The sequence below is a fragment of the Drosophila suzukii genome, chromosome 3 (genome assembly GCF_043229965.1).
Source record: "Drosophila suzukii chromosome 3, CBGP_Dsuzu_IsoJpt1.0, whole genome shotgun sequence".
In the NCBI taxonomy this organism is placed as follows: domain Eukaryota; kingdom Metazoa; phylum Arthropoda; class Insecta; order Diptera; family Drosophilidae; genus Drosophila; species Drosophila suzukii.
The window spans coordinates 60,108,342-60,242,018 of NC_092082.1; the positions used below are offsets into that span (position 1 = coordinate 60,108,342).

Sequence of the window (133,677 nt, forward strand, 5' to 3'; positions counted from 1 at the left end):
CAACTTAAAAATGTCATTCTATTTTTAAGAACATTTTCAACTCCGATTAGAACGTCAGAATTTTCTCTGTGTAGAGTCTCCGGGCTCGACGTGGATGTTGCGTTGAACAACTCGGTTGCTGTGACCCACAGAATAGTAGAGATTTTAGATAGATCTCGCCCCTACGCAAGGGGGACTGCTTGCCCGACGAGTAAGTACTTGAATTGCTACTGGGGTGGTTGCCAAGTAGTTCTGTGGCCGTTGTTCTGGTCACACGACACCCGTGAATTGCCGAATTGGAATTTCTTCTGCCTTTACCAGTCTGAGTCCGGTTGGTCAAATGACCAAAAGATTTCGTTGGGATTTTCGTTGGCTTAAGGTCATGGGAGAATAGGAGCTGAATAAGTGATTTGAAAGAACTGGGCAAAAAGATCGCCTATGCGCGATTTTGGCGTAAGGAATATACAAAACTGTTTTGGATCCAGTGTTAACTTGGTCTTGCAACGAGCTATAGTAAATAGTTCTTGTGAAGTATTTTCAGGCTTGCGGCAGGCATTCAAAGGACAGGGCGCTAAAAGCGGAATGCATCCCAGCTTTTGTTATTTAAAGCCTAGTCCAAGCAGTTGGGGTGAGTTTAAATGAAAAGAAAATAAAGGTTTTCGATCAGTAGCATTTTGCACGATTTTTAAAGGCTCGGCAAAATTTACAATAATCGCCCGGAACCAGCCAGTCGTCAGCAGCTGAGCCCTACCAACAGAAGCGCATTGAAGTTCTTTCCGAGAGGGGACAGTGTCTACGCGTCCGCCTCTCGAAGTTTTTGCGATCGCCGCAGATTCCTTCAACAGTTTTTGTGCGCAGCGACAAGTTGCGACCCAGCCCCTTGAATCGTTATCGGCTAAGAAACCCCTTATCATCTAATGTTTCCAAATTAAGCTACGTTTGGTGAGAAAAAAAATAGAACAAGTGGTAGAATACACGACTTAAATTTAACATCACAAACCGGGGAAGAGCTAAAAGAGAAAAAAATATGAGGACAAAAGAAGGAGAAGAGAAAAAAAAACGTTTAAATTATTCCTTTAAACAAGGGAGAACGCTATAGTTGAGTACCTCGACTATCAGATATTATGGGCGCCATATGCTTAGGCGGTTTGTGGGCGTTAGAGTGGGCGTGGCAGCCTTTTTTTTTAACAATTGATAGGTATTAACAAGACTAACACATTTCACTTAAAATTTTTTTACTCTACGAGTAACGGGTATAAAAATGTTTCTAGCATGAAAGCCGTGGGCTCCACATTTTTTGGCGGACTTTTTTGGGTTAATCGATAGGTATTGACGAGGCCAAGTCATTTCAGTTAAAATTTTTTATCTAGTATAAAAATTGTGGGCGCCACAGGCTTGGGCGGCTTGTGGGCGTTAGAGTGGGCGTGGCATATTCGCGTAACAAACTTGCGCTGCGTATAAGGCTACGGAATCTAAATCTGAAATCCCAATTCTCTATCTTTGATAGTTTCCGAGATATCCACGTTCATATTTACGATTTTTTGAAGTTTGTGGGCGGTTTGTGGGCGTTAAAGTAGGCGGGCAAACTTTTTTGTGGGTCAATCAATAGGTATTAATGAGGACAATACATTTCAGTAAAAATTTTTATTCTAGCACCAAAACTGCATGCCTCATCCCAGTATTGTAGCTCTTATAGTTTCCGAGATCTCAGCGTTCATACGGACAGACGGACAGACGGATATGGCTAGATCGACTCGTCTAGTCATGCTGATCAAGAATATATATACCTTATGGGGTCGGAAACGTCTCCTTCACTGCGTTTCAAACTTCTGACTGAAATCAATATACCCTCTGCAAGGGTATAACAAGCACTATGTGGATGATTATGTCGACAGCTTTAAAACAAATCGGGGCCCTTGAAATAAGCGAACGGGTTAAACGTAATTGTAATGAAAATATTTCGATTAATGTGGCTTTGTGTCAAATTCCCCAGACGTACAACGACAACTTAATAACGATAAGGACGCAATTTCGCAGGGAACAGTTGCATTGGGATAGCCACAACGACGATCTCACTTTTACCTAAAAACTAAACCGTGTTGATAAGGATATCATAAACTAAATAAAATGCCCCACTTAAGGTAAATTACTTACCCTGGTAGTGTCTCTCCTGGTACGATCCCTTCGGAAATGTCTTTATACAAGATGTGCGGCCAGCTATTGGTTGGAATGATTTTGAACCCTATGAGTTTTTTAATCGACTTAAGAGCTGGGTGGTACAGTTTCAAATGGTTAAGAAATTTAAAATGAGCAGGTGCTACACAGAGAAAATTCTGACGTTCTAATCTGAGTTGAAAATGTTCTTAAAAATAGAACGACATTTTTAAGTTGAACATGTTTTTATTTTGCTCCAATCAATTTGAATTGGCGGTATTTAAGTAAATTGTATGTATTTGTACATACTATTAGTTCAGTCCTTAGTGTATACTTATCAAAAAGTTGTTAAATAAACTCTATTTAACTTTTTTCTTCTCACCATTTCGTTCTTATATTGATACCAAAATGTACTTACACGGTTTTTAAGAACGAATGTTCTTAATTCAAGAACAATGTATCCAATTCAAGAACAATGTGCTCAATTCAAGAACAATGTTCTTAGATAGTTTTCTCTGTGTATTTTCCAATATTTCTCGAGTCTGACGTAAACACTGAGCTGCATGTGTTTGATGGTCCTTACATCCGAAGCATATTGGCGAATCAAATATTAAGAAAAGGTAGAACTGAGATTCGTTGCAGGAAAGACTAAGTGCGCACCACTTAAATTGTTTTTTACTTTGCGTCTGGAACTGCAGGCTGCGGTTTTGGGAACTCGACTGCAAAATAACATTTTGGACATTTCACAGAGTACGAGTGGAAAGATCCACGATGTGGTCGGATTCGCGTACTTTAATTTCATGGATACACTCGTTTCACCGTGTTGGCGAAATCTTGGATACAACAGATAAAAACGACTGGCGCTGGGTACCGACAAATTCAAGTGCAGCTGATAAGGCTACAAAATGGAATAAGAGAATGAAATACACTACTGGAAAAGTATGGACTAATGGTCCATGAGTCGATTTTCACCCGAACTGTAGGGTGGATCCTAAGGTATATAAGTCGGGCACGTCAATCAATGAAACTGAAGCAAAGGGAGAGCTTACGTCACACGAATTACACTCAGCTGAGCTAAATCAAATTCCCTGTACTGCAAGAACAAAAGCGCTTTAGGCTTGGACTATTTTGGCCCAATAATGTCGACGATCGGCCGAAGCCATTACAAAAGGTGGGTGGCCATATTTACATGCTTGACAGTAAGGCCAACGCATTTCAAACTTGCAGCAGATTTATCGACCGATTCATGTATATTATGTATTCCAAAGAGAGATTTCAATTAAGATTAGATCAGACATGGAATCTAACTTTGTTGGAGCTGATAACGTGATAAAAGCACGATTGGAAATACAATAAAAGTGAAATGAAGAACAAACAAGAAAGCAAGTTAAGTTCGGCAAGCCGAAGTTTGTATACCCTTGCAGTTATAATTATTAAATTTAAAAATACAAAAAATAATATTCCCAATAGTATAAGACAATATGTCAAAAAACACCGAAGCTATAATTTATTTCATATTATTTTCTCACCAATTTTCCGATCGTTCCCATGCAGCTATATGATATAGTCGTCCGATTTTGATAAAATTAAATTTTAAATTCAAAACTAATTAAAAAATGTTATTTCCAAGCTTAGATAGTTTTAAGTTAAAAAACACCAAAGATATAATTTTATTTAATTTTTTTCCCAATTATTCCTATGGGAGCTATAAGATATAGTTGTCCTATCCGGCAGGTTCCGAATTATATACAACCTGTAAAGGAAATAAGACTTTTGGGAAAGTTTCATCCCGATAGCTTTAAAACTGAGAGACTAGTTTGCTTAGAAACGGACGGACAGACGGACATGGCTAGATCGACTCGTCTAGTCATGCTGATCAAGAATATATATACTTTATGGGGTCGGAAACGTCTCCTTCACTGCGTTGCAAATTTCTGACTGAAATCAATATACCCTCTGCAAGAGTATAAAGAGTTAAATGGGATTTTAACTGTCAATCGAAACCAAGCTCAGGTGCCTGTTGGGAGCGCCTTTTTAGACTTAGAAGTTACTTTAAAAGAACAAGCGTCTTCTTATCGAAGCGGAAAATATTGTCAATAGAAGACACATGTCCCAGCTGACATAACGGATCCCGGACCCTTGACCCCAAGCCTTTTCCTTCTTGGAACAATGAATTCCATTCCCTTTTGTTTTCGGCAAGTATGGCACGGCGGTCCATCCCCATCCCGCCTACTCGTGGTATGAACTATGAAACTTTATAATCAAAAACAAGGAAGAACGCTATAGTCGAGTACCTCGACTATCAGATACCCGTTACTCAAAGGGAAATGGAGATATGCAAGCAGCAAAGCGAAATTAAAATGCGCCACCTACCGGCGGTAGTCAGATTTAAGCGTTATGGGCGTTAGAGTGGGCGTGGCAGAATTATTTTTGGATCAATCGATAGGTATTGACGACACCAATACATTTCAGTTAAAATTATTTATCTAGCATGCAAATTGTGGGCGTCACAGGTTTTCGCGGTTTGTGGGCGTTTAAGTGGGCGTGGCAAACTTTTTTTTAGGTCAATCGATAGGTTTTGATGAGAAAAATACATTTCAGTTAAAAGTTTCTATCTAGCATAAAAACTGTAGGAGTTACAGTTTTGGGCGGTTTGTGGGCGTTAGAGTGGGCGTGGCAGTCTACTGAAACAAACTTGCGCTGCGTAAGAAGCTCAGGAATCTGTACGCCAAATCTCAATAGCCTAGCTCTCATAGTTTCCGAGATCTCAGCGTTCATCCGGACGGACAGACAGACGGACAGACGGACAGACGGACAGACGGACAGACGGTCAGACGGACAGACGGACAGACGGACAGACGGACAGACGGACATGGCTAGATCGACTCGGCTAGTGATCCTGATCAAGAATATATATACTTTATGGGGTCGGAAACGCTTCCTTCTGCCTGTTACATACTTTCCGACGAATCTAGTATACCCTTTTACTCTACGAGTAACGGGTATAACAAGGAAGAACGCTAAACAGATACCCGTCACTCAGCTAAATAGAGATATGCGAGTAGCAAAGCGAGATTAAATGCGCCACCTACCGGCGGTAAACAGATTAAAGCGTTATGGGCGTTAGAGTGGGCGTGGCAAATTTCGATAGGTATTGACGAGACCAATACATTTAAGTTAAATTTTTTTATCTAGCATGAAAATTGTGGGCGTCACAGGTTTTCGCGGTTTGTGGGCGTTAAAGTGGGCGTGGCAAACTTGTTTTTGTGTCAATCGATAGGTATTGATGAGAACATTACCTTTCAGTTAAAATTTTTATTCTAGCATCAAAACTGTAGGAGCCACAGTCTTGGGCGGTTTGTGGGCGTTAAAGTGGGCGTGGTACTCTACTGAAACAAACTTGCGCTGCGCAGGAATCTCAGGAATCTGTGTGCCTAATCCCAGTATTTTAACTCTCATAGTTTCCGAGATCTCAGCGTTCATACGGACAGACGGACAGACGGACAGACGGACATGGCTAGATCGACTCGGCTAGTAATCCTGATCAAAAATATATATACTTTATGGGATCGGAAACGCTTCCTTCTGCTTGTTACATACTTTCCGACGAATCTAGTATACCCTTTCACTCTACGAGTAACGGGTATAACAAGGGAGAACGCTATAGTCGAGTACCTCGACTATCATATACCCATATCATACCCATACTCAGCTAAAGGGACTAAAGGGAAATGGAGATATGCAAGCAGTGAAGCGAGATTGAAATGCGGCAACTACCCGCGAACTCAATATATGCTTATGTGGGCGGTAGACAGATTAAGGCGTAATGGGCGTTAGAGTGGCCGTGGCAAACTTTTTTTGGGGTCAATCGATGGGTATTGTCGAGACTAATACATTTCAGTTAACATTTTTTTCAAGCTTGAAAATTGTGGGCGCTGCAGGCTTAGGCGGTTTGTGGGCGTTAAAGTGGGCGTGGCATCTTCGCGTAACAAACTTGCACTGCATACAAGGCTACGGAATCTAAAACTGAAATCCCAATTCTCTATCTTTGATAGTTTCCGCGATATCCGCTTTCATATTTACAACTTTTGAAGTTTGTGGGCGGTTTGTGGGCGTTAAAGTGGGTGTAGCAAACTTTTTTTTGGGTTAATCAATAGGAACTAATGAGGACAATACATTTCAGTTAAATTTTTTTCTAGCATCAAAACTGTATGAGCCACAGCTTTGGGCGGTTTGTGGGCGTTAGAGTGGGCGTGGCACATTGCTGAAACAAACTTGCGCTGCGTAAGAAGCTCAGAAGCTGCATGCTAAATCTCGACAGCCTAGCTCTTATAGTTTCCGAGATCTCAGCGTTCATCCGGACGGACACACAGACGCACAGGCGGTCAGACAAACAGACGGACATGGCTAGATCGACTCGGCTAGTGATCCTGATCAAGAATATATATACTTTATGGGGTCGGAAACGCTTCCTTCTACCTGTTACATACTTTCCGACGAATCTAGTATACCCTTTTACTCTACGAGTAACGGGTATAACTATAAAGGGAAACCTGGCCTCCAAGAAAACCCCCGGAACTCCGACCAAACGTCGCCAAACTACCGCGGCGGAAAAGCGAACGAGCGAAGTCCTACGCCAAGCGCAGACACGCGGAGCGGACGAGAAGGTCGTGCCCTTCGCCACTGAAAAGGTTTGCTGAACAGTTCGAGCTCTAAGCCCGCCTCTACTTTGTAGAAACGTTACCAAGATACGGACGCAGCGGTCTTCTACAAGAGGCTGGTGGAATCCATTGGGAAATCTAACCGAGCCAAGCTCGAAGTGGTAGACTGGGACAAGATCCCAAGCAAGCCCAGGGCCAGAGTCAGGCTCTCGGAAAAAACTGCGGTTTCTCAACCTGCGTAAGGTCTGTAACCCGAGTCTGCCAACCTCTGATTGGCAGAGGCATAATAAGAAATCCAGATGACTGCTGAAGGCAGCTGGGCCGCACCCACTATGGGTTGGAGATCGCTGATCCCCTTGACGACTATGTTCTTCGGCGGCACTTCTCGAAGTCACTTCGGCGACACTTCCAGAAGTGACTTCGGCGACACTTCCAGAAGTAACGCAGAAGTGACTTCGAGAAGTGTCGCCGAAGTGGCACATTTCTTCCCGATGGGAGTAACTTCCGCGATCCGAATGCGATATCGCGGACGATCGTTTTCATCTTCTTGAAGTCACTTAATAGTGCCTTCCGCGATAGAAAATGCTTGCGATATTGCCGAAGTAACTTCTAAAAGTGTCGCCGTAGTCACTTCTGGAAGTCACTCCGAAGTGACTTTACATTTGCCTTCTACAAGCATCTAGAAAAGTCTTTCCCAATTGGAAAAACTTCAATAAAAACATATTTTTTTATACTTTCAATATTTTGCATTTATTTTGTGTATCCTTATGCTTTGTCCGCTTGCATACACGGTCCCTGGCATGTAGGAACAATGTTATTTAGGTCCAGCTTCGTCGACATAAGAAATTTATTAATAACCATTTCTAAAAGAAACAGAAACAAAAATTTTTTTTGTTCAGTCAAAGTAAAAATAAACTAGAAGACATTACCTTTTACAATGAAATATGTTGAGAATCGTTGGATCCGCAATTACACGCCAAGTAATGTCCACAGCTAACTTGTCCGTAAATAGCTTTAAATAATCGTACAGCTTTGTTGAGGGGGATATTTAAATATGTTAAGCATTAATAACATTTAGAAAAAAATAAAGCAATATTTTTAAAACGCACAAAGTTGATACAAAACCGCACTGTACACAGACAAATTGCGCAACGAAATGACGCTCGGGCAAAAAATAATAGCGTGGGTCAAAAGGAAGACCAACAAATTTTCAAAAAAAAAGGGGTAACGGAAAATTACAGCGACCTCTTTTTATGGCTTGTTTTTTTCCATTAATTTTGCTTTTGTAAAATGTGTCTTTCTATCGCGCAGAAGTTACTAAGAAGTGACTCCTGGACGACAGGCGATAGAAATATCGCCCTTTTGCTTGCAGGGAATGAATAACAATAGAGTTTTGTTCAGTTTGGACAGGGACCTTGAGTTCGGAGGTGAAGGCGTTGATGTCAACTTTACTAATCATAGAGTGTTTGGGGAAATACAGGTTTAGACAACGTTTCCGTTTGAACAAAGCTACATGCAAAAAATTATAAGCGAAAGTTAATAGCTTAATATCCACCAATACTAACCGGTAATATCCTTACATTATGAAAAAATAGCCAACTAATGTATTCAAAAAATTAACTAGACCATATGCGTTAAAATCAGATACCAAATTCTTGTTGGCTCTAAGATTCTATGCAAGAGTTCCCTCCGTGTCCCGAGCGGTCAAAGAAGTATCAGAAGCGATTGCAATGCTGAGCCAGGAATTTATAAATATGGAATTGATGAGCAAGGAAGACAACGATTGACTTTTATAACATAGCAAAGTTTCTCAAAGTTCTTGGTGCCATAGATTGCACGCATGCCCGTATACAGTGCACGGGAGATGACAACGGGGATTTGTTTCGGAACAGAAAAGGATACTTTCATTGAATGTTCGGCTGTATGCAATGCCAAGCTTCTGCTAACTAATTTGGTTGGATCTTCACACGACAGCACCATTTTTAACAAAAGTTGCCTTAAGTATCGTCTCGACAACGTCGGATTTAAAACCCATTATATTTTAGGAGATGGAGGATATGATGACTCCACTTCTAAGTCCTAAAACTGAGGCTGAGAGACTATACAATGAGTCACAAATACGAACTGGGCATACAATCGAACGCTGATTCGGAGTTCTGAAAAGATGGTTTCCAGTTTTATCTACGGGCATGCGGATTTCTTTAAACACAGCATTGGCAGTAGTAGTCGCATGCGGATTTTTGCACAATATTGCCATTTTGGAAAATAGTCCCATAGCTGATGAGGAAGATAAAAACTAAAAAGAAACTCCCTATGTTGATGAAATGGTACAGGAAAACGGGAACGATGAACAGGAAGACATAGGCAAATCTTGATTAGTGAATACTTCGTTACGTAAGACTTTTTTTGTTTTATTATCAATAATAATGATTATAACCTATTTCAGACTATGAATTCAGCCTTTTCGCAGTATCAGCATTAGTAAAAAATAAAGAAAAAATATTAATTAGCAAACTTAAACTTCTTGCAAGCTTTTGTCTGTTCAAGCACCAATTCAAGCAGATCTTTTTTTAAGTTTTTGTTTCGGAGTTCAGCCAGCTGCCTTTCCATATCGAGTTTGTGACGCTCCATGTCGCATGAATGTTTCTCTGCAGCTCTCTCGATCTTATTCCTATACAAGGTGAGTTTCAAAGTAAACAGGACTTTTAAAAAAAAAGACAGAACAAATAGTTTTTTCGGCAAAATCAATTTATTTTATTCAAAATAGTCTCCTTCTGCTTTAATACAGCGTTTTGCACGGTCCAAAAGCATGTCGAACGAGTGTTTTAGCTCGTTGCCCGGTATGGTCGCCAGTATGCCGGTGCAAGCCTTTTGAATAGCCTCTACGTCTGCATAACGCTTTCCTTTCATCGGCAAATGCATTTTTCCGAAAAGGTAGAAGTCGCACGGTGCCATACCAGGTGAATACGGGGAGTGGTTGATGGTTAAAATGTGATTTTTGGTCAAATAGTCGGTCACAAGCGTCGATCGATGAGACGGCGCATTATCGTGCAACAAACGCCAACTTCCATCTTCGCGATATTCGCGCCGAACACGTCGAATACGGCGCACCAATCGCTTCAAAACTCCAAGGTAGAATACCGCATTAACGTTTTGGCCGGGTGAAACAAATTCTTTGTGGACAATACCCTTGGAATCATAAAAACAAATCAGCATTGTCTTCACTTTTGAATTCTCCAGGCGCGATTTTTTGGGTTTCGGCTCGTCCGGCGCCTTCCATTCAGCACTCTGGCGTTTCGTTTCGGGATCATATTGAAAACACCACGTTTCGTCACCAGTCAAAATCTTGTAAAGGAAGTTCGAGTCTTTTTTTGCCTCTTTAATGATGTCCTTCGAATGTTACATTCTGAGAAATTTTTGGACGTCAGTCAATTTGTGAGGAACAAACCGAACACACCTTTTGTAAGCCCAAATGTTCGGTCAAAATGCGATAAATCGATGTTTTGGATAAAATTGTTTCATCAATTGAAACGTTTCCGTAAAAGTTTTACCAATTTTAAAAAAAAATTTAATGTTGGCTCTTTTTTTGAAGCTCATTTTCGCACCGATGACAAAAACATACTGACACTTAAAACGCAATAACCTCACATCCAATAGATGAAATGTCCTGAAATTTTTACTGGAAGTCGATAAACGATAGCAGATTCTAACGCACCAGTTGACATATAGATGGCGCCACTAGAGGGCGCTAGATTAAAAAAGTCCTGTTTACTTTGGAACTCACCTTGTAGTATTCTTGCTGAAGCTTAAGCAAGGCAAGTCTGTCCTCTTCTGCTCCTCTCTTTCGAGAGACACACAGTTTCTTCGAGTTCTTAGTTGTTCTTTAGCTTTGTTGGATTTCATCCTTGAAATCCGCACTTCCTTACGCGGGTATCCTCTTGCAGCGCGGGATCCTCCTAAAATTGTTAAAGTATGTAAACATAAGAGTTAATATTAAACAAGGAAGAACGCTATAGTCGAGTACCTCGACTATCAGATACCCGTTACTCAAAGGGAAATGGAGATATGCAAGCAGCAAAGCGAAATTAAAATGCGCCACCTACCGGCGGTAGTCAGATTTAAGCGTTATGGGCGTTAGAGTGGGCGTGGCAGAATTATTTTTGGATCAATCGATAGGTATTGACGACACCAATACATTTCAGTTAAAATTATTTATCTAGCATGCAAATTGTGGGCGTCACAGGTTTTCGCGGTTTGTGGGCGTTTAAGTGGGCGTGGCAAACTTTTTTTTAGGTCAATCGATAGGTTTTGATGAGAAAAATACATTTCAGTTAAAAGTTTCTATCTAGCATAAAAACTGTAGGAGTTACAGTTTTGGGCGGTTTGTGGGCGTTAGAGTGGGCGTGGCAGTCTACTGAAACAAACTTGCGCTGCGTAAGAAGCTCAGGAATCTGTACGCCAAATCTCAATAGCCTAGCTCTCATAGTTTCCGAGATCTCAGCGTTCATCCGGACGGACAGACAGACGGACAGACGGACAGACGGACAGACGGACAGACGGTCAGACGGACAGACGGACAGACGGACAGACGGACAGACGGACATGGCTAGATCGACTCGGCTAGTGATCCTGATCAAGAATATATATACTTTATGGGGTCGGAAACGCTTCCTTCTGCCTGTTACATACTTTCCGACGAATCTAGTATACCCTTTTACTCTACGAGTAACGGGTATAAAAATGTACTTCAGTTTTGAAACCAGTAAACCAGCTTATCCGATGCAATAACTTTTAGCGGCGTTCAAACTAGGTGGTTCTTTATCCTTATCGTCGATCAAACAAACATATGCTGCAGATAAGAAAGTTATTGTAAACGTTATTTAAATCATCCGTCACACTTGCCATTATCGTCAAAATATTTTCCAACCAAGTGGAGGAAGTTTGGATAATGCTGTCTTTCCTTTCGGAGATGGCGAAAGCAGAAGTGGAGGGCGCGACTTCTCCACCAGCGCGGTACTTTTCAAGTTTCTCGGCAGCAAATTAAATTCGGGATTCCTTTTTTAGGTGGTCATAATTTTTCATCAAAGTTTTCCACGTCCGTTCTTGTCCAGATTGGACAGCGTATCTGCTTTCTCCTCCCAGGTTATGACATCATTCTTTTTATTTTCCAAAGTGTGCTTCACACTGTCCACAGATCAATGAGGGTATGCTCCTCCAACAATAAAAAGTTTTTTCCACGAACTTTTCTTCCCGCATAACAGCACAATTTTATGTTTAACAGCACTCTGTAATTGTTTTTCGTTCAGATAAATTAAAGGCGTCGAGTAAACCGATTTGCTTTTAGACCACTTTATCTGGTCTTTAAGTTTTCCGGACAAATAGCTATCAGGGACTATGACAGGGACTCAAGAAACCGGCCCTTAGGATTTTAAAGTAAAAAGTTAGAATCGTTTTGGTATTGGTCTAATGGATAATACTAAAAAGAAGTATATCCTAACTGATTGACAAAATAATTTAACGTACAAAACTTCAAAACTGCATAAGAATCTATTACTATGTTTATGCTAAGGGTTTCATGATTTCTTAAAAGCGTGAAATAAAATTTGTTCCGGTTTATGCGACACGGCCGAATTCATGCATTTTATCAATCTCAGCTGACAGAGATGCCGGACAAGTGGAAAAAGGTGTGAACGATTATTAAACCGATTATTTTGTTCGATTCGCATGAAATAATCTTGCTAGTATTAAAGATAAAGTGTGTGCAAGCCAGTATAAAATATTTTCTACCGTCAAAATAAAAGCCTAGTACTCAGATCGACGAAAACCGCGAGCTAACCATAGGAGTGAGCGAGAGGCATATACGCGGCTAACGCTTTTCGTCTGGTCTGTTTTTCAGCGCGGTACTCAGATGAGCTAAGGAAATACCAGAAAAAATACCAGATTTTGCGAGTGAATTTTCGATGAACGCCGTTAGCCGCGGCACAAAGAATAGGAAATTTAATCTTTGGCGGTGTTCGTGCAAGGGCGATGTGGAAACTAAAAATTAAAAATGGAAGGAAAACCCCAAAATCGAATCCAGAAGGTCAGAGCAGATGAAATAGGACGCCAAATCTAAGCTTATGCCCTTTATTGCGGGATTTCACCGACAGGAAGCAATTCCACAAAAGGGGCAAATTCGCAGAATAGTTGAAGTGCTGGAGAAGATCCACAAGAGAATCCCAGTGGCAAGAAACATGCCGAGTGGGACTTCGATCTCTACATGGACATCCTGCCGGGCGCGTCCTCGCAAAGAAAGTAAGATCTGGCCAAAAGAATTGGATCGCGTTGTACTAATAGAAGTATCACCACCAGTAATACAATCTCCGACGACCTCTCCATTAGGACTTCGGACACCACCACCACCAGCTACTTGGCAGCTTAAGCGGAGCTGGAGGACCCGCTGGCTTCTATAGGGAGGAGGAAAATAGGGCGCCCGCTAAGGAACAGTTGGAGAAGCCATAGTCAGCCACTGCCAGGATGCTGGGCGACTTCCTGCAGCATGAGCGGATCAACCCCGTTCCCAATCCGGCTCCCACTTCCTCAAGGTCTCAAGGACTCGGAGCTGGACTGCGGTGGAGCGGAAAAGATGGCGAAGCATCCGTGGGACGAAAAGTTAGCTTTAAACTACTAATTTACATAAATAAAAACATTCGTTGAACATTCAATTTATTATACCCGTTACTCGTAGAGTAAAAGGGTATACTAGATTCGTCGGAAAGTATGTAACAGGCAGAAGGAAGCGTTTCCGACCCCATAAAGTATATATATTCTTGATCAGGATCACTAGCCGTCTGTCCGTCTGTCCGTATGAACGCTGAGATCTCGGAAACTATGAGAGTTACAATACTGGGATTAGGCACGCAGATTCCTGAGATTCCTGCGCAGCGCAAGTTTGTTTCAGTAGAGTGCCACGCCCACTCTAACGCCCACAAACCGCCCAAGACTGTGGCTCCTACAGTTTTGATGCTAGAATAAAAATTTTAACTGAAAGGTAATGTTCTCATCAATACCTATCGATTGACACAAAAACAAGTTTGCCACGCCCACTCTAACGCCCATAACGCTTAAATCTGTATACCGCCGGTAGGTAGCGCATTTTAATCTCGCTTTGCTGCTTGCATATCTCCATTTAGCTGAGTAACGGGTATCTGATAGTCGAGGTACTCGACTATAGCGTTCTTCCTTGTTTTTATTTTAATTTCTTTGTGTACCAGCAGACTCCTCCTTTTTATACCCGTTACTCGTAGAGTAAAAGGGTATACTAGATTCGTCGGAAAGTATGTAACAGGCAGAAGGAAGCGTTTCCGACCCCATAAAGTATATATATTCTTGATCAGGATCACTAGCCGAGTCGATCTAGCCATGTCCGTCTGTCCGTCTGTCCGTCTGTCCGTCTGACCGTCTGTCCGTCTGTCCGGATGAACGCTGAGATCTCGGAAACTATGGGAGCTAGGCTATTGAGATTTGGCGTGCAGATTCCTGAGCTTCCTACGCAGCGCAAGTTTGTTTCAGTAGACTGCCACGCCCACTCTAACGCCCACAAACCGCCCAAAACTGTGGCTCCTACAGTTTTGATGCTAGATAGAAAATTTTAACTGAAATGTATTGTTCTTATCAATACCTATCGATTGACCCAAAAAAAGTTTGCCACGCCCACTTAAACGCCCACAAACCGCGAAAACCTGTGACGCCCACAATTTGCATGCTAGATAAAAAATTTTAACTGAAATGTGTTGGTTTCGTCAATACCTATCGATTGATCCAAAAATAAATTTGCCACGCCCACTCCAACGCCCATAACGCTTAAATCTGTCTACCGCCGGTAGGTGGCGCACTTTAATCTCGCTTTGCTGCTTGCATATCTCCATTTCCCTTTGAGTAACGGGTATCTGATAGTCGAGGTACTCGACTATAGCGTTCTTCCTTGTTTTTATATTAAACTAAGTATCTGGCAGCTAATAGCCGGTATATCCGCCATTATTTTGCAGGACTTTCTCCATTCTTCTTGGCATGGAGGATATTAGCTTGCGACATGTTCCAATTGGAATATTGTACCATGCTCTTTGGACAATATCCCAAAGTTAATGTCTTCACTGGTACTGCCAACTTAGTCGAGAAATTAACGACTCCCACAAGGAGGAAACGTCAATTTTACTGCCAAATTCGGGTGCTTCAAGGCAACTGCAAGTTTTGCAAACAAATTCTTTTTAGATCCAACAGCAGCAACCGGCATTACATGTGCCCAGTCAGAAAACCAGAAGAACAAAAGGAAAGAGGAAAACGGAGTTGATGTGGTTTCTAAAAGAGCCGAGAACACAAAAAACTGACCGAGTAAAAATTAACCGGAAAGTCTGTCGGTTTCAAGTGTCAGGATCTCGTTCGCTACAGACGCAACTTGCCACAATTTTGTGAGCTTATAAATTAAGAAAGCCGCAAGTCATACTATAAAACCATTGTAATGCTAATATCAAGACGTCATCGTCATTGTCATTAAACGAAATCCAGGGGACACAATTGTAGGGGCTAAACCGGGATTATTTAGTCACTAAACTGAGATGTGTGCTTAAAAGTGTAAATAACTTTGTGCTGTGCGGTAAAGTAACAATACCTTAAAACATTAAAATTCGGGCAAGTGAGACAAACAGAAGAATTTTCAAACAGAAAACAGCGTGTGTAAGAATGAGATGGCAGGGTTGCAAGTATGAAGAAATTGCGAAATTCTTTTGCTACGACGAAAAAGAAGTGAAACTGAAACCGATGCAAAGACGATTGATTTGCGCAACATAGAAGGCGATTGAACAACGAGTAACGGAAATGGCTAGATCGACTCGGCTAGTGATCCTGATCAAGAATATATACATATACATATGTACTTTATGGGGTCGGAAACGCTTCCTTCTACCTGTTACAAACTTTCCGTCGAATCTAGTATACCATTTTACTCTACGAGTAACGGGTATAAAAAGCTAATCATAATTTTAGCTCAATGACCTAAAACAAATCGTCCGTATGAACGCTAATATGTCGGAAACTATAAAAGCTAGAGTTGTGATTTCAGATTTAGATTAGCTTCGTACTAAGGCCGAGCTTGTTACACTGGCACGCCCACTCTAATGTCCACAAACCGCCCAAGCCTGTGGCGCCACAATTTGCATGCTAGAATACAATTTTAGCTGAAATGTATTAGTCTTGTCAATACCTATTGATTGACACAAAAAAAATTTGCCACGCCCACTCTAACGCCCATAACGCTTAAATCTGTCTACCGCCTGTAGGTGGCGCATTTTATCTCGCTTTGCTGCTTGCATATCTCCATTTTCCTTTTGTCCCTATAACTGAGTAACGGGTGTCTGATAGTCGAGGTACTCGACTATAGCGTTCATTCTTGTTAAATTTAAATTTCAAACCCAACTGCTTGACAGTAAGACCATGCTACATGCATTGCGGGTGAACTTTGAAAACTTCGGTCACACTACAAAGAATAAGATTTTTCGACTAGTGAAACTCTTAGCCGATCTGAGTACTAGGATAAAAGATGAAAACTAGTTTCTATTGGCACTGAATGAACAAATAATTTGTTAAATGTAAGGTGTATTTATGTATTTATATCGATCTGGCAACTCCGATAATTATAAAGAGTTACCGGAGTTTATTGGTCACCATTTCACGCTTTGAAGTTTAATTCATAGTCAACTTTAGTTGAAGTCGAATTCATGAAACGGTGTTTATGCACACACGAATCAGACCATTTCATGAAATGAAAGCGTGAAATGGCCACCGCATAAACGCAGTATATGTGTGAATTATCGCGCACAGACTAGATAAAATCCAAATCGGTCGATAAACCACAAGGGTGTAACCAACGATTAAAAATGCAACATTGGTTACTCACCACTTTGATACTCCTAAAGTGACATTTAAAAATAAAAGAAGAGAATAACTAAAATGGCAAATTCGCCTCAATTATTTGAAATCCATCTAAATCAATTAATTGGTCAGATAAAGGAACTGCCACACTTTGACGTCAACCCCGCCGAATTTGGCGGATACATTGGGCGAGTCAAATATCTCCTACAATTACATATACCCAACACAAAAATCCGACAAACTCACATCATTTATGATGCCATCATAAAAACAATGAACTGGATCTCCACAAAATTGGCACTGATCACATACCATGCGAAGACCCCGCGTATTACATATGTATACCAAACAACTTATGAGGGCAGTTTCAGTAAGTTTGTAGAAAAATCAAAGAGAAGATCTGCAAACATGTTAAACAAGCTAGAATTAGAGACAGACCTAACAGACAAAACTATTTACACTACTTCACTAAATAAAACAATCAGGAATTGTATTGAAAGAAAACTTCCCGATAGGTTATATAAAGCGTTATCGAAAAGGGATATTTCCACAATCAATCTAAAAGAAACTGCAATGACACTAGGTTATTGGAACTCAGATCCATTTGATAGCTTTTGACTTGTACGTTATGATAGTCGCAGTGTTCGGAGCAGATCGCCAGCGCCTAGTCATGCGCGCATAGGTGTACGACGGCACCTGCATCGCTCTCTGCTTATCTTTCGCCTTCTTTCTTATACCCATAAAGCTGTCGCTTATCTATTCAGCAACTACCTTGTAAGCCTGCATATGTCTATATGAAGATCTTGGAGCCAAGCTTTTTACACATTCACAGTCCGTCTGCCGCTCCGAATAAACGCTATACATTTTAATATAACCTATTCGTGCGTTATTAATTATAAATATAAGGGTGGCATATTTGTTGTCTTCCCCACAAACATTTGGTGACCCCGACGTGATAGCAGTTTTAATCGGAGTTTGCAACTCGGTTTCGCGATTGTTTAATATAGTTTAAACAAACGCTTTGTTTCGCTGTCTTTATCGTGCATTCGGTCACAAACAGACAAACATACATACATATGTGCATATAAAAGTGCACAGCCGGCCGTTTGATTTTTTGTACATTTTGCGCTGTGAAAAAGCACCAAATTTGTGTTGTGCAAATAATTCTTAACAAAGTGAATCGCATTTAATCTTTGTTAATAGCGCATATTACATATATACATGTACATATAGCCATACATACATTCGTTTGCCAGTTACATAATCCGCTGTTGCTAGGCAGGCAATTTATCGGCAAGAACAACAACAACAAAGTTAAAGGTTCCGTTGCATCTCGGCGACGCTTGTTAACCTTCACGTTTTCGCGGTAAAGGGTATACGGTGTTTTGTGCCTCTAACGCGGTCGGACATTTTACTTTACTTCATTTTCATTTCATTTTTTTCTTTTTCGTGATTGAAAAATGTCTGATACGGAAAACTCGGTTCGGGCTCAAAATGAATCCACAAGTGACGTCGACTACTACCGAGTCAAAGCCCAATCTATTTTGCGGCAAATGAGCTCGATGAAATGCTATTTAAACGCTGATGCGGTTAATCAGTTTGACGAATCTGATTTGCTGGCGCGAATGGAATGGATCAATTCCTTAAACCAGGCATTTGATTCTGCGCAGACATCGTTGGAAAGACTGGACTTTGCAGAGATCTCGAGCGACCATCGGATTGAATTTGCTGAAGTCTTCATGGATGTGAAGGCGAAACTAAGCCGAGGCTTGGCGGCTCATCGCAAGTCACAATTGCCGGCTTCAACCGCTGCAAATTCAACATCTATTGACATCACTAATAATGCGGATCTTTCTTTTCGATCTAGAAAGCCTCGGTTGCCAAATTTGGAAATTGTTCGTTTTCATGGATCCTACTCTGAGTGGCCGGATTTTCTTGCGACTTTCACTACGGTCATCGGAAATGATGATGAGCTAAGCGACATTGAAAAATTACAATATTTGCGTTCGAGTTTGGGCGGCGTGGCTCTGGAAACCATACGATCGCTCGAACCCTCGAATGCTAATTTTAAAAAGGCTATGAATTTGCTGGTTAATCGATTTGATAATAAAGTTTTACACTTTCAGGCACATGTTCAGGCAATATTCGGTTTAAAGGGTGTCGAGAAGGGATCTTCGAAGGGTCTTCGGGAGCTGAGCGATTGCATGAATTCGCATCTGCGAGCAATTCGAACCCTGGCCAATACGCAACAAATTTTGGATGGACTTTTAATTCACATCGTCACTCGGAAACTGGATCAGAGGACGCGGGAAAAATGGGAAGAGGATTTGTCCATCACTGAGCTGTCTACCTGGGATGCTATGGAGTCGTTTTTGGAAAAGAGGTGCAGGATGATGGAAAACTTGGATCAAGCCTTGGTAACTCAAACACCAGGCCAGCAGGTGGGAAAAAACTTGCACAAATATAACCAAAATACACTTATTGCATCTGCTACTAACTCAAATCATTTGACATGCTTATTTTGCGATGCACGGGATCATTATTTGCCAAAGTGTCCTCGATTTTTAAATTTGAGTCCGAATCTTCGATATAGAGAAGCAAAGAAGTTGCACCTTTGCCTCAACTGTTTGCGCAAGGGGCATAGTTTGCAGCAATGCAAGTCGACTCACTGCAAGTATTGTCGCATGAAGCATCATTCATTATTACACATGAACCATGACCCATCCGCAACATCAACCTCATTTTCATCTCCATCATGCGATCCATCCTCGAGCTCTCAGCCATTACCATCTACTTCATCAGCATTAGTATCATGTTCGCATACATCATCGCATCCTGATCATCATTTACCAAGCCCTCCACCCAAAGCCTTAAATGTTTTGCCGATCGACTACGTGTTGCTTCCAACTGCTATTATCTACGTCAGAAATAGAATTGGAGCATTTATGCCTTGCCGAGCAATTTTAGATTCGGCCTCCCAGCTAAACTTCATAACCTCTCGCTTAGCCAGCCAACTAAACTTGAATCACAGAAGATCGCAAACGTCGATTTCTGGGATAGGAGAATCTTCCATGATCTCTGATAAGACTGTCGATATTCTTGTGCAATCACGGGATGCAAGCTATCGAGCGGCATTCACAGCGGTTGTGACTCACAGTATTACTGATTATCAACCCCATTTCAATATAAATGCAACATCGTGGAGGATACCGCAAAACATTTCACTCGCTGACCCTAATTTCAATCAATCACAACGAATTGACCTTTTACTCGGCGCTGGGTTGTTTTTCGAAATAATTTCTATGGGACAAATTCATTTGGATAGGGCTTTGCCAACTCTTCAGAACACCAAGCTTGGTTGGATAGTCTCTGGAGGGTTATCATCGAACATGCCAACTCATAAGTCGGTTTTACAAGCCAGCATCAAGGACCCAGCTGATTATTCCGATGACACACTTTCCGCCATTGTAAAGCGATTTTGGGAAATTCAGGACTTCACTTCGTCTAAGCCATCTTTATTGCCGGAAGACTTGCGATGTGAGCAACTTTTTACTGAAAATTGCATTCGACTTGGAAACGGCCAATACTCTGTTCGTCTCTTGACCCCTTCCGGATTCGAATCTTTAGGTGATTCTTATTGCTTGGCTCGTCGTCGTTTCAAGAGTTTGGAAGCTAAATTAGATAGAAACCCAGCCCTGAAAGCTCAGTATTCAGCATTTTTGAGGGAGTATATCGACCTAGGTCACATGTCTCTTGTAACTAAGGAACCGCCAGAAACACAATTCTTTTTGCCCCATCATTGCGTACATAAGCAGGAAAGCACGAGCACGAAGCTTCGTGTCGTTTTTGATGGATCTGCTAAAACAACTTCTGGTAGCTCTCTGAACGACTTACTTCTGGCAGGACCAACAATTCAACAAAAAATCTTCAATATACTGCTTCGCTTTCGATTTTTTAAAGTTGCCCTTTGTGGAGATATCTGCAAGATGTACCGTTGCGTGCGTGTTTCGTACCCGGATGATTTCTTGCAGTGCATCGTTTGGAGAGAGAGCTCCAGGAAAGAATTGAGTGTTTTTAAATTGAACACGGTGACTTACGGAACCAAGCCAGCTGCCTTCTTGGCTATAAGGGCCATGCATCAACTCTCTTACGATGAGGAGGAATCATTTCCTATTGGAGCAAAAATTGTTCGTAGAGATTTCTATGTGGATGATTTAATATCTGGTGGGGACTCAGTTGAGGAGGTGAGAGAAATTCGTCGTCAGGTGAAGGAATTACTCTCGCGAGGCCACTTTCCAATTCGCAAATGGTGTTCGAATGAGTCAGCAGCCCTGAAGGGAGAGTCTGAATGCGACAAGGAGCAGTTAATCAAATTTCACGATGGATCGGATGTCGCCAAGGCATTGGGACTAGTCTGGGATCCATCTTCTGATCAGCTCCTATTTCATTTTTCTCAACTGCCAATCAATGAACGACCCACTAAGCGGGTTGCATTGTCGACGATTGCCAAATTCTATGATCCACTCGGTTTAATAACTCCTATTATCACAAAATCTAAGATTTTTCTGCAATCTCTATGGAGTGCGAACGTGGATTGGGATGATGCACTGCCAGAGCCCATTCTTTCGTCATGGGGGGAGTTGACCTCACAGTTATCGGTCGTACAGAACTTAAAATTCCCACGATTCGTACTGCAACCAAGGGCTTCCGTTGAGTTGCATGGATTCTGCGATGCTAGCATGTCAGCTTATGGAGCGTGTCTATACTTGCGATCGGAGACCAATGGAGAATCGAAAGTCCATCTGCTCTGTGCCAAGTCAAGGGTAGCTCCATTGAAGGCCTTAACAATTCCAAGATTAGAACTTTCCGCAGCGCTTTTATTGGCTGAGCTAATCGTAAACGCCAAGGAAGCCATAGATTTCGATTGCACCTTTCATTGCTGGTCGGACTCGTCCATTGTGTTGGCGTGGATTCGGCAACCTCCGAGGGAGTTTAACGTTTTCGTATCAAACAGAATCGCGAAAATTCAGGAGATGACGAAAGACATGTCTTGGCATCACGTTCCTACAAACTTGAACCCGGCAGACGTCGTATCGCGAGGATGTACCCCAAGAGAATTGTTGGAACATTCCCTTTGGGCTAACGGGCCTCCATTCCTTCTGCAAGGCTCGTCAAATTGGCCGTCCCTGCTAGACTCAGTAAAGGATCTTCCAGAGCGCCGTTCTGTGGCTCTAATTGGGGCCGTTTGCATAGACAGTTCATCAAACTGCAAATTCCTCAACTCTTTCGATAAGTTGCAGCGCGTATTTGCATACATTTATCGATTCATTTCAAATTGCAGAGCCAAATCTGCGCCGTTAAAAGGTCGACTTTCGGTGGAGGAGATCAACTCTGGAACTGTACTTCTTCTGAGGAGCATCCAACAGGTTAACTTGGCGAAGGAGTATGGAGCTCTTAGCCAGGGCAAGCCGTTTCCACAGAAAAGCAAGCTGGTTTCGCTTAGACCTATACTCGGCTCCGATGGGTTACTTCGCGTGGGTGGAAGGCTTCAGAACGCAAACTTGGACTACGACACGAGGCATCCGATACTGTTGCCCAAGGATCATCCAGTCACCAAGGCGATCATCGTTTATTATCATGAGAAATATTTGCATGGAGGATCGCAGGCGCTGCTTGCCGCATTACGGCAAAGGTACTGGCCGATTGGAGGCCGCAAGTTCGTCGCCAGCGTTATCAACAAATGCGTCCGATGTTTCCGAATGAAGCCTGTTACTTGGGAGCACGTCATGGGTAGCCTTCCAGCAAATAGAGTGCAGCCTAATCCAGCTTTTCATACCACAGGAGTGGACTATTGTGGGCCATTCTATCATAAAGCAGAGGCCAGAAATAAGGCACCCCACAAGTGCTATATCGCCGTCTTTGTCTGTTTTTCCACGAAGGCTGCTCATTTGGAAGTGGTCCAGGATCTCACGACGGATTCTTTCATCGCAGCGCTGAGGAGATTCATCAGCCTTAGAGGCAGTCCGCGTACCATTTGGAGCGACAATGCTACAAACTTTGTCGGTGCAAAGAGAGAGCTTGCCGAGCTGAAAGAGCTCTTTTTGAGCGAGCAACACACAGCATCGATATCTTCCGTCTGTTTAGCTGATGGGATCGATTGGAAGTTCATCCCTCCGCGTGCCCCGCACTTCGGTGGTTTATGGGAGGCCGCTGTGAAGTCAGCTAAATTTCACTTCTACAGAGTCGTCGGTGCATCCATCTTAGCCATCGATGAATTAAGAACTCTTGCATATGAGATTTCTGCCATCCTTAACTCCCGTCCACTCTGTCCAATTTCAGAAAATGCTGAAAGCCTTGAGGTGCTAACACCGGCGCATTTCCTGAAGGGTTCCAGCTACACTAAGTTTCCTGAGCCTGGCATTACTCATCTCCGCGAAGACCGCCTCAGCAGATGGCAGCGGGTTACCCAGATGCAGCAACATTTCTGGAAAAGGTGGAGCAGCGAGTATTTGTCCCTACTTCAAGAGAGGAGCAAGTGGCGCGTCGAAACGTCTAACATCAAGGTTGGACGCATAGTTTTGCTTAAGGAGGACAACGTTCCACCCTTGAGATGGCAGCTTGGGTGCATCCAAGAAGTCATACCCGGCGGGGACGGAGTCATCAGAGTAGCTATGGTCCGTACAGCTACGGGTCTGATCAAGAGAGCCGTCGCCAAGCTAGCCGTTCTGCCCATCGATTCCGAGATAGTTGGAACCTTACCTCTTCCAACGGGGGGAGTATGTTCGGAGCAGATCGCCAGCGCCTAGTCATGCGCGCATAGGTGTACAACGGCACCTGCATCGCTCTCTGCTTATCTTTCGCCTTCTTTCTTATACCCATAAAGCTGTCGCTTATCTATTCAGCAACTACCTTGTAAGCCTGCATATGTCTATATGAAGATCTTGGAGCCAAGCTTTTTACACATTCACAGTCCGTCTGCCGCTCCGAATAAACGCTATACATTTTAATATAACCTATTCGTGCGTTATTAATTATAAATATAAGGGTGGCATATTTGTTGTCTTCCCCACAAACACGCAGGAATTCGGAAAATGACTATTAGAAAGGATAAGATCGCAGTAAAAAGCATAAATCGAACATCATCCAAGGGAATGATTGAAAAGGATAAGACCGCAATGAATTGCCCTAATGCACCCTCTGTGGATCAATCATTTAATTTCGCTATCAACAATGAATTGAGAGAATGTATTGAATTCAGGCTAGAGCATTTAAATGAAGAAGAAAAAGAAAGTTTGTAAAAAGTTGTCAGAAAAGTAATAGACTACAGAAATTTAAACGAAATCAATGTGGACGGCAGTCCACGTAGTGGCGTACGCGCACCAGGAGAGTGTGCGAAGACGACTACTGCAGGGGTGGTCAAAAGTATTTTCACAAAACAAAAGTTAAATATACTCATAATTTGAACTTACTTCTTGTTAACTTTGGCATCAATGAAAAGATAATTTAAATGCCATTTGAATGATACAATACAGTTCCTAATCCATTCAGTACTTATTGAAAAGGACGAATTTGTGTAAACATCTACTTTTTAAACTTTTTTTTTCGACTTGAAAACTTAAATTTTTTGATGCAAAAAGTGTCTTGAAACAAAAATAATAGTAACTGCAAAAGGAATTTTTCAAAAATCATTTTGCTTATATTTTTTACGATTTTTTGAAAATGTTTAGAAACATGAATTTGAGCCACATTTTTCTTTTTTCATACACATTTTTTCCGACATTGTTACCTTCTCTATTTCTCTAACAATTATAACTAATAAAAGGAAATGAAGACATTAGGAATGTAACACACTATTTTTATGAACTAAAAATAAAATAACTTACAAGTTTATGACAGATACTTTCGCAAAAGGCATAATTAAAGAATATTTATGCACAAAGGGAGCGCAATATATTTTCATAATGATTCAGACTTCCTTATATTCAAACTAGCTTATGTGGAAATAATAAGCCCAATTCATCTGACAAAATTAGCACCACAAAATTAGAAGACATTCTTACATAAAAAAACGATATTTAAAAGACATTAAGGTTTATTACTCCCAGGAATTGAAATACAGTCAGTTGGTTTAAAGAAGAATACTGTTTCCCAGATGTGCAATTTGTAACATTGCGAAAACAACACAGAAATACAGATCTACCTTTCGAAACTACCCGAGAAATAACTGTGGACGGCAGCCCACGTAGTGACGAAGCGCACCAGGAGGGTGTGGGAAGGCGACTACTATATATACACGAAGAAATGAAAATCTACTGCAATCGTCCGATTTTTTCGAGAGATACATCAATCAAAAGGTATTGCAAAAACTAAAAGGATTGATACCAACACTTAAAAAAAATTAATTGGTTTGGGAAAAGGAGCAATGATTTGGTCTGTTGGGGCCGGTGGGGAAAAATACCCCCGCTATTAACCTACTTGTATTCTCAGTTAAAAAATAATACGCAAAACAAGATTTTGGGTGACTCAATTTTATTTTGTCAGTTTGTTCCAAAATATTACTTTACAGTCCTGGAAATTCTAGACGATGTTAAACGAGAAAATAGCTATTAATAGCTAAATTTTGTACACCCGTAACTTGTGAACTACCAAAGCTTCAGACTTGTGCTGTTAGTCGTTAAAAATGTATTTTGAAGTACTTTGTACGTCTTTCTAACATAATTTGTCAAAACACCACCGTTTAAAAATCATAAACAAAAGTTTTTTTTATATAGATTTTTTTTTGCTTTTCTTCTGACACATTGACGACACATTGTTATAAAAAGTCTCGTGTCAAAGTTATTAATCAACAAAAATGGCGAAAAATGGGTGGTCTTTTTACAACACAAACTCCAATGGAAGGTCCTGGAATCTTAAGATGATGTTAAACAGTTTAATAGAAGAAACTTTACTTCTACCACTTTTCGAAAAATTATATAGTTTCTCGAGAAAACGGCTATATATACAGTGGCGAAAAAAATAATAGCACCACTTCAATACATTTTCTTCTGGGTAAAATAAAATAGTTTTCAGTGCTTGTTTTTTTTCAACACAAAATTTTTTTGTATTCTTTAGTATTCTTTCTAACGAAAAAATGTGTTAGCTTATTTTTAAATCCTGCCTATAAATTTATTTTTAAGAGTTTTATTAAAAAATCCCAAAAGTAGCCGAAAAAAAATAGCACCACTACAACATTTATTAGCAAAAACCCCATATTTTGCCGAATAGCCTTAATACAAAGCACGAGTCAATTAAATTTATCTATAATGCAATACTTTGAACATAAAAAGTTTGATAATACCATTGAAATGGAACGTGGAAAGCATTGCACTGAGGAAAATCTTACAGAGTAGTTGGTCGATTGGTCGGATTTATAAATAAAATGATTAACCTATTAATGACTAACCTATAAAGAAAATCCTGAAATACGAGGACGAAACCAATCTATGACCCCCCCTTCACGTCAATCGATTGATATGTCAGAGCAAGAAGGATCCTTTCAAATCTGCTACTGAACTTAAAAAGGAGCTTAAAATAAATGCGACGGTGCAAACTGTGCCTACATATCTTAGGAAACATAACCTAAAAGCCTTTAGCCCGAGAAAGGTACCACTTTCGAGTGCCAGACATATTTCTAAGCGAATGAAGTTTGCCAAGGATCATGCAAATTGGTCACCCGATCAGTGGAGGAATATTTTACGGTCAGGTGAGAGCAAGGATATTATGTTTGGTGGAAAAGAATCCAGATCGTATTTCAGACGTCCAGAGAACTCGGAGTTTAAGCCCCAGTACACCACAAGGACCATAAAGCATGTAGGGCGTAGTGTGATGGTATGGGCCTGCTTTTCCTATTAAGGAGTAGGCCCGATACATTGGATCAAGGCCATCATGGATCAGCACGTATACGTGGATATCATGGATACCATTATGCTACCTTTCGCAGAGTATGAAATGCCGCTCGTGTGGGTTTTCCAACAAGATAATGACCCCAAACATACCAGAAAGAAGGCAAAGAAAAGGTTTGGGGACAACTCTTTGACCGTTATGGAGTGGCCTCCGAAGTCTCCAGACCGTAATCCAACAGAGAATCTATGGTCGGACGTCAAGAAGGCAGTCGCTGCATCAAAACCAACATCCATTGGATCCCTTTGGGGAGTAATTAAGGAGTCCTGGACTCAAATTTCCATAAAGCGATGCAAGAACCTAGTTGACCCCATGCCAAGACGCTGCGCAGATGTTATTTTCAATAAAAGATACACCACAAAGTATTAAATGAAGAATATAAACACAGATTTAACAGTTTAATATTGTTATCTCATGAATATTGGTAGTTCCTACAATTTTAAATCCATTGTTCTTGTATTGTTCTTGTTAAATAAAAAAAATTTGCACGCCCTCTTTAACGCCCACAAACCGCCCACAAACTTCAAAAAATCGTAAATATGAACGCGGACATCTCGAAAACTATCAAAGAAAGAGAATTGGGATCTCAGATTTAAATTCCGTAGCCTTGTATGCAGCGCATGTTTGTTACGCGAATATGCCACGCCCACTCTAAAGCCCACAAACCGCCCAAGCCTGCGGCGCCCACAATGTTCATGCTAAAAAATTTTAACTGAAATGTATTAGTCTCCTCAGTAGCTGTCGATTCATTAAAAAATAGATTGCAACGCCCACTCTAACGCCCACACACCGACCAAACCTGTGCCGCCCCCTATTTTCATGCTAGATAAAAAATTTTAACTAAAATTGATTGGTATCGTCAATACCTATCGACTGATTCAAAAAAAAGTTTGCCACGCCCACTCTAACGCGCATAACGCTTAAATCTGTCTACCGCCCACATAAGCATATATTGAGATCACGGGTAGGTGGCGCATTTCAATCTCGCTTTTCTGCTTGCATATCTCCATTTCCGTTCGGTCCCATTGGCTGAGTAACGGGTATCTGATAGTCGAGGTACTCGACTATAGCGTTCTTCCTTGTTATAAATACAAGAATCGATTTAAAAAAAAGAAAAAAATATATCGTCTTGGTTATTTTAACCGTCTGTCGATCTCCGCTTTCCCATTGTCAAAACTGCATAGTGTACTACACCTGACTGCCCGGATCTTCCCCAGATGTCCAATCGTCCTATAAAGTGCACGTCGTTTTCCTGCTCCCTCATATTGCAGATTGGGCACAAAGTGTCGCTGGCTGTCACGTTTGGGATATAGCTTAGTAGGAGGATTTCTCCACTGGCCATGTATGGATCTTCTCCACAGTGAAAGCGTCAGTAAAATAGTTTTTAACTCCCAGATCATATTCAGGGGACCTATGACTCAGCCGAGCTGTGCTTCTCCTTGATTCCGTTTTGAACTGAGTCCTATAGGTTTCTTCCACATGTACTAAAATACTCGTACTTTTCGCCCATTGCGACCATTGTGAATGATCGCCTAGCTGTAGCCTTTCTCCGAAGGTCTCGGCAAGCGTCTCCCATTCTATGACCTATTGCATACGTTCCTGCACCAAATAGTTCGCTAGAATTTGTGGCAGCCTATGTAAAGATATGCAGCGGCGACAGTCCTGTTTCAAGATATTGGAACCTGTTCGGGTTAAATCTGGGTAGATGAAAAATTTTCTTTAAGAAAATCTTAGAAGGCTTTCAACTTCTTCTTAAGGTGAGATGCCCCAGACCTGCGCGCCGTAACAAAGGATTGAACGCGTTGCTGCACTAAACAGCTTGTACTTGCTACTCATTGGCACATCCTTTTTTTCTAGCAGCAATTTCCATGCGCAGTTTATGGCCAGTTTTGCATCTCGAAGTTTATCCAGCAAATGGTTGTTGAAACGACCGTTGTGGTAAATCCAGACTCCCAGATACTTTTACGACTTGACAACTTCTACCTGAACCCTAAATTCCACTTTTCGTTTTGTGCTAGCCTTGGAGCCTCTTGAAGATCAGAACTTTTGATTTCTCGGTGTTTTTTAACAGTCCCCACAACAAACAGTATTTGTGTAGAGCATTAATCATTGTTTGCAGTTCGACGGGGGATTCGGCGAGGAACACAATGTCATCTGTATACAGCAACTCCTTAATCGCGCACCCGCCTATTTGAATACCGCAAGGCAGGCTATCCGTGATGTCTTTTAAAAACAGGGAAAACAGACGGGGGCTGAGTAGAAATCCTTGCTTAACTTCAGCTTCCGTGGTAAGCCACGGTTGTTCTCCATCCCACACTGCCGCCAAGTTATCCGTGTACAAGCTTTGAAGGACGTTTAAAAATGTGGTTGATATGCCGATATTGGTGAGCTTGTAGGTTAGGGTTCTTCTGTTTATAGAGTAAAAGGCAGCTCTGAAATCTACAAAGAACGCGTATAACTTTTTTCCGCTGTCGATATATGACCTTGCCATACTCGTAAGACTGAAAATGCTGTCTACTGTCGAATATCCTCTAATATCGACACCGGCTTGGAATTCAGTTAGAATATTGTAGTCTTTTAACCAGTTTTAAATCCGATCGAGTAGTAACGCAGAGAAGACCTTAGCTAACGCATTTTGAAAAGAGATTCCTCTGAAGTTAGATATCACTTTCGGGTCGCCTATCTTAAGGATGGGAAAAATTATAGCTTTTTGAAAGCACCTTGGGACGGTTTCCGATTCCAATTACTTGTTAAATGCAGTGACAAGGATGGCTTTAAATTGAATTCCGATTGTTCCCTGTCGGGCCCGGGTGCTTTCCTTTCTACATCGCAAGAACATTTTCCACTTCTAGCCCTAGGTTGATGTAAAATTGCGTCCGAGCGTTTGCTTCATGATTTGTTGATTTCGCCTGCCTTAGCAAGTGCAAAGAAAGTATTCGAGCTGCCTCACACTACTCCGTTATACCTGTACCTCTCTTGTTTAAAGTCTGTGGGCTTTCTTTGGCCTCGATTATTTACGACTTTGGTAATAAACTCTGTAAGAAATCCTCCAATTTCGTCAGGGGTTCTCAAATCTGCCACACAATTTGTTGCCAGGTTTCGGCACAACTTTGTCCTATAGTTTTCACTCTCTCGATTGCGCCAAATCAGACTCGGTAGAAGTCTAAGCGGCGCTGTGACTGCGTTCGATGTTGTGGAGAGAATGACTGTAACTTCCAGCGGGAGATGATCAGAGTATATTTGACTGCTCACTTTGAAGTCTTTGATAGTTTCTATCCATGTACCGCGTGCCATACATAGGTCGATGGGGGACCAAGCTTCACCTCTCATAAAAGTGTAATCGCCCAAAGGATCGCTTGACGATCTTCCATTGACCACCGTGAAGCCAAACAGCTCGATCAAGTCCATAAGGTGCTGGCCGTTGGCGTCTGTCACTTTGTCTTTGGCATTGCGGGCTTCATTGGGGGAGCTTGTGACTTGGTCAAATCCGTGAAGTTGAGCTTCTCCCAGCCTTGCGTTACTATCTCTTATGATCAGTGCACATTCATTCAATCAAGCATGGCTAAAACCACGTATAACTTCCCAGAATCTCTTTCCCAATGATGGCAATTAATATACACGGGCAGTATGTGCAGGTATTCCTTGTTTTTTATTCCTGCCACGTTATAGGACAATATTCTGATCTCCAGTCTCTTTGTGGTATCGGCCTCTTCATTTGCATTTGCACCTGCAAGATTACTACATTCTAACATAGGACTATGTACATCTAATACATTTATGTTTGACTTCCTCGCAATTTATGACCATTCTTCAAAATATTCTCCGCTTCTCCTTGGGATTCACATTCAACTAGAACAAAAAAAAAATTTTTAACTCCTTTTTAGTTTTTCTGCCCACTCTTTTTAAATAAGGCATTCCTTTGCAGGGGTTTGATCTAAAAATGATCTTCATTGATATTATTTAATCTTGTTACTTTTTAATCATGCTGATTAACTGTTCCTTCTGGTGCACTTTTTATACCCTTGAAGGTATTATGATTTCATTCAGAAGTTTGCAACGCAGTGAAGGAGACGTTTCCGACCCCACAAAGTATATATATTCTTGATTAACATCACTAGACGAATCGATCTAGCCATGTCCGTCTGTCTGTCCTTTTTTAAGCAAACTAGTCTCTCCGTTTTAAAGCTATCGGGCTGAAACTTTTCCAAAAGTTTTCTTTCTTTTGCAGGTAGTATATAAGTCGGAACTAGCCGTATCGGACAACTATAACTTATAACTCCATAAGTATAATCGGAAAAAAATTTTAAAAAATTATATATTTGGTGTTTTTTAACAAATAACCTCCGACGCTTGGACATTTTTTAATTAGTTATAAAAATCGGACGACTATACCATATAGCTGCCATAGGAACGATCGGAAAATTGGTGGGGAAATAATATAAAACAAATTATTTCTTCGGTCTTTTTTGACATATTATCTTATACTATTGGAAATATCATTTTTTGTATTTTTAAGAATTTTTAATAAAATTTAGTAAATATAACTGCAAGGGAATACCAACTTCGTCTTGCCGAAGCTAACTTCCGTTCTTGTTTGAGCTTAAGTTAGCTCCCTGGTATGGTTTGTAAGATAATAGATTGAACTATTTTTGTTTTGATAATAATTATTATTAAATCTGCATCGATTACACCAGTTTACAAAAGAAAATTGATGAAATACGCCTTTCAGGAAACCTTTGTTTTCCGGTAAGATACATCTCCCTGATTAAGAAAAGGGCACTTAAAATTTTTTCTATGGTACCAATTTTTTTTAAGTGTAAAAAACGTTTTTCGCACTTTTTTATTTTCTAACTCGAGTTGTGATAAACCGAATTCGGTCATCAAAGACTCATTTCACAGGCAATAGAATGCCCTTTAACTTTTTTATACACATCATTAAGTTCCATTCATTAGTTCAAAAGCTACACTTCGTCAAAGTTGAAAAAACTGGAAAAAAATCAAAAACGCTGGCATAAATGGCTTCTTTAAAAATACACGCGTAAAAATTAGTTTTATGTTGTTTTCTTGAAGGCTGAACCATAACGGAGAATATGCGCCATTGATCACGACAATCCGTTAGTAATCCGATTTTTAACAGATTTTTAAACGTATATACCCAAGTTCAGTATTCGGGAGCAGCGGCCGTTAAACGTTATTTTAAATTTTCAGTGTTGGGGACCGTAAGAATTTGGTGCAAGTTGTTATGCATAACGTCAGTTTATTATTTGCCTGCCAATTATTACTAGGTTTGTTTTGATTTTGGAGCGATAGGTGAACGATTGGCTCGATAATTGCTTTTTTGTGGTTGTTATTCTGATTATTCTTTGCAAAAAATTTATATTTTGTGGCCAATTGTTATTTTGATTATAATTCCAATTATTTTCTGTTCCCTTAGTATTATTGTTCTGCTTGGAATTTGTTGAAAATCTTAAGTTGATTCTTGTTTCATTCTTATTTTCATTTTTAAAACCATAATACTTGTTTGAAAATCGAGCACGGAAATTGTTAGATTCCAATTCCTTGACCTTTGCCAAAGCATTGGGCAAGTCCATTGGATTTATTGAGAAAAGGGTTTCTGAGATTGATCCATTTAGACCAGAGACGGAAATTCGTTGAGCTTTTCTCCTTACAGTTTTGTTTGTTTCCCTGGAAATTACGTTGTCCTTTCCGTATGTCATTATGGTGTATTGACTTCATCCCTGTCATTCATATCCCTGTCTAAGGATACTTAATTCTGATTCAAGAATATGAATTGGTCGTGTATGTATTTCCAATCTAAACAAGATTGCTTGAAAACTTAAAACGGTGCCGTGATTAGTAAGGAGCTCCCATGATTTTTTTTCTTAAAGTTGTTAAAACAATAAAATACTACTGGCTCTGAATTTTTTAAAGAGTAATTGCAGTTTATGCAGCTTCCCATCAACCTACGTGTTGAGTTGGTTCACATGTGAATTTTGGTAATGATTTTATTACGTTAAGAGTTGCTTCACATTTTATAGTTGGGTCGATTTCATGAATTTTATATATTTCTCCACTGCGTTTGCATATGTAGCGAAATTTTCTTCTAAATCATCAATTTTCTTTGTCACTTCGCTCAATTAAACATATATTAATCTATTAATTCAACTGTTAAGTTGGTTGCTGGAGCCAAGCCACCCGCAGAAAAAATAGTTGAACCTCCGATTGCCATTGTTAAATTTTTTTTCCAATATTATTTTATTACATTTTTCAGATTGTTTTCTTTTAATTTAATTGTAAAAAGATCTTACTGATTTTAATCAATTTTTTTTATATGTTTAAATATTAAATTTTGTTTTAAATAAAATTTTATATTTTTCCACACGATACTCCCCAACGGGGTCTTCCTTCCATTTGTTGGGAAAAATTTTTTCCAGTGTTGTTGCCGAACACCCTTCATCCCTTCCTTCCTTGTTTTGTTTTTCCCGAGTTGCTTTCTCTTGTTTTTTTTTTTTTTTTTAGTTTTAGCAAATTTTATTATTTTTGCGTTCTGAATTCATTTGTTTTTATAGTGTTCTTGGTGTTTTTCTTGTGAGTTAGATCTTCGGTCCACTGTTTAATCAACTTAATACTTTTAAATGGATTCTTTCATTCATTGTTTTTCATTTAAATTTAAAACGATTAGTTTACCTTTTATACGAGTCGTTGGTGGATGGGGCGAATTCCGTTTTTAAACTTAATATATTTTTATTAAATTGTTCTTTTTGACCTTTTAATGACGCAGCCCCGACTATGAATAGACGCTGATTAAAAAAAAATATTTTGGTATTTTAATTTTATTGGTGTTAGGCTTTAATTCACTTTACTCATTGTTACACTAAGACACAAGACACTTTAAGTTTTAATCTTTAAAGATTGGGCTTCGATCGTAAGAGATTGGGTTTCGAACGGAAGCTTGTGTTTACTTTACGATTGGTTTATCGTAGCAGGACAGCCTTCGAATTTAATGGCAAAGGCAAGGGAAGAACCTTAAACAAAGGCAAAGGAAATATCGCTGAAGGCAAAGGCAATATCGCTGAGATTGAATTTTCAAAATTGTTATTATTGTTATTAAATCCACAAGTGGAACAGTTTCATGGGTTGGATAACTTGCATGGTGGGACTCAACCATAGTTTTGGCTTAGCTTTCACATCCACCATCTAAGCTCAAAACACTTGCGGTTAATAGAACCTCTGAAATACTCGATGCCTTACCCTCAATGCATCGCATCATGTAAACACAAAGGAGAAACCGGCGGACCGCGCCACACGGGGAATGGTTGCTGCAGACCTTCTCCATTTCGACATATGGTGGATGGGACCTTCATGGCTGCAAGATCCTGAAATGCTCGCAGTATATGTAGATGAGATGTACAAAGTTCTGTTCTTCTCTTTCAGAAAACCACGAAAAAGAAAAAGTTAACCACTCAGGAATGCTGCCCATTGTCACCAATAGAAGCATTGGGTCCTGGACAAAACTGGTACGCGTTGTAGCCTACACATTACGCTTTATCCAAAATATCGAGGGCATTAAATCTGCTAACAAATGGAAAAATGCTAAGCCTTGAAGAGATTCATGTTGATCGTATTCTTTGCTGCTGACTGGATCTTTGGTGCGCGAAACCTGATAAGGAATCTGATTCACAACTACATAAAAAGCTTTCGCCAACGTAAACTCACGGAGCACCAATTCATGGCCGATCAACCAGGCATCCGTATAAAGGAGGCTTTACCCTTCCAGCACTCAGGATGTGATTACGCTGGACCATTTATACTAAAGGAAAGGAGAGTTCGCAATCCCAGAAGAACTAAGGGCTACTTAAAGTGGTGGCCACAAGTTTAGCACACCATGCATACTGCATTTTCTCTTAAGGATATCTCCTTTACCACTTGCCTTTTCGCCTCTCTCTCTTCACAAAAATTTGATATATAAATAGAACAACGTGCTCAGTTAATCTCGCCGCTATAGCTTTTACCGTTTCTTTTTGGCACTCCTTTTACTGAAATTAAATGCAAAGTAGGTTGGTCACAAGTTTAACACACTCATCATTATCTATCCGTTTGCTCAAAACTAATTAGTTTTTGGTGCATTAAATGATCTGACAATTCTTTTTTTAGTTGAGAGAGAAGAACAAGTTGGGGTCACGATGGCTAAAGGGCCCATGTGCTCGCGGCAAAGAGAGAAGTCGTCCAGATCCTTAAATAATCTGGAAGGACTATAACGGAGATTTCAAAGGAGTTGCAATGTTCCCGTAAAATGGTTAACAATGCTCTAAGTCATAGAAAAGAAGAAAGGAAGTTAACTTCGGCAAGCCGAAGTTTGTATACCCTTGCAGTTATAATTATTAAATTTAAAAATACAAAAAATAAAATTCCCAATAAGAAAATATGTCAAACAAGGAAGAACGCTATAGTCGAGTACCTCGACTATCAGATACCCGTTACTCAGCTATATGGAGATATGCAAGCAGCAAAGCGAGATTAAAATGCGCCACCTACCGGCGGAATACAGATTTAAGCGTTATGGGCGTTAGAGTGGGAGTGGCAAATTTTTTTTTGGATCAATCGATAGGTATCGACGAGACCAATACATTTCAGTTAAAATTTTTTATCTAGCATGAAAATTGTGGGCGTCACAGGTTTTCGCGGTTTGTGGGCGTTAAAGTGGGCGTGGCAAACTTTTTTTTAGGTCAATCGATAGGTATTGATGAGAACAATACATTTCAGTTAAAATTTTTTATCTAGCATCAAAACTGTAGGAGTTACAGTTTTGGGCGGTTTGTGGGCGTTAGAGTGGGCGTGGCACTCTACTGAAACAAACTTGCGCTGCGCAGGAATCTCAGGAATCTGCGTGCCTAATCCCAGTATTGTAACTCTCATAGTTTCCGAGATCTCAGCGTTCATACGGACAGACGGACAGACGGACAGACGGACAGACGGACAGACGGACAGACGGACATGGCTAGATCGACTCGGCTAGTGATCCTGATCAAGAATATATATACTTTATGGGGTCGGAAACGCTTCCTTCTGCCTGTTACATACTTTCCGACGAATCTAGTATACCCTTTTACTCTACGAGTAACGGGTATAAAAACACCGAAGCTATAATTTGTTTCATATTATTTTCCAGCCAATTTCCCGGTCGTTCCTATGGCAGCTATATGATATAGTTGTCCGATTTTGATAAAATTAAATTCGAAATTCAGAACTTATTAAAAAATGTTATTTCCAAGCGTAGGAAGTTATATGTTAAAAAACACCGCAGCTATAATTTCTTTCATATTATTTTCCCACCAATTATCCGATCGTTCCTATGGCAGCTATATTATATAGTCGTCCGATTTGGATAAAAATAAATTCGAAATTCAGAACTAATTTAAAATTGTTATTTCCAAGCGTAGAAGGTTATATGCTAAAAAACACCGAAGCTATAATTTGTTTCATATTATTTTCCCACCAATTTTTCGATCGTTCCTATGGCAGCTATATGATATAGTCGTCCGATTTTGATAAAATTTAATTCGAAATTCAAAACTATTTAAAAAAATGTTTGTTCTGAGCTTAGGAGGTTATATGTTAAAAAACACCAAAGATATAATTAAAAAAAAAAACTTAGAGACTAGTTTGCGTAGAAACGGACGGACAGACGGACATGGCTAGATCGACTCGTCTAGTCATGCTGATCAAGAATATATATACTTTATGGGGTCGGAAACATCTCCTTCACTGCGTTGCAAACTTCTGACTGGAATCAATATACCCTCTGCAAGGGTATAACAAGGAAGAACGCTAAAGTCGAGTACGTCGACTATTAGATACCCGTTACTCAGCTAAAGGGACAAAAGGAAAATGGAAATATGCAAGCAGCAAAGCGAGATTGAAACCTACCCGCGGTCTCAATATGGTTATGTGGGTGGTAGACAGATATAAGCGCTGTGGGCGTTAGAGTGGGCGTGGCAAACTTCTTTTGGGGTCATTCAATAGGTATTGACGAGACTAATACATTTCAGTTAAAAATTTTTTCTAGCATGAAAATTGTGGGCGCCACAGGCTTAGGCGATTTCTGGGCGTTAGAGAGGGCGTGGCAAATTTTTTTTGAATCAATCGTTAGGTATTGTTGAGACCAATACATTTCAGTTAAAATTTGTTTCTAACATGAAAATTGTGGGCGCCACAGGTTTGGGCGCTTTGTGGGCGTTAGAGTGGTGATGGCATATTCGCATAACAAACTTGCGCTGCGTACAAGGCTACGGAATCTAAAACCCAATTCTCTATCTTTGATAGTTTCTGAGGTATCCGCGTTCCTCCCTATAGAAGCCGGCGCGTCGTCCATCTCCGCTTTAGCCGCCAAGTAGCTGGTGGAGGTGGAGTCCGGTGGTTCCTCAATGGAGAGCTCGTCGGAGATCGAGCGATGTCCCATGTTCCTTCCCACTAGGATTAACTATTGGATCTCCTCCAGTACTTTAACTATTGTGCGGATTTGCCCCGCTGTGGTATTGCTTCCTGTCGGTCAAGTCCCACAATAACGGGCAACAGCTTGGATTAGGCGTCCTTTTTCATCTGCACTGACCTCCTTAGGCATTTTTTTTGCATTTTTTATTTTTAAATTTCCTACGGACACCGCCAAAGATAAAATTTCTTATTCTTTGGGCCGCGGCTAACGGCGTTCATCGAAATTCACTAGCGAAATCAGGTATTTTTTCTGGTATTTCCTTAGCTTATCTGAGTACCGCGCTGAAAAACAGACCCTACAAAAAACGTTAGCTGCGTATTTGCCTCTCGCTCACTCCTATGGTTAGCTCGCGGTTTTCGTCGATGTGAGTACTAGGCTTAAGCGACGGAAAACGAGCTATTGGGATTTAGCATGCAGATTCCTGAGCCTCATACGCAGCGTAAGTTTATTTCAGCAAGGTGCCACGCCCACTCTAACGCCCACAAACCTCCCAAAATTGTGGCTCATACAGTTTTAATGCTAGAATACAAATTTTAACTGAAATGTATTGTTCTTATCAATACCTATAGATTGACCCAAAAAAAATGGTGCCATGCCCACTCTAACGCCTACAATCCGCCTAAGCCTGTGGCGCCCACAATTTTCATGCTAGAAACAAATTTTAACTGAAATGTATTAGTCTCAACAATACCTTTCGATTGACCCAAAAAAAAAAAAAGTTTGCTAACGCCCATAACGCTTAAATCAGTCTGACGCCCATATAACCATATATTGCGATCGCGGGTAGGTGGAGAATTTTAATCTCGCTTTGCTGCTTGGATATCTCCATTTCCCTTTGGGTATGAGTAACGGGTATCTGATAGTCGAGGTACTTGACTGTAGCGTTCTACCTTGTTTAAGGGTGAAAACAGATTTTTCGAAAGATTGGCTCTGCCCACGTTACGTTTGCCCTTGCGAACGTCGTCGTAGTCGACCGCATGATGATTTTGTGCCAGCGCTGAATTGTGGAACTGCTGGGTAGGGTCTCCATATCTTTCTGTCTCGCTCACAGCCTTATAGTATGTTTACTACTGCATGTAAGTAAAATTGAAATTAAAAAGAAATTGCAAACCTATGAAAATAAAAGAGCAGAGTTTAATAAAATATATTTGCTGTGGAGTTATTGTGGACGGCAGTCCACGTAGTGAGGAAACGAACCAGGAGAGTGGGCGAAGGCGACTACTCCAATCGATACCCCATACCGAGTAATGCACCAATCGAAAGGTATTGCAAAAACTTAATAGATTGTATACCAAAACTTTACAAATTGTAATTCGTTTTCTTACTGATAATACGCGTCGAATGACGCGTTTGTTAAAATGCTCCGATCAAAAGTTATACCTAAAACAAGATTTTGGGTGACTATTCCAATCGAAAATTTTATTTTGTTTGTCAGCTTGTTCCAAATCGTGGTTTTTGTGTCCTGAAATGTTTAGAATGTTCGTTTTAGTTCTACCACTTTTTTAAGACACTCTATCTTGGCGGAAAAACAGCTATAAATAGCTCAATTTCGTATGCCCGTATCTTGTGAATTACTAAAGCTACCGAGTTTTGCTATATGTCGCTTAAGAGGTATTTTGTAATACTATGTACGCCTTTCTAGCGTGATTTGTCTTATAACAATAGCTTAAAATTATCGCCAAAAGATTTTTAAATTAAATTTTATTAGTTTTTTATCATCTCTCAAAAACGATTACGATTTCTGTTTAAACTTTAAACCTTAACTTTTGAGTTATAACACATTATTGTAAAAAATAAACGCTACCTAAACTTTGAATTTTGTTTGTCCGTATCCAAACTCTATTGTAAGCATGATATAAGAATATTTAGTTCTAACACTTTAACTTAGTTATATTATTATTTTTAAATTTAAAACTTTATATTTGTTGACAGCAACCAGAAAAAAGATAAACTATTATAACAAAAAAAAGAAAGGAAGCTTCACCTAAAATGTACTTCAATTATGTACTGGAAAAGAAGAGAGAGGGCTGAAGTCGAGTGCCTCAACTATTACATACCCTTTACTCATCTAACTTTTTAACTAATACTCATTTTAAATAATTGTATAAAAGGACAGACAGACAGATGCACGGACAGACGGATATGGCTAGCTCAACTCGGCTATTGACCCTGATCTAGAATATATATACTTTATACGGAAAACGATTCCATCTTACAGTTATATACGTTTCAACGAATGCAATCAAAAAAAAATTAACGAGGTCAAAACAAAGAGACGATCGCACCTTCAGCGTACAAAGGTTTTAGTATCAACTTTTGTGACGAAAAATGATTTTAAATTCGACTAAATAGGTACACTTTCTACATGTGTTATAGCATATAATAAATAAATATACTCTCTAAATTTTTCTCATTCGGCACCCTTCGTCTTGGGATGCTATCCTTTTAGTTTTTGCGATACCATTCGCTTGAAGCTTCACTCAGATCGTTATTTTATTTTCGCCTTCGCACACTCTCCTGAGAGGTTCCCCGATGAGCATTAAGCAAAAAGAGCGCCAGAAGCAGAATGACTTGTTCGCCTCGGAGCGAACTCGAAGTAGAAAGCGTTTTAAGCTCATCTGGTAGTAGTCTAAACAAAGACAAGCCCAGAATTGCCCTCTCTTAGTTCTGGTGTGCTTCACCAAGTCGAACAAGTCGCTGAGAGAGAGCCCCCTGATAAGCTCCACCTTAGAACAAGAGGAGCTCATCCGCTCACCAGTTCCCAGCCACAGTCAGTGTGTTTTCAGCAGGCGCCCAGTCAACGGATCGTTCTTCCACGTACATTTGCGTAGTGCAGCCAAGAAGCCAAGATATCACCATGAAACCAAACTTTTTTCTGGTCGTTCTAGTGGGGCTCTTGGTGGGAGCAAGCAGCACATTAGCACAAGGCAAGTAGAGCCATACCAGGCGCAGTTGAGGATTGTTTACATCAATTTAAAGCACAATGCCATCGCCTATCAGTGCTGAACTTCACCCCGTCGAGTGGAGCCAAGTCGATCATAGTGGGCTGGTCTCAGCGCGTAGGAATTCCCATTCCCGCATTTGTACCCGCCGTGTTACTAATGCGGGTTATATTTTTATCTTTGCTCCCCAGAGATCTTTGGGTATTGCACAACGCCAGATGAGAGCAGCGGCACCTGCATCGCCCTGAGGGAATGTGGGTATCTCTTCGAACTGGTTCAACGCGGAGCGGTTTCTGACCAAGACCGACGATTTCTACGAAACAGTCAGTGTGGTTTCCGCAATGGACAGGTCCTTGTAAGTTCCAAGTTTTTTAAAGATTTATACTAAAATTGAAGAAGTTGATTTGTTGGTAGCCGTAAAAAAAACATGTACAACTTTTGTAACCCTTGTATATCCTGCAAACATTCAACATTCTAAAGCCTTTTGTAGCTATAGTCTACCGGTCAATTTATAGAGTATTGCCTATTTTTCAATTCAAATTTGATGATGACTCCATTGTAGGCATATACGTTTGCTCTTAGTTTTAACATTAATAATAATAATAATATTTTATTAAAATATATATATCTTTTAATTATTGTTATCAAACAAAAACACCTCTTAACGAGGTAAAAAACGATCGCACCTTCAACATATGTACAAGAGATCTGGTTCAACTTCTGTGCCGAAAATGTATTAAAAGATCTACTAAATAAATACACTTTATAAATATTTCCTCATTCGGGACGCAGCAATAAAATTTGCCTGTGAAGGCATTTAGCTGCACGATTTTAATAAAGCGTGACGAATGAGAAACATTAAGGAAGTGTATTTATCCATTAGATCGTACAATACCTTTGTATTATAGGATATATCCCTGTATCGCTGTTGCTATTATGAGACCCCGACGCGATCTAAGCCAAAGAAACCTTATATGACATTGGCTTATTTCGATGTGTACTTTCTGCACGTGAAGTCCAAATTGTGGTTTCATTTTAAAACCCAAACAATTTTTCACAGTGTTATTATAGTTATTCCAATTCCATACTGTCTTCTTTTATACTAAAAAGGTTATTGTCCTCCAGAAATCAAGATTGCATAGTTTTCATGGATTTTAGATAAACCTAATAAGTTATTTGCTTTAAACTAATACAAAAAAATTTAAATTAGGTCTAATTTTGCATGGATTTTAGTTAAAACAATTATATCAAATTAAAGTGTTTAAATCATAAATTTATCTTTAGCATTACCTTAGCATAAGGCGTTTAGAAGTTTCAGTTCCTTTGAATTTTAGTCCTTTCTAGCTTTTAATCCGCTACCTAGCGCGGCTTTCAAAAAGTTGCAGAACTTATGTTTTTTAGCGTAATCCTATAAATCGACAAAAAATTTAAGGTCTTAATTTTCAAAAAGACTAAAATTTCTTTGAGTTCCATAACATTGCAATGGAGTATTGTATTGCAATGGTTTTGGTACCAATCGACGCGTATTTTTTTAACACCATTAACATTTTTACAGGATCTTAAAACACAGTTTTTAAATACATTTCCACTAAATACATTTTCCTTTATATAGTTTATAAATATTTCAGTCACAAGTTTGCAACGCAGTGACGGAGACGTTTCCAACCCTATAGTGTACATATATTCTTGATCAGGATCACTATAGTGATCCCCCTATAGGGGAGTCGATATAGCCAAGTCCCTATGTGTCAATACCGTTTGCAAGCTCAGTTTAAAAGTTGGCGATAACAAACTTTCACAGTCTTCCTTAAATATGTGTTCGCAGATCAAGTTTGAAAGCCGCGTATGACGTCTATATCCTATTGCTCTCATAGAAACAATCGAATATACCTTGCAAAAATGTAGGATATTTTGGTAGTGTAAAAGCTATTAACATGAATCTTTCGAATTCTTATTTTTATATATACCTTGATCAAGGTATAAAGGTGAAAGTATTTTGCCTTGTTTAAAAAATATTGACATGAATCTCTTTAAACCTTTTTTCTAGATATCTAGGTCCAAAATTTTTAAAATTATGCAATCTGTGAAGATATTTCTTGGTTCTGCGAAACGACTTTAAAGATCTCGCAACACACTCGAATGTTAGGCACACAAAACTTTTACAGAAAGGACCATTTTTAACATTAATTAAATTATTGAAATAGTTTAATGTCAAAAGAAAATGACTTTGATTATAAAGTTTTGAAACTACATGGCCAAGCCGAAAAGAACAAATTAATGGCCATAATCGCGGTGTGAGTTTTATTGTACCCGTTACTCGTAGAGTAAAAGGGTATACTAGATTCGTCGGAAAGTATGTAACAGGCAGAAGGAAGCGTTTCCGACCCCATAAAGTATATATATTCTTGATCAGGATCACTAGCCGATTCGATCTAGCCATATCCATCTGTCCGTCTGTCTGTCCGTCCGGATGAACGCTGAGATCTCGGAAACTATAAGAGCTAGGCTATTGAGATTTGGCGTGCAGATTCCTGAGCTTCTTACGCAGCAGAGTGCCACGCCCACTCTAACGCCCACAAACCGCGCAAAACTGTGGCTCCTACAGTTTTGATGCTAGACTAAAAATTTTAACTGAAATGTAGTGTTCTCATCAATACCTATCGACTGACCCAAAAAAAGTTAGCCACGCCCACAAACCGTCCAAACCTGTGACGCCCACAATTTTCATGCTAGATAAAAAATTTTAATTGAAATGTATTGGTCTCGTCAATACCTATCGAATGACCTACCGACTCTAACGCCCATAACGCTTAAATCTGTCTACCTCCGGTAGGTGACGCATTTTAATCTCGCTTTGCTGCTTGCATATCTCCATTTCCCTTTGGTCCCTTCAGCTAAGTCGAATAGTCTGATAGTCGAAGTACTCGACTATAGCGTTCTTTTTTGTTTTTAATTTATACTCATCAAAAATTATTTTAAAAAAATATTGCTAGTTTTATTTTTTAATATACATTCCCAACCTAACCCCTCAATTTTCAAGGCGTTTGGGTTTACTAGGACGACATACAATCGTTTTCATTTTGTGGTCAAGAAAGCATGAATTTATTTGAGTAAAAATTAAGTTAATGCTAGCCGCGACTTCTTTAGTCAACGCGAATTCTTAAATTCCAGATAGTGGTTAACGCAACTAACCAATTTCACCTGGGTTTAGGTTTAATAAACACATGCGTATGTACATTGTACTTATCCAGTAAATTTTCTCACTGACATCCGAAATTCTGGATGTTGTTGCGATCGTTACAACTTTAACTTTCAACCTCATTGAAGGGATCAGTTAAAAATTGTTTTTATACCACTTTCTCAGATTTGCTGTGCAAATAGCCGCATGCGTGTTAGTCCTTCAAGACTCCCCGGAAACAGTCTACTGCCTCAGGCCCCCAATTGTGGCGAAAATTTTGGAGACCGTGTCGTGGGCGGCAAGGAGACAGGCAAGCGCGAGTTCCCTTGGATGGCGCTAATTGAGTACACGAAGCGTGAGTGATCAAAATCCGCCCTGGTTCAAGACTGACAATTTTCTTCACTAGCCGGTAACTTGAAAGGTCACCACTGCGGCGGATCTCTGATAAACAATCGATACGTGCTCACGGCAGCACACTGCGTCTCGGCCATCCCCAGCGACTGGCAGCTGACTGGAGTGCGCCTGGGCGAATGGGACGCGAGCACCAATCCGGATTGCACCACCGGCAAAAACGGTCAGCGGGACTGCAACGAGCCCTACATCGACTGCCCTGTTGTAGAGCGGATTCCGCACCCACAGTACCCGGGAAACTCCCGTGACCAGTTAAATGACATCGCGTTGCTGCGACTGCAGGATGAAGTTCAGTACACTGACTTTATCTCACCAGTGTGCTTGCCCACTCTGGCGTCGCAACGCAACGATATTTTTCTGGGCCGCAAGGTTGTGGTGGCCGGATGGGGTCGTACCGAGACGAACTTCACGTCCAACATTAAGCTAAAGGCGGAGTTGGATCCGGTGTCGACCGATGTCTGCAATCAGCGCTACGCCAGCCAACGCAGGACTGTCACTGCCAACCAGATGTGCGCCGGGGGAGTGGAGGGTGTCGACTCCTGTCGCGGTGACTCCGGAGGGCCTCTCTTGCTTGAGGACTATTCCAATGGATATTCTAACTACTATATTGCCGGAGTGGTGTCCTACGGACCCACGCCCTGCGGCTTAAGGGGATGGCCGGGAGTGTACACAAGGGTGGCGGCGTACTTGGACTGGGTAGAGAACAATGTTAGGCCCTAGTCCAAGCTTATATAAATTACCAGTGTTGAGATATGCCACAGCAAATATCAATTTTTAATACAAGGAAAATTATACAATAAATAAAGTTATCTTGTGTAAATTACAACACGTTCAAAAAAACTTGAACTGGGGCAATGTTCACTTAAAATATAAAAACTGAAGATTAGTTTCTGAAGATTATTTTGGTGTTTATGATAAAGCGCTGACGGGTGTTTTGTAGTTTAGGATTTAAAAGGGCCTGCCAGCCGGAATCACTTGCCACTATTTTGGAATCTAAATGCAATCCGCATAGTAGTCTATGATCTAGGATCGCAGCGAAGCCAGTCGGCTTTGCATCTCCTGCAGTTCTTCTCCCTCGTCATCATCCTCCTCAACCGCAACCTCGACGCGGGCAGCAGACGCAGACGCAGACGCCTTGTCCGCCGGAGTAGCCTCTGGGGGCAAGGGAGCTTCTCCGAGCTTGCCGTCCGTGATCTCCCACAGAACCTTGTCCACCTCCTTTCCCGCCTCCTCCTCCAATTCCTCAGACTCCTCCAGCGAGTCCATGGTCTCGTCTAACATCTCCTCGATGATGCCGGCCTTCATCATTTCCTTGGACATGTCGCGCATGATGCCGGCCAGCTCGGGATACCGCACCAAACTTTGCATGGCCTGCATGACCTCCGTGGACTTTTGCAGAGATCCGGCTACCCGCAAGGTGGCTGGAAGGAGGTCGTTAGTCGGGTAAGAGAAGCGAGGACACTCACTCACAAAGTTGGTTTTTCATTTGCATCTGGATAGAGTTAAGGTGCGCCTTTGACGTGTATATGCGGTTGATGGCCTTTCGAGCGTTCACAATCTCCTTGGCCAGAATGACGCAGGTGTCACGGTCATTTTTCTGGGCCGCCTGCTTGAGCGAGCGCTTTACTTTCTCCTCCTCCCTCTGAATACTTCGAATCTGTCGATCCAGCTGGTTGCCCTCTTTCCGTATCTTGTGCGTCCACTCCTGCACCTAAACGGAATACATAGAGCAGAGCAAGATATACAATACAAAATGCTGTATACAAACATAAAATCAAAACAAACTGGAATGACGTCATTTCTCGAGCATCTCTTTGCGCCGCCTCTGCTTCGTTACCTGTTCTTTGGGATCTTTACTTGGGGTTTTGCCAAATAAGCCCATTGCACTGTTGGAAACGTAAACTGTTGAGAATTTTTATTACTAAAACTCGTATTTCGTTTAAAAGTCCAAGTGACTCATTTTGGTTCTGACAAACAATACACAGCGTTGCCACTTTTTGAATAATCTTTAGAGAGGGGCTATTCGATACCTCACCGTTTTTACACACTATATTTAAGTGCTTTTATTGAATATTTTTGACGAGTTTGGGCGATTAATGTACTTGGAGTTTCGCCATTTTTTTAGAAGAAAATGAATTTGCATCGGGTTTCATTAAAGGCTTAGAAAGAGACAAATATATATGACATTTGGATTTGTTTGGATAGGAAGACATGGAAACTTTAGGATTTGCTATAGCAATGAAGTAATGATGTGGTGCTGTACAAATTGTGTTTAGGTTTCCGTTGATCTGCAATTTTTTCGGAGCGAAGTGAACTTGCACGTTTCTTTCCTTCGGTTACAGTTTGCCGTTGCCGATCAACTGCTGGCTGCAGCAATTCTCTATGTGAACAGGAATTCGCTTGTAGTTCCACTGCTACTTTTAAGCGGCTGTGTGCTGACGGTATAATAAGGTGTTCAGACAGAGCAGAAACTCCACTTGAGCGACCAATTTTCGCTTCAGTGTTTTTATACCCGTTACTCGTAGAGTAAAAGGGTATACTAGATTCGTCGGAAAGTATATAACGACTGTGTGGCCGTCCGGATGAACGCTGAGACCTCGGAAACTATAAGAGCTAGGCTATTAAGATTTGGCGTGCAGATTCCTGAGCTTCTTACGCAAAGTGCCACGCCCACTCTAACGCCCACATACCGCCCAAAACGGTGGCTCCTACAGTTTTGATGCTAGAATAAAAATTTTAACTGAAATGTATTGCTCTCATCAATACCTATCGATTGACCCAAAAAAAGTTTGCCACGCCCCCTTTAACGCCAACAAACCGCCGAAACCTGTGACGCCCACATTTTTCAAGCTAGATAAAAAATTTTAACTGAAATGTATTGCTCTCGTCAATACCTATCGATTGATAAAAAAAAGTTTGCCACGCCCACTCTAACGCCCATAACGCTTAAGTCTGTCTACCGCCGGTAGGTGGCGCATTTTAATCTCGCTTTGCTGCTTGCATATCTCCATTTCCCTTTGAGTAACGGGTATCTGATACCCTCTAGCTTGTGTCCTTCTTGGCTTTCAAATTGTGTTCAGTTTTGCGTCGACTTCCATTTTGTTCGGAAAACCACAACTTGCTCGTCCAATTTCTTCGACTACGGATTGTGTATGCCTATCAGTGATTTTTTTCTCCAGCGATTCTCTATGTGAACACGAATCCGCTAAAAGTTTTAACAATTTTAGGCGGCTGTATGCAAAGGGTATTACGCGGCTGTGTGCAGAAGGTACTAAGCGACTGTGTGCAAAGGGTATTACCTTTATAAACGATTAGTGACGTCAAGGAGGTGCATAAGCATTCGCCACCTTTCAATCAGCTGTGCCACGGCTGCACCGCCCGTTCTGTTATATCAGAGCTAACAACGTGGGCTTGCAAATTAATTTCAGCGAATTGTTGAATTAAAACCGGGCTTGTTTTACATTCGAGTGGCCGGCCATGCAAAACTGCAGGCGCTGCGTCAGCCTGCTGGGCGCTGTCCGCCAGCCACACTGCTTGCGACCGTGTTTTTCGATAGCTCCAAATTTGCGACATCTGCACCGGGCGGGCCTTCAATTCTCCCGGAAAAAGCCGGAGACGAACGTGTCCGCTCTGTTCAAGCCGGTGCAAGTGCAGGCTAGTGCCGACTCCGAGGACGTGGGATCCGAGCTGGTGGGCAAATTGGAAAAGGCTGAGCTACTAAAAATCCTCAACAAGTTTACCCAACGCCGCGAAATCAAGTCTCTTTGCATCGAAAATGGGCTAGACGGTACGTGAGCTCTGTTTTTATAGCCCACCCTCGTCTTATTTGCATCCGTTCCAAGCCTATTTACAGCAGCAGGCCTTCGGCTCGTTTCGGAGATACTGCATAGAGGCGGAGAATCTTCCTGTGGACCTGCACATTACCTTTAGCGATATTACACAGGGAGCGGGCCACATCGATGACATTTTCCCATACTTCCTGAATCACGCAAAGACGGTGTTTCCGCACTTGGACTGCATGGACGACCTGAAGAAGATCTCCGACCTGAGGCAGCCCGCGAATTGGTACAGCAACGCTCGAGCCATTACCCGGAAGATCGTGTTTCATGCGGGACCCACAAACTCCGGAAAGACTTACCACGCCATGGAGAGGTACCTAAGTGCGAAGTCCGGGGTTTACTGTGGACCCCTCAAGCTTCTAGCTACAGAGGTGTATAATAAGGCTAATGAGCGCGGCACGCCCTGCGATTTGGTGACCGGAGAGGAGCGCAAGTTTGGCATCAGCGAAAGTTCGCCAGCTAATCATGTTGCGTGCACTGTGGAAATGACATCGGTCAACACTCCATGTAATCGATGCGCTCCTTGTTCTTCGTCCAGTCATAATCTTATTTTCCTGTTTTAGATGAGGTGGCTGTAATCGACGAAATACAGCAGATTCGCGATCCTCAGCGCGGATGGGCTTGGACACGGGCCTTCCTCGGCCTGATCGCAGATGAAGTCCACGTTTGTGGGGAGCCAGGTGCATTAGATCTCTTGCAGAAGATATGCGAGACGACCAATGAAACAGTCGAAGTGCGGCGCTACGATCGGCTTACGGAGCTAACAGTCGAGAGCACTGCCTTGGGTTCATTGGATAATGTCGTGGCCGGTGATTGCATCGTCTGCTTCAGCAAACATGATATATATACGGTTTCGCGTGAAATAGAAGCACGGTCAGTAAAACTAATTCATATTATCCAAATGATTTCTGAAAAAAGTTTTCTAGAGGTAAGGAGGTGGCCGTTATATATGGAGGTCTGCCTCCTGGTACAAAGCTCGCCCAAGCCGCCAAGTTTAATGATCCCGCCAATAGCTGCAAAGTAATGGTGGCGACAGACGCCATTGGCATGGGCTTGAACCTGTAAGTGAGGTGTTACAGCATTTGGGTTCCGGCAAGATTAAAAGCGCACGATATTTACTTTCAGGAGCATTCGTCGAATTATATTCTATTCCTTGATCAAGCCGGCGATGAATGAGCGAGGAGAGCGTGAGATCGACACAATATCGGTTTCTTCGGCCCTTCAGATAGCGGGAAGAGCGGGCCGCTTTCGAACTCAATGGGAGCACGGCTTTGTAACTGCCTTTAAGTCGGAGGACTTGCAGACCCTTCAGCGCATATTGGCTCAAACCCCTGAGCCGTTGAAGCAGGCTGGCCTGCATCCCACGGCCGATCAGATTGAGCTTTACGCTTACCACTTGCCGAGCTCAACCCTGAGCAATCTAATGGACATATTTGTAAATCTGTGTACTGTTGACGATTCCCTATACTTTATGTGCAACATTGAAGACTTCAAGTTCTTGGCCGAAATGATACAACATGTTCCGCTGCCTTTGCGGGCTCGTTACGTTTTTTGCTGTGCTCCCATTAATCGTAAAATGCCATTTGTTTGTTCCATGTTTCTAAAGGTAGCTCGACAATATAGCCGTAACGAGCACATTACCTTTGATTTTATAAAAAAAAATTGTGGCTGGCCGTTTAAGCTTCCGAAGACTATCTTGGACTTGGTCCATCTAGAGGCCGTATTTGACGTGATGGATTTGTATCTATGGCTAAGGCAAGTTTAGCAGAAGTCAACTAACGAAAAAACCTAATTCGCCTTGTTCATACAGCTATCGGTTCGTGGATCTTTTCCCCGAGGCAGCCAATGTGCGGGAAGCCCAGAAGGAACTGGATGAGATTATACAGCAGGGCGTGTTTCAAATAACTCGTTTGCTTAAAAACACCGAGGCTAGCCAGGACGGTGAGACACACAGCTACGTAATGCGCCGAGTGACCCATGTGAAGGAGCCTCGTCTTCCCAGCGCATCGCGTGGACGCCTTACCGAAAGGTTGCTCGCGCAAGGCCTTTTGACTCCAGGTATGCTTAGTGAGCTACGCAGGGAATGGGGCGCCCAGCAAGTCGGTGATTCAAGCACACTAACTAAGGAAAGCACGGAAGCAACTGCGGATGGTGACGATGAGGACCATTACTTGGGAAGCGGCGGAAAAATGAGAAAAAAACGTAGAAAATAAACGATCGCTAGGACTAGCTGGTAGACTAAGCAAAAACGTATAGTTTTAGTTTTAATATAATATCGTTTTATTTTAAGTGGCAATTAAGTAATACTAAAATTATTCTTTTGATAATCAACAATGACAATTTAATTGTTTAAATTGAAGAATAGAAATAGATGTTATGTTATCTGTCTCAAAAAAAAGAATCACTTTATTTGCTTGTAATTAATGGAGGGAGATCCTATCAAAGTCTGAAATACTTGACAATATCCTAAACCTTGGGTCGAGGCTAACCACTGTTGTACTGTTTGGAAATGTGTAATACTGACATTAACGTTTTTGACAATTTTATTAAATTTAGCCTCGCTTTTTATCCAACATGAAGTTGCAGATTTAGCTTTTATATCGCATTTGGTGTAACAACGAACACACATTCACTTGAATTGTGGTTATAAAATATTCGACACTCAAAACATACAGATTTTAAAAAGATATAAATACTATAAATTGCAAAATACATTCATATGGTTTTACATACAAATGAATATTAAGTTTATTGCATGAGCATGGCAATAGCTGAATAGTTCTTGTTTTTTATGTTTCGATTTAACTTGAGTTATAAAATAAATTAGTTTAGGTATTTTTTAAAGCTTTCAATTATCTCTCTTTATAAGTTAAACTTACGTAATTCACGCTGTTCAATGCTGAAACAAAACGCTCACACTTAAGAGAGCTTTAAATATTCCAACCATACCGACCAAGTCGTCGGTTATTCAATCTAAGGACCCTAAGTTTCCAGCTCAGTTGTCCAATGCCTAATTCGAAATAAAGCTCTAATAAAATCCACATGCATGTATTGCATTGTATGTTCCAATATTTGTATCAACTTTGTTTTGCCAACTGTTCTCCTGATGTAGAAGATGTCTTGTGCGTTTGAATTCTAAGGTACTGATACTTCTTCGTCTTTCTCTGGATATCAAAACTGGAACATGAGCATGGCTCTTGATCAAAATAGCAAGAGTTAGTTGTTTTAATTTATGTGTGTAAGTTTGCAGGTATGATGTATTTAGGTATTTATGTAAGTATTAACTACAATTGTTCCTATGTATGTATGTATTTTCGGTTTTCATATTTTCTGTATTAAAAAAGTGCTAGTCTTAACAGACTTTGGGCAGCCTATGCCGGGCTTAATATTTAAGTATAAGATGCAGAAAGGTTAATTACAAAAATTCGTCACTTATCTGTAAATGACGCACAAACGTACATATGCGTACTCTTTTCGCACCTCAGGTTATTCAAATAGTATTCTTATAGTATCACAAACAATCATAAAATTCAAATTTTGAGTAGTAATTTATGTACTGGCATTGTACTTGCACTTAACGTGCCACATACCATTGCGTATAAAATTTCAAAATTCTGTTATTCCGTTCTAGTTTTTCATATTTCTCACATTTTATGAACAAAATGTGTGCCAAATTGATTCCAAACTACAAATACTTATGGCCCAGTGTAGGCTAGATTGATCAGATGATCCAAACCATTTGGTCGGTCTCATCCAGGGTTAAACACTCGACAACACCAGCCATCGTTAGTGAATCGACCCTCGTAAAAACAAATCACAAACACCGACCTTTGCTTCAAACAAAGTCCAGTTCCAGGCCCGGCTCAATATCGACTGCAACCGCATTGTCTGCAGGGAATTGAGCACCATCGTCCTCCAGGCACGACTTTCTCAAATCTTTCTCGCGGGACCGGTCCTTAAACGCAGTCAGGCCCAGCTTCCGGAGGGTCTTTCCGCTGCGTCCAGAGGGCTGGCCCAGCTGCTCGAATCAGGAGTCCACCAGAACGTGCCAGCGGGCCAGCATCTCGCCCTTGGGCATCTCGCACACATCAGCCCAGTGGGCCACTTCCTCCGATCCGGACGAGTTCAGGCCGAGGCTGAACCAGCCGACCATCTCGTTCTTCTTCATGTGCCGCTTGGCGTACACGGAGATCATCAGAGTGACGTCGTTGAGCTGGAACAGGGCCACCTGGAAGGCGAATGTCTCCTTAAAGAGCGGGTTGGGCTGGCCTCTACGTGTTGAAGTTTTAGCCCGAGATATCTCCTGGCCTATGCTGCTAACCATTACCATCTTTACGTAGGTGTCTGGTGCCTTGTTAAGCGACAAGCTGCGGAACTGGCTGCCCTTGATGATTTCTACGCTCAGCCTTCCGGTGACCCCGTTGTAGCTTAGCCCCAGCAGCAACTCGGAGACGCCCCCGTGTTGCATGGACGAAGTGGAGCCTGCGCTTTCCGACCGCGCCAAGCTCATGAGGTCGCTGGTGGAACCCAGACCCGAGGAGGTGTTACGGGGCTCAAGTGGCAGCCACAGGTTCGTCTCCAGCTCCAGATCCACAGTCGCGAAGCTAACGTACGCCTCCCCAATCAGGCGCTCCTTGCGTAGCCGCTCGCAACCGTAAAGCCGCACCCGAAGGCCCATGTTGTTCACTTCCTCCGGGTTAACACGGTGCAGCAGGAAGCTCTCCATGTACTGAGGGTTCTCGCCGCTGCGGATCTTGGTCTTGAGTTTCTGCTTCTTGCTGGGAAGCATCAGCATCCGCACCTGCGTGTGGGTGGGCTGACCACTGCCCAAAGGCGGAATGCTTCTGGCTTGCATCACGTGCACAGTCATCTTCCGCATGGGGGCGTCGTACAGCAATGACAATTCTAACTCGATGGGTCCGCGCTGAACAGCTGTGCCCTTGGGGTCGACCCCTACCAGTAGGTCATCCGATTTAATCGAGCGAAGATCGCTGGTGTCAAACAGGGGTTCCTGCAAAGAGCAGAGTAGTGCGCATTAGCCAGTGGGGTTATACATATGAACATATGTACATTGTATAATTTACATTGTACATATACGTAGTCATGGAGAGAACTAGAAATCACTTACAATCGGGACTTTAAAAATATAAATTGTTACACTCCTATTAACGAAAATTTGACTTTTCTGTTCTTATATTTTTTGTTCCATTTAGTTAGTGTTAAAATAGAAAAAATATTTTGGTAATAGTCCAGAACAGCAGGCCCCTGGTTCTATTGTAATTGATTTTCTAAGTTGCGTGTTTTGCTATAAAAGCAAAGTAGTTTTTTAAACGAGTTTAAGTGTTTTCAAAATAAAAGGCATTCTTATAAAATTGACAGAAATCTGTAATTGTTTTTATAGCAGGTCAGTCCCCGATACCGCGATTTGAACATCCCCGATGGAACGCGAGTTCTTAGCGTGACTATGATTGACCAACATATAACTTCGCATTGTGAATCTAAATGAACCGCAGTCCAAGGAGGATTACTTATTTAAAAAAATTGTTGGGGTCATAGCTTCCTTACTTTCTTGGTAAATCACAACTCCGGGATTAAAAAAGGTATATTGTTTTTTGTGGTTTTTGTAAAACAAATTCAGAGTTAGATATTAGGCCTATTCTATATTTCGATGTCAGTATTGGTGGATTCTGAAAGTTATTCTGATACGTAAGTAATTAATAAAAAAAATTTTGGTTTTATTTTTATACACGTTACTCTTTGAGTAAAAAGGTGTATAAGATTCTTCGCAAAGTATGTAAAGTACAAATGAATAACTAGCCGAGTCGATCTAGCCATGTTCGTCTGTATAAGCTGAGATTTCTGAAACTTCAAACTTGGACAGAAATATATGTTTTGGTGATTATTTTTAAATTTTCTAAGAATCGGAAAGCCCTGGACATACGTTGCCCCTATAGGATAGACCTTCAAGGGTATATAAACATCTGCTTGCGGAAGTTAGCTTCCAACCTTGTTTGTTAAAAAGCTTGGAAAAGGTACAAATTTATAGAAAAAAAGGAATAACTATCAAATACCAGTTAATCAGCTAAAGGGAGCAAAGGGAAGATGGAGATATACAAGCAGCAAAGCGAGATAGCCAGTACGTGAATGTACAATGTACATTGTACATATGGTAATGTGGGTAACAAAAAAACCGTGGGCACAGTTTTGAGCGGTTTGTGGGCGTTAGAGTGGGAACGCTTTGATAGTTTCCGAGATATCAGCGTTCATATGAACGTTTTTTTAAATTTGTGGGCGGTTTGTGGGTGTTAGAGTGGCGTTTTTTTTTAGGGAAATTGATAGATAATGAAGAGAAAAATTCATTTCAGGAAACAATTTTTTTCTAGCACTTAAACTGTAGGAGCCAACTTGCGATGCGTACGAAGGTAAGGAGTGTAAATCTTAAATCTCACAGCGTTCACACGGACAGACAGACAGTGGTCCTGATTCCTTATACCTATGAACATTTTTCCCCAAATACAATATACCCTTTTACTCTACAAGTAACGGGTATAAAAATCTTCAAAACTGTGGGCATGAGAAACTTTTTTTAGGTCAATCGATAGTTTGCCAATCTGTTGACGATTATTCAAAACTCAAATCTGTGGGCTGTCAAAGTTTTTTTTAAGTATAGATGAAACCAACACACTTATGTTAAAATTTGTTTACCAGATTTGTGGGCGTTAGACTGGGCACTTTACAGAAACCAACTTAAGCTGCGCAGGTATCTCTAGAATCTGAATCGCTTACTGCTACCTGATACATACGCTTTATTTATAGCAGAGGCATAAAGATCTCGGCGAAATGAGAACTTCGCCCAAAGAGGTTTCCGAGTCACCCCCGAGTGAGTTAGTAATTTTCTTCGTTTGGTTGGTTAGTTTGTCGAGTGACTACCTAGTTTAAGAGGGTTTACTGAGATTTTTTCCGGTTGGAAGATATTTGCTGGGAAACCTTTGAATTTATTACCACTTACGTCATCGTTATTGTTGTTGCTGGTATTATTGTTAGTGGTAGTACTTGAGTTGTTGTTGCTGGTGCTGTAGGTACTGCCGATCGGAACCACCACCACATTGTCCCGCTCCTTTTCTACTTTGAGTGGAGCAGCCACCTCGGCCCTGTGTTGGTACCTAAGAGCCTGCGTCTTGGCTCGGTGTTCTACACACGGATTACGGAAAGATGTTGCCGGGTGAGGGGTTGTGACTGTCAAGAAGTCAAGACTCATTGAGACGCATGTCAATTAGCTGCCCCTGACCCCGGAAGCCTTACCTTTGCTCACGGCCATAAGGATGCCAGTATGACTGTCCACGGAGGCCTCCATGGAGTCGTTCGAGCTGCACTCGCTGTGCGAAGACGGTATCCCGACCTTGCCCCGCTCGGCGGTAGCCAAGGGGTCACGCGTCACCGTCACCCGCTGCAGGTCAGCTCCGGTCTGGTGGTAGTTGAAGCTCTGTGCTGTCAGCGGATTCGCTTGACTGATCCCCAGTCCGTAGCCGCCCGGCTTTTCGCCCATCTGGTGCTGCTGGTGCCACCGCAGGCGCCGCAGGATATCCTCCTCAGAGTCGGAACTGGTGTTCTCGTAGCGCCGTTTCCGTGCTGGAAGGACAATAACCGGTCAGCTCGAGTCAGCACACCTGGGAAACGTCCCAGTCCCGCCCAGTCTTTTGTACTCACTGATCTTCTGCACGCACTTCGCCGCCAGGTGGCGCTCGTCGCAGCAGTTGATGGCATGGCGGTAATGGAAACAGCACTTGCGACTGATGTACAGGAACAGCAGGAGCAGCAGCACGAGGACGCCGAAAAAGGCGCCCAGCAGCGTGGTCACCTCGACGGTGCCTGATGATTTAGATCGACAGGTCAGGTCAGAAAGGAGTGCTTTGGGTGGTCCGTATACGTACCTAACGTCGGAGTGCTATCCAAGCCAGAAGCGGACGTAACAATCATCTTGGCTCATGCGAGAACCCTGGCGAAAACAACGTCCTCTACTCTGAACTCATTACACCTGGACCGAAAGGCAAGTCGCTCTAGCTTGCTTTCACTGCAATACGAAAGCGAAAGCTCGGGAATATGACAGCACACTGGCACAGGATAACTGGAATCGATTTTTCGCAGAACAAAGGCTGAGAATCAGAGTAAATGAGTCGTTTGGGACCCTGCGAAATTCAAATTCGCATTAACGCATTCAGGCATTCGATGTTTGAGACCCGTGAAATTTTTTAACAAATGATAAAAGAGCGAATTCCAATATTCTAATAATCACTTTCGTTTCCGCAAAGTCGTCTGGGCCTTTTGATAAGTCTTGCGGAGTAGGCAGCGGCCGTTTCACAAATAAGAAAATAAACAATCTAGGACCCGTGATTTGAATCGGATTAGTTGCAAATACACTGGATGGAAAATTTGTTTTAAAGCTTACACTTCGGAGCTTAATCCCTCTACCCCAGAATGTGTACAAAAGCGTTCTCAAAAGCTCAGGTTTGACAGTTGCATTGCAGTAACAACTGTTGCTTATAATATTTTATATGGGGAGGACGAGATTTTTTACACTCACGCATACAATTTAAAAATTGATAATCGTGAGCACTAACCTTCGCACTAAAGTTTTTTCTTAAAAATTGGTTCAAGCTATCTGCTTAATTACATTTTAGAAGGAAAAGAGAAACCCTCAACATTATGTCACCGCTGACGGCAGTACACGTGGTGGCGAAGCGCACCGGGAGAGTGTGCGTACCTTGTCGTCGGTTGGGGAACGCATTCCAATAGGATAAAGAGTACCAGAGATAACAAAAGGAGTGGACACGAAAATACTCTTCATGGTGATTTTAGTTTCCAACTGGTTAGCGGGTTGCTATATATGTATATTTCTGGCCTAATAATGAAAAGGGGAATATTTATCTCATGGTCAATGGTCAATGGTTTTATTGTTTTTTAAAGAATTCTCCAGAAAGATTTATACACATTGGGATGCGCTCAAACCAATTGTCGAGCACATTATTTACTCCGATTGATACACCTCCAAGACACGGTTTTTGAACGCTTCAACAGCATCTTCTGGCGTCGAAAATCGTTGACTACGCATTCTTGTCCTGATGTGCGGGAAGTCATTGGGTGCCAAGACAGTGCTGTACGGCGGATGACCCATCAATTCGTCGTTTTGGCCGGTCAAAAAGGAGCTGCATTGAGCTAATGTGTGAGAGCTTGCATTGTCATGGTGCACAGTGACCCGTCTTCTCTTGATCGTTTTTCGAAATTCTCCGAAGACAAGAAGAAGAACTTCTTCCACAAACAAGTTTCGTTGGATGACGGCCAGGTGCTCATGCAATAACGAATGTATGCTGGTGGAATAAATACGCAAGGATGCCGCTATCTCAATGTATGTCACATGACGATCTTGCATTATCAGTTCACGCACTGGATCAATGTTCTCTGGCACAACTGTTTTTGCATCACCTTCCCGACTGTCGTCTTCAAGCGAGCGTCGGTCACTTTTGAATTCATTAAATCAGTTTTTGTATGCTTTTGTTCGAAATCAAAAGTTTTTAAAAAGTCAATTAATTGTTAGATTGTAAATTAATATACCTCAATACCATAACCAGAAGTCGTCATATGTATAAAAATATTAAATCTTTTAGTCACACGGTCCTTTTTTTATTGCAGCGCAATAAATAAATACTTTTTTGAAAGTGTACTTATTTAGACGAATTTAAAATCACTTTTCGCCACAAAACTTGACATCAAAACTTTTGTACGCTGAAGGTGAGACCGTCCTTTTGTTCTCACATCGTTGAGAGGTATTTTTGCATGATTGTATTCGTTGGAACGTATGTAACAGGTAGAAGGAATCGTTTCCGAACCTATAAAGTACATATAGTCTTGAGGCGAGTCGATCTAGCCATATCCGTCTTTCGGTCTGTTCATCCTTAAGATCTCGGAAGGTACAAAAGCTAGAAAGTTTGGATTTCGCATGAAAGATCTCTGGGTTCATGCGCAGAGCAAGTTTGTTGCAGCCGAGTGCCACATTTTCAAAGATTATTTAATTGTACATTTTATTTTATGTTAACTTTTAGTATCTATCGGCATGCCAGCAATTATTTAAAGTGACTATTAGTAAAAAAAAATTACCTGATTAAAGGGTATATAATAGTCGACTGTAGCCCTCTCTCTTGATTTTCAGTACACAGAGAGAATTAGCATTTTAAATATGTATGGAGCGTTTTACTTTTTTTTTTGTTTTGACACTTATATTTATGCAATATTTACTGAGTCTGGGGCACGTGCGTCCTTTAAAAGTGGCCATTCAACAAGGAAATCGAAATTGCTCAGAGTTTTTAGATGCGATTGTCTAAGTTTGTATAAACGACACCATATATCCCAATTTAAGGCCTAGCAAGTTTTCCGAAACATCTAGAACCTCTGTAATTTCGACGTTATTAACGTTTTGAGGTAATTGTCTTTTGTCGAATTTTTCATCCTATGTTTGGTGTTTGTGTATTTTGTATACAGTTTTCCGCTAAGGGGTTTTTTCCACGACGTGGTATATAATAATAGTCCTGTTGGGATAACAATTATATTTAAAAATATATACAAAAAAGGATTATTTAACTTACAGAAAGGTCTTTTCGGTTGGAAATACTTTTAGAATTCTATGAAAAATAACACTGAAATCACTTGGACCGAGGCTCTTACTGTTAAGAAATATGATTTCCAACACGATTTGAACAAGATTTTCTCGCTTAGAATCAGTAAGAAAATCGTGCTCTTTGTAGAAACTCAGAATTGCTGTTTTATATGCGCTTTGGTGTAGCAATTTAATGAGAGTCTAATTATTAAGATATTAACCATAGTTATAACTAATTGCAGAGTCATGTACTTACCACTACTCCAAAAATTACTTTTTGTGGAATCCTCAGGCTAGTTGCACTACGTTAACAATACGTAGTATACATACATACTCATGTATGGCCATTTTTTTTAAATTTCAATCCTACCTTAGATACTCCCCATCCGAACAATTTTAGTCTGAAATCGACGCGATCACCTATATGGGATATATCGTCACCAATGTCCCGATCATCAATGTGATTCAAGTGGTGGTACTGTATTCCGGCGTCTAAAAACACATATCCATCAATTAAGGGAGAACGGATAAATAGCTCAACTTTTTATTAAAACATTGTCGCTTATTCACCTTTTAATTATTTATCTAAACGGCTAATGCCAAAACTTAGCAAAAGTTGTTCCATTTTACTCGCTCTTTTTTTTCTTGCATGACGCTCAGACGCTATCTACAGACTCTATGTGTAACTGTGCAAACGCGCAAATGTGCATTGTGTGCACGCTTTTTAAATTCAATATTCTTTAGCCTTTTAAGGGAGTTTATTTAAGTTATATTTTTGAAGTTAGGCGAGTGCACTTCACATTTTTGAAGTTTATTCTATACCAAATCTATAAAATAATAAAATGTGTGGAGTATTTATCAACACAGGTTTTTAAAATATACAGGACGCATGCTAACACCAATACTATTGCATGACGCTACCGAAGCTTTGCGAAGGTAAACGGAAAATAGAAGAACTAGATGGAAAGGAAGTGATGCATTTCGTTCACTGTGTCCCATTTTAGAAATATATAATTGAGCTTCTTTTTCTATCGTAATTCACCAGTGCTGGTGGCTAAAATGATTTTTAATTTAAATTGAACACATATATATACTTGTTCTTCCTCTCGATCATAACAATATTGAACTGTTAAATCTATGTTTATATTCTTCATTTAATACTTTGTGGTGTATCCTTTATTAGAAATAACATCTGAGGCCACTCCATAACGGTCAACGAGTTGTCCCCAAACCTTTTCTTTGCCTTCTTGGTGGTATGTTTTGGGTCATTATCTTGTTGGAAGACCCACACGAGCGGCATTTCATACTCTGCGAAAGGTAGCATAATGGTATCCATGATATCCAAGTATACGTGCTGATCCATGATGGCCTTGATTCAATGTATCGGGCCTACTCCGTAATAGGAAAAGCAGGCCCATACCATCACACTACGCCCTACATGCTTTATGGTCCTTGTGGTGTGCTGGGGCTTGAATTCCGAGTTCTTAGGACGTTTAAAATACGATCTGGATCCTTTTCCACCAAACATAATCACCTTGCTCTCACCTGACCTTAAAATATTCCTCCACTGATCGGGTGACCAATTTGCACGATCCTTGGCAAAACTTCATTCGCTTAGAAATATGTCTGGCATTTAAAAGTGGTACCTTTCTCGGGCTGCAGGCTTTTAGGTTATGTACCCTGAGATATGTACGCACAGTTTGCACCGTCGCAATTATTATACCCGTTACTTGTAGAGTAAAAGGGTATACTAGATTTGTCGGAAAATATGTAACAGGCAGAAGGAAGCGTTACCGCCCCATAAGATATATATCACTGTGGACGGCAGTACACGTAGTGGCGAAGCGCGCAAGAGAGCGTGCGAAGACAACTATATATATATATAGATGTAGCCGCAGAATTGAAAATCTGCCATTATGGTCCGATCGTAACGAGTGATACACCAATCGAAAGAAGAAGATTGCATACCAAGACTTTCGAAATATAGATTTGTTTGGGAGAAAAAGCGGTGAAAGTGTAAAAGTAAAAATGTAGAATATTGGAGCTGCTGGATACGGTGGGGATAAAAGCCCCCGGCTGTTTAGCTAGTTTTATTCTTACTAAGAATACGCGTCGAATGACACCTCATTTGTTGAAATCCGATGTCCAATTCAAAAGTAATTCAAAAAACAAGATTTTCTTCTTCTTAGCAAAATGAAAATGTTTGTCCCTTTATGGGTTTGTATCCATCCCATCTTAGTTTTAGGGTTTTGGAAACCCTATGGGCGTATAAAGTAGCTTGAATTAGAAAACGTTTGTTCTACGACTTTTGAAAAAACCCGGAAAATCAAAAAAAAGCCAAATTTTAAATGCTTATAACTAATGTTAAAGAAACGTGCTATATATCTCTTGAAAGTTAATTTAATTTGCTAAATACCCTTTATATAGTAAAGTTGTCTGAATATAATAGATTTCGAGTTATGACAAAAAGTTATTTTTTAAAACCACTTTTTGACTATTTTCTTGAAATTGAGTCGAACGATTTCTTTTTAAATTTCAAATCATATAGCCCTTGAAATTCCTTAACTTTTGATCTATAACACTTTTTGCCCTAAAAATTACCGTTTGGAAGATATTAAGCGATAAATAGTGCAACTCGTTTCAGCTGCGTATACGAAATATTTCATACTTATTGGAATAAGCAAGAAAAAAACCAATTTGATGAAAAATATTCTTATTAGATTTCCTACAGTTTGGATGCTAGAATAAAATTTTTAACTTAAATGTATTGTTATCATCAATACCTATCGATTGACCCTAAAAAAGTTTGCCACGCCCACTTTAACGCCCACAAACGGCCCAAACCTGTGACGCCCACAATTTTCATGCCAAATGAAATGTATTTGTCTTGTTAATACCTATCGATTGATCAAAAAAAAATTTTGCCACGCCCACTCTAACGCCCACAAACTGAGCAAACCTTTGGCGCCCACAATTTTCATGGTAGATACAAAATTTTAACTGAAGTGTATTGGTCTTGTCAATACCTATTGATTGATCCAAAAAATAGTATGCCACACCCACTCTAACGCGCATAACGTTTAAATCTGTCTACCGCCCACATAACCATATATTGAGTTCACGGGTATGGGGCGCATTTCAATCTTGCTTTACTGCTTGCATATCCCATTTCCCTTTGGTCCCTTTAGCTGAGTAACGGGTATCTGATAATCGAGGTACTCGACTATAGCGTTCTCTCTTGCTGTGTTTAAAATTTTCCAATTTTATCTTTGAAGTTCAAAACGCATATTTTTACAAAATATACCAAACTTGAAAACTTAATTATGTGGCATTTTACTGAGTCATTGCAAAATTATTTGTATGACTTTTAAAAACATTTGTACTCACAAAGTATTTTAAAATTCAAAGTATTATAATTTGTATGACTAAAATTTTTTTTAAACTTTTTATTTTAGAATGACTTTTTTAAAAAATCTTGTTTTCTCTGTATACTTTAAAGATTTTTTAAGGGGTATGAAAGTGATTTCCACAAAAGTTAACGTTACTTTTTGCCCGCAGTAGTATTCTTGATCAGGATCAATATCCGTGTCGACTGTCGAGCCATGTGTCAGTTTGATCAGTATGATCTCGGAAACTATGAAGCAAAAAGTTTGGATTTTGCATGCAGATTCTGGGGGTCACTAAGCAGCGCAATATTGTACCAGGTAGGCGTCACTTGTTTAAAGATTTTGTAAAAGTGAAAATGAAAATGAAAATTTGTTATCTTTATAAATCTTCATTTGACCGTACTAAAACTGTGACCTTCCATTAAACAGTTATAAGCTAAGTTAAGCAATTAATGCTAGGTTGCGCCAGTTTGCATTAGCATGTGGCGCCTGATGCTATCCCTCTATCGAACACTTTTATAACTAAGCTATTGTTGGAATAGGACTCCGTCCGGCCAGGGTCCTCTACAGTTCAATTTGTAGAAATACAGGGACGAAATCGCGGACTGGTTGTTACCGCCTGAATTTTTGGGAAAATGAGAGGGGCCCCGCGTCACGCGGAGTAAGCGGCTCGGAAGTGCGACTCGGTTACCCGAAGGATATAAAGCGGGCCGTTTCCGTATAATGGGGAATGGCCGTAGGTGATCATTTTCCCGCGCTTTCTCGTGGGCAGACAGGAGGCCGCGTTGCGCGCAGAAAGCTGCTCGGAATCGCAACACGGTTACCTAGCTGAAAAAAAGACACTGCAAAGAAGCTCGGTATGTAAAAAATATATTTATATATCAAAATATCGATATTTTTTGAATAAAAATAAATATTTACATCGTGATATTATATTATTTTTTTTGCTTTCTCAAAAATATAACTAACATCGTGTATTTTTAAGAAAAAAAAAGGTTTTCTTAAAATAAATTTATTTAAATTTCAGAATTATTTAAAATATAGTTTTATACAATTTTGTATATAACTATTAGTAAATTTTAAAGTTAGATTTGGGCTTAACATTTTTTTGTTAATTTGGCTTAAATGTATATTTTTGTGTAAAATTATATTACTATTGCATTGTACAGCATTTGGGCAGCTTACACTCATGGACTATATAATAGGTGTGTTTTTTTCATTTTTAACTTTTTATTTCTAATTCTTATCATCTCTAATCTCAACAAAACAAACTTTTTTCAAAACTTATATTAATTGTCTTTAAACAAAAAGTAACAAAGGTTTCCAAACCCTTTCATAAACAACTAAATTAAATATTTCCTTAAATCCTCCAATTTTGGCTGGACACAATAATAGGTGTACAAAGATAAATGTTTAAAATAAATCAATATTTCTCTGTTTGGTCTTTTTTATATTAAACTAAGTATCTGGCAGCCAATAGCCGGTATATCCGCCATTATTTTGCAGGACTTTCTCCATTCTTCTTGGCATGGAGGATATTAGCTTGCGACATGTTCCAATTGGAATATTGTACCATGCTCTTTGGACAATATCCCAAAGTTAATGTCTTCACTGGTACTGCCAACTTAGTCGAGAAATTAACGACTCCCACAAGGAGGAAACGTCAATTTTACTGCCAAATTCGGGTGCTTCAAGGCAACTGCAAGTTTTGCAAACAAATTCTTTTTAGATCCAACAGCAGCAACCGGCATTACATGTGCCCAGTCAGAAAACCAGAAGAACAAAAGGAAAGAGGAAAACGGAGTTGATGTGGTTTCTAAAAGAGCCGAGAACACAAAAAACTGACCGAGTAAAAATTAACCGGAAAGTCTGTCGGTTTCAAGTGTCAGGATCTCGTTCGCTACAGAAGCAACTTGCCATAATTTTGTGAGCTTATAAATTAAGAAAGCCGCAAGTCATACTATAAAACCATTGTAATGCTAATATCAAGACGTCATCGTCATTGTCATTAAACGAAATCCAGGGGACACAATTGTAGGGGCTAAACCGGGATTATTTAGTCACTAAACTGAGATGTGTGCTTAAAAGTGTAAATAACTTTGTGCTGTGCGGTAAAGTAACAATACCTTAAAACATTAAAATTCGGGCAAGTGAGACAAACAGAAGAATTTTCAAACAGAAAACAGCGTGTGTAAGAATGAGATGGCAGGGTTGCAAGTATGAAGAAATTGCGAAATTCTTTTGCTACGACGAAAAAGAAGTGAAACTGAAACCGATGCAAAGACGATTGATTTGCGCAACATAGAAGGCGATTGAACAACGAGTAACGGAAATGGCTAGATTGACTCGGCTAGTGATCCTGATCAAGAATATATACATATATGTACTTTATGGGGTCGGAAACGCTTCCTTCTACCTGTTACAAACTTTCCGTCGAATCTAGTATACCATTTTACTCTACGAGTAACGGGTATAAAAAGCTAATCATAATTTTAGCTCAATGTATTACTCTCGTTATTACCTATTGATTGACCTAAAACAAATCGTCCGTATGAACGCTAATACGTCGGAAACTATAAAAGCTAGAGTTGTGATTTCAGATGTAGATTAGCTTCGTACTAAGGCCGAGCTTGTTACACTGGCACGCCCACTCTAATGTCCACAAACCGCCCAAGCCTGTGGCGCCACAATTTGCATGCTAGAAAACAATTTTAGCTGAAATGTATTAGTCTTGTCAATACCTATTGATTGACACAAAAAAAAATTTGCCACGCCCACTCTAACGCCCATAACGCTTAAATCTGTCTACCGCCTGTAGGTGGCGCATTTTATTTATTTATTTATTTATTTATTTATTCTCAGGCTAAAAGGCAATTGAAATTGCCTATAGCCTATGCTTTTGTAGCTATAGCTACTGTGGCCTTAAGCTACGTTTGATATATTACAATTTACATTTTTACATTTAGACTATGTCTAGGTTTTAAATTGCATGGTATAATTTAATTGCCTTTAGAAAATTCATGGAAGCTTTGATATTTAGGGTGTTGGGGGTAAGGAGTTCAGATGGATTTGAGGGTAGGAACTTGTTTCTTTCCGATAGAAAGAGAGGACATTCTAGAAGAATGTGTTTGATTGTGATCGATGTGTTGCAGCGCTCACATTGCGGTGCTGCTTGTTATACCCGTTACTCGTAGAGTAAAAGGGTATACTAGATTCGTCGGAAAGTATGTAACAGGCAGAAGGAAGCGTTTCCGACCCCACAAAGTATATATATTCTTGATCAGGATCACTAGCCGAGTCAATCTAGCCATGTCCGTCTGTCCGTCTGTCCGTCTGTCCGTCTGTCCGTCTGTCTGTCCGTCCGGATGAACGCTGAGATCTCGGAAACTATGGGAGCTAAGCTATTGAGATTTGGCGTAAAGATTCCTGAGCTTCTTACGCAGCGCAAGTTTGTTTCGGCACAGTGCCACGCCCACTCTAACGCCCACAAACCGCCCAAAACTGTGGCTCCTACAGTTTTGATGCTAGAATAAAAATTTTAACTGAAGTGTATTGTTCTCATCAATACCTATCGATTGACCCAAAAAAAAGTTTGCCACGCCCACTTTAACGCCCACAAACCGCGAAAACCTGTGACGCCCACAATTTTCATGCTAGATAAAAAATTTTAACTGAAATGTATTGGTCTCGTCGATACCTATCGATTGATCCAAAAAAAAATTTGCCACGCCCACTCTAACGCCCATAACGCTTAAATCTGTATACCGCCGGTAGGTGGCGCATTTTAATCTCGCTTTGCTGCTTGCATATCTCCATATAGCTGAGTAACGGGTATCTGATAGTCGAGGTACTCGACTATAGCGTTCTTCCTTGTTTGTTTATTATGTGTTCGTGCGTGAGCTTGGAGTGTCCCAGCCTTAGTCTTGAAAACTTAATCAAGTCTTGGCGATTAATATCGTTTGCTTTAATGTTGTAATTTTTTAGAGATAGTTTGTTGGGGTTTATAAGTTTATAGTGGTCTGAAGTGTTTTCCCATAGAGATGCGAATTGTTTTTTGAATTTCTGTTTGATAAATAGTTGTGTGTCCTTGTAGTTGTAATTGTTTTCGTAGAGGTGTGGAAATAAGTGAGCTTCCTTGGCAGCTGCGTCAGCTGTGTCGTTTCCAGTTATGTTTGTGTGTCCTGGGATCCACAATAATTTTATGTACGACTGATGGCTGTTGAGAATATCTCTGATTCGAGCGGTGTAGAAGGATTGGTTGCTTATGTTGGCTATTGATTGCAGTGACGATAGTGAGTCCGAGCAAATGACGAATCTCTTCTTTTGTGATACAGCGTAATCACACGCTGCATAAATAGCTGCCACTTCTGCGGTGAAGATAGAGCTGTGTGCTGGTAGGAGTGCTGTTTTAATGATGCGTGTGTCCGTAGTGATGCTATAAGATACTCCGTGCCCAGATTTGGAGCCATCTGTGTATATGAATGCGTAGTTATTGTAGAGATCTTTAAGGGAGAGGAATTTTGTTTGGAAAACAGTTGTAGGAGTGTTCGATTTAGTTGTGTAATGTAGTGTTAAGTCTATTTTATCTTCTGAGAAGGACCATGGTGGATGTTTCTGTTTCCTTAATTTAACTGAAGTGCAGTTTATTCCATTTTCGAGAACGAATTTTAACGCTTTATGTAGGATTGAAGGTATTCTGGGTGTTCTTTTGGCGTTCTTTATCTTTTGGAGGACGGTTTGAAGTGGCGTATTTTTGGCGAAGGTGAAAACCTTACAAATCCGCGCAGTGGTCAGCTCAATTCTAAACTCGATAGGTGTAATATCGGATTCAATCAGAAGGTTGTTGATTGGAGTTGTGCGTGGTGCTCCAAAAGCAAGTCTTAAAGCTGCATGGTAGATAGTTTTGAGTTTTCTTAGACAAGAGAGAGGGCAATTCCCATAAAATGGGAGACAGTAGTCGATCTTGGACATAACAAGAGCGTTTATTGTATTTATTAAAGATCTGGTGTCGCAGTTGTATCTACGATTGCCTAACCATTTAATTATGTTGAGTCTTTTTGATAGTTCTACTGCCAGAGTGTCTATGTGATCTTTCCACCTGTATCTACTTGATATGGTAAGGCCAAGGATTTTGAGGGAATTAGCTTGGTTAAGAGGGTATGCTTGTGATGTGATTGTAAAATTACACCTATGTTTCCGGCAGATATGCAGATGTTTGCATTTTTGCACAGAGAGTTTCGCTCCTGAGTAGTCACACCAGCTTAAAATGTCTGTGAATAGGCTGTTTATAGACATTGTGTTTACATTTTTATGAATTTTCTTCAGTATAGTGAAGTCGTCTGCATAGGAAAAGAATTTGAATCCCCTATGGACTTCAATGGTGCGGCATAGTTTGTTGTACGATATTAAAAAGAGAATTACGGACAGTGGTGAACCTTGAGGGATCCCATTGTACAGTGGTCTGTCTTCAGAAAAAGTGTTTCTTACTTTGACTTTTATCTTGCGATTGGTTAGGAAGTTTTTTACGTAATTCAACAATTTTGGTCCGATTCTCCATCTCTGTAACTCGTCTATTATTGCGTGAATTCCTATTTTGTCGTAAGCTTTTTCGAAGTCGAGACTAATAATTGAAATGTGGCTTCTGGTTGATAGGGCTGCGGTAGTCTGGTAGTCTAACAGAGTTAGGCATTCAGATACGGACATGCCCTTTCGAAAACCGAGCTGTCGACTATCGAGGAGTTTGCAGTTTATTGCAAGCCACCAGAGTCGGTTTGCTATGATTTTGTCTAGCACCTTCGAAAGACAAGGGTTGAGCGATATGGGACGATACGAGGTTACAGATGTTTTGGGAGTATTGGGTTTATGGATCGGTATTACAATACTGTTTTTAAATTGCTGAGGGATGTGGCTGTCTAGGATTTTGTTGTATAAATTTATTAACCGGCTTGTTAATGGCTGACTGAAGTTTTTAATCATTGGGTATGAAATGCGATCAAGACCGGGTGTCTTTCCATTGAGGCTGTTTAGAGCTGCTTTGAACTCAATCAATGTGATTTTAGATTCTATTGAAATTGCTTCCGGTGATGGATTGTGGGATAGATTCATTGAGTAGACTCTGTTCTTATTAGTTTGGAATAAATCGGTAAATTTAGAGTCCGAAGACGATTCTGACCAGTGAGTGACGAGGACTTGGGCTATGGATTCTGAATTTATAATGTTTATAGATGGATCTGAGGGGGATGTTAAGCAGTGTATATCATTTCTGGTTTTTCTTCCGCAGAATGTATTGATGTTTGCCCAGATTTTTGAGGGACTTGAATTGGGGTTTATTTCTGCAGTAAACTTTTGCAGAGAACTGCGTTTTGCTTGTTTCAGTTCTCTTCTAAACAAAGCCTTGTTTTTCTTGAACTGTATGATGTTTTCGAGAGATATACTTCTTCTTAGCAAGTACCATGATTGGTTTTTATTGGTTCTAAGTTGTTCGAGGGATGTGTTCCACCAAGGGACGGTTTTCTTTTTATTAAATGTTGGGTTTGATTGCGGGATTGCTGTACTTGCGCTTTGATGGGTTATTTTTATAATGTTGGCGGCTTCTTGATTTATTTGGCTGCTTGGTGGCCTTTTGTTGTGAAAAATATCTGTGAGTGATGTGAAGAGGGGCCAGTTTGCGGTTTCAAGTTTGTATCTGGGGATCTTATAGCTTTTACTGGAATTTTCATTATCAAAAAGATTAATATGGATGGGAAAATGATCACTACCGAAGAGTTCATGATCGGTTTTCCATTTGGTCTGAGTGGCGAGGTTCGGGGTAATTATTGTTAGGTCCACATGTGTCATTGTATGGTGAGTTGAGAAATGGGTTGGGGAGCCATCGTTTAGGGTAATTAGGTTAGATTGTGAAATGTATTTAAAAATCGTACATCCCTTTCTATTATTGTTAGGCGATCCCCAGCTTTGGTGCCAGCTGTTGAAGTCACCTGCTATGATGGTATTTTCATTGGGATTACCATACATATTTTCTAAATTTCGTAGTTCAAAATTCTTGTTTGGGGCAATGTAAGTGGATATGAGTCGAAGCTTTTGTTTGGAGTGAATAATAACTCCTACAGATTCGAAATCGTTGTTAAGATTAACTTGTTCGTTTTGAATTGAGTTGTGGATTAGAATTCCTACTCCACCGTGGGAGTTGTTTGATGTGTTTTTATGTATGAACGTGAAGTTGATAGGGATGGGAATGTTATTAAGGGAATGTAAATGGGTTTCTTGCAGGCAGATGGCTTTTGGGTTATAACATTTAAGTAATAATTGTAGTTGGTCGTAATTGTTTATGTAACCGTTACAGTTCCATTGCAGGATTAATACCATTGTGATTATTTAAATAGTTTTTTTTTTTTTTTAAATATCTACTTAAAGTTCTTCCTCAGAGCTGTTGTGATTGGCTAGTCTACTTAATTCGTTGGCTAATTTGGTAGTATTTATAGGCTTTGATTTGTCTGATTTATCTTTGGCTTTGAGAGAAGGTTTTGATGTTAGGTTTGTCTTATTATTATTTTGGCTTCTAAGCTTACGGTCGGATTCAGTCATCTTCTTCTTTGGGATGGTCGTAGTGGAATCTGATGAAATCTCAGTCTCCATTTCTTCAATGACGGTGCGTTTGGACGAAGTGGTGGGTTGGTGATCCATGATGTCGGTGTATGACCTTAACTGACGGTTGGTGCTTGTGCTGGTAGGTGCTTGGGTGCTGGTAGTCTTTTGGGCTTCGTTTACAGTGGTCGTAGGTTGATTGGTGGACGTTATCTTGGAGTACGGAGTAGATTGATGGATGTGGCGCATATTATATATTCTTGTGGCGGTTTTGTGGTCAACTTTTTGTAGGGTTTTTATTGTTGTTATTTCTTTTTGTTTTATAAAGGCGGGGCATGTTTTATCTAGTGGGCTGTGATTGAATTGGTTGTTTATGTCATACTTGCAGTTTATGCAAAACTTAGGTTTGTCGCATTCGGTGTCCTCTGTGGTGTGTGCTTCTGCGGAACAGTTGGAGCAGGTTTTGGGGCTTCTGCAGAATTTGGTCGGGTGTCCAAACTTCAGGCAGTTACGGCATTTCAGTGGGCGTGGAATATGTGGTCGAACTCTAACTCTCTCGTATCCTATCATCAAGGTTTCGGGTAGAGTTGTTGATCCAAAAGTGACGGTTATGAGTCCTGATTCTTGTAGAATATTGTTCTTCATGATACGTATTTTTTCAATGTTGGTTACCTTTTGCGACTTAAGCTCGTTTAGTATATCCAATTCATCTATGTTGCGAAGTTCATTAGAGTAGATGACTCCTTTTGAGAAATTTAGAGTTTCATGCTCGGTTACGGAAACAGTGAAGTTGTGGAATTGCGTTAGCTTTAGTAGTCTATATGCCTGGTTTGCGCCTTTGGTTTTAATTAATAAGGTTCCGTTTCTATTCTTGTTACAAGACTCCACTTCGCCACCGCAGGTGAAGTCAATGACCTTTTTAATCACGAATGGTGATACTTTTTCAAATGTCTCATTGTCCGTTCTGGTGATCGTGAGAAATTTCGGTTCGAATAGTGCTGTTCTTGTAGACAGGGGGGGGAAGTCTAAGTCCGGTGGACGATGCATTGTTGTTGTGCCTGGGCTGCCGCCCGCTGCACAAGGCACTTGTGCGCGTTTGTAACGGTTGCGATGTGATTTTTGTTATTGGGTTTTTTTTCGAAATTTTCTTTGAGCACTTGTTTGTGTTTACAAAAATTGTTTGAATTTTGTATTTGTAACTGCTGGTACTCGCGGAGTTCTGCTGATAGCACGTCTTTACTCGATGAGGTTTGGACTGGTACTGAGGTGGCGCATTTTAATCTCGCTTTGTTGCTTGCATATCTCCAATTTCCTTTTGTCCCTATAACTGAGTAACGGGTATCTGATAGTCGAGGTACTCGACTATAGCGTTCATTCTTGTTTTCTTATTTCATTCGGGAGATTCATCAAAATTATTAAAACGTCTGATTTACTGTGTTTAAGCCTTTTGGTTATAGTAGCAAACGACTTTGTTGATCCTGAATTGTAGCTTGCAGATAGAATGAGCACATCAATCTGAATGGCCAATTTAGTCGGTTTTAGTTTTTCTTTAATTTAATTATTTGGAATTACTTATTTGACAAAAAACAAGAAAGGAAGTTAACTTAGACAAGCCGAAGTTTTGTATACCCTTGCAGTTATAATTATTAAATTTAAAAATACAAAAAAAGATATTTCCAATAGTATAAGATTATATATAAAAAAAAAAAAATATGTCAAAACTATGGAAGGCGAAAGTGAATATATTTAGTAGATCGTATAATACTATACTATACTATAATAATATATAATAAAATCTGATCCCAGTAACGGAAAAAAAACGGAAGTAAAAGCTCGGCTTGTAGTCACAAATCTTAGCTCAGTGCTAAGCCCGATTGGGTGAGTGAAGAAGTCGAGGGGTATTTGAGATTAATTAGTTAATTACCTAGAGTTTCGGGATCTAAGCCGTAAGCCAAAGGAAAAAGAGAGTTGGACGTTTAATCGCTGCAGGGAATTTTTTTTACCTCAATGTGCATACGAAGGAGAAAATGTTGAGAAGAATTGGAGCAGAAACGGCCGCCCTTGTGATAAATCTTTGGAGCGCACCAGTGATCTCACTGCCCGGCAGAATACCAATTTTTCGCATGTGTGTGTATGGAAAATACTTAGAAAAACCATGTGGAGAACTTCATAAAAAATAATATCTACCCAGTAAAAGAGGCTTTAAAACGAAATTTGCTAAATCCCTCAAACCCCAGTAAAAGAAAATTAAGTGCGATCCAGTCAAAACTAAAAGAGTTAGTTACGTCTTTATTTAAAATATGACGTCCATAGATAATTTTCTCTGTTGCATAATGGCCGAGCACACCGAAAAACGATGATGAATAAAGGCACTACAAAAGAGTTTAAGTGATTTTTAGTTGTTTGAGTGGTTTTTGTTCTGCGACTTGGAACTATTTTTATACCCTTGCAGAAAGTATAATGATTTCAGTCAGAATTTTGCTACGCAGTGAAGGAGACGTTTCCAACACCAAAACTATATATATTCTTGATCAGTATCAAACTAGTCACTCCGTTTTAAAGCTATCGGAACAAAACCTTCCCAAAAGTCTTGTTTCTATTGCTAGTAGTGTATTACCCGGAAAGAGCCGTATAGGACAACTGTAACCCTTAGCTCCATAGTAGTAATAGATAAAAAATGTTGTTTTGATTTTTCACATATATTACTTGGAATTATCATTCTTTTAATAATTATACCCGTTACTCGTAGAGTAAAAGGGTATACTAGATTCGTCGTGCAGATTCCTGAGATTCCTGCGCAGCGCAAGTTTGTTTCAGAAATATGCCACGCCGACTCCAACGCCCACAAGCCGCCCAAAACTGTTGCTCTCACAGTTTTGATGCTAGAATACAAATTTTAACCGAAATGTATTGTCCTCATCAATACCTATCGATTGCCACGCCCACTTTAAAGCCCACAAAACGCCTACAAACTTCAAAAAATCGTTAATATGAACGCGGATATCTCGGAAACTATCAAAGGTAGAGAAATGGGATCTCAGATTTAGATTCCGTAGCCTTGTACGCAGCGCAAGTTTGTTACGCCAATATGCCACGCCCACTAAAACGCCCTCAAACCGACCAGGCCTGTGGCGCCCACAATTTTTATGCTAGATAAAAAATTTTAACTGAAATGTATTGGTCTTGACAATACCTATCGATTGATCAAAAAAAAAGTTTGCCACGCCCACTCTAACGCCCACAAACTGAGCAAACCTTTGGCGCCCACAATTTTCATGGTAGATACAAAATTTTAACTGAAGTGTATTGGTCTTGTCAATACCTATTGATTGATCCAAAAAATAGTATGCCACACCCACTCTAACGCGCATAACGTTTAAATCTGTCTACCGCCCACATAACCATATATTGAGTTCACGGGTATGGGGCGCATTTCAATCTTGCTGTGCTGCTTGCATATCTCCATTACCCTTTGGTCCCATTAGCTGAGTAACGGGTATCTGATAGTCGGGGTACTCGACTATAGCGTTCTATATATGATCGGCGATCAAGAATATATGTATGTACATATATTCTTTATGGGGTCGGAAACGCTTCCTTCTACCTGCTATTTACTTTCCGACTTCCATTTACTCTGCAAGTAACGGGTATAAATACTGAGTAACAACACTGTGTGAGTGCAGTCCCATTTTCAGCTGCAGCGAGTTCTAGCGATTTTTTTTCCGTTTCTTTCCTACACGTGTGTGTATTTCTTATGGAGGACTTTCTGCGTGTTTGTGCAGAAGCTGTGAGGAAACAACAATTTAAAAATGGAAGGAAAACCCCAAAAACGCCTGCAGGAGGTCAGTGCAGATAAAAACGGATGCCTAATCCAAGCTGTTGCCCATTATTGTGGGACTTGACCCAAAGAAAGCAATACCACGACAGGGCATCTCGAGAAGACCATTGGAAGAAGAAACAAAACGAGTAGGACTTCGCTCCCTACATAGAGATCCTTCCGGTCGTGTCCACGCAAAGATAAGAATTTGTGCAGTGTTTTTTTTAGCAGAACCACCAGTATTACGAACTCCGACGAGCTCTCCATTTGGTTATCACTGGGCTCCATCACCACCAGCTATTTGGGAGCCAACGCAAAGCTAGTCAAACTATTAGCCGATCTGAGAATGATACAACTATACAAGGTTGTTGGCAAAGGCAACATTTATTCCGTTAACGATACTCGCATTACGTGCAGGTGAAAGGGATAGCAATATCGCACGTTAACGGACTGAAAGCCGAACGATTATGCAGCCGACGGGACTACCTTGTATAATTGTACCATGGATATGAGTACAAATCGCTCAAGCCGAATTTTGTCGCTAAAGCAGAAACACCCTCTGTCTGAACTCCCTATTTTACTTTTTGTACCACGAATTACGCACATGAAACACCCACTGTTCGTCGCTATGTTTATGTTATCTGCACTGCACTGTATTTAACAGCAAACATCGATAACCACGACAACCGGTTTTTTTACAGAGGAACATCGATAAAAAAGGCCTTCGGTGTTCTTCCACCTCTAGTTTCAATATTCAACGAATTTGCTCTGATCTGTTGTGCGGTTAATTATCGGATGTTGTTTAAACTGCAGTTGTCAACTTACCAGATACGCGAATGTTTATCCGTGACCACACCTCCGCGTTAAGTCAAAATCCAATTCAAATTAATTTCCAAACGTGACGCAAATACATTTTAAATGGCCAAAGCCGCTGTGTAGGTGTGAGTGCTGTGTGTGCCAAATTGAGATGCCTCTGATAATATAATTAGCGTTAAACTGTTTTAAATGGTGCTCAGTGGGACAATTCAAGCGGGAATTCCTGAGCTCCGGCTAACAAGCGATTAAACTAATTTTAAGAGTTAAGCAGTCCACTCTAAGCTAAAACTGTCCAGGCAGATTCGAAACCATGCAACGACGTCATCTCGAGACATTTCGCTTTTCATTTCGCAGCAGACACTGGCAACACAATGGTGAATAGGAGGGGGTGGGACTGTGAAACTCGATATAGGCGTATTTCCCATACCAAGACCACAGACGAAAGTTGACAACTAATCGCTGCGATTCACTCCTTCAAGACTCACATAGTTACATGTGTATAATATTTGTATATGAAAAAGGTCATAAAATTTAAAATCGAACTAATCAAAACTTAAAAAGATGTAGTCTACTACTAGATGTTGTTTCAACGTACAATAATATTCAGTACTTTTAAAAAATGTTTGTTTGGAGTCCGTGAAATCAATGCAACTCCAACACTCTTCGGTCGGGTCAACAAACCAAACGACTTGCTCCTCCGACTCTTTGTTGGCATGTGCTGTTAGTCATTGATACGAGGTCCGGGGATGGATGGGGTCGCTTTTGCAATTGCCTTCGCCATATCCACTGACAACGCTGCTTCGCTTTATCGGTGTCATTGAAAGGGTCAATACACAGCAGCTTGTCTACTTAGGTATAACAATTACTGAGGTGAAACCGGTTTGCCGCTTCATTTTGGATGAACTCGAGCATGGATTCATCACCAAATCCACCTGGTCACTTTCCAAGTATGATTTCAGTTGTTGCCCCAATATTGTGTTCCTTTGTTACCTCCGACCGATATGCCTCTATCTAAAGTGTGTGCCTCTTGTTCGCAACTTGGCCCAAAAATGGCTACTATGTAATGTTGCGTCTTTTTAGCTTGTGACGCTCACCTTGCTGGCTTGATTTCAGGGGCACATAGCTATAAAGAATCTCAGCACCCGCTGTGTTAAATCCAATGTCGTTCTCATTTCGTCAAGCGGAACCGGGTCAAGGACGTAGAAGAGTGAAGCTAAGGACCTATACCCTGTTCCGTTTTTCACTTTGCACGATCGTAACGTGACTACTAATATAATTTTAAAAAGGGTTATTATAAATGTTTTAAATACTTACTTAAAAGCCATACCAAAACAAGGGAAATAAGAACATTTTTGGGAGTTAAGCATTTTAAACTAGTACGCATAAAACAACATGGATTATGGAATAAATTAGGGTGGCAAAAGGGCTTTAAAATCTAAAAATATAGAATATCTTTGGATAAAATACCCTGACGGGCAAAACTTAAACACGATTTCCCCAAATGCAGTTTTGAAGTTTGTAAGATCTTTTAAAACGTATGTAGCCGAAAGCAGTTTTATTTATTTTACCTCTCAAATGTATATCTCATTTACTCAATATTAAAAACTTTCTGATTTTAGCTTCACTTAACTCTTCAATTTTATATTTAAATTGGCTTGTAAATTAACTTACGTTTTTTTTTCGGTTGAAGTCTAATATTTTCCTTCGTTTGTAAAACAGTAAATCTTTTGTTAAAAATAAATATAATTTGAATTGCAACCAAAAAATTCTTACACGGTTGTACCTAAAAGCCTAGTACTCACATCGACGAAAACCGCGAGCTAACCATAGGAGAGAGCGGCAGGCAAATAGGCGGCTAACGCTTTTCGTCGGGTCTGTTTTTCAGCGCGGTACTCGGATGAGCTAAGGAAATACCAGATTTATCGAGTGAATTTCGATGAACGTGTGAAAACTAAAAATTAAAAATGGGAGGAAAACCCCAAAAAAACATGCATGAGGTCAGTGCAGATGAAAAAATACAGCTAATCCAAGCTGTTGCCCATTATTGTGGGACTTCACCGACAAAACCATTACTACAATTTTTTTTTAGCAGAACCACCCAAACGGTCTCCGACGAGCTCTCCATTGGGGAACCACAGGACTTCACCTCCACCAGCCACTTGGCAGCTACGGAGATGGAGGACGGGCTGGCTTCTATAGGGAGGATGAAAGGGGAGACAGCTGGAGGAGCCATTACCAGGATACTGGGCGACTTCATGCAGCATCAGGCGGAACAACCCCGTTCCCAATCCGGCTCCCACTTCCTCAAGGTACAATATGCCAATTGTGACTCGGAGCTGGACTGCAGATGGCGCGGGAAAGATTGCGAAGCATCCGTAAGACGAAAAGGAAGTTTTAAACTAATAATTTACAAAAATAAAACATTCGTTGAACATTTTATTTATTTTAATTTTAATTTCTTTGTGCACCAGAAGACTTTCTTAAATAGCTCCTATTGATTTGTTTTCCGTTTTTCAACAAACCCATCTGATTGACAGTAAGACCATGCTACATGCATTGCGGGTGAACTTTGAAAACTTAGGTCACACTACAAAGAATAAGATTTTTCGACCAGTGAAACACTTAGCCGATCTGAGTATGCTTAAGTTTAGTACTAGCCTGACCGAAGTTTTCAAAGTTCGCCCGCAATGCATGTATCATAGTCTTACTGTCAAGCAACTCGGTTTGTTTTGTAGGTGGTTTAAAAAAGACAAATCTGCTGGTGCACAAAATAATAAGTATACATGGAATGTGCAAAGAATGTTCTTATTTGTTAATTCGAATTTTAAGGCTTCCTTCCCGTGTCGCGGATGCTTCGGCATTTCCACCGCGCTATCTGCAGTCCAACTCCTAATCGCAATATGCCAGCATGGGCCTTGAAAGAGTGGGATATGGATTGGGAACGGGGTTGTTCCGCTGATGGTGCCCAGCATCCTGGCAATGGCTGGTAATCGCTCCTCCAATTTTCTCTTTTTTCCTCCTCACTAGTGGTGGAGGTGGAGTTCTGCGATTCTCCAGCACAGAGCTCAGAGCTCGTCGAAGATCGTATTACCGGTGGTTCAGCTGAAAAGATACTTATATTAGAACAACGTAACCAAATTCTTCTGGCCAGAAATTACTTTCATTGAGTGGACGTCTTGCTCCTGCACAATGACATTCTCGATTGAATTACCTTCAGCACTTCCACTCTTCTACGTATTTGCCCTGTTGTGGAATTGCTTCCTGTGGACAACTTGGATAAGATTTGGATTAGACGTCCATTTTCATCTGCACAGACCTGCAGACGTTTTGGGTTTCGCCATTCATTTTTATACCGGTTACTCGTAGAGTAAAAGGATATACTAGATTCGTCGAAAGTATGTAACAGGTAGAAGGAAGCGTTTCCGACCCCATAAAGAATATATATTCTTACCCATATCCGTTTGTCCGTATAAATGCTGTGATCTCGGAAACTATACTATATTGGGATTAGGCATGCATACTGTTAAAATTCTTGCGCAGCGCAAATTTTGATTCAGCAACGTCCACAAATCTCCAAAAACTGTGGCTCCTACAAAGTTTTTTTTTTAATACAAATTCTAACAAATGTATTGCTCTCGTCAATACCTGTCAATTGACCCAAAAAAAATGTTGTAACGCCCTAAAGCCTAAAAACCGCCCACAATATTCAAAAAATCGTCCATATGAACGCTAATATCTAAAAACCTTAAAATCTAGATAGTTGCGACTAAGCAAATAAATTCTAGAGATTCTCGCGTATCGTAAGAATTCCACTTCTCTAGCGCCCACATTTTTTTGTTCCGATTATAAATACCTATATACATGCCAAACATTTTTGATATCGGATTCATTTAAAAGTTATAACCAATCTCGAAACAGCCGATTCGCTGCATGCATGTCTACATTTTCCTCGTCCTTCCTTTAGCTGACTAACGGGTATCTAATAGTCAAGGCGTTCCAAGTTATGGGGCATTTTTAAAATTCTTTTTTGGTTTGTGATTTGACTTTAAATTTCTGTAAAAAAAACTGCGATTTACTTCGCTCCTTAATTCTTTTTTTGAGCTATTTGGAGCCACGGGGAGAATCTTAGTGGAATGTTAATAAATATTTGGCTGCTCCCGCTCTTACGGGTTTGGCTAGGCGCTGATACCCTGAATTGTTTCGGGTTTTTCTTTATATATCTTGAAATTGGTCAACAGACTTGATTTAAAGTTGGTTTTTCGATCCTATGTATGTTCTTGATCAGGATCGCTAGCCGAACCAGTCTAGCCATGTTCGACTGTCCTTCCGTGTGAACGCTGTGATCTCGGAACCTAAGAGATAAAGTGTTGGCATTTTAGATTTAGATTCCTTAGCTTCCCATTCACCGCAAGTTAGTTATCCGAATGTGCAACGCTTAAAACGCTAGTGTCAGTATAGCGCCTACATTTTTAAAGATTTTGCAAAAGTTCAACTGGGATTTTGTATCATTATAAAAATCCATCTACCCATCTAACCAATTTTCTAATTGGGCAATTCATTAAAACAATATGGACAAGAAAGGACGGTTGAATTTTTTCATTTAATTTAATTAAATGCCTTTTCAATTTTTTGTTTTAAATATATGTATCTAAGTGGCACATACCTAATAATAATCAAACAAAAACACCTCTTAACGAGGTAAAATGTAGTGGCGAAAGCGCTCTTAACAAAAATTTCTGATATCAACAATTGTGACGAAAAATGATATTATATTCGATAAAATAAATAAATAATTAGAGTATTAAATTATCTTTTCAGGGATATATAGCACGTTTCTGTAGCATTAGTTGTTTAGCTACTATAAGCATTTTTAATCTGTCTTTTTTTTGATTTTCCGCTAAACTAGCGGGTTTTTCCAAATGTCGTAGAACAAACGTTTTCTATTTCAAGCTGCTTTATACACCCATAGGGTTTCCAAACCCCTAAAACTAAGATGGGATGCATACAAACCCACAAACGAAGGGACAAACATTTTCATTTTGGGAAGAAGAAGAAAATCTTGTTTTTTGAATTACTTTTGAACGGAACATCGGATTTCAACAAATGGGGTGTCATTCGACGCGTATTCTCAGTAAGAATAAAACTAGCTAAACAGCCGGTGCTTTTATCCCCACCGTATCCAGCAGCTCCAATATTCTAAATTTTTACTTTTACACTTTCACCGCTTTTTCTTCCAAACGAATCTATATTTCGAAAGTCTTAGTATGCAATCTTCTTGGTTAGTGCGATACCTTTCGATTGGTGTATCACTCGTTATGATCGGACCATAATTGCAGATTTTCAATTCTGCGGCTATATATAGTAGTTGTCTTCGCACGCTCTCTTGCGCGCTTCGCCACTACGTGTACTGCCGTCCACAGTGATAATATACAAGAGAGAACTCTATAGTCGACTGTTTCGGCTATCGGATACCCGTTACTCAGCTTTTAAATTAAACATTTATGAAGCTTAATTTACGTTAAGATGAACGCATTAACGTTGGAAGGCACTTGAAAAATCGCAAAAACCAGCATGTGGCACACGGGTAAAAGTTCCCCCATTCGAGAGTTAGTCGTAACCTAATGAGAAAACAGATAGATTTACAGCATGGTACTATTATACAATGTAGTTATAGCAACATCGCAGAAGTATTTTAACGAACTAAAAGCCAAACGACTAGGAAGCCAACGAGTCTACCTGGCATAGTTGCACCATGATGTACAGCGCTGTAAAGTTTTTCCCCGCCAATTTCATATACACCGATTTTCGGTGTTTTTCTGCCTTCTAGTGCTTTGCAACACTGGGTAAACGATCTTCCGTCTCTTTTTGTGAATGCTCTGCAGGTCAATGTGAAGAGAGAGAAAATTCAAAGATCGAGAAGCCCCCCTCCCGCGCCCTATCATTTTTTTTCAACAATTTATGTTTTACATAAGCATAGGTAAATGGAATTGGTATAAGTTTATTAGGAAGAGTGAGCAAGAGACAAAGAGGCAAAGTTTAAATTATTCATTCATTTCGCTCTAATTTTTCTGACAAAAGACAGACAGCAATACCCGAAATAGGCTAAAAACATTTATATTAATATATATATTTTAGCGGTTCAATAAAATAGTGGGTCGAATAGCTTTGTTTAAAAAAGTTATATTTGCCGTGTCATTCGCCTTGCAACTATGTGCAAGTCCATACGTCATACGCCTGGCTCTGTCGTCATTGCTTTTCCTAATTTCTTAATAAGGCGGTTTTCTGCTGTTGGAGTGGGCGTGGCAAAGTTTTTTTTGGGTCAATCAATAGGTATTGAAAGTTCGGAATAGTTTTTCCAAATATTATTTGAAAACAGAAAACTAGGGTGGCTATAGCCATTTATATATAAATTTTGAATTTGGCAAATCGAAAAACAGGCGATTAAACTTAATATCAACGACTTAACTCTAATTTGTTTTTTTAATTTATGGTGCTTCCTCCTTCGCCCTAAACTAACTTTCACTATGCTTCATACAATTTACAACTTCAATTTACTTAAATAAAAATCAGTTAAACTGACTTCAGCCAACAGGTATTGGTTAAACTTTTACATATCTGATAAAATAATTATTCTAGCATTAAAACTGTAGGAGCCACAGTTTTGGGCGGTTTGTGGGCGTGGCACATTGCTGAAACAAACTTGCGCTGCGTAAGAAGCTCAGGTATCTGCACGCCAAATCTTAATAGCCTAGCTCTTATAGTTTCCGAGATCTAACTGAAATGTATTGTTCTCATCAATACCTATCGATTGACCCACGCCCACTCTAACGCCCATAACGCTTAAATCTGTCTACCGCCGGTAGGTGGCGTATTTTAATCTCGCTTTGCTGCTTGCATATCTCTATTTCCCTTTGGTCCCTTTAGCTGAGTAACGGGTATCTGATAGTCGAGGTACTCGACTATAGCGTTCTTCCTTGTTTTAATACTGGTATATATAATATAATGACCATAAAAGTTTGTGCCAAGGCATTTTGGGTGATCTTCTCTTTTTTTGTGGCTCTATTTTATTATTGGTAAATAGTAAATCAGCGATCGTCAGCGTTTTATAGCTCTGCTCGGCATACAGCAGTCGTGCAAATTACTCACAGAAATTAAAGACAAAATGTTTTTATATTCCGTGCCGACCGCTGGTATAGACAATAATATCGGTTGCAGAGGCAAATTTAATTTGACAAATACCCAAACAATAATATCAAAAAATCAATATCGACATGCGATATTTCAATAGGAAAATTTGTCACAAAATAATCAGAGTATCTGTTAAATAGATGAATTATTGAAAATGCTATTAAAAGGGCCGGTTTCACGAAACCCTGACAAACTCCCTGATAGCTATCTGTCCAAATCGGTGCTAAATGTTTCCTGTTGAATTTCGAACAAAGTTGTCAAATGTAAAGTAAAGTATTGAAGTAAAAACTCGTAATATTTAATTTTATACTCGATTATGTCTATAATTATTAACATGGTAAAGAGAACTAAAAAAATACCTTCTAGTTGGAGCTTCAATTTTATAATGAGTACTAGTGCTATTAAAATTGTGCAGTGTTGTCATGGCTTTTTAATGAAATAAGAAGAGAGATTGCTATAGTCAATGCCATTACTATCAAATACCTGTTCACAGCTAAGGGAAGTTCGGCGAAGATGCAGATATTCAAGCAGCAAAGCCACTTTAACAAAGATTGCACACTTTATTTGGTTATAACTTTTTAACAAATGGTCAGATTTGAACAATTTTTAGCAAGTAGATGGATATTGATAATTAAAACAAAGCCCATTTATTTTTTTCCATAATAATCGAAAATGTAGGCGCTACACAGGTTTAGCGTTATGGGCGTTAGAGCTGAAATAAACTTGCGCTGCGAAAGAAACCCAAGAATCTACATGCCAAGTCCCAACTTTTTAGATTTTATAGTTTTCGAGATCTAAGATCGAGTCGGCTAGTAAACCTGATCAAGAATATATACACTTAGTAGGGTCGGAAACGATTTCTTCTACCTGTTACATACTTTCCGAAGAATCTATTACACTATACTCTTTTACTCTACGAGTAACGGATATTAATATTTACTAATTCACAATGATTGAGTTACTTTTTTAAACCACCATACGAGTATTTTTATAAAAACAAGAATTATCGATATAGTAGAGTGCCTCGACTATATCTATTTCTTAGCCAACCAATTTAATTTGTAAGGTAATGGTCCAATTTAAACCTTTTTTTGGCGTTCCGAAAGGTTTTGACATGTTGCTCTTATGGCCGACTGCCGAAAAAAATGAAGGAAAAATTAAAAGGTTCCTTGTTTAGTATCTGTTACAGAAGTGAAAAGAACGTTTTGTGCGAATAAATGACAACCACAAGTCAGAGTGAGATGAATACAAACAGCAGAGGATTGGATTCCTCCGCAGACGTGCTCCCTTTGAGTGGTGGCAACAACTCTCCCTTAACCCCAGAAAGCAACAACGAGAACGGAGTCCAGAAGAATGTCACCACCATGGGTCTAATCAGCACACAGAGAGGTGAGCGAGATACCGATAAATTGTAATTCTTCACATTGAATAAAATAAACAAAAAAATATGTTTGTTAGGTCAGATAGTGCGTCTGTTCCCAAGGTTGTACACTTTATTTGCTTATAACTTTTTAATGAATAGCCCGAGTTGAACAATTTTTGGCATGTAGCTTACAATTGATGATCAAAACAAAATCTCATTTACTTTTTCAATAATATTCAAAATTGTAGGCGCTAGACAGATTTAGCGTTATGGGCGTTAGACATTCGACCCTTTGAAGTTTTAGCTCAAATACTACCTGAAAAGGAAAGAAATCATGTAATAAAATTGTCCAGAAAGTTTAAAAACTGTAAATTTCATTATAATTGATTATTTTTTGCTGATCTCATAGTGCTAGGAGCTTTTCAATGACTATATTTAACATTTATCCCTATACATACATTGTCTAAGCTTACGGTCAGCGATCGACTTAATTTGATTTTGTTTGACTCAAAGCCTTGGTACGTAATCTAACATTGAATAAGATACGTAAACAATAGTTAAGTCGAACCCAACAAACGAAAATCTCCGATTATATAATGGGAACCTAAATTATCTACTGTTTGATTTGCATGAATAGTTGCAAACAAATTTTGGTTCAAACCACACCATTCATTAAAGTTATTATTATTATTATTATAAGCCAATAAAAACAAATGACGCTGGGGTATACCTTTTACCCCGAGGCCATCGACTAAAGCTTCCTCTCTTGTTTAGCCATGTCCGTCTGTCCGTATGGACGCAGAGATCTCGGAAACTAAAAGAGCTAGAATGTTGGGACTCGGCATGTATGTACATAGATTCTTGGGCTACCTGAGCACCGCTAAAAACCCGTCAAGCACCATAATCATTTTATATTTCTTTTTTAAATTTAAATGATACTTTTTTCTTATTATCAATTGTCCATCTGCATGCCACAAATGGTTCAATTCCACCATTCATTAAAAGGTTATACCCAAAAAGTAATAAATAATTAGCAAACTCAATAGAGTGCGAGAGGGACTTAGATATATTCGTACAGAAAATCGGCTACTTATGAGGTTTGACTGTCGCCACCTATGTTTCACGTTGTGTCGTAAATAACCGATAGGAATTAACAAGAGGTGGCGCCTTTTTGTTAACTGAGTAACGGGTATCTGATAGTCACGTAAGTCGACTATAGCGTTTTCTCTCGTTAGCAGAGGGTACAATAGCTTTAGTTAGAAGTTTGCAACGCAGTGAAGGACTCCATAAAGTATATATGACTTTCTTATATATGACTGACCCATTCAGTATTCATTGAAAAGCCCGAGTTTTTGTCAAAATCTTGTGAAAGTTCAAAAAGTAACTTTTTTTATAGACTTGAAATGGAACATTATTAATGCAAAATTACAGTTTTATTAGCATTTTTACACCGGTATCCAAAACGTTGTTTGGTCTTATTTCAACACTCCATTTTCTCTTTTAGCTATAGATGCCACCAAACGCAAAAAAATTAAACCGCGCAACATAGCAGCTTCCACTTCAGACCCTAAATCCGAAAAAACGGCGGCTACTCTTAATCATCCTAAATCCAGTGCAGCCAACAGAACCGACATTAACTATTCCAAGGATCATCTCGATGCCTGGCTTGAGAACTGTTTACGAGATGCCACAAACGCCCAATTGTCATCCTCATCTGAGTTTTTGGACTTCATCCCGCCCACAGCTCCAGCTCGCAAGCAAATGTTTGTATGTCAACAGCAGCAGCAACAACAACAGCAGCAACAACAGCAACAACAACAACAACAGATTAAACAGCTACAGTACCAGAAGCAGCAGGAGTATTCGAAGCGTTCACAGCCATATGGTATTGGCTTAGGAACGCCCTTTAGATTGGGAATACAGCGCGTGAGTATACGCCATAAGGAGAATAACATTTCGTTTACAACGCCAATATAACGAAATTTCCCTTCGTACAGCACTCGCACTCCCTTAGTCATCGATATCCGATGCTAATCCCACCCCAGAGCCTTAATGGCTGTGGCATAAGCTATGGTTGTGATGGTGGCCAGGAGTTTGCTAGCTTACCTCCACTGGTCAACATGATGGGAGGAGCAGGAGGCACTGGCTCCGAGCACGAACCAAATTCCACTGATGTCCTGGATGGAAGAGGGTAAGTCAATTCATTGAATTCGTACTGAACTACGTTTCTAATAGTCGCCCCTATCTACTTAACTTCAGGTTTCGGTTCAGCGATCCATGCCTTCTGAACCCCTCCGATAACGACTCCAAGTTGAGTGGTCAGAATACCCCAGAGTGTCGGAATGGCAACAACAATGGCGCTGGCTGCGATCTGGCAGAGCAAAACAAATTTTTCGCGGCCCTAATGGAACAAATAAACATGTTGCATGACACCAACTCGAAGATCTGCCGTAACTTGCATGAAACAAAAGGTTTGTTGATTGTAGTATCAAGTGCAGCTCTCGGATATGTGTTCACTACAGTCCATTTAAAATGACTCATCGATATTTACTCACTGGACTTCTCCAATTTAAAAACTGGTTTAGTCACACAAATCTTCCGAATATTTGAACTTACTTGCTATAACCTATTAATTTAGAATCAGTTGTCGCTCATTTACTCTTTCTACGTACTCTCTTGCACTTGTAAACACATTCACAGTTGAAATCGAAGCTTTAAAGCACGCTCCTAGTGGCCACCCTTGGGCGGGAGTCGGCTCGGGCGGCATGCGGCACCGTAGAGATAGCTTGAGCGGATTAAGCACACAAAGTCAACCTCTGGTATTTGGCGGTGGAATGGGCGGGACTCACAGCCCGGCACCCACCTTTCATTCAGGTATACACTAGGTGGCTCCCCTAATGTTGCCATGCTTCTAAGTCGCCAATTGCTAATAACCGATTCTCCCTTTCCAGGCGCTTACACTCCAGGAATGATGACTGATGTTGTTCGCGAAGTAAAGGAGGCCGCCCGCGTTCGCGAAGATGCACTGCTCAGCCGGTAAAAAGGGAATTTTAAGAGATATTTACATATGTACACTTATGCACTGTTTTTTCAGAGTTAAATCAATGGTTGAGGAGCGACAGTGGTCCTTGAACGAGGGCAATGCCCGTGTTCTGCGAGATATTGATGATCTGAAGGTAAGTAGTATTATAGTATATAGCGACGGGGTTGCATTGCTGATTTTCTATACGACAGTCCCACGTAATGCAGTTGCGACTAGAGAAAAAGGAGACTAATAAGCGGCTGTCATATCTCGAGGCCGAAAACAAATGCCTGCGCCAAGCTCTAGCCGGTTGTTATAACCAGCGGCAAACATATCACGATATAATCTACGAAAATGACCGAACCCGTGGATCCCGAAAGCCATTTCCAAATGGAGGTGGCGCCGGAGCGTTTGGAGTCAGACGGGCGCAATCATTTAACCTGCAGTACGGAACGATGCATCAAACGCCGACTCAAACAACGCACTCTCTGGAGGAGGATGACGAAATAGTGGAGGAACAAGTTTTGGAGCAGGACGAGCTAGAGTCCCTGACTGGCAACAAAAGGCAGTCTTTTTCGAGCAACGAATCCCGCAGCAACGGGATACAGACTTCAACATCAAACGCTCACTCTCTGACACCTAAATTGCCACAGCAAACAGTTCGGAGCCCTCCAACATTTGCGCTGATCTCAGATCAGGACCACCCGGGAATTCCACCACCACTTCTGCCGCGTAAGAAAGAGCACGCTCAGTTAAAAAGGGAGCTCAGCGAAGCGGACGCCGCACGTAAGGAGGCAAATCAACGTATAATTGCGTGGGTGTAGTTCGCTCTATTCTATATTCTCAAACTAACTCAGCACCCTTTAACTTCACATGCATGAATGTTTTAGAAGCCACTACCCTCATTACACTTTATTAAACATATCCACTTAAACCCAGTAACTAATAACCAAAACTTACATATTTTGCATCTGTTTTTATCTTTCGACGGGTCCTTGTGGCGATGTACTGTGACACTACTATAGCCTTGAAAAATTGGTTAAAGACCTAAATGCCAAGGTGGCTGACCAGCCAAAATGGAACCCGAGCGTATCTGGCGCAGCCCTGGCAACGAAAGTCAGCATGGCGGACGGTCCGATTACAGACTTATAGTCTTAGCTATTGGCCTCCGGCTCGAAACCAAAACGCCAGCAGCAGGCAATGCGGGTCACTAAGTTATAGCAGCCTGACCTACGTGAACGGTCACTTCAACTACAATGCACCTTTCGCTTCAAAATTATTTATAACTCAGTAACCTGTGCATAAGCTCTTTCTTATTACTTAGAATGCTTTAATTCCGTCTCAACTAATTATTTTATCAAAATCATTTTTAAAACTCGAGCTCATAGTTCGATTATATGTTTTGCTCGCGCAAATAATATTTGTTTACTAAAAATAAGTTGTTACTAAAACTTAATGATGAACGTGGTGTTCTTTAGCAGGTCACCAATATTTTGTAGTGAAGATATTTTAAATAATAATGAACGAGTTTTAGAATGATTAACTAAAAAAAGTGTACCTATTGAAATGAACAAAAATCAAAATGTAGTATATAGAAACAATTATATTTACTAGAATAAGTGGATACGAAGTTGGCTAGAATGTGTAGTCGCTAACCATATTTTTTAAGTGCCATTTGATTGATTGTCGATTAAACTGAAATAAACTAAGGACCACGAAAATCACTTAGCGCTGAATGGGTGTGCATCAATGTGCATCATGTGCATCAATGTAAATTCAATATGAATTCAGCGCTAAGGGATTCGGGATCCCTTATACATTACATACAAATATGCGCATTTATTTAAAACATTCCGTCACAAAAAACCTCAAACATAGGTCTCAAACTAAATTATAAAACGGTTCCATTTCTTATGGGACACCACGACTTGTCCTTCGATCCGTTCATCTGTGTATGCGGCGTCACTGCTACCATTTTCTGCGGCCAAGTCAACTCAAATCTTACAACGCATCTGTGAGTTTAAATACATGTACAAAGAAAATCATTTTAAATTGATTTACAACTAAAATTTAAGAGTTACTATGTTATGGTTTATGAAATTATCGATCTTAAAAAATGGGATTCATTTCATATGAGGAATAATGTGACTAAATAGACGTTCTACATACATTGTGCCGCCATGTCACTGCTGTCGATCCCTAGCATGGCTAACTCATCGAGCTCCGCTTGACGCCGAAGTTTCTCACTGTCTGAAGGCGATGCCGGTGGCTTTGGGATTTCTGAGATATCCGCTTGCTTTTTGAGGGCCTTGATTTTCATCTCATCATCAACTTGCGGTAAGACTGGAGGGGAACTTGGCATAGGGATATCCTCTGCGTCCATATTTTTTAAGTTGGCTACATTTTCGCCGTTCCGAATCTGGGATTCTTCATCCTTTTTCGGAGTCCGTATAGTTGAATTATTAGACGCCTTTGTTTCATCAATAGTCACAAGGTGAATACCTTGCTTAGCCAGATCTTGAAGATTATGCTCACTGAGTACTGCGTCATCCTCAACGATAGTGGTGATAGTCTGAGGCTCAGTTTGCTTTTCACTGTTTTCATTTGATGCCTCCAGTGATGATCCCTCGCTAGGGAATATTATATCGAGGGCTTCGGCCAGATCTTTTGGTAGTTCCCCGTCGCGTGGTTGGTCCTCAGCGTCTAGCGGCCTTGTTCCCAGATCAGATTCGGGTTCGTCAATGCCAGGAGGCAAGACGTCCTTCGCATGGTTTTCGTTATCATGATGTTCACTATTCTCTGGGCCATTGGCTTCCCCGTCAGAGCCTTCTCCCGGCGGGGGTGGAGGCGGGCAACTCGTCATCAAGTTGGCGAACTGAACGGGATCTGGCATGAGCTCGTCGTAGTCAACCATCATACCCGCGTCAGGATGAAATGGAGGAGCGTTGCCGAAAGCATCTTCCATCATGGCCATCTGAATCTGCGCCGCTGTCGGTGCGGGCTGACGAACCGTTGCTCCACCCATTGGCGGAGGCGGTGGAGGCGGTGCCTCTAAACACCCGTTGGTATAGAGGGCAACAGCATCATAGTTGGAAGCTGCTATTGGCTGCTTTTTGAATACTGGCATCTTTCCGATAAATGGCAGCTTCTTGCCTCCAGGCAAGGAATTGCTACAGGGCTTTGAAGTCTTTGACTTGCTCTCTGCATCCTTCTTGTCCCTCTTAGTATCCGTCTGCTTGCGTTCGGGAACTGTACGGGGCCGAAACTCGGAATGCTTTATGACTGGACGCTCTATTCTGTCGGCAGAGCGACTGCGACTGCGTCTGCCTCGACCTTCTCGGGAACGACTTCTCCGGCTGGATCTCAAGGGCGAACGAGAAAAGTGCCTAGCTCGACTTCGAGAACGACGCCGGTAACCACGGTCCCTATCCCGGTCTCGATCTCTCCGATCTCTATCCCGTCCGCGACTAATGCTACGTGTGTGGCTCCGCCGCTTAGAACGGGAACGGGAACGTCGGCCTCCGCTGCGCTTTAACTTTCCCTCACTTTCGAATGATGTATGCGGAATTATTTTACGGTCCTCCGAATCACGCGGTCCCTTATTCTTGAGCCTGCCTTTGAGCTGCTCCAACAGTTTTTTCTCACTCTCACTTATTACAGGCTGAACAGTATTCCACTGCTTCAGCATAGCTTCGTCCCTTTTTTTTTGATCCTCCTTTTGTTCCTCACCACTGGCTGAAGTCCATTTACCCCGGCCTGAAGCATTTATTGAATCCTTTATGATTGGAGGCGGCGGCGGTGCTAGAGACTGAAGAGGTACTTGCGGCTTTACAGATGTTAGTGGAGTTTCCTGCTTTCGCATGGTCACGCGTATTGACGCTGCGTTAATTGGCTTATCTGATTGCCCACTTGTTGGCTCCTCGGTACGTCCTTTCTTTGGTTGCTGCGCCTTACCATCTTCTGACGAAGAGCTATCAGAGGATGACGATGTGCTGTTTGCGTCGATTGTACTTCTCTTGCTCTTCTTCCCATGCTTACGCTTCTTTTTCTTTCTCTCACCGCTACTCGTGAAAACGAAACCGAATGAAACACTATATTCTATGTTCAAATCCTTCTAATCCTTACCTCTTTTTCTTCCGTTTTTTGGATGCCTTGTCCTCGTCTTTCTTGTTCTTTTTATTCTTAGAGTCATCTTGTTCCCTCTGTTGATTCATGGCCCGCTCGCGGTTGGATTGCCACTCGATTTCATACTTGGGATTCTGGTTTATAAATAGCTAGAATCAAATATGATTAAAAGAAAAGCTAAAGTTTTATTTCGTTTTAAAAAAAGTAACAAATTTAAATTTTAAAAATCAAACCTCCATAAATAGAATTTTTGTAACTAGAAGTCTCTATAAGTCAAATAACTTTATTGGCAGTCGAAAGTATATAAGCTAATGATATCGATGCCTGCTTAGCAATTGAAAAAAAGAAATCCAGGGAGACAAAAACCGGAAAGAAAAAATTCAGTTCCATTCCACGTGTGGATTTAAGGGGATGTTATAATTTCAGTCATGACTTTGGAACGACATTTCCAACCTTATAAAATTTACTAGAAGAGTGAGATAGTTAAAAATAATATGGTTTATAATAATGTGTAAAACTTTCATGACATGAAAGTGGGATCGCTTTGCTGATGACAAATGGCTTGAAATCTTTAGGTGCGTCTGTTCCGAAATGATATTTTTTCAGATCCTTCACTCTTATATCATATAAGCAATATATTCAGCCAAGTCTGTCTGTCTGTCTCTCGGAAACTATAAACGCTAGAAAGTATGGATTAACAATTTCTTAACAATTCGAACATATTATATAAGATATAATAAATTGTAAAATATAATCATCACTACTAAATTACCATAAGCGAGCTTAAGTCCTTTTGTTGCTTTTGCTCTAGAATAAACCCACTGTTAGCTTAAAGTTTTAACTATAAGTTAGCATTAGATAATAATAATAAAAAAATAATGGATTAAGTACACCTACTCTACGTACATAGCCAAAATTTCTACCCGGCCCAAATTTTTAAAGATTTTGTTTTAGTATAAATTGAAATTGATTTTATTGATCATTACCTATCCTAAACACACAAATAATCATAGAAATCGCAAAATTATTTTTAAGTTAAGAAGTTAATAAGAAATGAAGCTTACTTCAGCAAGTCGAAGTTTATATACCCTCGCAGGCCGTTTCTATGGGACCAATCTATATATACAGAGCTTTCCGATTTTTAGAAAAAAAAAGTAATTACAGAAATATAATAATCTATTTTATTTACGAGTTTAATATGTTTTAGCTATAACGAAATATATCGGTTTTTGTATTATGACATACATTTTCCGATCCTTCCTATGGCAACTTTATGACACAGTAGTCCGATCTTTATGACATTGAAATCATAATTCTTAAGTATTAAAAAAGATATACACCGAAGAAGGGAATATGATCAAAAATAACAAAGCTACAATTATTTTCCTACTATTTTCCCATTAATTATTAAAAGAATGATATTCTCAAAAGTAGAAGGTAATATGTCAAAAAACACCAAAACTATTATTTTTCGACATTTTTTAACAATTACAGTTGTCCGATTCGGCTCGTACCGTTCGAAATAAGACTTTTGGGAAGGTTACATCCCGTTAGCTTTAAAACTGAGACTAATTTGCGTAGAAACGGACAGACGGACATGGCTAGATCGAATCTCCTAGTGACACTGATCAAGAATATATACTTTATGAAGTCGGAAACGTCTCCATCGCTGCGTTGCAAACTTCTCACTGAAATCAATTTGACAGAACTGTGAAAAGTAATGCGGTTACGCCAAAACGACAAATAACTATACAGGGATTTCACAAAAATAAGTCTTTATGTAACGACATCAATATAAATCTAAAATTAAACTGAACTAACTTAACTTTATAAAAAGTGAGTATACTAGTGCTAGTAATACTTTTTTTACTGATGAAACTAATACATTCTTTATCTAACTTATAAGACACGGCATTTTACACATGGGTTATTTTAACATGTTCTGAACATTTGGTTGAAATATACATATACTGAGTATTTTTGTTAGCACGATGTAAAGTGTAAGGCGGCTTTATGCTAACACAAACAATGTGAGCCAAAAGTCTTTAAAGTACATACATGTTTCATCTATAAGTCAACTAAAATCGTCAGCGTTCAGAAACTTGATCCCTTGGTAAGCGATCGAAGAGAGTAGCAGCTCGTACCGCAAGATCCTCTTTGGAATTATAGCGTTGCGAGTGCGATTTCGAGCAAGCTCTTTGCATGTTGTTACTCGGCTTCGTTTTTCTTAAGTCTCTATCAGAGTTTTTATCGCAGACTATGGAGATTCATAGATATTTTGTGACTCAATATTTTTTTGTGTTGTTTGTAAGAGACAAAATATGGGCTTGGAGGTGGGAAAACAAAACACGTGGGGACGGTGTCTCAAGAAGTTATTAAAACAGGCTTTGTATGCATGTATTGTAATATTATAGTAGTAATTGTAAATAGCCCAATCCAGGGATATTTAAAGGGATTGTAAACCGCTGTTTTAAATAGGTATACTTGAGTTCTTTTTTATATGAATATTATTAAATTGATATTAATTATATTTTTTACAATACAAATGGTGAATTTTTTAATTGAATAGTTTAAAACTAAAAATTAACTTGTTCAATACTGTTAACCAACACTTGTTTTGGTTACGGTACCGTAACCGAAATAAAAAAAAACTTGCCAGAAACCGAAACCGAATTAGTTAAATCGGTGATAAAGGTTAAAGTAACCGTAACCTATGTTTGGTTTGGATTTAATACTTGGCCTTAACAAGTTTTGCTTTCCGCTATTTTAATATTTTTCCTTGCCTTTTCACTTTTTTTTAATTAGAGAAGTAAATGTACCTTAAAAATATAGGAAAAAACAAAAACCATATTAAATAAAATTTGGAGAATTACATCATTTTCTGGCCAAAATGGACTTATTCATACAGAAACTCGAAAAGAAGCTTTGGCAAACTGAAGTTTATATACACTTGCAGCTTAAACCATATCATCCAATTAAAATCAAACGTATATTTTAGAAATCTTACATGTGGAAGATTTGTATATAAATATACCGATAGTTGCCCTAACAACTATTTGATATTGTCGTACGATTTTTACAAATTCTGAAAGAAATCTTTTATTCATATACATATGATCAAATCCAACGAAGCTAGAATATTTTTTATCATTTCCTTAACGAGGTAAGCGGTCGTGACGAACACACCTTCAAAAAACAAAAGTTCTGACCGACTCGTCTAGTCATGCTGATCAAGAATGTACTTTATGGTATTGAAAACGTCTCCGCCACTGCGTTGCAAACTTCTGACTGACCCTCTGCAAGGGTATAAAAATGTATGAAACCATGAATATTTAAATTCAACAAGTTAATGTATTTACTCTTATTGGAAACGTTATAGTTTTTTTTTAATAAAATCGCTGATATAAAAAAATAGTACAGGCTACCGGCATATATAAAATTAATTAAAAAACAAAAAAACCGCCTGCACACAAAAATTACTACATTGTGAAGAACATTAATTATACACTCGATTAGTTAAATATACTTTTATTAACTTTCACAAAATATACTTCAGCACAATATTAAACATTCTTTCCTCCACAGACATGCATGCACAGACGCAGAATGAGGCAATTATAGAGTGTGTTATGTATAATTTGTTCATTACAAAATCAAAACATTTCGAACACATCGCCGTGGAGATAGAGTTTTTCGTTTGTGATTTTTCGCAATAATTATTTATTGACGGTTTAATTTTTATTATCAACTAAGTTCAGATGAAAATATTCGCTTTCTTTATTGCTTTTGCTTAAAAAACTAAAATATTTTGTCTTAACTTACCTCATATTTGTTGGAGTGTAGCCTAGACTTCAGGTGAGCGGAAGCGCAGTGCAAGTCTCCAATCCAAACACTACAGAGCTTGCAGAACCAGGCGTTAGCCGGAACCAAAAATTGCATGCCCCGCACAGGCACGCGTTTGGTAGGCGCGTTTTCAAATGTAGGAAAGGGATCGTGGTCAATGCCCACATGCCAGGGAGTTTCTATGGTTTCGCGATTCATGTGTTCTTCGGCATGCAAATGCTTGAGATAATCTCGCGCGGACCTTGGAAAAATGCTGCAACTCTCGCACCAATGCTGTTCAGGATCGAAAAACACAAAATTGTAGTTTTGTGTGGGAGCTGGTACTGGTTGCGTTTCACCGTGTCGCTGATTCGACTTCATCGACTTCATGGCACGATGCTTGAGCTGATTAGTGGTACTACCTTCTGCACCGCCGGTCTCCTCCTCGTCCCCGCCATCGGATGACGAAGCGGACGAACTGCTAGACGATGAGCTGGAGTCCGAACTGTCAGCGGAGCTATCACTGGAGGAGTGGGATCGGCTACCCTGTTGTTCAGCCTGATTTTTCCCGTGGAGCTTGGGCTTAGAGGGTTCATCTTCTACATCTTCGTAGCCAATTATGCCGTTCAGCATGTCTATAACGTTTTCAATTGTGTCCAGTTTCTTCTTAATTTGGACCTACATAACAAATAGTTTACACACACCAAGCTTATAAACTTAGAATGACCAAATAATTATGTTTCGGGGAATAAATTCACCTGCAGGCGGTCGTTTTCCTCGATGAAATTCTTGGTAGTTGGAGAGGGCGGTGCTTCGCCTGCGGCCAAGTCTTCACGCTGGTCCCTCAGCACTTTCATTTCTTTCTTGAGTAGCGTTACTTTCTTGACGTAGTTTGCCCGCTGTTTCTTTAGCTCGTCCTTCTGCTTCTCAGCCTCTTGTGCCACGGCTGTTGTTCAGCGGTATATAGATGAGGGATAAATAGAAAGGATCTAATTAAAACACATTCTGGCCAAAGAAATAAAAGTTCAAATTTCATTTACAAATGCATTCTCAAGTGCATTTCACCGACTAGTTACACACGGATGCAGTCGCCGGATCAGATCTGACCGCTTCGTGATAGCTTGTTCTGCCAGTCCTCGATGGGGATGGAGTCCCTGTGGGGGCGACGGCGGGCGTCCAGATTGGCGTAAGTGCGTCTTTTGACTACCGCCACACAATAACTGCAAAACTGCGTGTTCTATTCAAAACGAAATGAAATTTCCAGACCCTCGCTCGGGTCGGTTTTGTTCTTGCTGCGCGTATACGGCTAGATTGATTGATCTGATCTTTACCCTAGTCTTTTGGTAATTTCTGGTTTGCGAGTCTTTAGCGCGCATTTAAGTTACAAGTACAAGTAATCATAACAACAGTAATAAAACATAATGTGAGAGGTTTGCATGTGAATGTTCGTAGGGACCACATTGTATTTCATTTCCACACTTACCGTCCTGTTGCGGCAAACCTGCGCTGTCGAGCGCTGGCCCCTTCTGCTCCTCTTCCAACTGCTTGTCTGGCGACGATTCGCGGGCCTGCTGTGGCTGGGCCAGTGCGTCCGGAGCAGACGCCTGCACTCCAGCCATGGACTGTGTCATCCAAACTTGCTGGCCATATTCTGCAATAAAAAGTCGGACCGTTTAAAGTATAGAGTATTAAGTCTGGACTACCTAGCTTACCATTTACGCCCCAAGCGCCTGTGGGTGGAGGAGCGTATCCGGCGCCAAAAGTGGCTTGCTCAGGCGATGGTCCTGGCATGCCGTATCCCGGTCCCTGGTTCGGAAACGCGTTAGGCGGCATTCCATACTGGTGGCCATAAACATCAGGTGGAGCGCCATAGGGAGCGTACATTTGTGGGACCATAGTGCCATAGCCGGGAGCCATTTGCTGTGGCGGTCTCCCCTGAGGCGGGGGAAGTGGCGGGGACGCTGGCTTCTTTTTGGGCGACCAACGACCGCCTCGTCGGGGAGAGACGCTACGGGAGCGAGAACGTCCATAGCGACGGGGTGGAGGAGAGCGGTGGCGGTGGCGGTCGCGGTCAAAGCGGCGTCGGGGGTACCGCCCGTAGTCAGGCGAGTCATAACGACCGCGGCGCGGAGGAGTCGGTGAACGAGACACGGATCGCCGTCGCCGAGTGGTTGGGGGCGATGTGGCGTTTCGGGAATCCGTTCGACCACGGTGCCTGAAACTCGAATTAGCGCTCTTTCCCGATGCACTGCTCCTAGAGTCACCCTTCTCGATTCCGTCGACGCCGGGTGGGCCTGGGGGCAGGTCGACCGCGTTGTCCAGACGCCAGTCCACCGGCTGCCTCGAACCAGAGTCTTCGTCCATCAAAAAACCGTGAATGTGTTTCACGGGCTTCAATGCTTTTGCGGCGTCAGTTCGATGACAAAAACTTTTTTCTCGTATATTCCAAAATTACGTGTGGAAAATAGTTATAGAAGTGGAGAAATATCGATGCGTTAATCGATGTTTTTAAAACATCGATGTCAGTGATGTTTCTAAACATCGGTAACATCTCTGGGCGCGTTTACCAGAGCAACATGATTAGGGTGTTCCCTAATAGCCTCTGCACAGAGATCCTTGAAATCGCAGTTGCAATTTTAAGGAGATTATTGCTCACATGGAGAAGCTAAAGCGATCAGCTGAGCGGCATAAGCAAACCGTATCCGAAGGGATATGCAAATTGAGTTTGGCCGAAAACAAATGGAAAGCAACGGAAAACGGTAGCAAGTGGAATGTTTTCAGCAGTAAATGGCCGCGTCCAGCAGAACAAAATGATACCTTATCACTGATGGAATTCTTACGATAGTTCTGCTGAACGCACCTGATTATTAAAAAGGACCGTAAAATTAGTTCGCTACATCTTCGCGATATATGATACACTGCTGCCTGCGTGTACCGATGAGTAAAGTATCGATAAGAACTAACAGAATTATTATTAAAAAGCCATGAACTAAGTTAAATTCTTTATAATTGTTTAAACCTATTTGATTTTTACGTGTCTGCGATTAGTTTGATTGTGCTGGAGTTGCCGTGGAAACCGATATCGCTTTTTAACATACGATATTTTTATAAAAAGTTGTATTTAAAAAGTATTTGGTGAAAGCTTACGCTAGGACCATTTAAATAAAAACTTGAAATGGCAGTGTTAAATATTTTTAGTAAAATGTTATGTTATATGAGCTGTTAACAGAACAAACTTGATCACTGATCAGTTTTATATTTATATATATATTTTTAATCCAAAAAATCAATTAAATAAATTGATGTTAGATGTACCAGCGTGCATTGAAAACATTGGCTATATTATTCCAGAGTTGAGCAAATTGCAGAAAATAATTGAAAACTTATGAAAAACAATTGGAACTTTTTGAAAAAATTACGAACGAAAAAATTCTTGCTATTAGCGCTGGGCAAGCTAAAAAGTATGCGATTGCAGTTACGAGGAAATCATTTTCATATATTTTTAGCAAGGAAACTGACGTTATGCATAACAACTTGCACCAAATTCTTACGTTCCCCAACACTGAAAATTTAAAATAACGTTTAACGGCCGCTGCTCCCGAATACTGAACTTGGGTATATACGATTAAAAATCTGTTAAAAATCGATTTACCAACGGATTGTCGTGATCAATGGCGCATATTCTCCGTTATGGTTCAGTCTTCAAGAAAACAACATAAAACTAATTTCGGTTTTTACGCGTGTATTTTTAAAGAAGCCATTTATGCCAGCGTTTTTGATTTTTTTCCAAATTTTTCAACTTTGACGAAGAGTAGCTTTTGAACTAATGAATGGAACTTAATTATGTGTATAAGAAAGTTAAAGGGCATTCTATTACCTGTAAAATGAGTCTTTGATGACCGAATTCGGTTTATCACAGCTCGAGTTAGAAAATAAAAAAGTGCGAAAAACGTTTTTTACACTTAAAAAAAAATTAGTACCATAGAAAAAATTTTAAGTGCCCTTTTCTTAATCAGGGAGATGTATCTTACCGGAAAACAAAGGTTTCCTGAAAGGCGTATTTCATCAATTTTTTTTTGTAAACTGGTGTAATAGGAGAATAATTATAGTTCGTTATTTTTGATCATGTTTACTTCTACTTCAGCATAAAGCATGTATTTCACTATTTCAGAGTTACGAACAAATTTAATACAAATCGGACTTCTATGTCATATCGCTGTCATGAGAAGGATCTTAAAGTGAATGTCGAACAAGAAAGGAAGTTACCTTCGGCAAGCCACAAGACTTCAACCAAAAATTTAAATGAAAATTAAGAAAAGTTTTTATTTCACAGCTCCAATTTTTTGTGTCACATTAGTTCTATATATCAGTGTTCTAATAGAAGAACAACCAAGTTATAAAAATATATATTCAACAAAAAACTAAAAAATCTGAGACCATCCCCAAAATGTCCTGCTCACATACTTAAGCCACCTGGAACATATTGGTTGAAAAAGTTAAAATTTGCCCAATATTCCTTATACTTTTAATAAATTTACTTCAATATTGAGTGGGATGACCTTTCTGCTTAAGAAGAGCGGAGCAACGCTTTGTCATTGAGTCCACAAGACGTGCGCACTGTTGATGGGTGATTTTCTTCTTCACTGCCCTGTCTATTTCGCCGTTCATAATGCCATCTATCTTCCCTAGGGGACCTACGCCCGATGCGGTGAAACAGCCCCAGACCATAATCGAAGCGCCACCATGTTTAACAGTCTTCTTCGTGTATTTGGGGTCCAATTGTTTGTTGGGAGAACGTCGTACATATGGTTTACCATCACTCCCAAAGACATTAAACTTCGATTCGTCGCTCCAAACAATCATGTTCCAAAAATTGGGACCTTTTTGAATATGCTCTCTGGCGAATTGAAGGCGCTTTTTAACATTTTTAATTGACAGCAATGGTTTTTTTTGGCAATGCGTCCATATAACCCGATTTAATTTAGCCGTCTTCTTATGGTCTGAGTTGAGACATTCACGCCATAGTCCATAATCAAACGGATCGGCTTTACTGATTTTGGAAATCCGTCTATCGTCGTTTAAAGTGGTTTTTCTGGGCTTTTCACGTGGAACACTTTCCCAGATTCCATGTTTCTTATAAAATACAATCGCATTTCTGACTTTGCCACGCAAAAAAATGTAAGGTCTTACAAATTTGTAGAATATTTGTGTTTTTTTCGTAATATCCCATATTAGCTTCCTTTCGGCCGGATTTGAATTCTTATTTTTAGCCATAGCGGTCAAATTGTTTTGGGAAACGTATTTAATATTCAATATTTTAGTTTAGAAAATAACTAGCACAATTTTCCCGGAAAAAACACAAGTTTGACGATTTTAGCTCAAGGTGGCTTAAGTATATGGGCAGAGCGCAATACTTCTTTTTGACATATAGTCATTTTTTTGGAATATTCCGAATACCTACTTGTCATTATACGCTTGCTACCCTCTGATTTGATTTCAGTCAGAAGTTTGCAACGCAGTGAAGAAGACGTTTCCGACCCCATAAAGTATATATATTCTCTTTCAGCATGACTAGACGAGTCGATCTAGCCATGTCCGTCTGTCCGTCCGTTTCTACGCAAACTAGTCTCTCAGTTTTAAAGCAATCGGGCTGAAACTTTCCCAAAAGTCTTATATCTTTTGCAGGTAGTACATAACCTCAACGCTTGGAAATATAATTTTTTAATTAGTTCTAAATTTCGAATTTAATTTTATCAAAATCGGACGACTATATCATATAGCTGCCATAGGAACGAGCGGAAAATTGGAAGGAAAATAATATGAAACAAATTATAGCTTCGGTGTTTTTTGACATATTATTTTATACTATTGGGAATATCATTTTTTGTGTTTTTAAATTCAATAATTATAGCTGCAAGGGTATACAAGCTTCGGCTTGCCGAAGATAACTTCCTTTCTTGTTTTTTACTGTGATCAGCTGCTTAAATAACAGTGTTGCAAAATGCAAAAATTTCAGGCCGAAATAAATATGTTCAAAAAAGTTATTAAGAAAACAGTTTATGGTAGTGGCAGTGGCTTAAGTCTGTGAGCATCACTGTATACCATTGCATTTATAATTATTAAATTTAAAATTGCAACAAATTATATTCCCAATAGGATAATATGTCAGAAAACACCGAAGCTATAAATTGTTTCATATTATTTTCCCACCAATTTACCGATCGTTCCTATGACAGCTATAAGATATAGTCGTCCGATTTTGATAAAATGAAATCCGAAATTCAGTACTAGTTAAAAAGCGTTATTTCCAAGCGTAGAAGGTTATATGTTAAACAAGAAATGAAGTTAACTTCGGTTAGCCGAAGTTCGTATACCCTCGCAGATATAATTATTAAATTTAAGAATACAAAGAATGATATTCCCAGTAGTATAAGATAATATGTCAAAAAACACCGAAGCTATAATTTGTTTCATATTATATTCCCACCAATTTTTCGATCGTTCCTATGGCAGCTATATGATAAAGTCGTCGGATTTTAATAAAATTAAATACGAAATTCAGAACTAATTTGAAAATGGTTTTTCGAAGTGTAGGAGGTTATATGTTAAAAAACACCGAAGCTATAATTTGTTTTATATTATTTTCCCGCCAATTTTCCGATCGTTCCTATGGCAGCTATATGATATAGTCGTCAGATTTTGATAAAATTGAATTCGAAATTCAGAACTAATTAAAAAATGGTATTTCCAAGCGTAGGAGGTTATATGTATGTCAAAAAACACCGAAGCTATAATTTGTTTATATTATTTTCCCACCAATTTTCCGATCGTTCCTGTGCCAGCTATATGATATAGTCGTCCGATTTTGATAAAACTAAATTCAAAATTCAGAACTCATTAAAAAATGTTATTTCCAAGCGTATGAGTTTATATGTTAAAAAACACCAAAGAAATAATTTTAAAAAAACTTTTTTTCCGATTGTTCCTATGGGACCTATAAGATATAGTTGTCCGATCCGGCTAGTTCCGTCCTATTTACTTCCTGCAATAGAAAAAAGACTTGGGAAAGTTTCAGCCCGATAGCTTTAAGACTGAGAGACTAGTTTAAGTAGAAACGGACGGAGAGACGGACATGGCTAGATCGACTCGTCTAGTGATGCTGATCAAGAATATATATACTTTATGGGCTCGGAAACCTCTCCTTCACTGCGTTGCAAACTTCTGACTGAAATCATAATACCCTCTGCAAGGGTATAAAAATACAAACATCATTGTATTGACATTTTTGTGAGTATTTTTTTTGATTTTCTAAAAGTTGGACAGCTTTGCATATAAATTGCTCCCAGGGGATCGACCAACATATCAGTGAAGCTAGCCACAATTCATAAAAATTACAATTTGTGTACTAACATTGACTATTTTATCACTGCAAGGGTATATAAGCTTCGGCTTGCCTTAACCTCTTTTCTTGGTTTTTTTTAAATTTTATTTGGGTTTTAACTGTATCTTAATGCGCACATATACAAAAAAAAAACGTTTTCTTAGTTAAAGTGTTTATAAAATCAAAAACAAGGATTGGCTATTTATCTGACTCTAACAAGTTTTTAAAAAAAACTGCAAACTAGGATTAGATTTTGGTTTAAATTAGTTAAAATACAGCTCTTTTATAATGACTTACACTTGACGTAGGCACTAGGTCCTAATTCAAGAAAAGGCAGGCCTGCTATATGCTATGTTGCTGTTATTATGAACCTTTAACGATAATGCTGGCGGTCATTTTCTCAATACTGATCAAACTAAGATCGAAACGGTCTTATATTGATATGTTTTGTTGCCTACTGTATGTATTGTATTGTTGTAGCGAACCCAAATGACCTTCTAAAATTATGTGAACCACTTCAGAGGTTGTCTGTTAAGCATTTTATTGACTATATAATATATAAATATCCAAAATTTAAAAAATAAAGTTTACTAAAAAACAGAAAAACCTTGTTGGTATCTTAACTGAAAACTATGTGACTCATTGACACTACTTAAGTTATCGCACATTGCAGCCAAGAGCAAGCACTGCTATCTTTTCCTTACTCTTTTGAGTGTTTACTTTGATGCCAATTTATAAAAGCATTTTCTGGTAGCTGCACTTAGGCATACCGTTGCAACAGTGTTGCTATATAAGGCTTTGAATGTCTCCAATGGACTATCAGTTTGTCTTAAGATGAAGTTTCAGATCGCCATTAGCGCCGTCCTCGTTATTTCGTGTGGCCTTGTCCATGCCTATGATGGTGACGGACAACCAGGTTGCAAGTCCCAAGTCGAGTTAGACATCGCAGTTTTCCGAAACAATTGGGATGCCACGTCGTACTGGAAGTGTGAGACACTTGACAAGCCAGCCACTGAATTCAAGTGCCCCAGCGAAACGGGATTCATGGATAGTCTCAAGAACTGTGTCAGCTGGGAGGAATGGGAGTGGGAGAAACCCGTGGCCCCGATAAGCGAAGCGGATTAGTGACTAAGCGCACGAAACACGGAAATAGAACAGCAGGATGTGATTATTTATGTTGTTAAATTGAGAATAAAAAACTGCGCTAGGGGTGGCATACGCAGTAAAACAGATTCTTATGGTAAAGGGAAAAGCAAGACCGGGAATTAGTCGCGTGTTCGAAGGCCCCAAATCGAGGTGCGACGTGTGCCCACAGTCGGTCTGGAAACTGAACTGTGAATGAACTTGTTGATGCCCATTTTGGGCATTTGCTTCTCAAGAACTTCCATAGCAGCGTCCGACAGCATTCCAAAAATGTCCAAATAGGTCAGAGAGGGCATACCCTTAAGTTCACTGCAAGCAACAATAAATTAAATTAAAGGATTACAAATAAATAAACTTCGGCAATCCGAAGTTTTATACCCTTGCATCCTATGCCCTATACCGAAACCGATAGACGGACATGGCTAGACGGACTTGTCTAGTGACACTTATCCAGAATATATATAATTTTTAGGGTCTCAATAGCGTTGAAAAGATCTGACTGAAATCATAATAACCTCTGCACACAATAAAATGTGGAGTAGAGTTAACTTACATGAATCTGGTAGCAGGAATGAGATAACAACGCGAAACAGATAAATATTCAAGCATCCTAAACTTCATAATTGCAGTAATGGCTGCTGGGGTAAGGCTGTTGCAATCCGATAGATCAAGCTCCAACAGCTGGGGGCACCGTTTCTGTAGCGATGCCACATCTAAAAAAAGTTTTAGCCAATATGGATCGGGATGATCTACTGGGCACTACTTACGAGAGTCAAACAAAACACGTCGGCAGCCAGCGATATTGAGCCGAATAACATTTGGGGAGATGTTAGTAACCAACGCCGTGACAGCATCTGCGCTAAGATCAGTCCACGATATGTTTAAGCTGCTTAGGTTGGTCAGAGACTGCATCATTAGACGTACACTGTTGGTTGTTAGGCCGCTGGCCATGGTCAGATTGACTGCCTCCAAGGCTTTATTTCTGGCGATCTCCGTGCAGATGCTATCATCAAGCTCAATGTTTTCTAGGCTTATTTTCTTTAGCTGGCGGCAGTGAGATAATAGTGTGCGCAGTGAGCTCCGGCTGATGGATGCCATGCTCAAGTCGAGATATTGAAGTCGCGCCCTAAATCCTGCCGATGATGGTGTGAATGCTGGTTCCTGAACCTGCTTTGCAGGAGTAAATAGAATTACTGAACTTACCCTCGAATTACAATTTGCAAGTGTTACTTACACTAGCCTGGGCCAGACGTATTACCAAGACTCCTCGCCGCACAATTTGCTCGAGGGCGCCAGGGTGAATGGTCCGCAGACCCAGATCCAACCTTGTCCACAAGGTCTCATCGCGGGAACAGCGGTTAAAGCGGCGACAAACGGTGCTCATTCGCAGTAGCGTCTTCTTCGGGAGCCACTTAAAGATGTTCAAGAGGATTTCGTCGGAAAGTCTTTCAAAGTAGTTAATTTCGCTGCTGATGTGGGCGCTCATGGCAGGGGTGCGGTACACAAAAAAGCTGTCCGTGGGCATAAGACGAGTGATCTGTGTTGACGAATGCTTCTTTGCCTGTCGAACTTGCGCAAGCCTGCTGGTGGAGGGCTGAAAATTGAGCATGGCCGCCGTCTCACTCTGGTTGTTGCAGCTAACTGCTGCCAAGGGGTTTCGCAAGCGCTTGCTTGGTGAATTTGAGTTGCTGCCGCCCTCAGAGCCCAGTGCCGACCGCTTTGACTGTGCCAGGATCTGCAGCTTCTCAGCCGACTGGCGGGTCAGGGACATGGCATCCTCGACAGCGATACTTTCCTGAGTGGTGTCCGCTGAGGAGCCCAAGCTCAGTCGCTGTGGATGATGAAGCTGGTGCGCCATACGGGGAACACTGACGTACGGAGTCGTCTCGTTGGAGTTGTCGTCGCTGGTGGCACTTGCACTGACCGCCAAAGCAATGGCCGAGAGGGCTGAGGAGCTGCTCTCCTCTGAGTCCAGCATCCCAATGCCCATTTCCTCCAGGGCCTCAAATGTAAGTGCCGAGGGCGACGAAGGGTGCTCGTTGCGCGACGGCTTCGTGGCGGAAACTAGAGCGCCCACGGCAGAGGCGGAGTTCTTACTGGCCGAGCGTTTTCTGCAATAGTCGTGTATTAATTATAAGTGCACAGGTTGAATGTGCTTGTTCAGCATAGGGGGAGCGGTCAAGAACCAGCAATTAATAGTCACTTTATTGACCTCGTTTGGCCAACTTGCTGTACGTGTGACGTCACGGGAGTAGTAGTTTATAAGCCGCTTCCTGGCCACCAGCGAATTAGCAATTACCTGGTGATAGGACAAAGATTTTCCATATTCTCTGAGCCTCTGTGCTTTCGGCCGCTCATATTTACATAAAATTCACTTTTTTTCTCCGCCGTAAAGACCAAAATTTCGCGCTATTTTTGCGGGTTAATAGGGTTGTCATCGCATGACATTTTGGTATATAAATGATATCGTTATCGAAATATGCAAGAACTGCCGGCGTTGCCAGACAGCTGATCCACTAAGTGCTACCGTATTGACAAACAAATAACAAAGGCAAAACAGTTTATATCAATTGTACAAAATCCATTGTTAAAAAAAACAAGGCTGATTGTGATTGATACAGTCGACTGAATCATAAAAGGTGAGTAACGCGCTTTTAGACGCCACTGCCCTCAAGGCACATGTAGGTACTTATTCCACTTTCTTTGTTGAAGCTGGATTCTGGCCCGAAGATTTCTAAATGGTGAAAACAGTCCCGCTTCTGCCCCTTCCATCGGTCTTCCACTAGCACTATCAAGATGAGCATGCGCACACGTGCGTTGGTCTTCTCCACCTTCTTCGGCAGCTGTCTAGCCATCGGCCTCCTGCTGGTTAGCATGACGAGTAACCACTGGGTTCAAGCGACTCCACGCCGCAACTCCTCGGCGGAGGCTAAGGGCGAGGTAAACTTAGGACTCTTCTACGGCAACCAGCACCTAAATCCCGGATTCGGCGTGCGCACCTTTCCGGTTGATGGTAAGCCCACAAAATAAGCGGAGGAGGCTACTTGGTGAACATATGCACATATGTTCATATGTGGTCAATGGCTGGAGGACCCGTGCACTATAGGAATTCGACCGCATTTTCTGGCCGAACTTGATAACTTGTTAAACTTCAAAGATATCAATGTAACACTTCACGAATCATTTTTATACCCGTTACTCGTAGAGTAAAAGGGTATACTAGATTCGTCGGAAAGTATGTAACAGGCAGAAGGAAGCGTTTCCGACCCCATAAAGTATATATATTCTTGATCAGGATCACTAGCCGAGTCGATCTAGCCATGTCCGTCTGTCCGTCCGGATGAACGCTGAGATCTCGGAAACTATAAGAGCTAGGCTATTGAGATTTGGCGTGCAGATTCCTGAGCTTCTTACGCAGCGCAAGTTTGTTTCAGCAGAGTGCCACGCCCACTTTAACGCCCACAAACCGCCCAAAACTGTGGCTCCTACAGTTTTCATGCTAGAATAAAAATTTTAACTGAAATGTATTATTCTCATCAATACCTATCGATTGATCAAAAAAAAGTTTGCCACGCTCACTCTAACACCCATAATTTTGATGCTAGAATAAAAATTTTAACTGAAATGTATTGGTCTCGTCAATACCTATCGACTGATCCAAAATTGCCACGCCCACTCGAACGCCCATAACGCTTAAATTTGTCTACCGCCGGTAGGTGGCGTGTTTTAATCTCGCTTTGCTGCTTGCATATCTCCATTTCCCTTTGGTCCCTTTAGCTGAGTAACGGGTATCTGATAGTCGAGGTACTCGACTATAGCGTTCTTCCTTGTTTTATTTTTTTTTAGTTTAACTTTAAAACTAAAAAAAAATCATATTTGATTTTCAAAAAATCAGAAATTATCACTTTTTTTGAGTTTTATAAAAATCAAAAATAATCATATTTCAGGATTATTTCTGAATTTTATTTATTTCATAATAAAACTCATTTTGAAACCACAGCAAGGGTATCTCGCATGGAAAACAAAATGGTTATATTAGCCTTCTGCTTCCTTGCAGATGATATTATTATAATCATATTTCAGGATTATTTCTGAGTTTTATTTATTTCATAATAAAACTCATTTTGAAACCACAGCAAAGGTATCTCGCATGGAAAACAAAATGGTTATATTAGCCTTCTTTTCCACAATCTATAGAAGCTAATATAATCTAGATCAACAATGATCATTATTTTTGATTTTTATTTTTTTCCCTCAGGAATAATGATTATTTTTGATTTTTATTATAAAACTAAAAAATTATTATTTATTTTGAGGAATTTTATAAAAACGACAAATTTTAAAATTATTTTTTAAATATATACACAGAAAAAATGTATAATTGTTCATAAATTTTGGTCCCTTGTGTTGCCTTATCATATTGATATTTCCGAACATGTCAAATTTATGTTTTCAAACATATCAATATGATGTTTTTCATTCAGGATTGATATGTGCACATATCAAATTTGTGACAAAACGATAGTATTTTAATACCAGTATGGTAATTTTTAATGTGAAAATGATATGCTTTCATATCAAACTAATATCCTTTTATATCAATTTGTAATTATACCCGTTACTCGTAGAGTAAAAGGGAATACTAGATTCGTCGGAAAGTATGTAACAGGCAGAAGGAAGCGTTTCCGACCCCATAAAGTATATATATTCTTGATCAGGATCACTAGCCGAGTCGATCTAGCCATGTCCGTCTGTCCGTCTGTCCGGATGAACGCTGAGATCTCGGAAACTATGGGAGCTAGGCTATTGAGATTTGGCGTGCAGATTCCTGAGCTTCCTACGCAGCGCAAGTTTGTTTCAGTAGACTGCCACGCCCACTCTAACGCCCACAAACCGCCCAAAACTGTGGCTCCTACAGTTTTGATGCTAGATAAAAAATTTTAACTGAAATGTAATGTTCTCATCAATACCTATCGATTGGCCCAAAAAAAAGTTTGCCACGCCCACTTTAACGCCCACAAACCGCAAAACCCTGTGACGCCCACAATTGTCATGCTAGATAAAAAATTTTAACTGAAATGTATTGGTCTCGTCAATACCTATCGATTGATCCAAAAAAAAATTTGCCACGCCCACTCTAACGCCCATAACGCTTAAATCTGTACACCGCCGGTAGGTGGCGCATTTTAATCTCGCTTTGCTGCTTGCGTATCTCCATTTAGCTGAGTAACGGGTATCTGATAGTCGAGGTACTCGACTATAGCGTTCTCCCTTGTTTTTCATATCAGATTGTTGTGTTCATAATATCAATACTAACCAGTTTTGATTTTACTTTTTTGCTTGTATAAAAAAGATTATTAAATCCCCTTTAAATTTGCTTAAAATTTTTTTTTTCAAAATATTTGAGTTCACTACAAACATATTTTTTTCATTTTATGGCCGATCTCTCTGAACTCGGACCACTCATGTACAATGCACATATGTAGGTTTGCTACAGGGTCAGGAAGTTCTTCTCCTGTCCCCGACAGATGACTTGGCATCCTGGCCATAGAGTAAGAATCTATATAGAGGTTTCAATTGCTCTGCCCGAACCTCTGCCCAACCTCTGCTAAGAGCCAATTCAAGGCCAAGTTTGAAGCTAACTTAGGTGCGAAGCAACAGCAATAGGGATTTCGATTAAAAACAAAAACAAAACAGTGAGCAAGAGCGGTGCAGAATGAGGTGGGAAGGAATTACAAGTTCGGTCGAACTTGTCAAAAAGAGGGGAAATAAGCATTTTTCGCCTAGGTGGCATCATAGCCTCATTATCTAAAGAGAGCGGCAGAGCAATTGGCGCCTCTATATAGTTCATTACTCTATGATCCTGGCCAGCCATTTGACTTTGTTGCAGCGCAGCCACTTAGAATCACGTTGCGGTGTCCAAGGAGTAAATTAATTCAAATTAGTCAAGCATCATGTAGCATCATCAAAATCGAATAAAGAGCGCAAAATGTTTCACTTTTATATAAAAACAATATATACCATAAATACACAAAAAATACGAAGGCAAAGTCATAATTTTTTTGAATACATTTCGATGTTACTCAGATCGGCTAATACCCCCTTCCCATAGAGTCCATCCGTTCGAAACGGTTGGGATTTTTGACAAGTGTGAAACTCTGATTCCCACAGGGCATATCCACCATCTACCATCCGATAACACTTGATCTGAAGACCTGTGGCTAATCAAACCAAACCTGTTGCTTCTCCGCCTCCCACTTTCCCACAGAGCATATCCACCATCTACCATCCGATAACAGCTGATCTTGCTAATCTAACCAAACCTTTTGCTTCTGCGCCGTCCATTTTCGATTGTTCCCTGTCGTTACTGTTTACGTTTTCGTAGTGAATGTTTCAATTTCCACTGTCAAAGTTGCACGGAAAAATCGTCGCCTAAGTATCGCATAAAAGAGTCCGTCAAATTTGGATGGGGAACTAACTGGGAAGTTTTCGGAACGCCAATACCTTATGGACCATCCGTTCAACGCATGGTAGATGGTGGTTGGATCTCTGTGGGAAGACGTCGAAAAATCGTATTCTTTGTAGTGTGACCAAAGTTTTCAAAGTTCACACTCAATGCATATAGCATGGACTTACTGTCAAGCAGCTTTGTTTGTTGATAAACGGAAAACAAGACGAAGAGTCTGCCGGTGCGCAAAGAAACTATGTACATAAATTAGTTTAAAGCTTCTTTCTCGCCCTACGGATGCTTCGCCATTTTCCTGCGCCATCTGCAGTCCAACTCCGAATCCCAATAGGCATATTGGACCTTGTATAAGTGGGAGCCGGATTGGGAACGGGGTTGTTCCGTCGCCCAGCATCCTGGTAATGGGTGCTAATGGCTCCTCCAGCTGTCCCTTAGCGGGCGCCCTTTTTTCCTCCCCCCTATAGAAGCCATCGCGTCCTCCATCACCGCTTTAGCTGTCAAGTAACTGGTGGAGGTGGAGTCCGCTGGTTCCCCAATGGAGAGCTTGTCGGAGATCGTTCAATTTTATTATCGTGCAGTCGTTTTTTGGGTTTTCCTTCCATTTAAAATTTTTAGTTTTCTCACAGTTTTTGCACGATCAACGCCAAAGATTAAATTTCTTATTCTTTGGGCCGCGGCTAACGGCGTTCATCGAAATTAACTCGCTAAATGTGGTATTTTTTCTGGTATTTCCTAAGCTCATCTGAGTACCGCTAGCTCGGTTTTCGTCGATGTTAGTACTCACAACATAATTAACAAAATAATAACATAAGCCTAGACCGAAGTTTTCAAAGTTCACCCGCAATCCATGTGGCATGGTCTTACTGTCAATCAGCTGGGCTTGTTGCCAAACGGAAAACAAATCAATTGGAGCAATTTAAAATAGATGAGTCTGCTGGTGCACAAAACAAAAACAAGGAAGAACGCTATAGTCGAGTACCTCGACTATCAGATACCCGTTACTCAGCTAAAGGGACCAAAGGGAAATGGAGATATGCAAGCAGCAAATCGAGATTAAAATACGCCACCTACCGGCGGTAGACAGATTTAAGCGTTATGGATCAATCGATAGGTATTGACGAGACCAATACATATCAGTTAAAATTTTTTATCTAGCATGAAAACTGTGGCCGTCACAGGTTTGGGCGGCTTATGGGCGTTAGAGTGGGCGTGGCAATTTTTTTTCGTGTCACTCGATAGGTATTGATGAGAAGAATACACTTATGTCATAGAGTAATGAACTATATAGAGGCGCCAATTGCTCTGCCGCTCTCTTTAGATAATGAGGCTATGATGCCACCTAGGCGAAAAATGCTTATTTCCCCTCTTTTTGACAAGTTCGATCGAACTTGTAATTCCTTCCCACCTCATTCTACACCGCTCTTGCTCACTGTTTTGTTTTTGTTTTTAATCGAAATCCCTATTGCTGTTGCTACGCACCTAAGTTAGCTTCAAACTTGGCCTTTAATTGGCTCTTAGCAGAGGTTGGGCAGAGGTTCGGGCAGAGCAATTGGCGACTCTATATAGATTCTTACTCTATGCTTATGTTAAAATTTTTATTCTAGCATCAAAACTTTAGGAGCCACAGTTTTGGGCGGCTTGTGGGCGTAAGAGTGGGCGTGGCACATTGCTGAAACAAACTTGCGCTGCGTAAGAAGCTCAGGAATCTGCACGCCAAATCTCAATAGTCTAGCTCCCATAGTTTCCGAGATCTCGGCGTTCATCCGGACGGACAGACGGACATGGCTAGATCGACTCGGCTACTGATCCTGATCAAGAATATATATACTTTATGGGGTCGGAAACCCTTCCTTCTGCCTGTTACATACTTTCCGACGAATCTAGTATACCCTTTTACTCTACGAGTAACGGGTATAATAAATGAAATGTTCAACGAATGCTTTTATTTATGTAAATTAGAAGTTTAAGGCTTCCTTCTCGCCCCGCGGGTGCTTCGCCATCTTTCCCGAGCCATCTGTAGTCGAGCTCCGAGTCCCAATAGGCTGGCCAGTAATGGCTGGTAATGGCTCCCCCAGCTGTCCCTTAGTGGGCGACCTTATTTTCTTCCGCTTATAGAAGTCGGCGCGTCCTCCATCTCCGCTTCAGCTGTCAAGCAGCTGGTGGAGGTGGAGTCCTCAATGGAGAGCTCGTCGAAGATCTAGGGATGTCCCATGTTCCTTCCCACTGGGATTCTCTAGTGGATCTATTCCAGCGCTTCAACTATTCTGATGATTTTCCTCGTTGTGGTATTGCTTCCTTTCGGTCAAGTCCCACAATAATGGGCAACAGCTTGGATTAGGCGACCTCTTTCATCTGCACTGACCTCCTTTAGCCGTTTTTCTTCCATTTTTCATTTTTAAATTCCCCACCGCTTCTGTACGAATACCGTCAAAGATTAAATTTCTTATTCTTTGGGCCGCGGCTAACGCCGTTCATCGAAAATTCACTCTCGAAATTTGGTATTTTTTCTGGTATTTCCTTAGCTCATCTGAGTACCGCGCTGAAAAGCAGACCCGACGGAAAGCTTTAGCCGGCTGTTTGCCTCTCGCTCACTCCTATGGTTAGCTCGCGGTTTTCGTCGATGTGAGTACTAGGCTACAGGGAAGGAAAATTATATGACAATGTTTCGAAAGTGAAAACTACAATAAGTCTGGTAAATTGTAATCAGTGTGAAGCTTTTGAAAGTGATAACTGAAACAGAAGTTCTTTATTTTCTGTACAGGGAAGAACTATTATTTCACATTCATAATAAATAATTTAATTTTTAAAAAACGACCCGTTCTAATTTGATCGCCTACTTTCAGTTTACACGTTTGTCCGCACGGAGAACGGCGAAACCAGCTTCTGGCTCTGGCTTCTCACCACCTTAGGCACTGGCTTTGGCCTTCTGGCCTGCGCAGTGGCCGCTATCGCCGCAGTCCTGAAGTCAGCCTCTGCGGCCAAGAAAGGCGGAACAATGGTGCTTCTCCTGGCCGCTAATATATCAGCTGCGGGGGCCCAGGTGGTGGCATTTGGGGCATGGCTGGTGCAGTTCTACAAATACTTTACCCTCAACGTGCTTCTTGCGGAGCACCAACAACAGCACTGGTACAGCACTGGATTGGCCTACCTTGGCTACAGCTTCTACCTGGTCGTGATTTCCACCATCGTGGTGCTGCTTAACATCGCCGTTCTGTTGTACGCGGAGCGCAGAGATCTCCGCGACCGCCAACGCCTGGAGCCGCCAAGTGACGACAAGAACAAGGCCGCCATAATGCTGTACTAAGGAAAAAATTAGAATTGTGAATAAACCTCAAAGCATCTGCTCGGCAAGCGGACGAGCAGTGACACCAAGAAATCTCAGTGGCTCAAATGTTTGTGCCTTACTTAAGGATGCCTTTTGCTTGCCAACCACAAGGCACATTTATATACCCAAGATTAGATAAGCACTTACTTCAGGCTCACGGTGAACATTCAGCGGCATTGGAACCCTGGAGAACGTGTGCATTTCACTGCCCGCACATACCCATATTTATTTACCATATTTATATACTCGTTTGACTTTTCTCTCTACTTTGTATTTACTGCTACCGACAGCCAAGTATTTATATGTGCATATTTACAAATACAACAACAGTCATTACTACAAAATAGAAAACACATGCGCTTTGTTTTTTAATTGATATATCTATCAGGACCACCTTCCAAGGGAAGTGGGACTTGACAGGAGCACACGCTACACTTCCTCATGGTTAAACTCAGAAACTGCAAGAACGAGTCAATTATAAAAAGGTCTGGGGGTGTCAGTGCCTTGATGAATTGTTTAGGAATCTTTCTTTTCCCAAATGTCACAACATTTCTAACGTTCCAGCTAAGTTATGTATATATGTAGGATCGGAAACAGTGAAGACCACACGGCGAGCGCAAAATCCAAGTGTCATTGCATTCAATTTTGCAAAGAATCAATTACCTTTATTCTGTCAACGGATGTATGTGTCTCTTTTCCGGGACTTGTACTTTTTTTGTCTTGGTCTTGGGAGGCACTTCCAACTCCGACCCAAGACCAATCACCCTGAGCTGCTATAGATAGAGCCAATTACGTCATCATTAGTTTTGATTAGTTTTCAGGGCTCATGTTGATGGGAAAACTGCTCGGCACTTCCGGCACCACCTACTGTTTCCCATTCGGGCTTGATGTCCTGCTGGGCGACGGTCGGGTGCTGTTTTGGTTGGTTTTTGGTTTGATTTCAATGACTGCGCAAAATTGATGGACGTGTTTTTGATTGAGGCTTGATCGGTGCCACCTTTCCTTGCGTCATGCAGCAGAACTCTTCTGAGAGTGCGGATATTGTTCAATTGTCCCGTCTCCGACCTTCTTCGCCTGTGGCTTATCTCGAAAAAACAGCTTAGGACCATGTGGGGGGATTTGGGCAAACCAGTCGACGTTTTGTCAGTTTCCATCGCCTTACCCTGTTTGTGCACTGCAAGCATTATGCGATACGCGGCGTTAGGATTAAAAGACAAATTGCGTATATGTATATATATATAGCCTTGCAGAAACCGCGCAAGGATGGGCTCATTAGGGTCCTAGCTCGGGCGAGATTACGCAGCGGACAATCGACTTATTAACAGTGTTTATGCAGATAAACTCATCGTTTAGCGGCTGTCGGGACATACCCACTTTTCCGCCTAAGGTCTGCGGACAGACCCCTGGAAAATACGATCGCAGACCACTAAGACCGGAGGAAGGGCGTCGAAACTGGGAATATTAGGCAACTCCAAGCTCCCGAGAAGAGTCTATGCCAACATACTTAAATGGAAAGTCTCGTAATCTACAGCAGTGGCCTATCAATAGAAATACCTATTCGGTCACCACCCATGTTGAAAAGTGGTTCTATATAAACTGGGGCATGAAGTTGACATTACTTTTTTATAGATCAGACCCGTCTATTCATCGGAAAAGACTTTCTATAACCGCAAAACAGACAGGCCAAATGAAAGCCAGCAAGAAGGCCAGACCAACTGTCTCCTATTCTTGCGGGGATGTTGCTCCTGTCGGCCAATAAATTTTCCAATTAAATGGATCCTCTGACTTTTTGAACAGGAAGATTCTACCCCTGCCTCGGGCATGCCTGTGTCCATTCATCCCTATGCTTGCTGCTAAGGGATGAGGGTTGGTGGGTAAGGGGATGAAACAGTCGCACAGGCTTGGCTGAGAACTGGCGCTGTGAAAGGTAGCCAGACCCGTTGAGCTGCGACTCCATTTTTTATTATGCTCACTCTGGGCTTGTTTTGATCCTTGGGTTTTCGCACTGCCCTGCATCCAATTGCTTCGGCCGGCTATTGTAGAAATGCGAAATTATGGCCCGTATATTTCTCTATTAGTGGCACAAAAGACATTTCAATTTCTCACTCTGGGTGGGCAGAAGGTTCAGAGGTGCTGCTAGGAAAGAAGTACTGGTAGTCCTGGCAATTACCTCGTTGCGAACTTTCTTCGGACCACCCGAGGAATCGTGTTTGTCCTTTTTGTGGTCATGAATGGCCAGTGACCTACACGGCAATAGTTCAGAAATGTCAATAGGTTATTGATAGCCAACTACTTTCTTGTTAAGAAATATTGCAATATATTGGTATGGAACAATGCAGAATTACACTGATAAACCTAGTGCAACTTTATATGTACAATGTACACATTTGTATATATGTATGTACAGTAGGGTGGGTCGATTTGGGTGCCTAAAAATCGAATGGGGGAACGTAATTTTTAAAGGAAATTAAGCAATATTGCCGAACAAACTTATGGTCTAAAATGGGCTTTGACACCCCCAAACGAGAATGAAAACAAGGAAGAACGCTATAGTCGAGTACCTCGACTATGAGATACCCGTTACTCAGCTAATGAGACCAAAGGGAAATGGAGATATGCAAGCAGCAAAGCGAGATTGAAATGCGCCACCTACCGGCGGTAGACAGATTTAAGCGTTATGGGCGTTAGAGTGGGCGTGGCAAACTTTTTTGGGTCAATCGATAGGTATTGACGAGAACAATACATTTCAGTTAAAATATGTATTCTAGCATCAAAACTGTAGGAGCCACTGTTTTGGGCGGCTTGTGGGCGTTAGAGTGGGCGTGGCACTCTGCTGAAACAAACTTGCGCTGCGCAGCAATCTCAGGAATCTGAGATAACGGGTATAACAAGGAAGAACGCTATAGTCGAGTACCTCGACTATCAGATACCCGTTACTCAACTAAAGGGACCAAAGGGAGATGGAGATATGCAAGCGCCACCTACCCGTGATCTCAATATATGGTTATGTGGGCGGTAGACAGATTTAAGCGTTATGGGCGTTAGAGTGGGCGTGGCCAACTTTTTTGGATCAATCGATAGGTATTGACGAGACCAATACATTTCAGTTAAAATTTTGTATCTAGCATGAAAATTTTGGCGCCACAGGTTTGGTCGGTTTGTGGGCGTTAGTGTGGGCGTGGCACCTTGCTGAAACAAAGTATTGTAGCTCCTATAGTTTCCGAGATCTCAGCGTTCATACGGACAGACGGACATAGCCAGATCGACTCGGCTAGTGATCCTGATCAAGAATACATATACTTTACGGGGTCGAAATCGCTTCCTTCTGCCTGTTACCTACTTTCCGTCGAATCTAGTATACCCTTTTACTCTACGAGTAACGGGTATAAAAATCTAACTTTCGTACGCCCCTAACGTGAACTACTAAAGCTTCAGGCCTGTGCTAAATGTCCTTGAAAAGGGTTTTTTTAAATGTTTTGTACGCTCTCCTCAGGTCCTAAATTTTCATACCCGTTACTCGTAGAGTAAAAGGGTATACTAGATTCGTCGGAAAGTATGTAACAGGCAGAAGGAAGCGTTTCCGACCCCATAAAGTATATATATTCTTGATCAGGATCACTAGCCGAGTCGATCTAGCCATGTCCGTCTGTCCGTCTGTCCGTATGAACGCTGAGATCTCGGAAACTATGAGAGTTACAATACTGGGATTAGGCACGCAGATTCCTGAGATTCCTGCGCAGCGCAAGTTTGTTTCAGTAGAGTGCCACGCCCACTCTAACGCCCACAAGCCGCCCAAAACAGTGGCTCCTACAGTTTTGATGCTAGAATAAAAATTTTAACTGAAATGTATTGTTCTCGTCAATACCTATCGATTGACCCAAAAAAGTTTGCCACGCCCCGTCTAACGCCCATAACGCTTAAATCTGTCTACCGCCGGTAGGTGGCGCATTTCAATCTCGCTTTGCTGCTTGCATATCTCCATTTCCCTTTGGTCTCATTAGCTGAGTAACGGGTATCTCATAGTCGAGGTACTCGACTATAGCGTTCTTCCTTGTTATACCCGTTACTCGTAGAGTAAAAGGGTATACTAGGTACGTCGGAAAGTATGTAAAAGGCAGAAGGAAGCGTTTCCGACCCCATAAAGTATATATATTCTTGATCAGGATCACTAGCCGAGTCGATCTAGCCATGTCCGTCTGTCCGTCTGTCCGTATGAACGCTGAGATCTCGGAAACAATACAAGCTACAATACTGGGATTAGGCATGCAGATTCCTGAGATTCCTGCGCAGCGCAAGTTTGTTTCAGCAGAGTGCCACGCCCACTCTAACGCCCACAAGCCGCCCAAAACTGTGGCTCCTACAGTTTTGATGCTAGAATAAATTTAATAAATAATTTTAACTGAAATGTAATGTTCTCATCAATACCTATCGATTGACCCAAAAATATGTTTGCCACGCCCACTTTAACGCCCACAAACCGCGAAAACCTGTGACGCCCACAATTTTCATGCTAGATAAAAAATTTTAACTGAAATGTATTGGTCTCGTCAATACCTATCGATTGATCCAAAAAGAAATGACACGCCCACTCTAACGCCCAAAACGCTTAATCTGTATACCGCCGGTAGGTGGCGCATTTTAATCTCGCTTTGTTGCTTGCATATCTCCATTTAGCTGAGTAACGGGTATCTGATAGTCGAGGTACTCGACTTTAGCGTTCTTCCTTGTTTTAAATTTAATTTGTTTTTACTTTTAAGTAACTACGAAATTTGTGTTTTTATAAAAATGTATTTTAAAAGTAGAGATTTCAGAGGATTAAATACACAATAAAATGAAGTCAGTTGGATAATTTTTTTTTTTTTTTTATTATATGATGGACGTTGATGCACTACGAGCAGTACAAACAAGTGGCCCAACGACACCAAGCACGTGCTTGTTACGCGCGGGGCCCTTTTATCAATTTGGGCATACGGTCGAGTGGCGTATTTTGAAGAGAGTAACTAACAAAAGTAGGAGTACCTCTATGAAACATTGAAAGTTAGGCGGTTTACAAGTTCTACAGAATCAATATCACCTCTTATAAGATTTTGCATAAAAATAGTACCAAGCATTGTTCTACGATTTGCAAGGGTAGGTAAATTAAGCAATAGTAATCTACTCTGATAGGAAGGTAGCCTTATGTTTTGATCCCAGTTCAAACTACGAAGGGCAAAAAGAAGAAATTTTTTTTGTACCGACTCAATACGGTCAATATGCACTTGGTATTGTGGACTCCAAACCGAAGAACAATATTCCAAAAATAAACAAAGTAAACAGCAAAGGGCCCAAATGACTACCCTGAGGCACTCCAGATGTCACATAGATCAGTTTTGAGGCAGCGTTCTTGAATATAACCCTCTGAGTCCTACCATTCAAATAACTTGAAATCCAAGTTAATAAATTACAGAAGATCTTTTTAAAATTTGACGTCTTTTGGTAAATTTAAAAAAATTCTATTTAAAAAAATTTTTTTTGGTCAAATCCTGTAACACGTGCTTACTTATTTACCGAATAGTATATGTGAAAAATTATTTTTTGCGAATTTGCGAAAAAGTTGCACGTTTTTTTGTAGTTGTAAAAATTTTGTTTCCTATTTTTTAAAGTTTTTTTGACATTTCTTAAAAACGCCGCTAAATATTTCTGGGGTAAATAAAAACAGTAAAGCAAATACAATAAAATGTCTGTTTCAACATCTTTGCGACCTAAGTGTAAAATTGATCGATTTAAATTTGTCGTATTCGTTATAAACTATGTTCACGCGGGTTAAGTCTGAAATCGGACCAGATCAGACGTATTTATATAGCTCACATAGAAACGACATAGAAGCTATTTACTTTAGTAGTTGCAAATGGTGTTTTTTAAGTATGTATATCTTAAAATTGTTTTTATACGGTAGTACAATAGCTACTTTAGTCACATTTAAGTTAGAAAATTAATTGTCGGTCATGTTTTGATTTAATATTACCATGACAAAAAATGTTTATGTCTCGATTGTTAGACTGTTTTTTAAGCTACTATTTACTACCCTGGCATAACTCCAAAATATCGGTAAAAGGGAACAAATATAGAGAATGCTCTTTTCACTGGATTATCGAATGTCAATCAAACCAAAACGTCCTCTTATTAATTGCCAGCAATTACGCATGAATTCGGGGTAATATATAAACACTTTGAGTAATGGGTGCTTGTACTTTGGGTCTCGAGTGTTGGCCAAAGCAGTTTAAGAGCATCTCTGAGACTGGAGCAAATAACGAAATTGTATAGCGTCGATTGAAAGGGGCACGTTATAGATCATTGTGCCACTTGTGCGGTGTGAACGACGACGCACTGTCTGGCAGATAGAAAAATATTCTCAGGACCTAAGGAACAATGAGCAGGTAGGGGACAGGTAATGTAAGACCTGCACGCCTCTATCAAGCGGACAAATTTCCCATTGTCCTGGAAGTTGGCCGAAAATCGGGTACCAGCTATAGTTCGGATCCAAAAGTCGCCTGCATAAATTGCATCTATTGTGCTGGTAGAAGTCACACTGATGGTGACCAGGGGTCGATCGCTTGTTCGCATAACAAATTCTAAAAACACCATAGATAATTTTTCGACTTCTAGCAGACTTTGTGTCTCGGCTGCTTTACTCAGGTGGACCACTCCATTGTCCTTATGAATGACGCAAGCTGTCAGGTGAGTAATGGCGAGTAGACGTGGAGAGATCTGTATCTGGGGAGCTGTGGGAAATACTGCCAAGCGACATCAGTGCCTGGCTTCACTTCATTTTGATACGCAGTTAGAGAGCAAACGCTGCTAATTGTCGTGGCTTTCCCTTTCCAGCTTGTCTGCCCCCGTCTGGGCCGTTGTTTTATTTCTGCTCAGCTATGAATTGAAACTGGATAGATTTGGCCCAAGTGACTTGTGCATTTTAACCCTTTGATGGTATCGGAGTTAAGATTTCCCTTTGATTTTGTCGGCATGACAAGCGATTTGCGAATTATCTGGTTAGCGGGAAGTGACACTGTCTCGAAGAGTCATTAAAATGTAAACAAAATGGTTTCTGCTCATTTGGCCCCAGGAGATCGACATAGATAATAAAGATTATAAATGACCTTGATGATATACTTCTTATCAGGTAGTTAATCCTGTTTTAAGCCCAGAAGGATCTACTGTAGGTGAAAATTAAAAAAGAGGTTTAGTATTTTGCTGCTTTTTGTATTTTTTGGTGTAAACATAAATCGTATAATGAAACTCTCAATATTTAACTATGTTCGTATAATATCAAGGTGTAAATCGTATATTTATTGGTAGCCGCGTTCAGCTTATAAAACTGTTTAAAAATCAGCTTATTTTTAGTAAAGACTCTTTGCATGCGAGCATACAAGCCGAAAATCTCTTAAATCTCTTAATCGCTTAGCATATGAGAAAGGATCACTTAAGGAGGTATTTACACAAGTGCGGGATTTCTGTGCGCCCATCACTAGTCACGTAGCTGGAGTGTAAATATGCGTTAAAAAATAAATATCTCAATATTTGCATATATCGTCGGGGGTCTCGGAGATAGCTAGCGTTGATTGAGTTTGGTGAGCGCGCCATATTGCGCCAGGTACGGCTGAGGTAGTTCTGTCCAAGGTTGGCCATGCGTATTGGCCGGCATTGGGTTCGCTGGATTCGGTTGTGCTCGCTTAAAGCGTGCAAGCGCTTCACAGATCGCAGAAGGGGCTTGGGGGCGAGGAGCCGGGCTTTTCCCATCAGTAGCCATATAGGTAGGGATACATGGGCACAAAGATGGCCGGGCCCAGCTGGCGCTCCTGCGGCATGTGCGTTTTCATGTGCTTCTTCAGGTGGTCGCGGCGCCCAAACTTCTTCCCGCAGGCACTGCAAGGATACGGCCGCAGTCCTGTGTGGATTCGCTTGTGGCGCGTCAGCTCCTCGTTGCGCGTGAAGGTCTTGCCGCAGGTGTCCACGTCGCACTTGAAGGGACGTTCGCCTGCAAGGGTAGAATCGTTAGTGCGACTGCCAGGAGAGGACCTCTTTTGATCGACTTACCGGTGTGGATGCGGATGTGGCCCTTGAGCTGGCCGTTGTTGGAGAAGGCCACGTCGCAGTGGGGGCACTTGAACTTCTTTGGGCGCTGCTTGCGGGCGTTGAGCGCCTTCAGCTGCGCGTCCTCGGCCATCACGCGTGCGTACTCCTGCTCCATCAGGCCCAGCGTGAAGGGATCCATGCCAAAGCCGGACGCTGCGGCAGGCGCAGTGGCAGCGGCAGCTGCTGCGGCGGCGGCGGCATAGTACAGGTCGCTGGCGGCCGGCAGAAACGGGGCGTGCTGCTGCGGCGGGGCTGAGGACCCGGAGCTGGCGGAGGGCGGGTCCGAGGGCGACGGGTGGGGGTGGGGGAAGACCGGGTGCGGAGCGGCGTCCAGGAGCGGAGTGGAGGTGCGGGTGTAGCTGCTGTGGTTCAGGCCGTCCTCGTAGCAGGACTTGCTGCTGTTGCTGCTGCTCGACGAGGAGGAGGACGCGGACGAGAAGTCCCGGTGGCAGTCGTGGCCGAAACTGGTGCTCGGCAGCTCCGTCTTGATGGTGATGGTCTCCGGCTCCTGCTTCACCATCCTGGGCGCTGAGGCGGCCGCCTGGCGCTGCGTATCCCAGGGGCGGAACAGGCGCGAGTAGGTTTGCGGGGGGTGCAGGTTAATCTTCGACATTCCGCTACTTGGTTGGTTCGGTGACGGGACTAAGGAACGACTACCGCGACACCAGAGCACTTGCTTGGAACACTTGAGAATCAGCTGGGGCTGGGATGGCTTCGGATGGGCGAGCTGTGTGTGCGCTGCGAGATCTCGACTCGAACTGAGCTCTCCTGCCCCGACGCCTCCTAATTTAAGCCCAGGACTCTGCCTACCTACGCTACCTATACAAACGCACTCGCTCGTCCTGCGCTCACGCACACGCACACGCACACCGAGGGCCGCTTCATTCATCGATTTGTTGTCTGTCTGGGGGATGTGCGAGCGAGAGAAATGCCCGGGGTGGTTTCTGTTTCGGTTTCGGTTTCGGTTTTGGTTACGCCTGCACAACAATGGCGGCCCGCTCACGCACACACTCGCAGCGGAAGTACATAAGGATCCGGCGTGTGCGTGTAGTCCTGCGTAGTTTTCCTGCCGGGAAAATCGACAATCCACTCGAGTGGCGGGGCAGCTTCCATCACTTGCGCTTTTTACGCACGAACCACCACTTGTGCGTATATACGTACTCTATTTATTGGGCCCAGGCGATCCCTGCGCTTCATATTCGGGCCCAACTTTAAGTAAAACATTCACGATTATGAATTTTACGCTTACCCACTGGCAAACCCCCAGCGCCTCCCGGGTGGTTGGCTTAGGGCTTGGCTCTGGCCTCCTTTCCCATTCCCATTCCCATTCCCAACCCCATTCCTGTTCCGTCGTCCTGCCCTCCGACCAGATACAGATACTGTGCCGAAAGTGTAACTCAGTTATCTGCGGTTTGGTTATCATGGGCTCGCTTTGGCGGCAATTTATTATTGAGTTAAGTGCTTTCGCCGAGGGTGGGTTTGGGGTGTCCTGAATATGCAAAGTGTGGGCCAAGGGACCGGGAGTAATCGCAGCGATTTCCAGCGGGCCTGACACTCAGGGCGCCGAGAAAGGTTTGAGCGTGTATCTCAGATGGTACAGTTGGCCTTAGCTTTGTCTTTGGGGATGCTCAGAAAAACTTTATTTCCTCTAGTGGGCGTTTGCCTTAACGCAAAGTGGGAGGCAGGTTAGGAGAAAAAGATACAATACACAATGGACACCGAAGGGATATGAATGTTAGTTGATACGTTTAATGTTATAACTCAGTGTATATTTTTCTTCTGACTATTATTCAATACCCCTAGGGCTCATCCATTTTTTAAAATTTCTATTTTAATGTTAAAGTAATGTATTCAACTTCTGTGATTGGTTAAACGACCCAGAAACCACGTAAACTCCAAACTTCTACACGTTCATTATGTATCAAACATACTTTAAATGTAACATGCGACCGTCAAAAGTGTCACAAATGCGTTTCGTTAAAACAATGCACTTCATGCGTGCGGACAAAGATTTTTATATTTTACACTATACAGCCAGCAAGTTCCGGCTTATACCCTATTTAATAGACTTTTTTATGCTTTGTAAACAGGATGGTGTCTCTCAAAAACGAATCCAAAAAATGTTCTTTAAATATTTGTAGATATATTATATACATATTATCAACGCGGCTGTCCCAGCCGCAATCAATTTCTATTAAAACGTAATGTCTAGTAGCAAACTGCTTTCTCAAGAAGCTGCTTTAGCCAATCCTAACGCCTTAAGCCTTCTGTCCTGCCATTTAAAACAAAAGGGAAATCATTTGGATTACGTCCAACTTCATTGTTCCAATGCTAATGAGTGCAAGGCTTGGCTGGGTTGCGTGTGTCAGGTATGTAGGACTCGAAGTATGTAGAACCTGCCATAAAGGGCAGGCCGCGTAGAACATTTCATTCACGACTCTTCTCATTTTAAGGGATTCATTCATAAACTGGGATTGCCGTGAGTAGTGCCTGCGATCTGGGTGGACCTATAAACGGCTCAACGGTGACAGGTAGGTAGTTGGATTGAGGGGTGGTGAGGTTATAAAAATCCACGAGCTTATTTGCGTAGGCTGGGGCTTGGGCTTGCAGCCGCCTGGGAATTTCCGAGCAGATTCTTTAAGTAACGAGCGCCGGTATTTCCGCGCAATCGTCTCACAGCTCGACTGGTCGTAAACTGCAACCTACCTAAAACAATGAGGCACTCATAAATGGTAAGAAAGGAAGTTATAAAACAATTAGATACAGAAACCGCTCTGCCAGTGAGTGCGATTTCATTCATGGAATGCCTGAAGTGGCTAGCTGCATCGCCCAATACCTGGCCGTTCCTCATTAGGGTGCAAATGAGATAAGCACAGAATGGTACATCATATTATGATTAATTGGGAAATTCTTCATGCGTTTGTGCTTGAGTTGGGAAACGTCACGTATGGGGAAGTCCGTTGACTGTTGGTATAGGATAGACGTAGTCCGTAGACGGCGACATGATCAGGGGAAACTTCCCTCCTGACTAAATCTCATCTTGGCATATTATTGTGGGTGGCATTGCCATTTTCCGCAGACAAATTAAGCCTCGCGTCCGATTTTCAAGCGCAGCCAAGATTATACATTCTTATAATTGTGATCAGTAGTATTCAACCGTATGTGTGACAATAATAATTCCAGGATCTCGTAGATCAGAAGCGAACTAAAAAGTGGGTTTTAGTATGACCCGGACTCACTTTTAAAACTATATTTTTGCGGCGATTAGTAGAACAGAACATTTTTTCTGAAAGAACTCTATTGCATAACAGCAGTAAATCGTTTTAATGTTTTTATGATACAGATTTGTGGTAAATATCTTTAAAACGTGTCCTTGTATTAAGATATCGCTTTAAAAGAATAAGTAAGACATTTAAACGTGTGACCTACAAATTAGTTAATTGATGACCTACAAATTAGGAATTTCAAAAAAAGTTGTAAGAGCTTCCTCATAGTCGCGATAGAAATATAAGTGAATATTGTATCTTCCTGCAAAAACAAGGACTTGCCGCGGTGGGATTCGATTCCATGTGTAAATCCACTTAAAGGCCCTGCGGCAAAACCAAAAACTGATTCTGGGGGACAAGCGTGAGTCCATGTTTGCAAGTTTTGACTGTTGGGCGCTTAAAAAGTTATTATCAAAGCATATTTGTTCATTCCGTAAATATTCAAATATAGCAAAAAAAATCTTGTTCTTTTCATAAAGAAAATAAAAACAAAAGGAACTTGTATGTACTAAGTTTTTTTCACCGTACAAAAAATCAAAAAATTGATGCTTAATAAGACCGCAAAGATGAGTCCGGAAACATCCTAAATAGTATTTTGGTCGTCTCCAAGAGCCATTTGATGTAAAAAGTCATCAAAGCTTCTTAGTCGCTCAGCATTTTTGAAAATTAATTCCTAGTTTTAGATATAGCTAAAATTGTTAGCTCAGAGTAAACGAGAATATGATCGGAAACAACAAAGATTAAATTTTGCATATATTTAGTAATTATTCCTATGGCATCTTTATGATTAAAGCAATTTACCTTAATATTTAACCTTTCCAACCCTATAAACATATATGGAATAAAACAAATATAATCAAATGAAAATGGTATACGAGTATACTCATATTCAAATTCACATTTTGCTAATGTGTATACTTTTTTTCCCATTCCCAATTGCATGCGCCATTTTTGGCAAGCCCCCATTTTTTCAAAGATTGTCCAGCTTACATCGGCCAGAAAAGCATTAAGTTCTTGCCTGGGCTTTCCAAGGGCAGCTCTATGTCTAGTTATGGGTGTCAATGTCAATGGGGGCAAAATCCAGGACAGGAGACTGGAATTCGGATAAATAAATCAAATTAGTTTTTCAATCGAATGCACTCGACTAATTCCTATGAGTTAAAAGTGGTTGGTCTTTTCGGTGAGTTGCTGGCGTGGCACAGAATTCAAGCAACAAAAGGTTGTAGCAACTCATGCCGAAAAAGCCGCAAGCAGTGGTCTTGTCGTCCATTAAAAGACTCGTCACGAAATCCACCCCGCTTCAGACCTATTTTCCGTCCCTTTCACAGGATACGCTCGCGACATAATACATTTATTTTTTCCCGATTTATCCTTGGCGTGCGCTGCCAGTCCGCTCCTCCCTCTACTTTTCTTGGGGCTGCCACGGCACCTAATTGGGAATCCTGGCTCGTCCCTAGGAACAATCTGCAGGACATGTGCGCGCGTAAGAACAGCTGCTGGGCCAAGCAATGGCGTCCTCGGATAGCTCCGCCTCCCGCGTGAGATTTTGTCGCCCGCCGAGTCAAAACACTTCGGAGAGTCTTCGACAAACATTCAATTCAAACTCAGTTGACAGCTCTGAAAAAGCACTTAACCTCAAATCCCATAATCCCGGTGTAATGCAGACCATTCATGGGATGACAACTGGACTGTGGCTAGAAAAAGTCTTTGTGCAGGCACTACTGCGGCGGTGTTCCATTTAAATATTCAAACGGGCTGTACTTTTCAGCCTTGCAGCCTCCTCCATGGGCTTGTGTGCCAATTGTTGACCTCGTCGGGTAATCGTTCTATTATTAACAGATACTTGCATTCAAACAATGTCGCAGTTGTGCTGCCCCGCCTGAATCGCTATTTTATTTACCTGTCTGGAATAACACGGATTTTCGGCTTACGAACGGACAATGAAATTGGAAAGGGCAAGTTAAGTTTTTCTAAAACACCTTCAAAACTGTGTCTCCGTTGATCCGATTGAAATTTTTGGCATTAAACGGGATCGGAAATCGGAAATGCATCAGTCTCCATAATAACAATATATTCAAGTAAATAAATATATGTTAGTAATCAATGCTGATACTCGGTAAATTACACTTATAAAGAACTCATTTAAACCATTTTCAGTCCTTCCATTTTGTATATATATGCATATACACTTATACGATTACAACTTCGCGACAAATAACGAGCAAGTTTACGCATACACGTGTATATTTAAAACAAGGGAGAACGCTATAGTCGAGTGCCCGTTAATAAAAATAATATTCCAGAAAATTTCTTAATGCGCGGCATTTGATCACTTTATTTGACCAAAACGTAAGAAATTGGTATTGGTAATCACAATGTATTTGGATAACTTCAATCTCGAATACTACTACCAGAAAAATTTTACAGTGCGCCTTTCTTATTTTAACGATGTTTTTGTGAATTGTGTTTGTAACCTTGATATTGTATTTATTGATTATTTTGCTGGTATAATCGTGTGTAAGTTCTAGCCTCAACAAAAAGGATTACTAGCCAAGTCGAACTGGCGCATAAATTTTGGAAGTTTTTGGAAAAAAGTAATAGGGATTTGATTTTGATTATTAATATCCATCTACATGCAAACAATTTTTTAAATCGGACTATTCATGTAAAAGGTAAAAGCAAATAAAGTGTGCAATTTTGTTTCAAGTCGTTTTGCTGCTTGCATTTCTCCATCTTCCTCGCACTTCCCTATCGGCTGTTTGGTAGTCAATGGTATCGACTATAACGTTATCTCTTGTTAAGACTAAAAACTTATTCAATTATTATATTTCAGCAGTGCTAGAGCAACGATTTATGGAAACGCGTATACAAGTATTAATAAGGTCTTGGTACTTTTGTGTTTTTTTCTTTTGCACCCAATGAAAGTGGCACCATTATATTTCCAACAGTACCTTGAAGGGTATCGTGACAAACATTTTGTAAAGTATAAATGACTTAAATTTTTTTGGTATTTGCTAACATTATAATTGATTTTTTTCTACAGCCGATAACTAAAAATTTTTTTGTTAATTTTTGTGAAAAACAAATTCAACAACTTAATTTGTTCAATTTAAGCCCATTTTTTTAAAATGTGCAGTTAAATTTGTATTCCATTATTGTACAGTTTCAATATTTCTTAAAGTAACAATTTATTACAGGGATATGCTCAATAGATGTAAGCAACTTTCTGCTTTTAAACCTTTTAAAACTCGCTATACCCTACACTCCCCTATGCATAATCCCAACTTTGTAGCTTTTATAGTTTTCAGCGTCTATACGGATATAAGTAGATCGCATTTTGCAAAAAGTATTTTCTCACATTTTTATTTTGCCTGAAACAAATCGGTATACAAATCGGTATGTAAGAAAATACGGGTATGAGGATAATTTTTTTTAGTTAGAATATTTTATAGTTTGTAAGATAACGCCATTTTTCAAAAAGTAACCTCTGTTTGAAAATCTATAACTCCAGCTATAGTTATTCGATTTTATTTTTTCCTTGTTATTTTTTTTTAAAGACACTAATATTTAAATATCTTTAAAATTCAAATAAATTAAATTAAAAAAATTGTAGGCTTAATTGTTTCTAACGAGCCCTCTAATTTATTCTACAAACACACGTCATAGGTCAAATAGGTAACATACATTTAGTATACGGAAAAAAGTATCAGAAATCAAAATTGCGATCTAAAAAGGGCGCTAGGCTTGTAAAAGAACGGCCCTTATATTCTAATATCTTATAAACCCTTTTACTCTACAAGTAACGGCTATAAATTTTTTTAAACATCCAGAAAACTAAATTACCTAAAAAGTGTCAAAATTACCTTAACGTTGAGGAACCATTAGGCCTTTTTAAAATGTAGGTAGTAATGAGCCAAAAACTTGTATTTCAAAATTGAACATTAAAACTAAAAACAAGGGAGAACGCTATAGTCGAGTACCTCGACTATCAGATACCCGTTACTCAGCTAAATGGAGATATGCAAGCAGCAAAGCGAGATTAAAATGCGCCACCTACCGGCGGTATACAGATTTAATGGTTATGGGCGTTAGAGTGGGCGGATCAATCGATAGGTATTGACGAGACCAATACATTTCAGTTAAAAATTTTTATCTAGCATGAAAATTGTGGGCGTCACAGGGTTTTGCGGTTTGTGGGCGTTAAAGTGGGCGTGGCAAACTTTTTTTTGGGTCAATCGATAGGTATTGATGAGAACATTACATTTCAGTTAAAATTTTTTATCTAGCATGAAAACTGTAGGAGCCACAGTTTTGGGCGGCTTGTGGGCGTTAGAGTGGGCGTGGCAGTCTACTGAAACAAACTTGCGCTGCGTAGGAAGCTCAGGAATCTGCACGCCAAATCTCAATAGCCTAGCTCTCATAGTTTCCGAGATCTCAGCGTTCATCCGGACAGACGGACAGACGGACATGGCTAGATCGACTCGGCTAGTGATCCTGATCAAGAATATATATACTTTATGGGGTCGGAAACGCTTCCTTCTGCCTGTTACATACTTTCCGACGAATCTAGTATACCCTTTTACTCTACGAGTAACGGGTATAATTATTTATTTTCAAAAAAGGTTTAAGTGCTTATAAGCATGATAGTATTATAACTTATTTATTTTAATTGTTTATTAAAGCTAATTCGGATAAGTGAATATTGTATCTTCCAGAATTGTATTGTATCTTCCGCGATGGGAATCGATCCCGGGTCTTCCCGGGAAATACTTAAAGGTCCCGCGGCAATATCGAAGACTACTTATAGGGGCACAATTCGCTAGCATAGAACTCTCTAGCACTGGGTTTTAAGACATATGGACTTATTTTAAAGCAATTATTTGCATGAAAATGTAGTCTACTATTAACCTTAAAGATAGGACAATAGTCAACATATTTTTAATTCGAGGTAAGCCATTACCTAAAACATAAATGTTAATATATTACAAATTTATAGGTCATGCGTTTCATAAAGAATACTATTTTTTCTGGGTGTAGAAGAGAAGATGATACAACCAACGAAGCTAGAATTTTTGTACCATTATATATCCAATCATTCCTCCTGGTAGTCCGATCCGTCTCGTTTTGACTTGTATATTACCTGCATTAAAAAAAGTTTATTGGAAAAGTCTCATCTAGATAGCATTTAAACTGTATGACTAATTTGCGTAAGCACGGACATGCCTAGATCGGTCACGTATTTCCTTACAAATGAGACATTTTCGCTTTAAGAATTCGCCGTTTTTTATCAATGATTTATGAAACGGACCATTTTTTGTCTTGCTAGACCATACCTTCAAAGAACTCGCCGTTCTTAATGCTTGCGTTAGGCCTCCTAAAACGGATAAAATAAAATTGGAAAACATGCGACGAATTTTATGGGAGTTTTCTAACAGTATTCGAAATCCTGTACAATTTAAGTAATAGGGAGAAACCCCAGTGATTTGAATAATTTCTAAATGTTACGAAACTTATAACAATTGACATAAGGAACTTGTGTTTTTCATATTTCTAATGAAGAACAAGGCTGTGATCGAATCACACTGTTGATTTATGCTGGGCTCAAGTTTAAAATTCATTTCCACCTACCCTGCGCTAAAAATCTCCTCAGAATTTGACCAAAGTCCTAACACCTATTCAATTTTATTGAATTGATTTTGCGTCTTATTGCGGATTTAAAAAGGAAATCGTCTTAGTACTCTTATATTTTTGGAAGTCTGTGTCAAGAAGAAGCGTAAATCGGTAACAATTGTTTCTTTCTTAGTTGTAAGAATGGCTGAGCAGATCCGGGAGCGGTTCGAGCAAAGATCCGACTAAGAAACTGAGGCAGTAAAGATGAGGGTCGACTCGCTGCGTGCATCATAAGTGGTTTGGCTCGCCCACAACAGCCGGAAAGTCAAATGCAAATTGAAATGTACGGGAGCGGTTTGAGGGCAAAGCCCTTCCCAGAATACACAGAATGCTACCGCTGCTTATCCAGGGCCCATACACTGTATTGTCTAAGAAGTCTTTTCACACTTAGTTATCAATGCTTTTTTGGGCCGTCTAACCTCTCAATGGAGTGATGCAAACGCATGTAAAAGAAACAGTAGGATGTTGGCTATTGAAATGGGCTGGGTGATGCGGCTGTCACCTAAGGTGCAATTATGATTGAAAGGTGCAAGTAATAACCGATAAATTCGTGTTTACCTAACTACTCCGGTTCCTGGTCAGCTGTCAAGTGCTGGGATAGAGTCCATCTCCTTCTGCGCACGTTCTGTGATGAATGAATGGAGATTCTGTGAATAGCCCTGGACGAATGATGAACTGCGTTCAGAACAGAACTAAAGTGAAGCCCTCCCTCATTATGTACAGTATGTAGGTGTACCATTGCTCAACCACGACGATCGGAAGAGCTCTCGATCAACCTTGCGAATGTCACATCACGACCCACGTTGCCTGAGGGCCGTGCAATTGTTGAACTTGCAAAACGTTGGTTTTAGATTGATTGATCAGCAGTGCGTTTTTATTCCATATGGCAAGGGAAAAATGTATAAAAAAAAGTAATTTTGCCACAAAACTATAATTGTTAAAAAGTGATTGATAACCATACTATAGTATCAAAAGTGTAGCCTTGAAGTTGAAATGAAAAAATCATGTGGGCAACTTCCCGCCGACATTAAAAGGTTCTGATATTATACTTAAGAAACGTTTGCTCTCACCAATATACATTTTAAAATTAAATCATGTACATTTTTTAAGAGTATGTTTTCAAGAAGTCCAACCTAAACGAATCAAGGTATGTATTTTTTATGCACTATATTTACTTAAATTCGTTTGCAAACTTGTTGTTGCAGCCACTAGACCCTTGGGCCCTACTTTAGTATGTGACTGAACGAAAAACCGCAAAACTACTGTAAATTGACACAATAAATTTAAATTACTTCCACCCTTCTTCACCTAGGCGCTTCCATTCTAAACCCAAATCCAGCCCGAGGGTTTGCAGACTCTCCCTGTTAGGGGGTTGGACCTAGGGTTGGTGTGGCCACAAACCAAACCGAAATGTCGCTTTAGTGGAGTGAGGAAGGGTAACCGAATGAGCAAAGGGGGCGAGAACGAAGCCATCAACACGATTATTTCGCATAAAATAAATTGATTCCAGCTAAGAGTCAGGCATTCCCTTTGATGCCGGTGAAAGAACGCCATACACATCGAGCACAAAACAGACAAAACGAAAACAGCGCTTGAAAAATGTCGAAATTTGTCCACAATAAGTGTTTTATTGAGTCGCCACATACAAAAGATTGCCATTGCCTCATCCCCGATCCTGCATTTATCTCCGCTATAAACCACGGCCCAGCCACTCGATGAAGCAAAAACGAACAATACAAAGGGACAATAGACCCGAAGACGGGGAAAGTAGTGGCACGTCTTCGCCCCTAGGTATCAAGAGTCGGAGGGGCTGCGCCGCACCTTTGGCTGACACCTTCCCTCGACTTCCTTGAATAGAAAGTGCGGTATGAATAATGACAAGCGAGCCAATTTCGGGTAGTCGCGTCAAAAGAAGAGTCAACTCGGATCCTCTTCCTCCATTATGCGCGCTGGGATCATTGTGTAAGATTGAATAGTAACGTGGCATCTTTGGCAGCCGCTCGGGCAGCCCAGGCCTCCTGCGGCGGTGCGGTCGCCAATGTGGCTAGCCCGTACCCTTCATGTGCTCCCGTGGCAGACATTGAGCCGCCGCTTAAATTGAGCGTGCGCAATCGATTAGCTGCCGCATTTTCGTCACTGAATTTGTATTTAGTTTAAATCTTATTCGGAACTGTTCGACCCGTTAAGAGTGTCGTTAACGTTTTTCATTCACAGCCTACACGCAAAAAAATGTTCTTGGTCAAATAGACCAATGCCGATAGTTCTGTAATTATTAGCCTCGACCACCTGCTACCAGTTGCTCAGCTAGGATTGGTGCGAGGGAGATGGAGACATGCAAGCAGCAAAGCGACTGCTACCAAAATTGCATACCACGCCACCTAGCGTCGACATCTTTATTCGCATAAAACTTTTTAATGGATGGTCTGATTTGAACAATTTTTGGCATGTTATTATTAAAACAAAATCCCATTTACACTTTTACAACATCTTTAGAAATGTGGGCGCTAGAGAGTAATACCAACCTTCTAGTTCTCAGCGTTCATACGGACGGAATGACATGATTAGTGATCCTGATCAGAATATGTATCACTGAGTACGGCTATCCACGCGCTCCATAAGAGTGTGCGAAGGCGACTTTTTATATAGGCGCAGAATTGCAAATCTGCAGTGAAGGTGACATCACACGTCAAAAGATGAAACTAAAGATAATGCTTACCAAGACGCTAATAATTTCAATTGGTTTGTGATGAAAAGCGGTGAAAATGTAAAAGTGAAAATTTAGAAAATTGGAGCTGGTGGGGTTAAATACCTCAGAGGGGGTTAAATACCTATCAAAAATGATACCTGATTAGTTAAAGTCCAATGCTCCGTTAAAAGTTCTTCCAAAAGATACAAGATTTTGTGGGACTTTCCAAAATGTACTTTGTAAAGACTGAAAACTTTTGTTTTACGACTTTTGCAAAAAACCGATAGTTTACCGGGACATAAAAAATAGCTAGATTATAGTTTCTAAACAACTAATGCAACAGATAAGTGCTATGTGTATTTGCCTTTGCCTAAATTCTCTAAATACAGTGGATTTAACGTTATTACAAAAAGTTCTTTGTAACCCACTTTTTGCCAGTTTCCTCAAAATTGGTTCAAACGATTTATTTTTTATTCTTAAACTATGTAGCCCTTGAGATTCCTCAACTTTTGATATAGAACACTTTTTGTCATAAAATTACCATTTGGAAGTTATTCACCGATAAAAAGTTCAGTTCAGCATAAAAAACAGTACATGCTTATCGCGAATGCCCAAGCAACATTAATTTGATGAGACAAATCTACGTACTTTTAGATACTTTTTTGAGTAAGGAAGTTTGTCACAGATTAAAACACGTTTTAATAAATAAATTATTAAAATGCCACTTTACTAAGATTCCTAGAAACTAAGATAGAACTCTCAATTTATAACTGATTTTTTAAATCAAAAATTTTGATATCAAATAAGAACACCAATTAACAAGGTAAGGGGTCGTTACAATCGCACCTTCAGTCTTATAAATTTTATATATCAAATTTTGTGTCGAAAAATGCTTTTAAATAGAACTAAATAAATACTACTAAGAAATATTCTCACGGAAACTTCCACCAAGTATTCGGCTGGCGGATTTTAAAACGCCAACACGAAAATTAATTTTTAAAAATACTTTGCGTTAACTTAACATGCAAACGATAGTTTAATAAAATGACTTCTTTAATGTTGATTTTCGCGTCATCGGATTTAAAAATAATTGCACATTCTATCTATAAAAAATTTGTTGCACCTTAAAGTTATTGCAAATCCGCCGATCCTGTTTTGGAACCCGCTCGAAATTGGATGGCACGCATAAAGATTCGTATTTTGAATACTTGTCAGTGTATCAAATACTCGTTGCTCAGAAACAAGTAAGTAATGTAATCCTTGGTTAACCCGCCAATAGCTATTGGCAAATAAAACTGAAATGGAAGGAAATGTTAGCATCATTATAGCATCAAAAGTGTGGGGTCCAATTTAAACGAATTTTAATCATTTAATAATAATCATTGGTCCGCCAATGCTGTATACATATTGTTAGCGTACTATACAAAATTCGACAAACTTAAAGTACTAAAAATAACTGTTCGTACAAATTGTGACATCAGAAAAATTATTTTCAGCTTTATTAAAAGACTATGAATGCTGAAAACGTGAGAAAGGAGAATTACTCAGTCTCAATAATTTACGAATGTAAAATAAAAGAGATATATCTGCGTTGAATTGTCATCTGCAGAAGCAGCCGCGGCTCTTTCTAGGAAATACGAACATTGCTTCTGTGAAAACCCGAAAGACTTTAGGATTTACCGCCTAATAATTGAGCCATAGAACCTGTTACAATTGAGAAACCCTTATATAGTCATATTTCTTGGATGAGCTCAAGAGTCTCTCGAACGCTCCCATTAATTAGACGAATTGTCTATTTGTAAGGTGTCAACAGGTATGGTGTTATTGGGATGGCAATTTTTTGTATGTGACGATCGAAAAGGAGGATGAAGAGTCCTCCTCAAAAACTTTGTTTTTGCGAGAGGCAGGCATGACTGGCGGCAAGATCAAAGGAGCGGCATGTCATGTTGCACATCGGAGATGCGATTGGTGTCGCCCAGCCGCAATATAAAGGATAAAGTGGCAAGTCCATACAATAGCTGTTCTAAGCGGCACTTCAAATGAAGCGCTGACAAGAGATCGTCTGTTTGCTGTCCGACTATGCCATCGTACTTGACGTTTAATGGCGGGGGATATAAATAATTATCAAACAAATCTATACTAAAGTACATATATGGCTTATCCGTTCTGCGATTTTTAAAAACGTTCTTTTGATGTGAAGTAATTTGACTTCGTACCTTCGTAGAAGGTAAACGTACATATTCTTGGTTTGCATCAACAGCCGAGTCAATTTAGCCTTGTCCGTTGGTCCGTATGTGTTCCCGTCCATCGGGATACATTTTTCTTAAAATACTCTTTTCTATTGCATGCAGGAAAA

At 40.5% G+C, this 133,677-nt stretch overlaps 11 protein-coding genes across 18 annotated transcripts; 5 read left to right on the forward strand and 6 right to left on the reverse strand.

The window, feature by feature from the left end:
* The first annotated feature begins 39,895 nt into the window (after positions 1 to 39,895).
* MP1 (Melanization Protease 1) lies at positions 39,896 to 44,562 on the forward strand. The gene is made up of 4 exons (XM_017076854.4): positions 39,896 to 40,058; positions 40,265 to 40,428; positions 43,438 to 43,606; positions 43,658 to 44,562. Exons 1-4 carry the CDS (start codon positions 39,989 to 39,991, stop codon positions 44,380 to 44,382), a joined length of 1,128 nt encoding a protein of 375 aa, XP_016932343.4. The 5' UTR covers positions 39,896 to 39,988; the 3' UTR covers positions 44,383 to 44,562.
* Positions 44,408 to 45,671, reverse strand: Vps24 (vacuolar protein sorting 24). The gene is made up of 3 exons (XM_017076855.4): positions 45,500 to 45,671; positions 45,133 to 45,373; positions 44,408 to 45,083 (listed from the first exon to the last, which is right to left on the reverse strand). Exons 1-3 carry the CDS (start codon positions 45,542 to 45,544, stop codon positions 44,686 to 44,688), a joined length of 684 nt encoding a protein of 227 aa, XP_016932344.1. The 5' UTR covers positions 45,545 to 45,671; the 3' UTR covers positions 44,408 to 44,685.
* A 1,355-nt stretch (positions 45,672 to 47,026) lies between these two features.
* Suv3 (Suv3 helicase) lies at positions 47,027 to 50,542 on the forward strand. 2 transcript variants are annotated; one of them, XM_017076839.4, is made up of 6 exons: positions 47,027 to 47,449; positions 47,505 to 48,008; positions 48,065 to 48,374; positions 48,428 to 48,562; positions 48,627 to 49,256; positions 49,312 to 50,542. In XM_017076839.4, the coding sequence occupies exons 1-6, from the start codon at positions 47,140 to 47,142 to the stop codon at positions 49,712 to 49,714; spliced, it is 2,292 nt and encodes a 763-aa protein (XP_016932328.1). In that variant the 5' UTR covers positions 47,027 to 47,139; the 3' UTR covers positions 49,715 to 50,542. The 2 variants fall into 2 exon arrangements, with proteins under 2 accessions (XP_016932328.1, XP_036673645.1); XM_036817750.3 differs by having other exon boundaries at positions 47,309 to 47,449; positions 47,516 to 48,008.
* A 167-nt stretch (positions 50,543 to 50,709) lies between these two features.
* On the reverse strand, positions 50,710 to 55,922 carry Syt14 (Synaptotagmin 14). The gene is made up of 5 exons (XM_017076840.4): positions 55,433 to 55,922; positions 55,209 to 55,370; positions 54,804 to 55,130; positions 54,511 to 54,737; positions 50,710 to 52,512 (listed from the first exon to the last, which is right to left on the reverse strand). Exons 1-5 carry the CDS (start codon positions 55,476 to 55,478, stop codon positions 51,529 to 51,531), a joined length of 1,746 nt encoding a protein of 581 aa, XP_016932329.3. The 5' UTR covers positions 55,479 to 55,922; the 3' UTR covers positions 50,710 to 51,528.
* Positions 55,923 to 56,526: 604 nt separating this feature from the next.
* On the reverse strand, positions 56,527 to 70,166 carry LOC139352863 (uncharacterized). Its single transcript, XM_070995499.1, has 2 exons — positions 69,104 to 70,166; positions 56,527 to 56,714 (listed from the first exon to the last, which is right to left on the reverse strand). The coding sequence occupies exons 1-2, from the start codon at positions 70,164 to 70,166 to the stop codon at positions 56,527 to 56,529; spliced, it is 1,251 nt and encodes a 416-aa protein (XP_070851600.1).
* A 3,517-nt stretch (positions 70,167 to 73,683) lies between these two features.
* On the forward strand, positions 73,684 to 87,155 carry LOC108011625 (uncharacterized). 5 transcript variants are annotated; one of them, XM_036817778.3, is made up of 10 exons: positions 73,685 to 73,886; positions 82,118 to 82,329; positions 83,808 to 84,229; positions 84,301 to 84,494; positions 84,563 to 84,774; positions 85,004 to 85,177; positions 85,255 to 85,339; positions 85,398 to 85,479; positions 85,538 to 86,139; positions 86,351 to 87,155. In XM_036817778.3, the coding sequence occupies exons 2-10, from the start codon at positions 82,158 to 82,160 to the stop codon at positions 86,475 to 86,477; spliced, it is 2,070 nt and encodes a 689-aa protein (XP_036673673.3). In that variant the 5' UTR covers positions 73,685 to 73,886; positions 82,118 to 82,157; the 3' UTR covers positions 86,478 to 87,155. The 5 variants fall into 5 exon arrangements, with proteins under 5 accessions (XP_016932305.4, XP_036673673.3, XP_016932299.4 ...); XM_017076810.4 differs by having other exon boundaries at positions 73,685 to 73,877; XM_017076811.4 differs by having other exon boundaries at positions 73,685 to 73,871.
* Positions 87,145 to 95,755, reverse strand: LOC108011624 (zinc finger matrin-type protein CG9776). 3 transcript variants are annotated; one of them, XM_017076809.4, is made up of 7 exons: positions 94,985 to 95,755; positions 94,756 to 94,923; positions 94,031 to 94,218; positions 93,273 to 93,950; positions 89,451 to 89,599; positions 87,495 to 89,386; positions 87,145 to 87,337 (listed from the first exon to the last, which is right to left on the reverse strand). In XM_017076809.4, the coding sequence occupies exons 1-7, from the start codon at positions 95,634 to 95,636 to the stop codon at positions 87,327 to 87,329; spliced, it is 3,738 nt and encodes a 1,245-aa protein (XP_016932298.4). In that variant the 5' UTR covers positions 95,637 to 95,755; the 3' UTR covers positions 87,145 to 87,326. The 3 variants fall into 3 exon arrangements, with proteins under 3 accessions (XP_016932298.4, XP_065722495.2, XP_070852260.1); XM_065866423.2 differs by lacking the exons at positions 94,756 to 94,923; positions 94,985 to 95,755 and adding an exon at positions 94,313 to 94,492; XM_070996159.1 differs by lacking the exons at positions 94,756 to 94,923; positions 94,985 to 95,755 and having other exon boundaries at positions 93,273 to 93,566; positions 93,695 to 93,950; positions 94,031 to 94,191.
* Positions 95,756 to 101,177: 5,422 nt separating this feature from the next.
* Positions 101,178 to 104,255, reverse strand: Skp2 (S-phase kinase-associated protein 2). The gene is made up of 5 exons (XM_017076850.4): positions 104,096 to 104,255; positions 103,031 to 103,907; positions 102,564 to 102,963; positions 102,350 to 102,509; positions 101,178 to 102,105 (listed from the first exon to the last, which is right to left on the reverse strand). The coding sequence occupies exons 1-5, from the start codon at positions 104,152 to 104,154 to the stop codon at positions 101,919 to 101,921; spliced, it is 1,683 nt and encodes a 560-aa protein (XP_016932339.4). The 5' UTR covers positions 104,155 to 104,255; the 3' UTR covers positions 101,178 to 101,918.
* LOC108011657 (uncharacterized) lies at positions 101,488 to 101,885 on the forward strand. The gene has a single exon (XM_017076852.4). The coding sequence runs from the start codon at positions 101,488 to 101,490 to the stop codon at positions 101,776 to 101,778; it is 291 nt and encodes a 96-aa protein (XP_016932341.1). The 3' UTR covers positions 101,779 to 101,885.
* A 26-nt stretch (positions 104,256 to 104,281) lies between the features above and the next one.
* On the forward strand, positions 104,282 to 111,938 carry LOC108011656 (uncharacterized). Its single transcript, XM_017076851.4, has 3 exons — positions 104,282 to 104,435; positions 104,509 to 104,809; positions 111,106 to 111,938. The coding sequence occupies exons 2-3, from the start codon at positions 104,593 to 104,595 to the stop codon at positions 111,564 to 111,566; spliced, it is 678 nt and encodes a 225-aa protein (XP_016932340.1). The 5' UTR covers positions 104,282 to 104,435; positions 104,509 to 104,592; the 3' UTR covers positions 111,567 to 111,938.
* A 6,884-nt stretch (positions 111,939 to 118,822) lies between these two features.
* Positions 118,823 to 121,647, reverse strand: hkb (zinc finger transcription factor huckebein). The gene is made up of 2 exons (XM_036817770.3): positions 119,661 to 121,647; positions 118,823 to 119,601 (listed from the first exon to the last, which is right to left on the reverse strand). Exons 1-2 carry the CDS (start codon positions 120,586 to 120,588, stop codon positions 119,363 to 119,365), a joined length of 1,167 nt encoding a protein of 388 aa, XP_036673665.3. The 5' UTR covers positions 120,589 to 121,647; the 3' UTR covers positions 118,823 to 119,362.
* Positions 121,648 to 133,677: the final 12,030 nt, after the last annotated feature.

What these genes read in the sequence shown, in the direction of transcription:
- LOC108011656 (XM_017076851.4), top strand. Translation starts at nt 104,593, where the DNA reads ATGAGCATGCGCACACGTGCGTTGGTCTTCTCCACCTTCTTCGGCAGC. An exon ending in GCGCACCTTTCCGGTTGATG is followed by an intron (nt 104,810 to 111,105) that starts GTAAGCCCACAA and finishes GCCTACTTTCAG; the next exon opens with TTTACACGTTTGTCCGCACG.
- LOC139352863 (XM_070995499.1), bottom strand. Translation starts at nt 70,166, where the DNA reads ATGCATCGTCCACCGGACTTAGACTTCCCCCCCCTGTCTACAAGAACA. An exon ending in GAAGATGACTGAATCCGACC is followed by an intron (nt 56,715 to 69,103) that starts GTAAGCTTAGAA and finishes CTCACACATTAG; the next exon opens with CTCAATGCAGCTCCTTTTTG.
- Vps24 (XM_017076855.4), bottom strand. Translation starts at nt 45,544, where the DNA reads ATGGGCTTATTTGGCAAAACCCCAAGTAAAGATCCCAAAGAACAG. An exon ending in GTAAAGATCCCAAAGAACAG is followed by an intron (nt 45,374 to 45,499) that starts GTAACGAAGCAG and finishes TATTCCGTTTAG; the next exon opens with GTGCAGGAGTGGACGCACAA. An exon ending in GCAAATGAAAAACCAACTTT is followed by an intron (nt 45,084 to 45,132) that starts GTGAGTGAGTGT and finishes ACCTCCTTCCAG; the next exon opens with CCACCTTGCGGGTAGCCGGA.
- Suv3 (XM_017076839.4), top strand. Translation starts at nt 47,140, where the DNA reads ATGCAAAACTGCAGGCGCTGCGTCAGCCTGCTGGGCGCTGTCCGCCAG. An exon ending in CATCGAAAATGGGCTAGACG is followed by an intron (nt 47,450 to 47,504) that starts GTACGTGAGCTC and finishes ATCCGTTCCAAG; the next exon opens with CCTATTTACAGCAGCAGGCC. An exon ending in GACATCGGTCAACACTCCAT is followed by an intron (nt 48,009 to 48,064) that starts GTAATCGATGCG and finishes TTCCTGTTTTAG; the next exon opens with ATGAGGTGGCTGTAATCGAC.
- LOC108011657 (XM_017076852.4), top strand. Translation starts at nt 101,488, where the DNA reads ATGAAGTTTCAGATCGCCATTAGCGCCGTCCTCGTTATTTCGTGTGGC.
- Syt14 (XM_017076840.4), bottom strand. Translation starts at nt 55,478, where the DNA reads ATGATTGTTACGTCCGCTTCTGGCTTGGATAGCACTCCGACGTTAG. An exon ending in GGATAGCACTCCGACGTTAG is followed by an intron (nt 55,371 to 55,432) that starts GTACGTATACGG and finishes CTAAATCATCAG; the next exon opens with GCACCGTCGAGGTGACCACG. An exon ending in GCAACAACAATAACGATGAC is followed by an intron (nt 52,513 to 54,510) that starts GTAAGTGGTAAT and finishes TGCTCTTTGCAG; the next exon opens with GAACCCCTGTTTGACACCAG.
- hkb (XM_036817770.3), bottom strand. Translation starts at nt 120,588, where the DNA reads ATGAATGAAGCGGCCCTCGGTGTGCGTGTGCGTGTGCGTGAGCGCAGG. An exon ending in CCACATCCGCATCCACACCG is followed by an intron (nt 119,602 to 119,660) that starts GTAAGTCGATCA and finishes CTACCCTTGCAG; the next exon opens with GCGAACGTCCCTTCAAGTGC.
- LOC108011624 (XM_017076809.4), bottom strand. Translation starts at nt 95,636, where the DNA reads ATGGACGAAGACTCTGGTTCGAGGCAGCCGGTGGACTGGCGTCTGGAC. An exon ending in AGGTTTGCCGCAACAGGACG is followed by an intron (nt 94,219 to 94,755) that starts GTAAGTGTGGAA and finishes GCTGAACAACAG; the next exon opens with CCGTGGCACAAGAGGCTGAG. An exon ending in TACACTCCAACAAATATGAG is followed by an intron (nt 89,600 to 93,272) that starts GTAAGTTAAGAC and finishes ATTTGATTCTAG; the next exon opens with CTATTTATAAACCAGAATCC.
- LOC108011625 (XM_036817778.3), top strand. Translation starts at nt 82,158, where the DNA reads ATGACAACCACAAGTCAGAGTGAGATGAATACAAACAGCAGAGGATTG. An exon ending in GGCACCCACCTTTCATTCAG is followed by an intron (nt 85,178 to 85,254) that starts GTATACACTAGG and finishes CTCCCTTTCCAG; the next exon opens with GCGCTTACACTCCAGGAATG. An exon ending in GAGATATTGATGATCTGAAG is followed by an intron (nt 85,480 to 85,537) that starts GTAAGTAGTATT and finishes TCTATACGACAG; the next exon opens with TCCCACGTAATGCAGTTGCG.
- Skp2 (XM_017076850.4), bottom strand. Translation starts at nt 104,154, where the DNA reads ATGAGCGGCCGAAAGCACAGAGGCTCAGAGAATATGGAAAATCTTTGT. An exon ending in TACGTCTGGCCCAGGCTAGT is followed by an intron (nt 102,964 to 103,030) that starts GTAAGTAACACT and finishes CCTGCAAAGCAG; the next exon opens with GTTCAGGAACCAGCATTCAC. An exon ending in ACGTGTTTTGTTTGACTCTC is followed by an intron (nt 102,510 to 102,563) that starts GTAAGTAGTGCC and finishes AACTTTTTTTAG; the next exon opens with ATGTGGCATCGCTACAGAAA.
- MP1 (XM_017076854.4), top strand. Translation starts at nt 39,989, where the DNA reads ATGAAACCAAACTTTTTTCTGGTCGTTCTAGTGGGGCTCTTGGTGGGA. An exon ending in AAGCAGCACATTAGCACAAG is followed by an intron (nt 40,059 to 40,264) that starts GCAAGTAGAGCC and finishes TTTGCTCCCCAG; the next exon opens with AGATCTTTGGGTATTGCACA. An exon ending in TCCGCAATGGACAGGTCCTT is followed by an intron (nt 40,429 to 43,437) that starts GTAAGTTCCAAG and finishes CCACTTTCTCAG; the next exon opens with ATTTGCTGTGCAAATAGCCG.